Raw genomic sequence first — 123,123 nt, 5'->3', positions numbered from 1 at the left:
TTTATTATCACTGACATTGCAAAATAGCTCTTAATTTCCCTTTTGATTTCTTCTTTGGACCATGGGTTATTTAGAAGGATAATGTTTAATTATCCAATATTTAGGGCTTTTCTAGGTAAGTTATTTGTTTTGATTTCTAATTTAATTCTCTTGTGGTCAGACAACATATTCTGTAAGATTTTAGTCCTCTTCCTTTAGTTCTGTCAGTTTTTGCTTCACTGCACTTTGAAACTCTGTTATTAGGTGAATAATCATTTAGGATTATGTCTTCCAAATAAATTGACCCTTTTATCATTACAAAGTATCCTACTTATCTCTGGTAATATTCCACGTCTTAAAATATACATTGTTTCATATTACTACAACCACACAAGCTTTATAATGCTTACTAAGTCATAATTTTCCATCCTTTTCGTTTCAACTATTTGTGTCCTCGTATTTGAAGTGTATTACTTACAGCAGCACAAAGCTGAGTCTTGCTGTTTTTATCCTATTGGATAACCTCTGGCCTTTACTTGGAAGATTTCATTCATTTAGATTTAATGTGATTACTGATATGGTTGAGTTTAAGTCTAGCATCTTGCTATTTGTTTTCTATTTATTCTACTTCTTCTTTGTTACTCTTTTCCTGACTTCTTTTAGGCTAATTGAATAATTTTACATTCCATCTTATTTCTTTTACTAGTTTTTTAGCTACACCTTTTTATATTGCTTTAGGGATTATAATATGCATTATTGATTTTCCAGAGTGTACCTAGAATAAATATTTTACCACTTCAGGTGAAAAGTAAATACTTTAAAACAGTATAATTCCATTTAACCTCCTCCTTTGCACTATCAATGTTATATTCTACCTACGTTATAAACTCCCAAATACAAAATCACTATTTTTGTTTTAAACAGTAGTCTTTTAAAGAGATTAAGGAAATTAAAGATAGTTTTATATTTAGCCATGTGTTTACCGTTTCTGGTGCTCTCCATTCCATGAATGTCAGTTTCCACCTTGTATCGTTCCTTTCAGCCTGAAGTACTTGCTTTAGAATATCTTGTCATGTAGTTCTGCTGGAGACTGATTGTCTCAACTCTTTTCCTGTGTGTCTGAAACAGTCTTTATTTCACTCCTGTATTTGAAGAATATCTTAGCTGGACACAGAATTTTACATTCACAGTTTTTTTTTTTTTTCTTTCAGCACTTTAATGTGGGCATTCCATTGTCTTCTAGCTTCTGTTGTTTCTGATGAGAAGCCAGCCATCAGTCTATATTCAAATTCCCCCCAGTTATCTCCAAAATGACTTTTTATCATTGTTAGTTCAAATCAAGATCCGAAAAGGACCCTCATATTGCATTTTGTAATTATGGATTTTTTTAGTCCCTTTTAATCAACGGCTTTTGTTTCCTGACACCGTGTGTATGATTGTGTGTGAGTGTGTGTGTGTGTGTGTGTGTGTGATTTTTGAAGGACTGGATCAATTGTCCTAAGGAATGTCCTCATAGTGAATGTGTCTGAATTCTCCCCTCATGGTAGGTACTTCTTCCTCCAAATTTAATTTGTTCCTATATCCCCTAAGCTTCTTGTAAACTGGACATCAGATCTGGGAGCCTGATTAGATTCAGGTGTGTCATTTTAGTATTTTATATTGTCTGACGTTAATTATATTGAACAAAATCTCTCCATCTACCTCACAGGGTTGGCAGGGGGATTAAAGGATCATAAAGCGTTTCTCAGCACCTACCTTAGAGCAAGTGAACATAAATGTTAGCTAGTGTCATTATTATCATTCAGTCAGTTATGCCACTGGTTATGCTACTGACAGCCCACTGGTTAAATCCAGACTACAGATGTATCTGGTCTTATTTTTTAGTTTTGAATTAATCGCCAATGTTTTTTTTTAAAGATTTGATTATTATTTATTTATCTTTGGCTGCGTCAGGTCTTAGTTGCCGCATGCGGGATCTTCATTGAGGCATGCAGGGTATTTCGTCGCAGCACCTGGGCTTCTCTTTAGCTGTGGTGTGCAGGTTTTCTCTTCTCTAGTTGTGGCGCGCAGGCTCCAGGGATCATGGGCTCTGTACTTGTGGCGCGTGGGTTCTGGAGCTCATGGGCTCTGTTGTTTGTGGCACACAGGCTCTCTAGTTGTGGCATGCGAGTTCAGTAGTTGCGGCACTCGGGCTTACCTGCCCCGCGGCACGTGGGATCTTAGTTCCCTGGTCAGGGATCCAACCTGCGTCCCCTGCATTGGAAGGCGGATTCTTTACCACTGGACCACCAGGGAAGTCCCTCTCAATGCTTTTTTAAGTACTGGAAATTTTATATAAAATTCTAAATTTATGGCTTCTCTGGGAAAATGAGAAGTGACAACACTCGGTCTCTCTTTCTGCATAGCCTTGATCAGCTGGAGCTAAAGTACGGATGCTACCCTCAGAGGTGTCCCACTCACCCCAGTTGGTAGTCATTGCCTCTCAGTCTATGTGGGTTTGTAATTCCTGGTCCAAGCTCACCCCGTCTCTTGTCTAAAGAGCTGGGACCATTTCTGAGGTCCTTTTCCTGTAGTTTCAGTACTCTGATCTTCAGAAAGGCTGTGCCTGCCACTGCTGAGAAGGGTTCCATTTCAATTCAGCAGATGTTCATTGAGTCCCTTAACCACTCAATTAAAGCAACAAAAGCCATTCTTAGCAACCATTCTGTCAATAACCCAGGGCTCTCCAAAGCGTTCTACAATTACTCTCAAGGGCCAAGTGAGCTAACCCTTGGGAAAAAAATTTGACTCCATGCTTGTGCTAAAAAAAGGACAAACCTACCAGTGGACCAAAGGTGGGGAAATAGGAAGGACTTGCTATGATTCACGTAATTCATTCGTGTGTATAAAGTAAGACCAAGATAGAAGTGGTGTGAGCATCATGGTGGCGTGAGATGCTCTCTTTTTCTCTCCCGTTCAATCTACAACCAGTACAACATCCACAATTCAACACAGGTGTCTCTGCCCAACTCACCAGGCTACCCGAGAACTCCACACATTTGTACATCTAACGGCGGGTAGACTGGAACACACAGAGGAGGTGGAACTGGGGGAACAGTGGAAATGACACCTGCAGTCCCAGACTCCCAGCTGTGGCAGCTGACTCTGCAGCCCCAGAGAACCCAGTGGCAAGAGGGGAGGTGGTGCACACAACTCCAGCCTCCTGGCTATAGCAGCTCCCATGGCCACAGATAACTGGGCAGCAGTGAGGGCTGTGAACCCATCTCTCTGGCTGTAGAGGCATCCATGTCTCTGACCCCCTGTCCCCACCCACCGCGGTGAAGCCTGAACCCGACGGACAAGGTATATGCAACCCTGACTCCCTGCTCCTTCCCCTTTCAACTGCGGTGTAGCCTGCAACTCAGGAGGTCCTGGACTAAGCACCTACCATTCTGGTGCCCCAGACGGTGATGCCAGTGACACCAGCAGCAGCAAGGCGCCGACACCCTTAGAGGCACAAGCAGCACTAATGATGGCACTAGGTGACACCTACGACAGAGGCAGTGGAGGGCGGAAAGTGCTGACTCTCAAATATAACCAGAGGGAGCGCCGCTAACAGAACCCAAAAAAAGTGTGCTATAGCGCCACCTGCTGGAAAACTAAAGAAAAGCCTCTAATTTCTAATCCATTGAATTGTTAGAATGAATTTTTTTTAAAAAGCTTTACTTAAAAAAGAAAGGTATTCATTACTTCAAATGTGTCAGCAGAGGGACAACTCATCAAGTACCATGAATAAGCACAGTAACTCTATGTCACGAAAAGAAAGTGACAATTCTCCAGAAAGCAAACGTAAAGCCACAGAATATTGTGATCTACCTGATAAAAAACGTATTCAAGGGCTTCTCTGGTGACGCAGTGGTTAAGAATCCGCCTGCAATCCACCAGGGGAGGGATAGGTTGACATCCACCCTCCAGGAAGCCTGAAGTTGCTCAGAAACTACCAAAGCATAGACAAAGTGGGTGGCAGCATGGTACCAGGGCGCCACACCACTTGGGGGCAGCTGCCACTGCCAGGCCTGGAGGAGGAATGTCAGGGCCACCACGGCAGCCAAGTCAGGGCCGGTCTTCAGAGCTGCGAGCAATTCCTTCTGGTCTTTCAGGAGCCGAAGCAACTCAGAGATGGCACCTGAGAAGAGCAAGCTGGGCTCAGGGACCTGACTCCAAGGGCACGCTGGGGTGCCTGCTGCCGTCTCCACGTGTTGCTTGCAGACTAAGCCTGATTTCCCCTCACACTAGGCATGGTGGGCACATATCCTGCCCAGTTCCCCCTGAAAGAGGGCCTCCATCCTCTGAGCATCAGCATGTCCAGGACCAGGGCTCAGCATCACCCAGGGCGTCCCAGCAGCAGAGGGCCTGCTCTGCTTGGAGGAAGCAGATCAGCAAGGCTTGTAGGACGTGCCTGCAGGACAGAGCCCCCAGTGGCCTGGTCCATGGCTGCCATTGGCCAACGCAGGTCCAATATGACAGCCCCCATCAAGGCCACAGGAGAAACTGCACAGGTAGCCAGAATCCTCCACATCTGGCTGGCTCCAGAGATGAAGAGGAGGCACTGGGGATGGAAAGCCCCACCGAGATGCCCAGGGATGTGCTGCTGGACACCTCAATGAGGCCAGGGGTCCAGGAGTGGAAGGAGGGGGAGCTAACAATTTTACAGGAGTTTCCAGGGAGGACAAGGATTCATGGGAAAGTCAAGGTCCCGCATGAGAGTCAGCAGGGGTCATGAACCCAGAACTATATCCAAGGTGATGGCCCTGACCAAGTTATATTTCCTCAGCTGCAAATCCCTAATGATGACGACAGTTATCCCATTAAGCCGCGAGAATTAAATGAAAGGATGTGGGTAGAGCCCATGGGAGGGGCTCAATAAATGGGAATCTTTAGATGATGACTGAGGGAGGGTAGTGTCACGGTTAGGGGCATGGACTCTGGAGAGGGTCTCCTGGGTTCAAATCCAGGCTCTGCTACTTACTACCTGTGGGCTTTCACCCCTCTGTGCCTGTTTCCTCATTTGTTTGTTTGTTTGTTTGTTAGTTAATATTTACTTATTTGGCTGCATCGGGTCTTAGTCGCAACATGCAGGATCTTTCATTGCAGCGTGTGGGCTCTTTGTTGCGGCACATGGGCTTCTCTCTAGTTGTGGTGCCTGAGCTCAGTAGTTGTGGCACGCAGCCTTAGTTGCCCCGCGGCATGTGGGATATTAGTTCCCCGACCAGGGATCGAACCCATGTCCTCTGCATTGAAAGGCAGATTCTTTACCACTGCACCACCAGGGAAGCCCCCCGGTTTCTCAGATGTAAAGTGAGGATGGTAAGAATAGTGACAAACACATAGGGTTGATTTAAGGATTATAAGAGTGAAAATAACTAAAGATAATTAACACTCATATGGTCATCCCAGTATCAGCTCTCATTCTCTCTCGATCTGAGGGTGATTACCAGCAACAAATTTCTAATACTAGCCCTTCCCTTTCTCAAGCCATCTTCTGAAAAATGCAGAGGAATTCTTTTATCTATGACTAAACCAAATATCAGTAGGAAAGTAAATCTACCACAGAGTCACAGCATGCACTCCCAAGCCAAGGCAAAACGATGTAAGTTCCCTGAAGTTTTTGTTTTGCCCACTCTATCGCTGTGGATGATGGGAAGTTAACTGCGTTAGTAGGCGGGAGCTTGGGTGGGTGCCGGGAGTGAGAAAGCAATGAAGCAGGAGGAAGCTGCCTTCTCCTGGATGCCCAGGGTCTAAGCCCGACTGGGAGAAGCGCAGGGGCAGTTACGGAAGGAGGGCCCCCTCCACCCCTTCCCTCACACCCAGCAGCACAAGGTTCAGTCCAGAGACTTGAACTCTGCAGATTCAGGGGCCACCTGGGGTGAGGGCTTCATCTAATTATCTGCAGCCAGCAAGTCTACGGGAGGGCTGACTGGGGGGATCTTGGCTGTCCTGGTCCATATTCTGGCTCAGAGCCCTGTGGAAGCCGGGGAGAGCGTGGAAACTGGTCGAGGCTGCACTTGAAAAGGGGGACACCTCTGGGAAGGACTAGGGAGGTTGGAGGCTCAAGGACTCCAGCCTCTCACCTGCTCTGGGCTCGGCTTCCCCTTAGGGTGTCCCTGACGCCCTCCTCTTCCCTCCGTTCTTCCTTCCTTGCCTCCCTCCCCGTCAGGCAGTGGAGACCCTTCGTTTCTGTCTGGGCTGGGCCAAGCGTGTCGGGGAGAGCGGGTCCTCCCCTGCCCTGACTCGAAACAGCACACCTGTCTTGGCCGCGGGGCGGTGGAAAATGAGGACCTGTCTGGATCCGAGGGCGGCTCCTGTCTGGATCCGAGGGCGGCTCCTGTCCACGGTGCAGAAATGCGGCACCCGCTACAGGCCCGGCCAAAGCATCTGCCCTGCGCGCTCCCGGAGGCGCCCTGCCCTCCATGAAGCCCCCGTGTAGGATTTGTGGTGCGGTGTTCATGGCTCTTCTCTCAGCCTCCGTCCTTACGTGATCAAATCCTGCTTTCTGTCCCCTAAAATTGTCCCTAGTGCTTTCTGGGGATCTCTCTGGGCAGACATCACAGGCCGGCCTGTTTGCTCATTATTTGCACCTTTGTCTTACACTCCACGCCACCTCCCAACTCCGCCCCCCGCTGTCTTTTTGGGGGGACATTGACGTTTCCCACCCTTAACCAGGCTTTTTTTCTGATTATAAAAGTAACTCTTGGGGCTTCCCTGGTGAGGCAGTGGATGAGAGTCCGCCTGCCAATGCAGGGGACACGGGTTCGTGCCCCGGTCCGGGAAGATCCCACATGCCGCGGAGCGGCTGGGCCCATGAGCCATGGCCGCTGAGCCTGCGCGTCCGGAGCCTGTGCTCCGCAACGGGAGAGGCCACAACAGTGAGAAGCCCGCGTACCGAAAAAAAAAGAGTAACTCTTGGGACTTCCCTGGTGGTGCAGTGGTTAAGACTCTGTGATCCCAATGCAGGGGGCCTGGGTTCGACCCCTGGTCAGGGAACTAGATCCCACATGCATGCTGCGACTAAGAGTTCGCATGCCACAACTAAGGAGCCCCCGTGCTGCTACTGAGGAGGCTGCCTGCCACAACTAAGACCCAGTGTGACCAAACAGATAAATAATTTTTTTTAAAAGATCATGTTATTAAAAAAACCCTCTTATTTATTGCTGGGAATAAATTGTTTATTATTAATATTTTTATGTTTACTCTTAAGCCTTTTATAGGCACACACGTCTTTTTCTCTACCTAACTGGAATATACTTTTGTATCTTTCTTTTCTACCAAATAAATTGTAAACATATTCATATGTCATTATACATTCTTTGGAGAAAAACATTTTAATGGCTTCAAAATAGTCCAATTTATGGAGCTACCACAATTTAGTTAATTGCTTATTGCTAGATGTTCATATCACTTCCAATTTTATTTTCATTGTAAAAAGTACATTTTTCCACACGTATTTTTTCTACATTTTTGTTCCCTTAAAATATATTCCCAAATGTGAAATTGTTGACTTGAAGTACATGAACTTTTAAAATACTCTTTTCAAGACTCTTGATAACCAAGTGACATTCTTTTTTTAAATTAATTAATTAATTAATTAATTTATGGCTGTGTTGGGTCTTTGTTGCTGCACGTGGGCTTTCTCTAGTTGCGGATTCTTAACCACTGTGCTATCAGGTAAGCCCACCTGTGCTTTCTTAATAGCCATTTTCTCTACCAGTTGTTGACTGCAAGGCCTTGGGTGAGCTACTTCATGTCTGTTCAAACGCTTTTTCTGCATCTATTGATATGATGATGTGATTTTTCTTCTTTAGCCTGTTGATGTGATGGACTAAATGAATTGATTTTCAAATATTGAACCAGCCTTGCATACCTGGGATAAATCCCAGTTGGTTGTGGTGTATAATTCTTTTTATATATTGTGGGATTCAATTTGCTATTTTTTAAATTTTTTTTTATTATTATTATTTTTTGGTTGTGCCGGGTCTTACTTGCGGCAGGTGGGCTCCTTAGTTGCAGCTTGTGGGCTCCTTAGTTGTGACACGTGGGCTTCTTAGTTGTGGCATGTGAACTCTTAGTTGTGGCACGCATGTGGAATCTAGTTCCCTGACCAGAGATCAAACCTGGGCCCCCTGCATTGGAAGCATGGAGTCTTAACCATTGCGCCACCAGGGAAGTCCAAATTTGCTATTATTTTGTTGAGGATTTTTGCATCTATATTGATGAGACATATTTGCCTGTAGTTTTCTTTTCTTGTAATGTCTTTGTCTGGTTTTAGTATTAGGGTAATTCTAGCCTCATAGAATGAATTAGGAAGAATTCTCATCTATCCTCTGAAAAAAATTGTAGGGAATTGGTATAATTTCTTCCTTAAATGTTTGGTAGAAGTCACCAGTGAATGTATCTGTGCCCTGTGCTTTCTGCTTTGGAAGGTTATTAATTATTGATTCCATTTCTTTAATAAATATAGACCTATTCAGATTGTCTATTTCTTCTTGTGCAATTTTGGAAGATTTTATCTTTCAAAGAATAGGTTCATTTCATCTAGGTTATCAAATTTGTGAGCACAGAGTTATTTTTAATATTCCTTTATTATCCTTTTAATGTCCAAGGATAAAAGGAACTGTAGTGGTGTCAAAAAATAGGATGTCTCATCTCCCAGTTGCTTTCAATATTGGACTGGGAGTCCTGGTTAGTGTAATATGATGAAAAGGAAATTAAAGGTATACAGATTTGAGAATTCTCTAGCAGTCCAGTGGTTAGGACTCCGTGCTTTCGCTGCCGAGGGCATGGGTTCAATCCCTGGTCAGGGAACTAAGATCCCACAAGCCGTGCAGCATGGCCAAAAAAAAAAGGTATACAGATTTGGAATGAATAAATAAAACTGTCCTTTTCCACAGATGACATGATTATCTATGAAGAAAATCCAAATAATTGTTTTTTGTTTGTTTTGCGGTACACGGGCCTCTCACTGCTGTGGCCTCTCCCGTTGCGGAGCACAGGCTCTGGATGCGCAGGCTCAGCGGCCATGACTCACGGGCCCAGCCGCTCTGCAGCATGTGGGATCTTCCCAGACCGGGACACAAACCCGTGTCCCCTGCATCGGCAGGCGGACCCTCAACCACTGCGCCACCAGGGAAGCCCCCAAATAATTAAAAAAAAAAAAAAAAAACCTCCTGGAACTGAAAAGCAATTATAAGAAGGTTGTGGGATAAAAGGTAAATATATTGATACAAAAGTCAATCAATTTCCTATATGCCAGCAATGAACAAGTGGAATCTGAAATTAAAAACACATTACCATCAAGAGAAAGAGAAGACAAGACACAGATTTGGAGAGAATATTTGCAAAAGACATATCTGACAAAGAACTATTATCCAAAATATACAAAGAACTCTTCAAACACAATAAGAAAACAACCCCACGGGCAACAAAAACAAACATAGACAAGTAGGACTACATCAAACTAAAAAGTTTCTGCATAGCAAAGGAAGCAATCAACAGAGTGAGAAGGCAACCTACAGAATGGGAGAAAATATTTGCAAATTGTATGTATATTATAAGGAATTAATATCTAAAATGTATAAGGAACTCCTATAACTCAATGGCAAAAAAACAAAAAAGATAAAAAATGAGCAAAGGACTTGAATAGACATTTCTCTAAAAATATACCAATGGCCAACAGGGGTATGAAAAGATGCTCAACATCTCTAATCAGGGAAATACAAATCAAAACCACAATGTGTGGGACTTCCCTGGCGGTACAGTGGTTAAGGCTCTGTGCTTCCAATGCAGGGGGTGAGGGTTCCATCCCTGGTTGGGGAACAAAGATCCCACATGCTGCGTGGTGCGGCCAAAAAAAGAAAAAAAAAAAACAACCCACAATGTGATGTTATCGCACACCTATTTGGATGGCTATTATCAAAAAATAAGAAGTGTTGGCAATGAAAAACTGGAACCCTTGTACACTGTTGGTGGGAATGTAAAATGGTGCAGCCACTATGGGAAACAGGATGGAGGTTCCTCAAAAAATTAAAAAGTAATACTATCATATGTTCCAGCAATCCCATTTCTGGGTATTTATCAAAAGAATTGAAATCAAGATATCGAAGAGTTATACACACTCCCATGTTCATTGCAGCATTATTCACAATAGCCAAAATGTGTAAACAACATAAATGTCCACTGATGGATGAAAAGATAAAGAAATGTGGCATAACCACACAATGGAATATTACTCAGCCTTTAAAAAGAAGGAAATCCTGCTAAATGTAACAACATGGCTGACCCTTAAGGACATTATGCTAAGTGAAATGAGTCAGTCATTGAATAATTCCTCTTATGTGAAGTATCTAATAGAGTCAAATTCATAGAAGCAGAGAGTAGAATGGTGGTTGCTAGGGGTTGGGGGAAGGAGACATGGGGAGTTGTTATTCAATGGGTATAACATTTCATTGTGCAAGATGAATAACTTCTAGAGATCTGCTGAGTAGCATTTTGTTTGCCTATAGTTTAAGTGTATTGTACACTTAAAATGTTTTAAGAGTGTATCTCACATTAACTGTTCCTACTGCAATAGAAAGAAAGAGAGAGAGAGAAAAGGAAGGAAGGAAGGGGAGGAAGAAAAAGAAAGAAAGAGAAAGAAAGAAAGAGGAAAGAAAGAAAATGAACATTCAGATTAAAAAATGGGCAAGACTTGAACAGACACCTCACCAAAGAAGACATACAGACAGAAAGTAAGCATATGAAAAGATGTTCAACATCATATGTCATCAGAGTTGCAAATTAAAACAAAGAAATATCACTACAACCTATTAAAATGGTCAAAATTCAGAACACTGACAACACCAAATGATGTTGAGGATGTGGAGCAACAGGAACTCTCATTCGTCATTGGTGGTAATGTAAAATTTTACACACACTTCGGAAGTCAGTTTGGTAGTTTCTTACAAAACTAAATAAAGTCTTACCATGTGATCCAGCAACTGCACTCCTTGTTGTCTACCCAAAGGAGGTAAGAACTTATTTCCACACAAAAGTCTTCATGTGAGTGCTTATAGCAGCTTTATTCATAGTTGCCAAAATCTGGAAGTAACCAAGATGTTTTTCAATAGTTGAGTGTATAAATAAACCACGGTACATCTGACAATGGAATATTATTTGGCACTAAAAAGAAATGAGCTAGCAAGCCATTAAAAGACATGGAAGAAACTTAAATGCACATTGTTAAGTTTAAAAAAGTCAATCTGAAAGTCTACATCCTTCAAAATTCCAACTGTATGACATCGTGGAAAAGGAAAAACTATAGAGACAGTAAAAAGAACAGTGGTTGCCAGGGGTTAAGGAGGAAGGAGGGATGAATGGGTGGAACACAGGGGATTTTTAGGGTGTTAAAACCACTCTGTATGATACTACAATGGTAGGTAAGTGTCCTTATACTTTTGTCAAAGCCCATAGAATATACAACACCAAGAGTAAGCCCTGATGTAAACTAGGGGTTTTCGATGGTAATGATGTGTCAATGTAGGTTCATAGATCATAACAAATGTGCCACTCTGCTTGGAGACGTTGGTAGTGGGGAAGGTTGCAGGGAGGTGGGCAAGGGTCCATAGGAACTCTCCGTACTTCCTGCTCAGTTTTGCTGTGAGCCTAAAACTGCTCTAAAAAATAAAGTTTGTTAATTTTTAAAAATCTAACGAACAATTTCACACCAATAAATTTAAGAACATGGACAAAATGGATACATTTCTAGAAAAATATGAAGTGCTGAAACTGGCATAAGAAAAATTAATACATTTCTGTACATTAATAGCCAATTAAAAAATTGATATGAGAATCAAAAACCTTCCATCCCCAAAGCCTCAAGCCAAAATGGTCATAGATAAGTTCTACCAAACTTTTCAGGAGTATTTATCTCCTATCTTATACCAGCTGTTCCAGTCATTTGGAAAAATACAAAATTATATTCATACCTGACACCATACACCAGAATAAACTTCAAACACACCAAAGATCTAAATGTTTAAAAAACTGAAACCATATAAATACTAGAAGAAAATATGAGCGAATTCTTTTTATAATATGCATGAGGAAGCCCTTTCTAACTATGACTCAAAACCTAGAAAAAAATAAATGATTGATAATTTGACTCCATCTTTAAAAAATACTTTTGCTCCGCAAAAATGAAAAACAGAAAGAAAATATTAGCAACTTACCTGGCAGATAGAGGACTAATATCCTTAAATAAAGAGCTCTTTAAAATTACTGGGAAAACCTTTCCTTTCTGCGATATGCAGCTGCAAGATGGTAGTGCAGGTTTCCAAGAAAAATTAACTGAAAACGCACACAAAAAGAGGTAGACAAATGGCCCTTAAACATACGGAAAGATGCTCACGTTTACTTTAAGAAAGAGAAATGAAAATTAAAACTATATTGGGGGACTTTCCTGGTGGCACAGTGGTTAAGAATCCGCCTGACAGTTCAGGGGACATGGGTTCGACCCCTGGTCCGGGAAGATCCCACATGCCACGGAGCAACTAAGCCCGTGCGCCACAACTACTGAGCCTGCACTCTAGAGCCCACGAGCCACAACTACTGAGCCCACGTGCCACAACTACTGAAACCAGCGCATCTAGAACCCGTGCTCCACAACAAGAGAAGCCACCGCAATGAGAAGCCCACGCACCGCAACCAAGAGTAGCCCCTGCTCGCTGCAGCTACAGAAAGCCAGCGTGCAGCAACGAAGACCCAACGCAGCCAAAAATAAATAAATAAATAAATTTTTAAAAATAAATAAAATAAAGGTCTTTCTATCACTTAAAAAATGTATGGAATCTAAAAGATTTAAAAAAAAAAAAAACGACATCAAGATACCATTTCTCGCCTATTAAATGGGCAGAACTTAGCGACAATGTCCTATCGGCAGCTCCCAGTGGCCACCTGCACTTCTTGGCTCACGGCCCCTTCCTCCATCTTCAGAGCACATCACTGCAATCTCTGTTTCTACGTTCTCCTGTTCTGTGGTCAAATCCCACTCTGATGCCTCCTTAAAAGGACCATCTCAAGATGTTTAGTGTAAGCACATCTGCAAAGTCTCTTTTGCCATATAAGGGATTAGGACCTAGGTATCTTTGGGGGTCATCTTTCAGCCTCCCACACCCACTACTGTCCATTCTAGAGCCAAAATCAGGGTACAGGGATTGGAAGATGTAATGGAAGCTGCTAATTTTCTACCTTGAGCCGCTTGCCCTACTTTTACCTGGGCACTGTGGTGTACTCAAAAAATGGGTTGTGGGACTTCCCTGGTGGCGCAGTGCTTAAGAATCCGCCTGCCAATGCAGGGGACACGGGTTTGAGCCCTGGTCCGGGAAGATCCCACATGCCGCGGAGCAACTAAGCCCCTGCACCACAACTACTGGGCCTGCGCTCTAGAGCCCGTGAGCCACAACTACTGAAGCCGGCATGCCTAGAGCCCGTGCTCCGCAACAAGAGAAGCCACCGCAATGAGAAGCCCGCGCACCTCAACGAAGAGTAGCTCCCGCTCGCTGCAACTAGAGAAAGCCCGTGCGCAGCAACAAAGGCCCAATGCAGCCGAAAATTTAAATAAATAAATGAATAATTTAAAAATGGGTTGTTATACAACAGATAAAATGCATGACCTGGAACTAGGTCTACAGATATACCCACACAAATAAATATTGAAAACATAAATGTTGCATGAAAAAGGCATGTTGCAGAAAGATGGATCAAATATATTATAAATCTGAATTTTAAAAACACAAGATCAAAGCTTTTTGTGTTTGGAGGACCCACCTCAGATTTACTGGAGAGGAAGCAAATGCAGGTTTCCACTGTATAAAAACAGACCTAAAGCATATTTGGAGAAATGTTGACATCTCTTAAATTCAGGTGTCAGATGCACTTTCATTGGTTACAATTTTCTGTGGAGTTAGAAGTATTTCGTGATTTTTTTTAGTACTATTGTTGTTAATTTGTTTCCGCTTTATTGATGTATAATTGACAAATAAAATTGTAAGATATTTAAAGTGTATGTTGCATTAATTTAAAATACATATACATTACTAAAGGATTCCTCCCATCCAGTTAATTAACAAATCTATCAACTTACATATTTATATTTTCTTGCATGTGTGAGAACATTTAAGTTCTACTCTCTTAGCAAATTTCCGTTATACAGTACAGTGTTATCAACTATAGTCACATGTTATACCTTTTTTTTTTTTACATCTGAAAGTTTATAACCTTTTACCAAACTCTCCCTATTTCCCCCACCTCCCAGCCCTGGCAACCACTTTGTACTCTCTGTTTCTATGAGTTTGATTTTGTTTTTTAAGATTCCACATATAAATGATACCATGCAGTGTGTATTATATCTGTCTGTCTCTGATTGGCTTACGTCACTTATCATAATGCCTTCAAGTTTCACCCGTGCTGTTGTAAATGGGAAGATTTCACTCTTCTTTATGTCTGAGTAGTACTCCACTATCTATCTATCTATCTATCTATTCCATTATATATATATATATATATATATATATATATATAAAACACATCCTTTTTATCCATTCATCTATTGGTGGACACTTAGGTTGTTTCCATGTCTTGGCTATTGTAATAATGCTGTGATGAACATAACGGTGTATATATCTTTTCAAATTAGTGATTTAGCCTTCCTCAGATAAATACCCAGAAGTGGAATTGCTGGGTCATGTGGTAGTTTTCATTTTAATTTTTTGATTTAATTTTGGCCTCTCCTCCTACCTCTTTGGAGCAGGTCCTCAGGGCTGTCCGAGGAGCTATTTCCCAGGCTGTAGTCCTCAGTAAGGTCCCTGAATAACGCTGAAAACCACAACTCTTTTTGTTTTTTGGTTTCGGGGTTGTTTTGGCCGCGCCGTATGTGGGATCTTAGTTCCCCTGAAAATCGCAACCCTCAACTGTGCATTTTTCATTGTGTTGACAAGGGGAAGATATTGACCAGCTGGTAGATTTGGGGGTGGGAAGATAAGGCTCCTGTTCTCTCAGTGAAACCCTTGGGAGGCCATGGGTTGAGAGTGAGTCAGGGATGGGGGCATGAAGGTGAGAGGAGAAAGTTTAAAAGGAGCATACTGGGGGTTGGACAGCCGGAGAAATGTCCAGAAAAACTGAGGCCCTCCTTCGAGTTTTGCTCAATTGTCTGATATTTCCAGCAGTTCAGCCGCCCCAGAGCAGATGCTGAAAAGGCAGAGGGTGGGGTATTCCCAGCTGAGGAAGCTGGAGGGAACTTGGGGCAGGCAGAAGGAGGTGGATGGAGGAACGGGCTCCATCAACGCCAGTCTTTGGGGTGGAGGGATCACCATGCTCCCCCTTCCCTCCTTTCCTTCTGCTACCTAGGGCTTGGGGTCCTTCTTCTAACCTGAAGTCAGCTACTGCCCCCTCCCCATTTCCCAGCCCACCCTCATCTATTGTTTTTCTTTTTCTTTTTAAAATTTTTATTGAAGTATTGTTGATTTTCCATGTTGTTTAATTTCTGCTGTACATCAAAGCGACTCAGTTTTATATATATATATATACATACATATTCTTGTTCATCTTCTTTTCCATTACGGTTTATCACAGGATATTGGATATAGTTCCCTGTGCTGTACAGTAGGACCTTGTTTACTTCCCCTCCCCTGCATCTTCATTCTCTCCCTCTGCGCTGCCTCCTCCCCAGCAAAGTTTGAACCCCTTTAACACTCTCCTGATGCCAAAGAAAGAAAAAGTCCTCCTCTAACCTCACACCCCTTCCGGCCGGTCTCCCTGGAGCCTTCACTCTCCACCCCACTCACTCCCTCATCAGCTCCCCACAGTGGGGCTTCTAACACTTCCACTCCCTGAAAACGCCTCTGGTCAAGGTCATGACTTCTGTCCCGTGACATCCACTGGCCCTTACAGTTCCCACCTTAATTGACCTCTGGTGGACATTTGACACAACTGATTGCTCCCTTCTGCCCTTGATTTCTCGGTGGTCCCCAGTCCTGGTCTTCCTTCTGCCTCCCTGGTCTCTTCCTAATGACCTTCACATGCTTCTCCTGCTGCATCACTTCCCCTCAATGCCACCATCCCCTAAGGATCTCCCTAGAATGTTTTCTCTCCTCGACTTTGACCCTTTCCCAGGCCTTGTCCCCCATCCAGGCCACCGTATTTCTCTCTGCTTTAATTCTCGGTCTCCTAATTTGCTTCCCCAAACCTCCTTGCTTTCCAACAATAGCCACACTTTAACCAGAGTGGTTGTCCAACAGTGTTTCTCAACCCAGCCGGCATCACACTCACCTGGAGGGCTTGTTAAAACCCAGCTGCTGGGCCCCACTCTCAGAGTTTCAGATTCAGTGGGTCTTGGAGTAGGACCCAAGAACCTGCATCTCTAACACGTACCCAGGTGACACTGATCTGCTGGTCCCAGGACCACTGTGTTAAAAAGCTAATCTGATCATGTATTCATTTTTAAAGCTCTTCACTGCCTCCCCACTGTCCTCAGGGTAAATCCAAGCTCTTAGCTGGCACTGGTGGCCATCTGGTTACTTGCCCTCTCAGCACTGTGCCTCCCTGCCCGGAATAACCTCACCACCCGGTCCTGTTCTGCCCAGATGTCATCTTCTGTTAACAGTGCTCATCACTGACACCTGGCTCCCCATCACACTGAGCACTCCTTGAAGATGAAATATTACGGTTATCACTCTATCCCTAGAGGCCGGCACAGGGTTGAACACAGTGTTCAATAAATTTTTGTTGAATGAATGAAGATAACTATTTCAAGCTTTTAAATTGTTATTTTATTTTATTCTATTTTATTTTATTTAACTCCAAGAGAAATTTTTACTTGTAATGCCACCTATAAAACAGACTTTTTCTAGCTGGATCAGCCTCAGCTCTCTATCCCTGTTAAGTCTCGCCTCCGTTCTGCCCCCTGGCGGTAGTCTCGGTCCCAGCACAAGATGAATGAACTATTTGAGGTATTTCCGGAAACCGGAGAGTAAAGACGGAGGTTTTAATTTGCATATCCAGAATGCATTGCACCCAGGACAAATTTTCGACTTAAAAATGACTCGATTCTCCTTCTTTCTTTAACTATTTTTTCCCAGAAGTGAGGATTCTTTCATAGAATTGTCTGAGAAAAAAGCAGATGTTATTAGCTCTTTCAGTTAAATAATCACCATTACTGTCTTAGGGGTAGCAGTTACCCGAGGAATGCGTGCCGCCTAAGAAAAGGCATACTCTGGTTTCTCTTCAGATCGTATAAATCTTTCGCCTTTTACTAAAGATTTCCGTGGAGAGGAACAATTCTGAGTTTGTACCCAATTTTTTGAGGTCTTGCGTTTGCAAGGCCAATGATAACGTTTAAAAATAGATTCTCAGTTTTGGGTGTTCCAGCTGGGGAGCGATGTTTGTTTAACTTCGCCGCAGCACGTTTGTTTTCACGGAGGAGTTTGTTGTTATTTTCTAGATAGCTGTCGTCTTGAAAACATTATTTTCGGTATCCGCGTGGGAGTAAATGGTGTAAACCTACTTAAAGCAAAAGGGTCGAACTACGAAGAGTGGAGTAGTTGATGTTGTTGAAGTGGAAGAGGTGTATTTTGTTTGTGTTCTTTGGTTGCTTTTTCAGGGCTAAGTGCGGCCCGCGGTGGGAGGATTTCTTAAACTGTGGCGTGCAAGTTTCGGCGCCCCGGGATTCAATAATAGCGGTCAGTGGGCTTAGTTCCCCCGCGTTATGTAGAATCATAGTTTCGCGACCAGGAACCTAGACCCTTCCCCCGCATTAAATGAGAGATTCTTAACCGTTGGACCGTGAAGGAAATCTTTAAAAAAATTTTTCAGAAGGAATCTAAGTATGGATTCATTGTTTCTTCTAGAGCGTAAGTATCGTTGTTTTATTCTGTTGAGGTAATTTAGGTTTAGAACAGAAATATTATTTATGAAAAATACTACTCAAGAAAGACGTTTGATCACGGTTACAACGAATTTGATAGAACCCGAACGGAAGTGAATATTTTAACCGATCACAGTGGCCAGAATTCAGCTTTCTGAGCCCGCATAACTGCAAAGCGGGCTGGGAAATGTAGTTTTTTCTCCGGGCAGCCATGACATTTGCGAGATCCTAGGAGGGAGGAAGTGAATACGCGGGAAGAAAACGAGCAGCGTCTGCCCAGTAAAGGAAGGAGGGAATCCATCCGCACTTTTCCTTCTTGCAAGTTCCTTTGTTGAGTTTCGTTTTCCTGCCTTCCAGGTTTCTACCTGTGGCCAGATCTCCCATACATGTACAAGAAACCTCTCAGAGGCTGTAATGCGGCTGTGGGGATCACCCCTTCCCAGGCCCTTTTGAATGTTCTCTTGTGTAAAAAACCAGAACCCCAGGCTCAGGCAGTTGTCCCCCGTCTACCCCTGCCCCACTGGCGCGGGTAGCTTTCTTGTCCCCGTAGAAGAAGCGCTGCTTTTCTCACGACGAGGTCTGGTCAGTGAGAACGAAATACTGGTGACAGTGCTTTCTTGGGCTCTGAAGGCCGAGTGTTCATCTAAAGTAGGGGTTCTAACTTTTTTGTTGTTCACCTTCGGCAAAAGCAACGATCCAGAGTAACGAGCACGCCGAGCAGCCAGAGAGCTAGATATTATACGTCTCCGGGTGAAAGAGTGCGCTGCTCCCATGAAGTTGTATGGCCGGGGAAAATCGAACTTGAGTTTGCTGAAGACTAGATCTGACCACTAATTGACAGAAGAGCAGAACACAGTCGAGCTTGTCTGCATCTCTGCGGGGATGGACGCAATCAGCAAAGCCCTGGCTGCGAGGAGATTTTCAGGGCGAACCATCAGATTTTTTTCAACAAATAAATTACAAAAAGAAATGAGAGAGGGAGATGAAAAGGGAATCTATAGGTTTAAAAGAGTTAAAAGAACCCATCTTACCAAGCAGAACTTACTGGGATTCCGGTTTAAACAAACACTATTTTCAGAACTTATTACATTTATGAGATGTTTTCATTTTTCAATCTGACCAGATATTTGATATTAAGGAATTACTGAAGGGTTTGGGGTACGATTATCATATTGTGGTAATGATTTTTGTTTTAACCTCCTTATACTTAGAAGTAACTAAAGCAATATCTACAATATAAACTTTTTTTTGGGGGGTGGGGGGCACACCGCACAGCTTGTGGGATCTTGGTTTCCTGACCGGGGATGGAATCCACGCCTGCAGCAGTGAGAGCATGGAGTCCTAACCACTGGACTGCCAGTGAGTTCCCCGGAAATATCTACAGATGAAATGATATTATATCTTGGATTTGCTTCAAAAGAATGAGTGCAAAGAAAAAGCCCCACCCCCCCAAATAAAAAGAACAAAGACAAAAATAAAATTTTGTTTACGTGATGGTTGTTGGACTTGGTAACCAGCACACGGAGGTTCTTTATACTATTACGTCTACTTTTGTGAATGTTAAACATTACTCATAATTTAAAAGTTTTGAATATATTTTATTTATTTATTTATTGTTTTTTTGGCCGCACCGCTCGGCTTGTGAGATCCTAGCTCCCGGACCAGGGATCGAACCCAGGCCCCCTACAGTGGAAGCATGGAGTCCTAACCACTGGACCGCCAGGGAATTCCCTGAATACATTTTAAAAACAACTTTGCGGTTGGTAACATATGCACTTCTTTATTAATAGATCAAATATTGGTATCTAGTGGGAAGTCTCATGACTACCAGCATTTCAAAGTCACGATGAACGTGAGCAATATTTCAAGATGCCTGCCACCACTGGGCGTGTCATGAATGCATCTGTGATTTCTATTTGTGACAATGATGCAAATGTCAAAGTTAATCATGGAAGGAGATGCTGAATTTCAGTTGGAGGTTAGCGAAAATAAAGATTTCTTCCAATCCAATTTCGCAGACCCCCTGACTTCTGTTCAGGGACCCAAGGTTTAGAAGTCCTGATCTGCATTCCCTTGCCTCTAGGCACATAATACAAACAATTCCCCCTTGTATGGGAAGAAGGTTTTGAATTTATCAAAGCACCTTCACACAAGAGTCATTTATTTCATGGGAATTCCTAACCATCTTTCTGAAGTTGGAAGGTGTTACTAGACCCATTTTACAGGTGGGAACATAGAGCGTAACACATAACCCACTTGTTTGAGGTTACAGAATGATAATGACAGAGCTGGAGACAGAACCCAGGTCCCCTAACTCCCAGCCCACTCCCCACTCTTTCGCATCAAGCTCCAAGCTCCAGAAATGATGCTTAGTTAACTTTTCTTGAAGTTTTCTTTTGAGAGACGCCACAGCCTTTCTCCTGAGCTCACCTGTCTTCCGTTTGGTCATCTCTCAGGACCCCCTTGAACAGTCATATTGATTCCTGTGGTGGTCGCGGGCAACCAGGAGTTCTGATTTCCAGCACTCTCCTTCACATACTAGTAGAGGTGATAATTAACCTGCCACTGGGAGAGTGTCAATCCTGCAAGGTGGTCAGTGACCTCTAGCAAGTCTCTTTCACTGTGTCTCAGTTTCTACTTTTGTAAAACAGGATGATGAACTGTCGTCCTTGGTTTTGGAGGAAGCTGTAAAGATTGGCTAAAATTATGACAGTAACTAGGGGAGAGTAAGTGATTAATCCTTGGGAGAAATTATTACCTGTAATGTTATCATTGCCATGAGTTAGGGCCAGAGCCCACCTATACCTTGCTTTTACAGGTCAATGAGGTGGAACCATAAATCCCAACTTTCTAAGCTTATTACCTACTTTATTTCCCTTCCTGGATTCTATGCTCCAGACAAACTGAAGTATTACTGTCCATTGCCTCTTAAACTTCCCCATTTCTGTATGTCTACTCTTGCCGCGGAGTGCTCTGCCCACTGCCTGGACAGTCCTCTCCCACACCTTAACGTAGGATGTGGGATCTTAGTTCCCTGACCAGGGATCAAACCCATGCCCCCTGCAGTGGAAGTGCAGAGTCTTAACCACTGGACCGCCAGGGAAATCCCAAAGATTCACAATGAACATTTACTGAGTCAAATGATTTATTTGAAGCTTCCATCAGCCTAAGTCCAGAGGAGAGGCTCCCAGGAAGCACGATTATGAGACTAGGTAGCTTGTTCATGGCGAGGCTGTTTGCTCAGCTCAGCTGAGATGGGCCTCCTTTCTGCAAGGGGAGCAAGTGCCCCTCAGCAAGTGAGGTGATCCACCCAATCACCAGACCCCTAAGCAGATGGCCGGAGGTCAGACCACTGCTGCTTCTTGGGGGTGCGGCGGGGGGCTGAAAACAAGACCCCAAAATGCAGGTTATCTTGTTCTTAAGGGTTTTTTTTAAAGGTCAGGAATCCTTTTAAGAATCTGAGGAAAGCTCCAGAAACTCTCCTCATGAAAAAAAAAAGTACATACATTTTGCAATTCCAGGGGTTCACAGATCACTTGAAGCCAGGTTATGGACACTTGAGCAAAAATCTCTAAGGTTTTTTTAATCTAAGACCCTACAAATGTCTGGATTTTTGGCTTCTTATCACCCTTGAAAAGTTCCATTCCTCCACTGGAAGAATATGACTGTCTTAGTCCGTTTGGGCTCCTACAGCAGAATACCACACACCGGGTGGCTTATAAACAACAGAAATCTATTTCTCACAGTTCTGGAAGCTGGAAGTCTGAGATCAGGGTGCTGGTGTGGTCGGGTTCTGATGAGAGCCCTCTTCTGGGCTGTAGATAGCTGTCATCTCTCTGCGTCCTCACACGGCAGGGAGAGGACTAGAGAGCTCCCTGGGGTCTCTTGTATAATGGCACTAATACCACTCATGAGGGCTCCACCCTTATGATCTATTCACCTCCCAGAGGCCCCACCTCCAAACACCATCACGTTGAGGGTTAGGCTTCAACATGTGAATCGGTCCGTAACAACACCCACAGGAGAATCCAACTTCCTCTTGGAAAAACCCTCCAGAGGAGCCACAGACCTCCTGGTTAGTGTCTTAACCCGAAGCAAAACTTGTGTTCAGGTAGTTTATTTAGGAAGAGATCCCAGGGAACAGCAGAGGGAGGCTGAGGGAGGGTAAAATGGAGGGAGGGAAATTGAATCAAGGGTGTCTTCCCAAGTTCTCCACCACTGTGGGCAGTGGGGGGTCTGATCTTGCCGACTGAGGAGCCGTGTAGAATGTGTCACAGAACTGTCCGCCCAGGGGATGGCGGAGGGAGCACTGGTCCACTGGCTCCATCTCTCATGGGAGAAGGGCTGCCCCTAGCAGCGATATCCTTGGCCTGCTTTGAGGCTACACACATGCTGAGTGCAGAGCAGCTTCCTGAAGGTCAGAGAGAAGGTGAGGTCAGATGCTGCCAGGAACCCGCACCTGGAAAGAGGTGGTGGCTGCAACCACAGCAGGAGTGAAAGGTGGCCTGAGAGGTCATGAGATGGGGCATGAGAGGCCAAGGTGCCCGTAGGTTTTCAGGGAGTTAATACATTTCCAAACCAACTTTTCAGCTGTTGGGAACTGCTGGGTAGTATGCAATTCCATACCAGGTGTCTACCCCTGAAAAGCAACTTGACCAAGCCTCTTTGTGCATCCAGCCCAAGAAGAAAGCTCCAGTGCATTACCGGACCGTGAGAGGCAGACCCACTAGAGTTAGTGGATGGCCTGCTCCCAACTGAGGCTGAACTGGAGGCACTGCAGAGGCTCACGGCAGACGCCCAGCCGCTTTCAGAGTGGGCTGATGTCATCCCAGAGGGCAGGAGCAAATGCATTACCCACCCCAACCTGCGGGAGCCATCAGAGGAGTGTGTGGGGAGAGAGCATGGGGAGAAACAAGAGTGTAGGGGCTGAGAGAGAGGCTGGGCTGACAGCAAGCCCCAGTTTGCATCCCAGCCTGGGCTGCTCGGCCTTGAGCACATTTCCTCATCTCTCAAATTGGGATCTTAACCCCTAGCTACCTCCTCCCTGCATGAGGCCGTGTTGATGTAAAATACGTAACACACGTGCTCGCTTCAATGACCTATAATTCACAAGTGTTCGTCTACTGAAATTCTAGTCGTTGGCTCGGTATTCTCCAGGCACAGGTACATGGGTTCATGTTTACATGTATGGGAGCCCACACCATGCCTGGTTCCAAGTTAACAGGGTGAGTGGGAGCCCTGAAGCGCTGCTCCTGTGGTCAAGTAACTTCCAGTTGAATGCAATGACTAGAGGGCATGTCACGCCAGACACCACAGCGCACCACACCCCGTGGCCAGCCAAGGGCCCCTGGCCAGAAGGGTGAGGCACCCCCAGGGCAGGAGTGGAAGGCGCACAGGACTGGAGCGACAGCAGCAAAACCAGAGCAACTCGTAGAAGAGCCTGAAACCCTTGTGTACTTTCTCTCCCAGCCACCTGCGGGGCCGGACACTCGGCAACTTGGCAAGCAAACCAGGCTTCCTGGTGAGCCAGGCTGCTCAAAACGCCCATCTGGGAAGCCAGGGAAACCACCAAGACACTGAGGGTGATGGTCCACACTCAGCCCGGCCCCACTTTGCTCCATTCTCCCCACAAAGGGAGGACTCAGACCTTAGCTTCGAGAACAATCTGCAGGAGGCCCACTCAGGGTTTTTCCTGCCCCCGGTCCTATGGGCAGCAAAACCGGGGCAGGCAACTCTCTTTAGAGCAGGCAGGGGGAGAGGCACTGCAGCAGGAAGGGGCCAGGGTAATAATGCTCCTCGAGCAGCCCACTCAGCTGGGACATGCAGCAGTCCCCCAGGTGGGCAGCACAGGGGCCACCTCCACAGCCTCTGAGTGGGCTCCTCTGAAGAGAAGAGGGCGTGGGAAAAGAATACCGTCACCACGGCGGGGCCTTTGCTTCGGACTCCACCCAAAAGCCTGGTGACTGAGGAAGGTCCGATGTCTCCAGATGTCTCAACCACACGCAAACCGGTTGTGGAGGTTTGAAAGAGATTTATTTAAAAACAGAACACAAAAAAAAGCTTTGGTATTCCAAAACCCAACAATCATCGATCACTAGAAAGTTAAACACCTCCCCTAAAGCCCAGAGGTACAAAACCACATATCTCCATAGGCTCATGATAAGAAAGACGCAATGTGCAAACCCGAGGGTGACGGAGACCCACCCCTTCACGCAGGTGGCGTGCGGGCCTCCAAACCTCCCGAGGTGGTGCATATTGGAAATCACTGCCAAGATTCCCTACCGAGAGTGGATGCAAAAGCCATCCAGCAAAATCTCAACAATAAATTAAAAATTCATTCAAGAAAGAACACATTAAATTAGGAAAAGAACACATTTTTTCCTAGACAAGAGTCTTTTCAAAAGAGGGTCTATTTCCTGGGACAGAAGAAAGGGGGAAAGTGGAAAGAGTGAGTTCAATTTCAAGTATTTTCCATATAGGTTCACTTTATTGAGTTGAAAGCTTACAAAAGGTCCACCAGCCCCGCCCCTCCCGCTCCCTGATGCAAACTCCTGAACATCCACGCGCACTTCCGAGTCACTGGTGTCCCCCAACAAGGCACAAAAGGCTGGGTGCTTTCAAAGGATCCCTTGTTCGCAGCAGCAGGACTTTCAGTGCTGGGTGTCTTGTGCAAGTGGCGACTGAAAGCAGGACTGATGCCACTCAGACACTGGGATCTTCCTGTTCAATCAACAAGACAGGTTGTTACTGCTCACGCCAACCCCGGTGGACAGCTACAGAAATCTCAAGGGAAGCAGGCGATGGAGACACCCTGCTGGCACCCCACCCAGGCTCCGAGCCCGCCTTGCTGACAGCTCTTGGCCCAGGGACGGGCTAGAGCTGCCACAGACTCGGGGGCCCAGGCGCCTCCTTAGGCGGGTGCGGCGAGTTCACGGGCTCTGCTCTGGCCAGGCCCAGCTGGAGCTCAGACCTGCCTCTGGCCCTTCTCCCACTCCTTCAGGTCAAGTGCTACTTCCTTCTCCAAACCAGAAGCCACAGAGCCCCTCTCTCCTGAGTCCGGGCTCTTTAAAGAGTGGGAGCACAGAGCTGGAGCTTAACGTACCCTCCACCCCACTACACTAGACTCGGGGAGGAACGCAAGGCCAGGGCCCTGGGCTCTGGAGGCGCAGTGGCTTTATACCTTACTCCTGAAGAGGGGTTTGGCGCCAGGCCCACAGTACTCGTTGTAGATGAGCTTGAATAGGAAGAGGTGGAAGAGGGTGATGAGGGAGGCCACGCTGAACCAGAAGAGGAAGGGCAGCCCGGGGTCCTGCTGGGCCATGTGCTCGTCGTGGGCCAGAATGGCCTTGAGATGCAGCGTGTGCCGCAGGTCCTGCAGGTGCGTGAGGTCGGTGGAGATGTAGAGCAGCGGCGTGATGGGCTGCGTCACCATGACCGAGAAGGTGTGGCCCTGGGGCGCCGAGGTCAGCTCCACAGGCTCGTCCAGGCAGCCTGCTTCGCAGGCGTAGATCTTGACGAGCTGGCCGCGGGACTCCACAGACACGTGCAGGTACGGCTTGCCCTCGGGGTCCGCGAGCACGGCCAGGTTGATGTGGTCATTCTTGTAGCGGATGCCATGCAGGGCGTAGCTGTTGTGCAGCACGTCGGGGTCAGCCTGGAACTGGAGGTGGTTCTCGGTGAACTGCAGGCCACCGAAGCTGAGCACCATGCCCTGCAGGATGCCCGGGGCGCCCGCCCGCACCAGTCCCTTGCAGCCGCGCTTCTGCAGGGTCAGCCTCCACAGGTCCCAGAGCTGCAGGATCTGCTGGATGGAGGACAGGCGGCCTGGCCAGAGGTTCCCAGCATGCATGGTGGCGTGGCCGCTGAAGCAGTGATCTTCATAGTTGAGTGTCGACTCCATCTGGTCTCGCTCCCTGTGGCTCAGGTCGGGGCTGAGCAGTGGAGCGGGGGAGCAGGAAAGCATGTAGTACAGCGTCAGGTTCACGGTCAGGCCTGATGGAGTGTGGGCATCGGTGATCTTCTTCATTTCCACACCTGCAACACCACAGAGGTTGTACATTAAGGAGGAACAGCATGGCCAAGAGGCTGAGGTTATGAAACAAAGATCAAGAGCAGCAGAGACATGAAGCTTTTTTCCTCAGGGATGAAAACAGCAGCTCCAGTCTCCCACGAGTACGGGAGAGCAGCATCCTGCCTGGCTTCCTCACGTGACCACCTTGAGCCCTCTGGGCCTGAAACTGAAAATCCCGCCAGTGGGGCTCCTGCCAGAGCCCAGAAGAACACAGATTTAGCCAAGCCTAGGGCGCCAAGTCAAAAGGCCAGTTCCCCACTCCAAGAACTGTCACAACACCCTGGCCAGTCGTGGGCTGCTTCTCTCTCACCGGGCCTGCAGCTTTAAACAACATCTGAGCACAGGATCGCACAGATTTGTATGAGCTCTAGACTCAGACAGCTCACCACCCACGTGGTGTCTCAAGCTGGATGTCTGACAGGCATTTGGGAACGGACAAGGTTTGAATCCTTCCAGCCCCATGCTAATCCTTCCCTAAATCACCTCCAGACACCCGCTGGAGCCCTCCCCCCAAATCCAGGAGTCACCCTCAAGTTCTCACTCCCCACAGCCAGTCCACAGAACGCCCAGTGGCTCCAGCTGCCAAAGTTTCCGACTCATCCACCCCCTGCTTCCACGGTCGCAGCGCTGGTCCCAGCCACCGTCCTCTCAGCTGGGCTCCTGCCAAAGCCTCCTATGTGGTCTCCACACGCTACTTCCCCCTCCCCCACACTGTCTACACGCTGACGCAGCAGCACCGCGACCTTTAAAAACGTGCACCAGACAGTGCCCCCGCCCTGCCTCCCATCTCACTTAGAATCAAATTCACTGTCCTCACCAAGGCCCCAAGGTAAACCCTCTGGCCACTGCCACCCTCCCCTTGCTCACTACCTGCCAGCCACACTGGCCACTCAACCAAGCCCGCCCCTGCCTCAGGGCCTCTGCCCTGCTGGCTCCCTCCAGACCACCACACAGCGCTTCCTCTAGCTGTGTAGGCCTCAGCTTCTGCAATTCCTGCTCACAGAGGCCTCCCGGACAGCGGAGCTACACACTCTTAGCCCCACCCACTGCAGTCACTCACCCCCAAGCACATATTTTTATCTTTTCTCCTTATAACGCTTGAGCCTAAAAAGCTATCTCGCTTTTTTAATCCAAATTTTCGCTTTCTAATATCTGTCTTCCGCCCGCCCAGAATTTAAGAACCATGAGAACCGGAACTTTGTTCTGTTTGCTTCCGTATGCCCCACGTGAAGAACACTTTCTGGCAGAAGCATTCGATAAATACTTGACTAAATTAAAGGCTCTTTGAGCAACTATGTTTAAGGATTTAGACAACTAGAACTCTGGAAACCAAAATCTCTTAATCTCTCTCTCCTCTACACTAGGATTTCCTTTTCTTAAGCAGTCAAGGGGGCGAAAGAGTTTTCATTTGACAGGAGCATCCCACCTGCTGAAGAGATTCCACTACCCCCACCCCCCATGAAAAAGCTGCAGCCACAACAGCGAGGCCACAGCTCAGGCTAGCGGGAGTCATGTCAAGAAGCCCATGCCTGTCACCAGCCAGAAATGTGGGGAACTGAGTTAAGAACCCCGGGATCGGGCTTCCCTCGTGGCTCAGTGGTTAAGAATCCGCCTGCCAATGCAAGGAACACGGGTTCAAGCCCTGGTCTGGGAAGATCCCACATGCCGCGGAGTAACTAAGCCTGTGCGCCGCAACCACTGAGTCTGTGCTCTAGAGCCCGCGTGCCACAACTACTGAGCGCATGTGTCACAACTACTGAAGCCCGCGCGCCTAGAGCCCGTGCTCACAACAAGAGAAACTCGTGCACTGCAATGAAGGTAGCCCCCCACTCACCACAACTAGAGAAAGCATCGGCGCAGCAGCGAAGACCCAATGCAGCCCAAAATAAATAAATACATTAAAAAAAAAAAAAGAATCCCGGGATCGGCCAGGCCTCTGGCTTATCCTTTACCAACTGACCTCCCAAACCACGCTGCTCAAATGAGGCTTCAGCCACAAGAACAAATAACAATAAGATCTGCCCTTTGCACTCCTCTTTCACGACCATCTCATAAAAGTCCTCTGAGGTACGTGCTACTGTTATTATTGAACACAAGCCCAGAGAGAGTAGGGTTCAAGGTCACACAGCTACTAAGTGGTGGAGCAAAAGTCAGCCCCAAATCAAACGCCAAGCCCAAGTTTGAACCACCCCGGGACCCCGCCCTTCAGTGTCACCTCTGCAGACTCTGCAGGGGCATCTCCAGGATGGACCGTGCTCACCCTGGTGCAAGGTGTGGACGGTGGACCAAGCACTCGCCAGGCCTCACCTGGGCTGAAGAGCTGGGCCCAGAGGCGCTGGTGGTCCTGAAGCAGCTCCGCCGCCGGCATCTCCAAGAGCTCCAGCATTTCCTTCCGTGCCAAGTCCTGGAGCACCTTGAGCTCCTTGCCTGCTTTGCTTTTGAGCACCTGGGGGTTAAGAGGGCCGGAGACGTGCACCACCCACAGCACAGTCTCGTCCAGTTGCGTCTTGGGAGCCACTTGGAGACGGTTCACTAACTTCTTGGCGGCCACCACCAGCAGGTGCACCAGCCCCGTGGGAAAAGGCGGGGACCGCCCCGAGTAGAGGAGGAACTGATGGTCTCCGACCTTCTCCAGGGTGCTGGTGAAGGCCTTGGGGACCGGGCCGGCAGTGGGCCCGACAGTCTGCAGCGCGGCCACGCGTTCCGTGGGGTTGTTGAGCTGGATGCGCTGCAGATAGACGTGGGGTCGGCCCCGGTGCGCCAGAAAGTCCTCTTGCAGCAGCACGCAGTCTCGGCCGGATCCCGTGACGAGGCCGGAGGCCGAGGCGGGGCCCGGGCCGGCGGCCGCAGGGCCGGGACCCGGAGTCCCGAGCTGCAGGCAGCGCACCCGCCGCAGCAGCCCTTCCCGCAGCAGCAACACTGACTCTCCAGCTTCAGAGAGCGCGCTCAGCGGGCGCAGCTGCACGAAGGGCACGAAGTCCGGCGCCACGGCGGGCTCCCGCTCCCCGGGGGTCACCCACAGCCGGTTGGCGACCACGTCCAGGGCCAGGAAGCCGTTGGCCACCAGGGCCGGCACTCCGGGGCCCAGCGGTACAGCCTCGCCCCGCTCCCGCAGGCCGCGCCACGCGCGGGTGGCTGCCTCCAGACAGGCAGAGGGCTCGGCGGCGCCCGGCTCGCCGCGGGGCCAGGGCAACAGCTGCAGACCGCCCGCCGCCCGCCGCGCCCCGGAGCCCGCGAACCACAGAAGCAGCACCAGGAGGCCGAGCAGGCAGAGTAGGCGGCGGGCCCAGCTGCTCGACAGCAGTCCCGGCAGCCCCTTAAGCCGCTGCTGCAGCCACATCGGGCCGCCAGGCGCGGGCGCGGCGCGGGGGCGGCCGCCGGGCCCGCCGCCCAGCCCACCGGCCCGGCCGCCCGCGCCTCACTCCCGGGCCCGGACCGCGGCGCCCACCCCAGCCCCCGTCACAGGCGCCGCGGCAGCCGCCACAGCTGCTCCCTCCTCCTTCTCGGTTGCCTCCGGCCGTCAAACGACGCGGGCCGTCAAGCGCCACCTACTCTTTTGCGACAGATGGAAAAGGGGAGGGCGGAGGGAGGGGAGAGGGGCGGGCCCGGGAGAAGGAGGCGTGGCCACAGCGAGGAGGGGGCGGGCACCGCCGGGGTTTGACCACCAGTTCTCGGGCCTGAAAAGTCGAGTCCAGAAGAGGAGAGGGGTCTGCGGAGTACTGGAAGCGGCCAATTCATGGGAACTTAAAACAGACCAACCGCGCTAGCCAAACCGAACACGTGTTGTGCCCCATTCGCTACTAATGGATTCAACAGCCCCAAGATTTTTAAAAAATAATTTTAAAACTTTTTTTCTGTAAAAATGATCCTCACTGCAAAAAAAAAAAAAAAGACTTAGTACAGAATAGTACCCCCCAGAAAAAGAAAGAAAGAAAGAAAGAAAAAGAAAAGTAAACACTGTCAACCAGACTTCCTAGGATATATTTTGTTGACGACTCTTCCAGACCTGTCTGGCTGCATGTACAGCATATAGGATACAAATCAGGCCCAGGACTGTCCATTTCTCTACCACACCAAGTCGTCTTCTTGATGTCAACCGTGAGTCTTAACTTATTAAATAACATAAAACACTAAAGTCTCATGCTTTGAAAATGCTTTTAAATTGTGTATTATCAATGCAAAAGACAAATTTTGTTTCTGGGGAAAAAATTCAATCTGAGCACAGGGGCAGACAATGGGGCGATTGTTTCCACTTTAGTTTCAGGACATTCCAAAGCCAGACAGTGCTTCCCAGTTGTTGAAAATTAAATGGTCATTTGAGGTGGCTTCTTGTGGGCTGTGAGCAGACACATGTGTGTTTGCCAAGTCTTAGGGCCAGCACCCTATAAGAAGGCAGCTGTCCAGGTGATCCTACAGTATGCTTACCTTCTTTTTTTTCTTTTTTAAGATCATTATCAAAACATACACACAAAATTCTTAATTTCCACCAGGATTTCACAAACCCCACAGAATAACTTCATGGATGTGCAGGAATCCATAACCTACAGTTAGAGAGATAGGATCCATCCAAGCCCCTCAGGGAGGCAGAAACACTTGGGAGGCACAGTGAGATGAGAGCAAAGGACTAAACCAGGCTTGATCCCACCTGTAAAATGGGGATGACCAGAGAAACTGCCTCTCAGGTTTCTGAGGAATAAGTGAGTTAATACAGGCAAAGCAAGCAAGGTGCATGACATGGGGTAAGTACACAGTAAATGTAAACCCACATAATTATTTTTCGCTATTATGAATGTCTGTGTAATAGACATATATAGGCCTACTTTTGAGACTGTTTCTGGGGGAGCAATTCCTGGAAGTAGATTCCTACGTTAAAGAGAAGGTTCATGCTGGTGCTCTTAACTCCCTTACCACTCTCAAACACCCCAGGGGAGGGAATCACAGCCCACGATCAGCAACATAGCCACAACAAAGCCAGGAGGTCAAGAGTAAGGATACAGGCACGAGGCTGCCTGGGTTTTAAATCTTGGCCTTGCCCCTTGCTAGCAAGTCAGCTAACTTCTTTGGGCCTTGGTTTCTCCATCCATAAAATGGGGATCATGAGACAGAGTAGGATTGCTCTGAGACTTAAGTTAGATAAACAAGTTAAACATTTAGCATACTGCCTGGCTTAAAATAACCATTCATTATTTTATTTATTTTTACTAGGAAACAGGAAACACATGTACATGACACAAAATTCAACATATATGAAAGGGTGAAGAGTGGCCATTAAGCCTTCCTCTTTCCTGGAGTCCCAGCTAGTCAGTTCCTCTTCCCAGATGCAACCACTGCTTCCTGTTCCTTGGGTGCTCTTCCAGAAATTCTATTCACTTACAGATATATAGCCATATAGACAGAGACCTATATTTTTCCCTTCACGGACATTGTAGCATATTACTTTTTTTGTTTAAGGGAACAGCTTGGAAATTCCATTATTATTATTATTATCATCATCATCAAAGGGGGTAGGCGCCAGTGGGACTCGCTGATGGGTGTAAACAGGGAGGAGGCTGAGAATCGGCTGGCAGCAGAGAGCGTGGCTGTCCACTGAGGCCATCGCTCTTCCTCGGGTCAAGAAAGGAAATGGTAAAAATGGAGAAAAGCAGAGGATGAGAGGGAGAAAAACCCCTTGTGGCACCAGACCACTACCCTCCAGTCCAGCTATCCTTTCTGCTTCCCAGAAAAGCAGAGTCCTGTGCCTTTAACTGTGCACAACAGGTGCAGCACTTACCCTGAGTAACATCTAGGCAGCAGCCACCCCTGGTTAAAGAGACAAGTCCTCCTTTTGGATGAAGCTTGGACCGATTTCAAGTTCCAGCAATTTGGTGAAGGGTGGCAGGCAGGCTTCACCAGGATGAATCCTTTCTCCAGGGGCGGCCAGCAGCCTCCAAGATTGATCCCCCCTCCCGATTTGCAATGACTCTGGGAACTCCACTGCGCAAGGATTTTTTTTCCGTCCATAGTATGCCACCATTGAGGTTCTCTTGGGCCCGAGCAAAAGGGAAGTTAGAGCCGGTTTCCAAAGTCGCCTCCCTTACTGTGGTCCCCCATCAGCTGTGTGACTTTGAGGAAGTTGCTTCACATCTCTGAGCCCCGGTTTCCTTATTTCACAAATGGGGGCAATACTGCCTAACTGGCAGGGCTGTGGGGAACATGGCATAAGCCAGAGCTTTGAAAATTGAGCCACTCAACACATGCTCCTCTTCCCCTCTGCTTATCCCTCCATTTCCTCCTCAAAGGAGCTGGAATTTCAGTCTGCATCCTCCTGAATTCAAAAACATCCAGTGGATTCTGGCACCATGTCCTGTCCCCAGCTGCAGAAACTCCCCACCCTAGGTCCCAGGTCCCAACTGGGTGGCAGCCCTGGATTGCACTCCTGCCTCTTCCCTTTACTTGCCTTTCGAATTTGAGCTTGCTGTTGGGTCCCCCTGGGCCTTACTTCTACCATCTTTACCACGAGTAAATCTCTGTTCAGTGAGATAATTTCCCAGGTTCGCAGGGATTGTACCTATCGTCTAAAAAGAACATGTGTTGGCTTTGTTTGGGTTGTACAAATAGTATACATTCATTGTAAAATGATTGTAAAAACAATGAAAAATATAAATAAGAAGATAAAAACTACCTGGCAAGAACACACACACACATTCCCACAAGTTGGAAATAATGACTGTAAATATTTGGCTGTCATTTTCTTTTAGCATCATCTCTATGCATTGTACCTGTAAGGATATATTTTCGCTAAGTGGGGTCATACAGTATATACTGCTTTTCCCATGTAACGTCATGTTGGTAGTGCATTACCCTGGCTGAATCAGTCTTAAGAGTATTGCCGATTTCTCTTTTCCCCAGGACCTAACATGGCCTGCTTTATGTTGTTCATTGATAATCATGACATTCCTCCCCCCTCTGCCCTTTCCCCCTGTGGGTGGGGAACCCCCTGCCCACCCAGGGTTGTACCCACTCCCCACTCCTCTGGAGCCTAACCTGCTGGAAAGGATCTCCCTTTGAGGGTCTCTTCCAAGGATGAAAATTGTTGTTGTTTTCCCAGAGATGGCTGCCTCTAGCTGACATCTGCTCCAGGAACCCTTGTTCTAGAAACGCTTGAGTTGTGTTTTGAAGACCCACATCTGTGAAGAGACCCTAAACAACTTCTTCCTTCCTTCCTTCCTTCATCCCTCCTTCCCTCCCTCCCTCACTTTCTTCTCTCTCTCTCTCATTCATTCATTCATCCATTCATTCAACAATGTGACCTCAGGAACAAGACCTTCCTTGTCTCAGAGGTTCCCTTTGCCTCCCAGGGACAAAAAGGCAGATTAAGTGAGTCCCTTTTTGCGGGGCGGTGATGCACTTGCAAGCAGCCAGGAGGGTCTTGGGATGCCTCTGAACACATTCCTGCCAGGCCTCGCCCGCTCCAGGCTCAGACCCTCACGCCCAGGGCTTTGGACAAGGGCGAATGAAATCTGAATAGCTGAGATTTACTGAGGGCTTATCGAGGGGCTGTTCTAAGGGCACTGCAGGTAACAATGTCATTAACCCGTGCAAGGCCCAACGCATAGATACCATTATAAGCCCCACTTTCCAGAGAGGAAACCGAGGCTCACGTTTATTAATACCATCAAGGCTTGGCGCGGGGTCCGGGGTATAGAAATTGTTGCCTCGCCCCCGTCTCCCCTCCTCTTTCCGGTCGGAGTGAAGCCCCCCGGAGACGGGAGGGAGGAGGCCGGCGGCGGAAGGACCCGGGAGCCGCAGGGACGGGCCCGCAGGGAGCTGCCCGGACTCGGAGAGGCGGCGGGTTCGGGCGAGTCTGCAGGAAACCCTTCCCCCCGGCAGCACGGCGCGACACCGCCTCCGGGGCGGGCCCAGTGCGTGGCAGCGGGATCGCCGACCCCGTCGGGAAGTTTCCAGCCTGCGAGCGAGCGCCGCTGGACACGCCGGACGTTCCCAGACACGGAGCATGCGGCTCCAGCTGCTCCTGGCCCCGCTGGGCTGGCTGCTCCTTGTCGAAACGAAGGGTGATGCCAAGCCGGAGGGTGAGGGCTCCGGGCCGGGGGCGGGAGGGGGGATCCGGGGCCGGAGGTGGGGTGGGGGGGATGGGGGCAGGTGGGCTGGTCTGGGGGCTGCCTCCGTTAGGACCGGCCTGTAGGGGAGGCCTGGGCTTCCGAGGGGTTCTGGGTTCAGGCCAGTTGTCCACTGACTCAGTGGTGACTTGGACAAGGCACTTCCCCTCTTAGGGTTGCGTTTCCCACTTTCGGGCAGCTGGAGGGGAGGAACGGCCCAAGTCCCGTTCATTACCCAGAGGGGCAAATAATAATAGCACTCATAATAATAAGGACGATAACTACGTTTGTGGGGCACTGGCTATGAGTCAGACGTCGATTAAGCAGGACGCTAACCTTCGGAAGTGCATCCTTCTGTCATTTCCATTTTCTAGCTGGGAAAACTGAGGCTCCAGAGTTGATTCACTTGCCCAGGGTCACACCGCTTGTGGGCTTTGAAATCAGGATTCACACCTAGGCCTCATAACTATGGAGTGCGGGGCACCTGGGCGGGGTGGGAGACAGAAGGGGTGGCTCACATCACAGAGCCGTTTGTACTTTCACCCGTGTCCTCAGTGGTCTGCTCTACCCCTCCCAGGTGGGTCTTACTCTCTCCGGGTTGCACATGAGGAAACTGAGGCCCAGACAGGTGTAGTGACTGCCCAGGGGGATCCATCTTTGGAGCGGTGGGTCTCAGATCTGCTGGACTCCGGGTCTAGTGCTTTTTCTACAACCCCAAGGCAGATTGGATTTCAAAGTGTGTCCCACTATCCTGAGCGGGTGCTACTCTCCTCCCCAGCCCTCCCTGGACCACCTGCAGGGCCGCCCAGTCAGCATCTGAGAGCCCCAGGAGGACACAGACCACTGGCAGTCCCAGCAAAGCAGAGCCAGACTGACCACACCCTCCATCATCCCCCGTTCCCCTTGGCCCACTCTTCTAGGGAAACTGGGAACCAGAGTGGGGCAGGATGGTAGTTTAGCAGACCCTTGGGCCAGGAAAAGGGATGGGAACCACCATTTCTTGAGTACTTCCTTTGTGCCAGGTTCTGCCCAAGGCCACGCGTCTCCCGTGGTAAAACAGTGGTGCTTAATCTCCACGAGGCTTGCCGTTCTAGCCTGCAAAACAGGTGTGATGATACCTGCGTTCTAGAGCTCTTGACAAGGATTCCGTGGGATGAGGCCTGTTGGTGAGAGTTCAGCTCAATGCCCAGCCCATAAAGGTATTTTCTTTCTTGGCCCAGCGCTGCCAGCTTTCCTGGAGTATCCCAGCAGGGCAGTAAGACAGGTCAAAAAATACAGTGAGGGAGGTGCTAAGCACAGGGCTGGGCTGGCGGTGTGTGCAGAGGTCCTGTGGCCTGGGTCCAGTTGCTGGCTTTTTTTCCCCCTGGGCCTCTCTTCCCTCTGCTTTTGCTGATGTAGGCTCCCTCCACCCCAGACCATCCCAGGAGAAAATCTCCAGCTGCCCAGGGAGGTGATGAAGCCTGGGAGATGAGTTGGAGGGACCAAATTGATGACAAGGCTTCAGGTGCCCTGACCCCTAGCAGGTGATGGGAGGGGACAAAGTAGACACAAGGCAGCCCCCACAGAGGGTACAGGATTCAGGGTGTTGCTGAGATAATCCAGGTAAAGCACCTAGTAGATAGTAAGCGGGTCCCCAGGCATGTGGCGAAAGTCAGGCCGCTCTCAAGTTTGAGGCCCTGTGCTTCCCTTGCTCCATTCAGACCCTTTTGATACATAAGGAATCATTGGCCTCATTTTACAGATAGGAAGACTGAGACCCTAAACGGTTAAACACCTGGTCTCAGGTTGCCACAGCTGATTGGAAGTGGCATCATTGACTGGGACTCAGACCCTCTGCTCATTCCTGCTGACCCCCAGCTCCAGATGGGGGGGCAGGTGTTGCCAGGAGATACACGGATAGAAAGAGGGACAGTTGTCCCTTTCAGCGTGCTCCCAATCTGAGGGAGGACACAGAGCTCCTCACCCCAGTGGATGCCCAGTCTGATGGGGGAGACACAGCCCTCTGCTCCCAGAGAGCCCTGTGCCTGAGGGAGGAGACAGTGCCCTGCGCTGGGGGGGCCCCAGACTGATGTGGGGGAAAGAAAAAGGCCTTCAACAAAGCGGCATCCAAACAAGCAAATTTGCAGAGCTGAGGGGGTGGGAGAGTCCAGGAGCAACATGGTCCGTCCTTTTTTTTTTTTTTTTTTTTGCGGTACGCGGGCCTCTCACTGTTGTGGCCTCTCCCGTTGCGGAGCACAGGCTCCGGACGCGCAGGCCCAGCGGCCACGGCTCACGGGCCCAGCTGCTCCGCGGCACGCGGGATCCTCCCGGACCGGGGCACGAACCCGCGTCCCCTGCATCGGCAGGCGGACTCCAAACCACTGTGCCACCAGGGAAGCCCCCGTCCTTCTTTTTGTAGTTGCTTCTGGCTGAGACCCCCTCTCTCCCTGGGCCTATGCCTTTCCCTGCAGGCCTTCATCTGGCCACAGAGAGGGAAGGAGCAGCCTGAGCCTGATGGCCGCTGAGACCTGAGACTCCAGGGATGCCGGCTGGGCTTGGGTGGGAGCTTCAGGTCGTGCTGTTCTGCCGCAGGAAATGGAGAAGCAGGCAGACCCAGCTGGCTGTGTGTGTGTCAGGGTGGGGGAGTCTCAGGAGCCCTGAGGTGGCAGAAATGAGTGGGAGGCCAGACCTGGGGAAGAGGCAGGGCTGGCTCCAGCCCTGGGAATCCCCACCTCCTGGCTTCTGTTCCAGCCCCAGGTGGGTGTGGGGGATGGGAGAGGAGCTTCATTCATTCCTGCCTCCCCAGAGAGCAGACTGGGTGTGTCATGACCGTGCCTTGGGAGCCAAGGCCACACGCTGACCATCCACCCCCTTGCCTGGACCGGCACTGCTTGGGGAGAGGAGGTGGCATCTGAAGGAGCACAGCCGAACAGGGCCTGAGTCCTCAGCCTTCTCTTAGGATCCCAGAGAGATGTCTGCACTCCCCGCAAGGCCCCCGTGCCCCCCCCACTCCCCGTCATTCTCACTCTCAGGAAGGCAGCGCCTCTCCATCCCTGCCCCCCAGAGCAGCACTTTAGTTCCCTGACCAGGGATTGAACCCGGGCCCTTGTCAGTAAAAGCGCAGAGTCCTAACCACTCCTGGACCACCAAAGAATTCCCTGGTACTATTGTTATTACTCCCATTTTACAGATAAGAAAACAGAGGCACAGAGAGGCTAAGTTACTGTCCCAGCAATCTGTGGCAGTTTGCCACTCCACCCTGCTCTCTGGTTTGTCTCTGCTGACCCTGGATCATGGGTCATCCATCTGGGGAAACCACTGCTGGACTTTGAGCAGCGGGTCAGGGGGACCAAGAGCCCTGTATGTCGGGCCTCATGTGGGCCCTGGCCCCAGCCCAAGGCGGCTGGCTGGGCCAGACAGAAGCAGGTGGGCGGGGCCCTGGGCCACGTTGTCACCCTGTAGGCTGCCCAGAGCTCTGGATGTGCAGTGAGCTGGGAAGAGACCTCATCCAGTGACTGGAGCGGGTGCCCACACTGGGGAGGCCTGAGAGAAGGTGGCTGGAGATGCTGGATTCAGTCTACAGCTGGGATTCCCAGCATTCCGGGATGTTGGACAGGGAAACAGTGTGGTGAAGGGCATGGGCATTTGGAATTCCAGCTCGTTTCCTTCTCACTTCGAGGTCCTGTGACCTCGAGGTTATATAGCCGCTCTGTGCCTCAGTTTCCTCACCTGTAGAAGGGGGGGTAGAAATATCCCCTACCGCACAGGGTGTTGATGGTTAAATTTGATAACGAACGTAACACGCTTCACAAGGTGCATGGCATCTAGAAAAGGCTCAACAGTGCTAGCGCTTACTAGTCATCTCCACAGGGCTCCTGAAGGCCAGACACTGCACCTGAGGCCCAAGTCACACTCACTCCGAGTCCTGGGGAGGGGGAGGGACACCAAGGAAATAGAGACGTGGGCCTGGCCTGGCAAAGGGAGGAGGAGGTTTGTACCGGTACTTCACCTACTGTGCACACGGAGACTTCACGGGCCGAGGACTGACTGGGTAAGGGGATGAGATTGAGGAGGGCTTCCTGGAGGAAGTGGCCTGGGGCCTTTTCAGGGGAAGGAGCAAGCTTTGCAGGCAGGACAAAGGAATGGGGTGCCGGCTGGGTTCAGCGACGCAGTTTCATGGGGGTGTTGAGGGGTGATGCCAGGGTCCCTTAGGGGAGTGGCCTGCCTTGAGTTCTCTTGCTGTGAACCACCTCCCAGGCCCCTGCATTGGAGCCCAGAGTCAGAGGACCAAGGGATGGGTTGGACCAGCGGTTTCTAAACGTGGCTGACATCAGAAATCACCAGGGGAATGTAGGACAAATCCAGACTCCTGGGTCCATCTCAGATCTGTGGTCCTGGGGCCCAAGAATGTGGATTTCACAGCCTCCCTTGTGATGCCAATATGCAGGCAGGTTTGGGGCCCTCTGCACTGGGGGATTTTGTGGGGTCCTTGGCCAGGAGAGTGGGCGTTGTGTTGCCCAAGGAACCCAGGATTTGTTAAGGCACCATTGCGAGCACCTGGCAGGAAAACTGAGTGGAGACAGGCTGGGCATGTGGGGAGGGTCCAGCATGGCCTGAGCTGGACAGTCTCATTAGACAGATGGAGATGGACGCCTGGCCACGTCCCAGGCCTGAGCGGTGCATGCAGAGGTGAAGAGAGGGGATTCTGGGTCCGGGTATCTGTGTCCAAATCATGGTGCTGCCACTTCGTGGCTCCCTTGGGCAGGTTACGGTGTCTGAGTCTTGGGTTCCTCACTTCCCCTCCCCCACTTCCTGACTTCAGGAGCCCTGGTCCAATGGAGAATCCAGAATCTCACATAGATACACACGCTGGCTTTTTCCATCCATGAAATGTGACACTCTTCCTGTCCCCAGCAGCCCCTGTTGTCGACAAGAGGGCCTCAGAGCTGGGGCTCTGGCTCTGTTTGCCTGAGGGCAGACTTAACCATCCTGGCAGGAGCTGGGGGGAGCCCTTCCCCAAGTGTGAGCAGCACCCCTCTTTCCTGGACCCCAGGGTCAGATGGTGAGGTCTCCCCTCTCCATATCTGCCTAATGAATCCACCCGCTTCTGCCCCAGGTCTCTGGACCCACCCGCAGCAGATTCTTGCCAATCCTGGCTGGGCCACCTGGCACCAACCCCTTGCTCTGGGACCAGCAGCCTGCCCCTCGGCTCAGCCAGCTCTGTCAAGCTGGACTCCTTTGTTCTTTTAGCCCAGGCTCCTCCTGACTTCCTGGGGAGGTCGAGGTGGGAGGGCCTTACCTGCCTGTGCTGGCCTGGCCACTTGGTGAGTCTGTTCACCCAGAAAAGTGTTAAGACCTGGACCCCAGGGAAGTAAGGCTCACTTAGTGAAACAATGATGGGCGCTGCAAAGTGGGGTCCTGCCCTCTGCCCAGAGAGAGGTCAGGAGAAATCCAAGAAGGCTTCATAGAGGTGGTGGCAGGGAAGAAGTATCACTGGCCCTGGGACCTGGAGGAAGGTTAGAGAAAGAGCAGAGAGAGGGAGCCCTAGCAGGAGGGAGGAGCCCAGCCAGGAGGAGGGCCCACTCAATGGAGGGAATGAGTGTGCCACCAGGCCAATCAACGGGGGCCTTGAATGCCAGAGCAAGGCGTTTGCCTCTCAGTAATAAGCACCAATAATAGCTTAGTGTGTGCCAGTATCCCAACAAGGATTTTACAGGCCTGATCTCATTTAATTAGTCCAGCAGCCCTGGGAAGTAGGTACTACTACTATCCCTATTTTACAAGGGGGAAACCAGCTCAGAAGGGTCAAGGACTTTCCCGAGGTTGCACAGTTGGTAAGGAGCAGAGCTAGGAGCCTAACCAGGCCAGCTACAGGGAATTTTTGTTTGTTTGTTTCTCCTGTGCAGCGTGGCATGTGGGATTTCAGGTCCCCGACCAGGGATTGAACCAGGGCCTCAGCAGTGAAAGCCCGAAATCCTAACCACTAGGCCACCAGGGGACTCCCAGAGCCTTCACTTCTCGTAGAACACAGCCTCAAAGTATGGTCTGGGAGGTGCTTCTTCACGGCTCCCAGAAATGGCATCTGGGAGTGTTTTCAGCAGGTTCTGTTGCAGAGGTGAAGCCACACTACAGAGCCCAGAGAGGTCCCTTGTTAAAAAGGTAGCATAGCCACTCTGGCCAAAGGCCAGGATTTCAAGTCAGTTTCCACTGCAGGCCAGCTCTTATTGGTTCTCACAGTGTTGGGAGAATCCAAGGCCAAGTGAGGCTCAGCAAGAAAGTCTGTTGGGATTGATTAGCAATGTCTGCCCTGAGTGCGGGCATGGAGAGCTGTGATTGTTGCCAGGCTAATGTCTGATATTGGCCAGAGAGGTCCTCCTGTTGTTCAGCATTCAGAGCAAATCCTTTCCTCTGCTCCTAAATCCAGAGAGACCCAGTCTCACAATGCAAGGTGCAGACACCTCTGCTCTGGGTACTTCCTGCCACATTGGTCAGTTACCAGATGAACGGAGCCCTGAAGGAGAATTGGGAGACCCAGGTTATGTCCCAGCTCTGTCATTAACCAGCTGAGTAATCTTAGGTGTGTCTCTTCCTATCTGGGCCCTGGGCCCTTGTCTATAATGGGTTGACATGAAGATACGTCCTGTGGGATTTGACACATCCTGCTGGGCATGGTCATCCGTTCCTGCTGTCACCTCTCTTCATCCTTCATTCCCTTCTCTGTCCCTAGACAACCTTTTGGTCCTCACGGTGGCCACAAAGGAGACCGAGGGGTTCCTACGCTTCAAGCGCTCAGCTCAGTTCTTCAACTACAAGATCCAGGTAAGGGGCTCCCCAGGTGAGGCAGGGATAGCCGAGGGGTGGTGGGAGAGTCCAGGAGCTGGATGTCTGCCTTTCCCAAACTGACTTGGGCCCAAAGGGAAATCTTCTGGAAAAGTAAGATGGGAAGAACATAAGCAAAGTCTAGGAGATGCTGGAGATAGAGGGTGTGTGGAAGGTGAGACTCGAGAGGTATGTGGGCGTACTCATGTTAGTGCATAAGACTCACCTGGGGACCTGTGGCTAGTTTAGAGGGTAGGGCCTGGGGATCAGCATTTCCACAAGGCCTCCCAGGTGATTTGGGGATGCCCTTGTCTGGATATCTTACCTGTATAAACACTGCTGTAAAGAAGCACAAGCTAACGCCATGTCCATTGGTGGCATGGATTTCATGTCCTGTGCATGCAGTCTGTGGGGCTGAGCCCTGCAGGGAGAGATTCCTCCATTTCACTGAGTGTGCTGAGTGCCTCCTTGTGTCAGGTGCCGTGGTTGGCATTGGGGACAGAATGATGGACGAGACAGACCAGGGCACTGCCTACACAGCTTGCCTACACAGCTTAGTGGCTTTAAGCCAGAAAGAAAGTGTATTAGTTTGTGGCTTCCCTGGTGGCGCAGTGGTTAAGAATTTGCCTGCCAATGGAGGGGACAGGGGTTCGAGCCCTAGTCCAGGAAGATCCCACATGCCGAGGAGCAACTAAGCCCATGCGCCACAACTACTGGAGCCTGCGCACCTAGAGCCCATGCTTCGCAACAAGAGAAGCCACTGCAATGAGAAGCCCGCGCACCACAATGAAGAGTAGCCCCCGCTCACCACAATTAGAGAAAGCCCGTGTGCAGGAACAAAGACCCAATGCAGCCAAAAATAAATAAATAAAATAAATAAAAATTTTAAAATTCATTATAAGAAAGTGTATTAGTTTACATAAATGGGGCTTGAGGCAGCGGGTTGCTTCAGGCATAGCTGGATCTAGGAGTTCAAGCAGCATGGTAAGGGCCTTGTCTTTCCATCTCTAGGCCCTGTTTGTTTTCATTTGCAGACATGCTCTCTCTACATGGTAGCAGGATGACCACCAGCCATAGACCCACATGCCCCAGCTTCACAACCTCAGCAGAACAAGACAACCTTTCCTTACTTTTAACAGAACAGTCCCAGGGAAGACTCTGATAGGCCCTACTTGGGCTACATGCTCAAACTCATGGCTCTGGGAGAGGTGGGAGACTCTGATTGGCCAGCCATGGTCACATGACCACACCAGGAGCCTGCTCAGCCCCACATATGTCTTAGAATGGTTTCCCACGGGGAGGGGAGGAGGTGCTGGACACAGACAGAAGCACAGATGTGCACTGCCCAGGTGGGGTTGGAAATTGAGCTGGCCAGATCTTTTCTTTACCAAAAGCTCATGTTAAGGGGCCTTTCTCTGCAGGCGCTGGGGCTGGGGGAGGACTGGCATGGGGAGAAGGAGATGTCGGCAGGTGGAGGGCTGAAGGTTCGACTACTGAAGAAAGCCTTGGAGAAGCACGCAGACAAGGAGAACCTGGTCATTCTCTTCACAGACAGGTAGGCAGCTGAGAGGTAGAGGAATATTCTAGAATGAGGTCCTGCCAGGACATCAGGGATGAGGGGGGTTACTCTAGCTAAGGTTGCCTGCAGTTTTAAGGGGTCTGTGAACCCCAGAAAAGACCCATGTCCACTCTTGGTGAAAAGATGGGTGGGGGCGCCTGCCCAGGTATGGTGAGCTATGCTTTGAGTGTGAGATGGGCACAGATTATGGGGACCACGTCTCTGCCCAGGAAGGGGGTGGAAACGTGGTGGGCAGGGGCAAAGGCAACAGAGCAGATCTATTTCCCAGACGTGGCCTGGGGCTGGCGTGGGAGGAGGGGGGGAGCCTTGATCCCTGGTCTCCTCCTGCCTGTACCCTCCTGAGCCCCTGCCTCCCTCTCCCCCGCCCCTTCTCCTCCCTGTTCACCTCTGCCCTGCCCTGTCTTCTCCCGGCTCTGGCCATAGCTACGACGTGGTGTTTGCCTCGGGGCCCCGAGAGCTCCTGAAGAAGTTCCGGCAGGCCAGGAGCCAGGTGGTCTTCTCTGCCGAGGAGCTCATCTACCCAGACCGCAGGCTGGAGGCCAAGTACCCGGTGGTATCTGACGGCAAGAGGTTCCTGGGCTCTGGAGGTGAGGGGCCCGGGTGCGGAGTGTGTGGCAGGCTGGGCAGGCTCCAGAGGGGTCCGTCTGCTGCCTGGGTGCGGATCCCCCCTGGCTTGACATCCCATGCGGATGGCTCACGGGTCCTGAATGCAGAATGACCTCAGTAGCACTCCTGATTTTTTAACCCTTAAATCAGCTTCTCTGCAATCTTCCTTGTCTCATTCAATAGCCCCCCATCTGCACAGGGCAAAACAGGGAGTCGGGAGTCACCCCTGATTCCTCCCTTGCCTTCCCGCACCTTAGTCCATCAGCAGGTCACACCACTTCCAGTTCAAAAGATCCCTGGAATCTGCCCTCTCATGTCCACGCCCCTTGCCGCTGCCTCATGGGGCCCCTGGCATAGGCAGTAGTCTCCTAACTGCTCTGCCAGCCTCCACCCTCGTGCCTTCCAGTCCATCCTCCACCCAGCAGCCGGATGCGAGTCTGCACACATCACTCAGTGACGTCCTACTGCACGGAGAATAAAATCCATATTTTATTCTGGATTCCTCTGTCCAGCCAAGGAAGGGGGATGCGCCCCCAGGGACCACGTTTCCCCATTGGCCAAGAGAGTTAGCACAGTCCAGATGGCCTGGCCCTGGCCCAGGGGTAGAGGTGTCCCCTAGGGCAGGGCCCTCGCTGGCTGCCCACCTTCTCCTTTTTCTCTTCCCTTCTCACCAGTCTGCACTGTAGCCTGGGGGCTGTGTGGGCCTTACCCTCTAAGCCGTCCTATACTGTGTGACCTTGGCTCAGCCTCTGCCCTTCTCTGGGTCAAGTTTCTCAGATAACTTCTCAGATAAAAGGGGCTCCAAGCCTATGCCCCACCAGCCCTGCTCTCCTGGGCTTCTGGTCTAATTCATTTATTCACCACCTGTGTGGTGCCCAGGACCTGAGCTGGTGCTCAGTGGGAACTTGTCACCAAGTGGCATTAACTGGCAGGCTGTTTCCAACCTGTAGACATAACCTCTTCTCAATCCAGGAGGGCTTCTGAGAGGAGGCGGGGCTTATGGGTAAGGAAGAGGGAGGTGGATGAGAGGGGAGGCTGGGAAGAGGCCCCTGGCTTAGAGGCCGGAAGCTAAGTGTCTGTCTCTGTGTGTCCCCCACCCCCAGGCTTCATCGGTTATGCCCCCAACCTCAGCAAACTGGTGGCCGAGTGGGAGGGTCAGGACAGTGACAGTGACCAGCTCTTTTACACCAAGATCTTCTTGGACCCGGAGAAGAGGGTAAGAGGCAGTGGGTGGGACTGTGGGATCTTGATGCTGGATTCCCCCAGACCAGGCGGCACTGGGAGCAGCCCCTGCCCCCCAGGTCTGAGCCCCTGGGTTGGGCATTGACACTCCATTTATCTATTCTTCAATTCACTCATTTTTTTCAGCAGGTATTTATTGAGTGCCTGTGGTGTGTGAGACACTGTCAGGTGTAGGGCAGGGATATGGCAATGAACAAGACAGTTGGGGTCTCTGCCCTCGTGGACCTTCAAGCTGGGGACACAAGGAATTTACAGCCTCATGTCAGGTGGTGAGGATGGTCATGAAAGGAACTGACAGGCTGAGCTGCCCCTGCCCAACCCTACCTGGAGGGTTTCTAGGGGGCTGATGTGATCTTGGCTGGACCTGGGCCCCAGAAGCTAGGCCTCTCAGCCTGTCTCAAGGCAGGGATCATTGGGGAATTCCCTGGTGGTCCAGGGGTTAGGACTCTGAACTTTCATTGCCGAGGGTGCGGGTTCAATCCCTGGTTGGGGAACTAAGATTCCTCAAGCCACGTGGCAAGGCCAAGAAAAGAAAAGCAGAGATCTTTGAGGGGAATGGAGGCAGTAGAACTGGGCCAGTGTAGCCCCAAAGCCAGCCGGTGTCCTCTGGGCAGGCAGGAAATTTAGGGAGCCCTTGAGGGGCGTCAGTATTCCTGGATTCTTCCCTGCTTACCCGCCCAACCCCTGTTTTTTCTGTGCTGCGTGATGTAGGGTAACTCACTTTCCCTCTTTGGGCCTCGATTTTGGTTATCCATGAAATAATGAAATGAAGCAATTGGACTTGTGCAGTGGAAACTATGAACTTGATCTTTAGTTAGCTCAGTCCTTCCTCCTCCTTCCCCTTTGCCTCCAGTGACATTGCTAGCAGAAGCCCATGGTCTAAAACAAAACAGTGGAGCTGTTCTCTGTGGGATGACGGCTGAGCCTAGAGTGTCACTTGGCCTGGCCTAGGGCTCCATGAGACACAGTCAGATCTCAAAGAGGCAGCATTATGCAGTGAACGTGGACCTCAGGGCCAGGCTGCCAGGCTCAGATGCCAGCTTAGCCAATTACTAAGTGTGTGACCTTGAGCAAGTTATCCAACCTCTCTGTGCCTTGTTTGTTTGTTTTTTAAAATTTTTATTTATTTATTTACTTACTTATTTGGCTGCGTTGGGTCTTCGCTGCTGCACACGGGCTCTCTCTAGTTGCGGCGAGCGGGGGCTACCCTTCGTTGCGGTGCGCAGGCGTCTCATTGCCGTGGCTTCTCTTATTGTGGAGCACGGGCTCTAGGCACGTGGGCTCCAGTAGTTGTGGCACGCGGGCTCAGTAGTTGTGGCTTGTGGGCTCTAGAGCGCAGGCTCAGTAGTTGTGGCGCGCGGGCTTAGTTGCTCCGCGACATGTGGGATCTTCAAGGGTGTTGTGTGGATTAAATTAATGTACATATAATACTTAGGATGTGATTGGCACATAGTAAAGTGCTAAACAAGCATTTGTTATTACTATGGTTGTTGTTGTAGTTGAGCCAGCTGTTTCCTTGGATTCCTTCCAGTTCTGAGAGTCCCTGCTTCTCTGTGAATAGAGCCACTAGACTAGTAGATCCCAGGGTCTTGGCCACTGGCTGGCCTTCCCAAGGCTCCCAGCTGCCCTGATGTGACAGGGCAAAGTGGGTGTGGGGAAAGGAAGTGGCAGAAGTGGGAGGACAGATTCCCCACACTGGGTGATGGAGCCTTGTCCTCTGCCAGGGCCTGTCCCTGCTGCAGCCTGGTGCCCTCTTTCCTGCAGGAGGGGATCAATATCACCCTGGACCACCGTTGCCGTATCTTCCAGAATCTGGATGGAGCCTTGGGTGAGCAACCCTGACAGGGAGGGGGATCCTGAGAGGAGTGGTAAGGAGATGAGGATTCCAGGCAGGGCCTGAGCCGAGGAGGTTCCTCTTGGGTTGTTGTGCTGGGATGTCGCCCACCTCATCCCCAGGTCCCCAGAGACCACCTGGATGTCCTCTGGGGGCAGAGCTGTGTCTCTCTAGGGGTGGTGAAAGGAGGGCTAAGAAGTCATTCCAGAGAGCCTGCCGGACACCAGGGCTCAGCCTGGTAGGAGCTGGGTTATGCACTCAGAGGGTAAGACCTGCATAACTGGTCTTTAGAAGTGAGCCTGCTTCACCTCCTTCCCCCGCCCTCCCACCTCCCAGGTGAAGACTTCCTGGGCTGGGGGCAGGGAGTTGATGGATGACTTCAGAAGCAGAGAGGCCACTTGGCCCTTGAAACCACAAATGCTCTTGGCCTGGTCCTGTCGGTGGCTGGTGATGACATTGCTTTGCCACTATCTTGCTGGGTGACCTCAGGCAAGACATACACACACACCCCTCAGGCCTCAGTTTTCCCATGCTTAGAAAAGAGAATTTGGACCAGATCATTGATTGGTGATTTAATGGGGTAAATGGACCCCTTTGAGAATCTGAGGAGAGCTCCGGCTCCCCTCCCAGGGAGGTGCAGAAGCATTGCACTCTTTGGCCTGTGGGTTCTGGGAGTTTGTGAACCTATGTTAAGAAGCTGGGTCCAGACCACCTCTTAGGTGGATCGGGAGCTTGCACAGAGGGGCTCCCATCACATGATCACCTACCACAAAAGGCCTCCCAGCCCGGCATCTTCTCAGGCCTCTGGGAAAAGGCCCTTCTGCCTTTTATAACTGTCAGGCAAGGCAGCGTCCTACCCGCTGTCTTACGTGCGGACTGACCAGGTCAGAGCTAGGGTATTGGGACCCTATTGCAGGGGCTTTCTCCACCGGGACAGGATCTGTCCCTGCCCGACCCAGGCCTCCCTGCTGGTTGAACTGCACCTGGAGCTGGGATGTTTCAGGTCTTTGCTTGCTCCCATCCTCTGCTTCTGGCTCTAGTAAGTAATCACAACAAACAGTAGGGGTTGCCATGGATTCCATGCTTACCACATGCCAGGCGTGGTGCTAAGTACTCTCAGGACACGGAATCCTCCCACTCTAACCCCCATTTTACAGATGAGGAAACTGAGGCTCAGAGAGGTGAAGTGACTAGCCCAGGGCCTGACTGGGGGAGGCTTCGGATTCTAGCCCATCCTGTCAGCCCTGGAGCTTGGCCTGTAGGCCTGATGCTGGACAGGTCTCTGCTTTCTGCCCCCACAGATGAGGTGGTGCTCAAGTTTGAAATGGGCCAAGTGAGAGCAAGGAACCTGGCTTACGACACCCTCCCAGTCCTGATTCATGGCAATGGGCCTACCAAGGTAGGGAGGGGCCCCAGCTCCCGGGGGGGAGAGTGGGATGGGTGTCCAGAATCCCAATTGTGCTCCCACTGTGACACCACAGCTTCTCCCTGGGGTCAGGGCCACCCACCTGGGACCCACTCATTGCCTCTGACCTCACATCTGAGTTCAGTGTGGTGCCTTCTCTCCTTACTGTGGTGGTTGGTGATGCCCTGTCCATCTCTGCTGGACCACAAAGGAGGCTCCTGTCCGTATCCAGGCCCAGACTGGGCTGCCCTGAGTCATCTGTACTCTGCCACTCCCGGGCAGGCTTGTTTCTACATTCAACAAACATCGATTGAATGTTTGTAGCAGGGCCTGAGGACCCGCCAGCCCTGAACAGGACAGACTGTTCCCTGTGCTCTCAGAGCTACAGAAGGGGCGGGGGAGCAGGCCAGACCCAACTGGCCCCTGGGGAACGGGCCCCTGGATCACAGCACATTTCTTGGAGTGTGGTCCTTGACCACCCTCGTCAGAATCACGTGGACGGAGGGGAAGGAGAGGGTGTTCAAATGCAGATTTCCTGATGCCACCCAAGAGCTGCTCATTTGGAATGTCTGCAGGGGTGGGGCTCAGGAATCTGCATTTTACAAGCTCCCAGGAGATCCAAAGATGAAGAAGCACCAGAGCGCTGAGTCCTCCCTTGGCCCTCCCTCAGAGCAGCTTTGGTGATCTCCAGGGGAACGGACATGCTCTCCAAGTCCCACCCCAAATAAAGCCACATTTCTGTCCCCTTAGGGGAGGCTGGGGTGCAGGCCCACAAGGGGCCCAGGGAGATGTGCCTTGTTGGTTGGAGGGGGCGGGGGGTGCTGAGCCTGTTTCCTCTCAGACCCCTCGTCTCCCCACAGCTGCAGCTGAACTACCTGGGCAACTACATCCCACGCTTCTGGACCTTTGAGACGGGATGTGCTGTGTGTGATGAGGGCCTGCGCAGCCTCAAGGGCATCGGGGTGAGGCTGCTGGACCCCGGGGTTCCGTCCCTCGGGGAGGGGAGGATGGTGGATTCTGGAGACTCTGTTGTCTTTGGTGGGAGGTAAAGGGGTCACCTCCCTGTCTGGGGTTCCATCCTCCCCCGCCTCACCTATGCACCTCCTCCTGGAAACCTTCTCAAACTACACGCTCCAGCTTCCCCCAGATGCCTACGTTCCGGTTTCTTCTGCCTGGTCCTTCGGGTACTCCTGCAGCCTTCTCCCCATCCCACGAAACTTACTCCTCATTTAAGGCCCACCTCAGACCCCATGCCAGCCAAGCCCTCCCGACGGCGTGCCGTCAACCTGTCCTCGCTCCAAGTCTGGGCTCACGCTGCTCTCGTCCCCGGCAGGGACAGCCTCCTGCTGCTTCCCTGCCAGTCCCTGCCTCTGCCATCTGCACATCCTGCTTGGAGCGCCCCGTCCCAGGCCCCTTTCCTGCTAAGTCCGCAAGCGTCTGCCTGTGGCTCCAGATCCCTCAGGCCATCCTCGGGGCTCAGCGGTGGCGCAGTGGCTGGACATCGCCGGACTCTTGTGCCGCCCTCTCCCCATGCAGGATGAAGCTCTGCCCACGGTCCTGGTTGGTGTGTTCATCGAACAGCCCACGCCGTTCCTGTCCCTGTTCTTCCAGCGTCTCCTGCGCCTCCACTACCCCCGGAAACGGCTGTGGCTTTTCATTCACAGCCATGTGAGTAGCAGGCACTTGGTGGGGTCGCCGTGTGGCTTGGGTCAAGGGCTCAGCCTCACAAGACGCCCTGAGACCTCTGAGGAAGTGACTGAACGAGGGTTGTCTGGGCCAAACGGAAGTGGGCAGTGGGCTGTATCCCCAGTTGCTGGGTTCACTCTGGAGTCAGACTGGCCGGGTTTGAACCCCAATATCACTGCTTATATTAGCTGTGTGACCTTGGGCATGTTATTCAACCTCTCTGGGCTTCAGTTTTCTCATCTCTTAGGTCTATTAGATAGGGATAATGTTAGAGCAGGCCACGTAGAATTCCTGCAAGGGTTAAACAAGTTGCATAGTAGGTGCTCTCAGCTGATGTCATTGTCATTGTTTCCCTTCCTGGTCCAGTCTGTCTTTCCTGATTTGACCTGGTGATGGTCAAATTGGTTTTCATTCTTTGAGTACCTTCTGAGGAATCGGGGAGGGCCTGGAGGCCTGCTACTTTGTGGCTCGCAGGGCTAGCTCCCTCCCTTGCCTGCCTCTCCTTCCCAGCCAGATAAAGTCCCACCTCTCAGCTTTTGCTGAGGGAAGCCAGATACGCTCTCCAAATTCTACCTGCTGTTTAGCCTCCTTGCCTTCCCTAGAGTCTTCTCAGCTGCCCCGTCTAGGGCCACCCCTTTCCGAGACCTCTCGGCCCTGACTGTCTGCACCCCACCCCCAGGGACCTGTGGTCCCCCACTCAGCTCAGCTCTGCGTGGGTCACAGACATTCATTCAACTGTGCCACCTGCAAACAGGACGAGGGTGTAGGCCCTGCCCTTGGGAGGCTCCCAGCTTCCCTGGAGACATCAAACCTCACACGCATGAACTGTGACTTTGTATAGAAAAAGAGAACTGTTCCAGGCAGTCTTTGAGGACCTACTTTGTGCTCTGCCTTGTTGAGTCCTTGCAGTGACCCCGTGAGGGAGGCATGATCGCCCTCCCATTTTACAGAGGAGGAAACTGAAGCTGAGACGGGTGAAGTGACTTGTCCAAGTTCATGCAGCGAATCGGAGCAGAGCTGGGTTTCTCTCTGAACCCTGGGTTTGTTTCTAAACACCCTGCTCCTTCCGCTTCCCGGTGCAGGGGCTCCAGGTATAAACTGTTTTTCCGAGTGCACTTTGAAGATCGCCTGGAGCATTTTATAGCAAAGCAGACCCCCCTGGGCCACACCCTGGCCCAGCAGAATCAGCGACTATGGGTGTGTGGCTTGTGGGGTGAGGGGCACTGTCCTGGTGACAGAGGCTCTTAAGAGGCCTGTGGGCCTGGCCTGGTCAGAGGAGGATGGTCCAAGGATGGCCAGGAAGGGCACTCCAGGCAGAAGGTCTGGCGTGGGCAGAGTTCTGGGGATAGGAAAGCAGATGGCCAGGGATGCTCCAGGAATGATGGAGAGCAGCCTGCAGTAACAGAAGGTGCTGTGGTCCCTGGGGTGAAGCCTCATCCTCACCCTCCATCCCCTCACCCCCAGGAGCAGCAACATAAGACTCAGGTGGAGCAGTTCCTGGCAGAGCATGGCAGCGAGTACCTGTCTGTGAAACTGCTGGGCCCCGAGGTGCGGGTGGCGAACGCGGACGCCAGGAACATGGGCGTGTGAGTTGGGGGTCGCGGCAGAGGGGCTGCAGTATCAGGAGCACCAGGCGGGGAGACAGGTTCAGAAGGCTGTGTGGTCTCCAGCAAGTCCTGCCCCTCTCTGGGCCTCAATGTTCCCATCTCTCAAATGGGGAAATAGTTGAGCCAACCTCGGTGCTCCTGGGAGGGGCTGAGCACTGTCAATTGGATTCAGGAAGCAAATGAGAGAAAGAGGAAGGACTGGAGGCCCAGAGTAGATAAATGCTGACAATAGAGAAACAATCTCTGATTTTTTTTTCCTTTATCATTAAAACAAACAAGTAATTTGTGTTGACTATAAAAGAATTAGAAAGTCCAGATCCGAGACTGGCAAATGTTTTATAAAGGACTAGCTAGTAAATCTGTGTAAATATGGCTTTGTGGGCTCAGCCGTGACCACTCAGCCCGGCTATTGGAGCATGAATGAGCGTGGCAGTGCTCCAATAACATTTTATTTATCAACACTGAAATTTGAATTTCATAGGATTTTCACATGACTTCTTTTGATTTTTGTTTTCCCCAACCATTTAAAAATGTAAAACTGTTCTTACAGAGTTGTGGGATGGGGTGGGGAGGGATGGATTGGGGGTTTGGGATTAGCAGATGCAAGCTATTATCTATAAGATGGATAAACAACAAGGTCCTGCGGCTTCCCTGGTGGCGCAGTGGTTGAGAGTCCGCCTGCCGATGCAGGGGACACGGGTTCATGCCCCGGTCCGGGAAGATCCCACATGCTGCGGAGCGGCTGGGCCTGTGAGCCATGCCCGCTGAGCCTGCGCGTCCGGAGCCTGTGCTCCGCAACGGGAGAGGCCACAACAGTGAGAGGCCCGCCTACTGCAAAACAAACAAACAAAAACAACAAGGTCCTACTGTATAGCACAGGGAACTATATTCAATATCCTGCAATAAACCATAATGGAAAAGAATATGAAAAAGAATGTGTGTGTATATATATATATATATATATATATATATAACTGAATCACTTTGCCGTACAGCAGAAATTAACACAACATTGTAAATCAACTATACTTCAATAAAATAAGTTAAAAAAAACACAACAAACCGTTCTTAGCTCATGAGCTAACCAGGCAGTGGGCTAGATTTGGACTGTGGCCCGTAGTTTGCTGAGCCCGGCACCAGATAAACAAAAAAAACATAGATTTTTTTTTTTTTATGTAACTATTGTTGACTTACAATATTGTGTTAATTTCAGGTGTACAGCTTCAGATTCTTTTCCATTATAGGTTATTATAAGATATCGAATATCGTTCTCTGTGCTGGAGAGTAAATCCTTATTTTTTATTTTATATGTAGTGGTTTGTATCTGTTAATCCCATACTCCTAATCTATCTCTCCCCCTCCGCTTTCCCCTTTGGTAACCATAAGTTTGTTTTCTATGTCTGTGAGTCTATTTCTGTTTTGTAAATAAGTTGGTTTGTATTACTTTTTTAGAATCCATGCATAAGTGATATCACATTTGTCTTTCTCTGTCTGACTTACTTTACTTAGTATGAGATTTTTAAGGCTTTGGGTACAAGTTGTCAAACTCTCCTCCAGAAAGGCAGAAACAGTTTACCCACAGCCCCGGGCAGTGTAGGCACCTGTCTGTGGGCCTGCTCTCGCCAGTAGCAAGGTTTTCAGGGCACTAGACACCACTTGCCAGGCTCTGGGCCTTGTCTTGACAGCTCCGTAGCCCAGGGGTTGGGTCTTAGAGTTGGGAGGGACCTGGAGGTGGCTGGTCCCAACCTGCAGCAGGGCCGGCCTGAGCTCCCTAAAGACCCTTGGCTGGTACCTGGTGATCGTAGATATGGGCAATGGTTGGGGACTGCAGCCTGGGGGTAGCTCTGGGATCCTGGATGGGGAGGCTGGTGCCAGAACCCTGTCCCCGCTGACCCTGTGTCCCCCTCCCTGCAGGGACTTGTGCCGGCAGGACCGTGGCTGCACCTACTACTTCAGCATAGATGCCGATGTGGCCCTGACCGAGCCCAAAACCCTGCAGCTGCTAATCGAACAGAACAAGTGAGGCTTGGGTGGGCTGTGCCTGCTGGAAAAGCAGGCCCTCGGACCCAGGGCTCACGATGTCCCTGGGCCTGGGCCTGGGCCTGGGCCTGGGCCTGGGGTGGGAGCCCCTCCCCTGTCTTTCTCCTCCTCCCCCGCCTTGGCCTCACCTATGACCCCAGGCTTTTCCCAGCCTGGCTACCTTGGTCTAGGACGTTCCCCACCTCCCGGCCACAAGCCCCAGCCTCACCCCCCCACTCCCATCCTCCCAACCCCCCCCCCCCCCGCAGCCTTTCCTGGCTGCCCTGTGGGAGGGAGCTGGCACCAGATGGGCCAGACCCAGCTCCAGGCCCTACCCTAGGGAGGTGTTTGCAGGGTGAAGGCACTCTCCCTCCCCTTCCCCATACCTGGGTCTGCCCCAACCTCCCCGTGGCAGAGGGACTCCCTCTGAGGTGCTTCCTTCCCTAGGAATGTCATCGCCCCGTTAATGACCCGCCACGGGAGGCTGTGGTCGAACTTCTGGGGGACACTGAGTGCAGATGGCTACTACGCCCGCTCCGAGGACTACGTGGACATTGTGCAGGGGCGGCGTGTGTGAGTACCTGCAGGATGGGGGGCACCCTCATCTCTTTCCCTCCCCAGTATTCCTGTCCTGTTGCTCTCAAATTCCTGTTTAACTGAAGAAAGGAAGACTGCAGTCAGACACACAGAAGGACTTTCTGATTGTTATCCTGGGCCCATGTGCCCAGGGTAGGGGAATCAAATCACCACCATCGTGCCCTCCCAGCCTGTGACTGCCCCTTTCTTCCTCCCCCTGACCCCCAGACTATGACCCCTCGCCATCGCCTGTGGCCCCCTCCATCTTCCTTTCTTTCCTTTAGCGGCGTCTGGAACGTGCCCTACATCTCAAACATCTACCTGATCAAGGGCAGTGCCCTGCGGGCTGAGCTGCAGGAGATGGACCTATTCCACCACAGCAAGCTGGACCCGGACATGGCCTTCTGTGCCAACATCCGGCAGCAGGTTAGCCCGGGCTGAGCAGTCAGAAGAGGCCCTGTTGACAGGGAAGATGGGCCACCTTGTCACCATAGGCCCTGCAGCTTCTGAGATCCCAGCAGGGCTGCTTCAAGGCTGCCAGGCCCTGGTGGGGGCACTTGGGGCCCCGGGCATGAGGGCTGGTCCTCGGGATCTGCAGGATCATTTTTTTCACACCACCTCTTTTATTTACATTTTCGACAGAGCCTAAAGAAAACTTTCTACCTAAAACTTTCCACCTTTACTCCAAGTAATGTGCCCGAGATGCCCTTACCCTATCCCCATGCCCCACCCAATATTATTATGTGGTTATTTTAAAGACTATAACGGCAGGGTAATGTTTCCCCTGTGCCCACAACTAACTCCAGGATCAGAACACCATCCTTTTCTTTTGCACATTCATTCTTTCATTCCTGTTCAGTCCTCCAGGAAGTCTTCCTTGATTGCATCCCCAGTGTCAGGCCTCATCCAGGCACTGGGGAGATGAGGTGAACTCAAATTCGGTGGGCAGAGGAGGCTGTAGTTGTGCCCCCACCCCACCCCTGGGGGCGTGCAGGGGAGAGGGAGGGTCTCTTCCATCCGGCCCGTTCTCCCCAGGATGTGTTCCTGTTCCTGACCAACCGGCACGCCTTCGGCCACCTGCTGTCCCTGGACAGCTACCAAACCACCCACCTCCATAACGACCTCTGGGAGGTGTTCAGCAACCCCGAGGTGAGGCCCTTCGTGGGTGGGCAGGGGTGGGAGCAGAGGAGACCCCAGTGATCCTGTGGCCTGAGGAGGCTCCCTCTCACAGCCTGACCTTGGCTGGGACCCCAAGCCACCCCCACTCCCGCCGCCTCCCTCTGCCCCAGGGGGCTTGTTGGGCAGGATTTCAGTGGGGAGAGGAGAATATCTCCAGAGGCAGCACCGTCTGGTGGAGGAGGGACCGGGAGTCAGAGGCCGAGGTTTGTGGTCCATCAGCTGTGACTTAGTTGAGCCTCTCCACCTTTGGGGCCTCGGTTATCTTAGCTCTAAAATGGGTGTACTGTCCCAGCCTGTCTCACCTCTGAGGGTGTTGTGATGACAGCATCCCTAGACGTTGCAAGCTTGTGGCTGATGTGGGCACATGTACATACCTGCAGGCAGACCTGTACACACACACACACGTGTACACGCACATGCAGACACCCCCTCCTGCAGGCACACTTGTGGGCCCATCAGCTCACATGACCCAGTGGCACAGACACATACCGGCTCCCCACCCCCCCCGCCCCACCCCCCAGGGGACTTGCGGGGCAGAACTCCATCTTGGAGCAGTGCATGCGGTGGAACAAGGGGTGAGCCCGAGCTGGCCCAGGCAGGCCCGAGAACCCCACCTCTCCCACTCCCCACAGGACTGGAAGGAGAAGTACATCCACGAGAACTACACCAAGGCCCTGGCAGGGAAGATGGTGGAGATGGTAAGGACTGGAGGCCGTTTGGGAACAAAGCTGCTGGATTCACATCCGGCATCTGCTGCAGGGAGGGGGACAGACAGCAGAGGAACAAAGCCGGCTGACCTGGGCGGGGAGAAGGCACCTTTCTATGCTCTGGCACTGCTTGGAGTGAGGGAAGGGACAGTGGGATGGGCCCCCTCCTCTTGTGGGCACTTTCCAACTGGAGTCTGCAGGGGCCTGGGGGTGCCTGACGCTTCCTCCCTGGCCTGAACAAGAAAGAAGACAATATCCCCAAATGTGGTCTCAACTGTGGACCGTGGGCCTAGGATGAGAAACAAATGCTTCTCTGCTTCTCCCGGAGCCTGCGGGCCTCTGCTCCCTGGGGGCACTGGGGATACGCACGTCCCTTTCCTGGCCCTGGCCCTGGCTGCTCTTGGCTGAGAAGGGCCAGCTCTGAGCTCTGCTTCCTTCTCCCTTCAGCAGCTCACTGAGCCCCTGCTCCCTGGGGCCGCTGGTGGGGACATGGAGGGCCCACAGACTGGAGTGTGTGGGACCGGGCATAGACCACATGATGGGCCTTGCCTGCGGTGGGTTCTGCAGAGGGCCATGGGGGCAGGGGGAGAATGCGGTGACGCCACTCTGGACCCTGTGACCGAGTCCCCGCCCTCCCCAGCCTTGCCCAGACGTCTACTGGTTCCCCATCTTCACGGAGACGGCCTGTGATGAGCTGGTGGGAGAAATGGAGCACTATGGCCAGTGGTCTCTGGGAGATAACAAGGTAGGGGTCCCAGGCGCCTGGACCACGGCTGATGGGGGCCGCCCCTCCCGCCATGCCTGCCCTCTGGGCTCTTTTCCTGGCAAGCCAGCCAAGCTCTCTGGGACTCTTGGAGATGGGGGCACTGGCAGGAGGGCCTGCAGGTACTGAGGAGTAGAGGGATTGAGAAATGGGATGGGGTGTTGGTCCTCAAGCTGCCACTGCCGCTGGGTGACTTTGAGCTACCTTAAGCTTAAATGGCAGGTTTTCCAGTTCCTGGTTTCTCATTAGAATGATGTAGCTTCCTTCCCCAGATGAGGCGTGGATGGAGATGGGGGAGGAATGAGCAAGTGTGGGACGCAGAAGAATTAGGAAGCGACAGCAGTGCCAAGTTCACCAGACAGCAGAAGCAAGGGGCATGGTGGATGTGACAGGCTGTGCACTCCCTGAAGGAGGGATTCATACCTGCACCCATCTTGGAAAGTTCAGGAACCATTTTTAAAGGCACATGAGCCCCTGGGCCTCTGTGCCTCAGAGACCAGCTAACCTTTGGGCTGGCAGCTTGAGTAAGCAGTGGCTCTGGTCACTGCCGAACCTACATGCTTAGTGGCACAGCTCATCTGCAGAACCCAGTAACTCGTGTAGCCCGTGTGTGAGGTCTGGTGAACCCTTGTGCTCCACTGACCGGGCCAGCCCTGGGATGCTAGTGCCCCAGCTAACTGTGGCCTTCTGCATCGGTTTCCTGTGCTGTGTAACAAATCACCACAAAGTTTATCAGCTTAAAACAACACGCATTTATTATCTCCCAGTTTCTGTGGGTCGGGAGTCCGGCTCAGGGCCTCACAAGGCTGCAGTCATGGTATCAGCCGGGATTGGGGTCTCATCTGAGGCCTGGGGTCCTTTTCCAAGCTCATGTGGCAGAACTCATTTCTTTGCAGCTGTAGAATTTCAGGCAGCTTGCTCCTTCCAGGCCAGTAGGACACAGAGTCTCCCTCTTCAAGATCCTCCTTGAAGGGCCCACCCAGGATGAGTTCCTTTTTGATTAACCCAAAGTCAATAGACTGCTTACATTAATTACATCTGCTCATCCCCTTCACTTCTGTCCTGTAACCTAACCTTATCCCATCGGGTTCACAGGTCAAAGGGAGGGGATTAGACAGAGCCTGTACACCAGGGGGCTGGAATTCCAGCGGGGTGGCAGGGAGCCCATCTTAGAGTTCTGCTTACCACACTCTCCTTGGTCACTTCCAGGACAACCGCATCCAGGGTGGCTACGAAAACGTGCCGACCATAGACATCCACATGAACCAGATCAACTTTGAGCGGGAGTGGCACAAGTTCCTGGTGGAGTACATCGCCCCCATGACGGAGAAACTCTACCCGGGCTACTACACCAGGGTGGGCGTGCCTGGGGTGCAGCCAGGATGAGGGCTTGGGGTGGAGTGGCTAGGGCTTGTGGGGAGGAGGGTGTTCCTGGCTCGGGGGAGAAGTGATGGAATATTTGGTCTCCAGGAGTGAAGTCTCCTCCCATCCGGTGTGAGGCAGGGCCCCGGGAGGCATCTAGGGTAATGGAAGGCCACTGGGCCTCTAGCGTCTGACTCACTCCTTTGCATCTTTCTCTGTGTACTTAAATCCTGCCTCAGTGACTCCTATATTAGCCCACCAAACAAGCCCCCAGTTAGCTGGCCAGCGTGCCCATTCCTTCAGCTCCTCCGTCGTGTGTCTTTTGACTGCCTCTTTGGCTTTTGCACTCCTTCTCTCAGTCACCTCCTCTTTAAATGGTTTTCTCCAAATACCTGCTTTGAGTGTGCCTGGGCCTTACCCTCAAGGAATCACCAGCCAGAACGGGTCGTGAGGATTAAGTTCATTTCCTCCCTTCTTTTTCTCCCCTCCTGTCCTCTCCATCCTCTCTTTCTCCCTCTCTTCCCTCCTTTCCTCCATGTCCTCCCCTTCCTTCCCTTTCCTTCTTTTCCTTCCCTTCCTCCCCACATTTTAACTGAGAACCTTTTCTGTGCCATGCACTGGAGAACACAGCATAAACGGACCTGCTCTCCCGGCCAACGTTCCAGCGATTGGATGAGGGGTCCCTTCTATGCACCCCTGCCTTTCCCGGCCTTCGGGGGCCTCTCTCTAACTCCACTTCTCTTGTCCCACTTCCTCGACGCAGGCCCAGTTCGACCTGGCCTTTGTTGTCCGCTACAAGCCTGACGAGCAGCCCTCCCTGATGCCACACCATGACGCCTCCACCTTCACCATTAACATTGCCCTGAACCGGGCTGGGGTGGATTACGAGGTGAGGGCAGGCCAGGGGGAGGGCTGGCTGGGGAGTACTCACAGCGTGGTCGGGCAGAGGGGCCCAGGGTATGCCGGTGCCAGGGAACCCGAGAGACAGGGTTCCAGGTCCATGGAGACGGCTTCTTGGAAGGGGTGGGTTCAGAGCACAATTTGGTGGGAGGGAGAAGGCTTTAGACATAATAGAGCAGCGGCACAGGAGGACCAGGACCAGACTGCCTGATCCTGGGTCCTGCCTCTCCCCTCACCAGCTCTCTGTAACATATAACCAGGCACGTTTCTTAGCATCTCAGTTTCCTCACGTCTTAGATGGGAAAACCTAGAGGGGCCCCCATAGAATGGTGAGAATTAAATGAGTTCATCCAGGTAATTGCTTACATGGACCCATAATGAGTACTCAAGGAATGATAGCTACTAGTAATCAAAAGCTTAGGGTTTTCATCATTCTTGAAAGTAAGATGCAGCTTTGGGAATGACAGGACAGAGTTAGTGCAGGTGCGGGGCACAAGCTAGAGGCCAGAAGGGAGGGCTGAGGAAACCAGGAAGACGTGAGGGTTTCGAAGGAGCAGTTGAGGGCCTCAGGGCCCCAGGGAAGGCCTCTAGGTGTGATCAACTAGGGAGCCAGCCATTCATTCATTCATTGACTCCTTAAGCTACTGTTTTCTAAGAGCTTTTTGGGACTCAGTCCTGAGCAGGCACTGTGAAGGACACCCATAAAAACACCTATCATTTTTTTGAGAGTTTACAATGTATCAAGGTTCTCATAGGGGATGATGTTGCCCCCCTCCCTGGGGGGGACATTGGTAATACCTGAAGTTGTCACAACTATGGGGGTGCTACTGGCATCTAGTGGGTAGAGGCCAGGAATGCCCAGGACACCCCCCGTAAGAAAGAATTATCTGGCCCATGGTGGTGATAGCTGTACAGCAGTGTGAAAGTACTTAATACCACTGTACACTTAAAAATGATTATGATGGTAAAGTTTATGTTATGTGTATCTATCCCAATTAAAAAAAAAACAAAAAACGGGGGGCAGAATTATCTGGCCCAGAATGTCCGTAGTGCTGAGGTTGAGAAACTGAGCCCTAAGCTCTTACTTGTATCATCTCATTTAATTCTTACCACTCTGTACAGTTTGATGCCCATTTTCCAGAAGGGGAAACTGAGGTTCAGGTTGGTCACAGAGTTAGTTGGCACTGCCCAGTGCTGCCTACCTGCAAGGCCAGCGCTCTGGATCCCTTGCTCTTTGCTGAGTGTCTTCCTTAGGCAGCTCATGGCCATCGCTCTGCAAGGCATCCCCAGGCAGGCTGTGCTGAGAACCCCTTGGCTGTGATGGCTCAGATGGGAGAATGGGGGTAGTAGGGGAAGGGCCCAGCGTCCCATTGGGGAACTGGTGCTTCCTGTTGGGGAACTGACACCTCCTGTCTCCCAGGGCGGAGGCTGTCGGTTCCTGCGCTACAACTGCTCCGTCCGAGCCCCACGGAAGGGCTGGACTCTCATGCACCCCGGGCGACTCACGCACTACCACGAGGGGCTCCCCACCACCAAAGGCACCCGCTACATCGCAGTCTCCTTCGTCGATCCCTAATTGGCCCGGCCCGGCCACCACAGACCTTTTCCTCTTTGTCAACAACCGCTGCCCAGCAGCCTCTGGGACCTCAGGGTCCCAGGGAACCAGATCCAGCCTCCAGGCTCCTGGCCTCTCATTGCTCTTGGAGCCGCCATCCGAGAAACTGGGCCACAGGCTAGAGGCAGAGCACGCCTCCTTGGCCGGGACTTTCCTGGTGCTCTGGACACAGCCCCGGGAGAAACTGTTCACTTTCACTGCTTTGTAGCAACTCGTCCTTTCCCATCCCTCTTCCTGAAAAACCCAGTCCCACTTCCTCTGCTTCTTCCAAGGGGCAACACTTGAGCAGAAGAGGGGCTGACCCAGCTGCCCAGAGAGACTCTCGGGGTGAGAAGCCACGCCCCAGAGCTTCTCCCTGGCAGAGCTGCAGCCCCGAGGACTTCTGCTTCAAGCTTCAGGGTTGACACCGAGACCTGGACCAGACTCAAGTCCCCACCCTGACCGTGGGACTGCTGAAGCCCCATCCTCCCTGGCTCCTATCATGAGAGCAAAACTCTGTCCCTTGGAGACGGTGACTCAGAAAACCTCCTGGGAGACAGGAAATGCACGGATGCCACAGCTCCATCCTCTACTTGACCTTTTCTGGGGGCGCAGACCAGGGAGTGGTATGTCCAGACACTGCACTGCGTCACCCTGTTCTGAATGCCTCCAGAGAGGGACAGACAGAAACAGGAGAGTTTCTACTAAAGGTCATTCAAACCACTGAGTGGGAGATGCTGGGGTGGGTGGGTGTCTGCAGGGAGAAACTTTAACAGCTCACGATTGGCAAGGAAGGCCGGCCGTGGGTGACTTGGCATATTGGGTCAGGCAGATTGGGTGACTTGTGTTTCTCACACTCAGTCACATGTGATCTCCACGTCCTTTGTATATTCCATAAATCCTCCGTATAAGCCAGGCACTGCTACCTGGGGCACACTGTGTCATCTCTTAAGATCTGAATCTGGTGTCACCCTCCTCCAAAGCCTTTGCTGACCACCCTTCTTGCAAACATGAATGTCAGGGAACAGTGAACTTCTGCCCCACCATACCCTGGGCAGATTCGTAGCACCAATAACACTTCAGGGCATTTATTATTAATAAGCAGTAACCTCTATCCATCCCTGCTCTGGGCTGGGCATCGTGCATGTCAGGCCGGCTCAGCACGCAGTCCTCTGGGGTAGGGGCTAGCATCACCTTTTTATAGATGAGGAAATGTAGGCTTGGAGAAGCCAAGTGATTGGCCTAAAGTCACACAAGTGCTAAGGACAGGGATTTGAATATGATTTCAGCAGAAATCTGGTCCCTGCCCCCCCGCCCCGCCCCAGGCATCCTGTAATCAGTGGTGAGGACAAAAAACCAAATGCAGTTCACTGTGGACCCGGTGTGGACGGGTGTGATAAGTGCCACAATGGTTGTAAGAACTGCTGTGGGGAACAGGAGGGACCAGCAGCGTGTGTAATAATGCTTCTCACCTGAGGTGATTTTGCCCCCAAGGGCATTTGGCAATGTCTGAAGGGATTTGGGGTTGTCACACCCTGGGAAGGGGGGTGGAATGCTGCTGGCACTAGTGAGTAGGGGCCGGGGACGCTCCTAAACACCCTGCAAGGCATCCCTGCCCCCCAACAAAGAATTACCCAGCCCCAAATATCAGTAGTGCTAGGCTGAGAAGCCTGCTAGCAGATGCCATTTAAGCTGGGCCTTGGAGGGGAAGGAGGTATCCAATAGGCAGAGACACTCTTTAGGTCAAGGGCTAGAGCCGGGAAGGCACAGGTGGGATCTGAGAAGCAGGTTGGCTCGTGTGGGTGGGGTGGAGGGGGTCAGATTGCAAAACCCATTTTCCCCGGCTAAAGAGAGTTGGACTTAATTTAATTGGAGTCATTCAGGGGGTTTGCATATATATACTAAAGATACGTTTTTTAAAAAAATTTTTTTTAATTGAAGTATAATTGATTTACAATGTTTCAGGTATATAGCAAAGTGATTCAGTTATATGTATATTCTTTTCCATTATAGGTTACTACAAGATATTGAATATAGTTCCCTGTGCTATACATTAGGTCTTTGTTGCTTATCTATTTTATTTACAGTAGTTGTGTACGTGTTAATCCCAAATCCCTAATTTATCCCTCCCCTCTAAAGATAAGTTTTTGTGTTTAAAAAACCCATGGTGACGGGCTTCCCTGGTGGCGCAGTGGTTGAGAGTCCGCCTAACGATGCAGGGGACACGGGTTCGTGCCCCCGTCCGGGAAGATCCCACATGCCGCGGAGCGGCTGGGCCTGAGAGCCATGGCCGCTGAGCCTGCGCGTCCGGAGCCTGTGCTCCGCAACGGGAGAGGCCACAACAGTGAGAGGCCCGTGTACCGCAAAAAAAAACAACATGGTAAAAAAAAAAAAAAAAAAAAAAAAAACAACATGGTGAATTCAAACAGTGCAAATCTTAATCTCTTTCCCATCTCTCACCCCTGGCTTCCCAGTTCTCCCCAGAAGTGACCATCCCTAATCAGCTTCTTGGGTGTCCTTTCTGAGATGGTCTGTGCTATACGTGTGTGTGTGTGTGTGTGTGTGTGTGTGTGTCTTAGGGTTGTTTTTCATTGTTATCCTTTTCCTGATTATAAATGCAATTCATGTCCACCGTGGAAAAGTTCATCAAAATAGAAATAGGTAATGTGGAAAAGATGTCCTGTGAATGCACCGCACCCCTGCCCTGCAGCCCCACAATCACACTGCCAGCCAAGCTAGGGGAGCCTTGTTATTGGAGGCCTCACAGCTTGAGGCAGTGCTTCGGAGAGAAAGCAGGGTGCTGGGTGGACGGTCATACTAGAGGCTGGGGATGGATTCCAAGGCTCCTGCAGCAGCCCAGGCAAGTGGCCAGCGCCTAGGCCAGAGCTCGCAGGAGGGAACGGGCAGGACAGATGTTCAAGGGGGAGAACATCCAGGCCTCCTAACTTGGGCAAGATTCTGCCGAAGAAGGGAAATGGAATTCACTTCGTGCCCTTGGAGTATTGACAGTCCCCTTAGGGAGGCCAGGGAGCTTGGAGGAGGAAAACAGACAGCTGCTCTACAAAGCAGCAAGTACAGGCCCCCGTGTGTGCCACATCCAGAGGCCTGGCCACACCCTGAGGCAAGGCCTGAGTGTGGCCTCACAGTCTGGGGTCTGACTCTTAGGATGCGAGGCTACTAACTCACTTAGCACAGAAAGGGCGGGACAGCTACCTCTGACCAACCTCACTGGTAACTGATAAGCTGGTTGGTCCAGAAGCTAACGATTTGCCTCTTGAGGTGTCCGCAGGCAAGATTCTACCATGGTTATAAAGCAGTGCAGTCCAGTAGGAATAAAGTTGGCCTTCCTTATCCAAATACGTATTTAGACGTGGAGGAGCTGTTCTATGTCATTTTATATAAGGGACCTGAGCACTGAAGGATTTTGGTGTTCCAGGAGGGTCCTGGAACCAATCCCCTGCGGATACCAAGGTACAACTGAATAATGTGAACCATAAATCCTAGTGTAGAGGAAAAACTCTATTGTTTTTCCTTATACTCCACACAATACTCCACTTAATGACACTTCTGGTCACCAAATGTGTCTGGGTTTTTCCCACACCAAGCAGTCCTCCCAATTCTGAGTGAAAACAGAAAGGCTGTCTTGGGGATAGCATCAGATCCCATAGGTTAAGGGCTCAGTCCCACAAGACCGTCCCCACTTCAAATGCCAATTGCAAGTCCAGGTTGTCACCTGTGCTTCTGATGAACCATTTATAAATTTCAGATTCCCATGAGACCCTCCTGAAGTTTGATTAATTTACTAGAGTGGCTCAGAGAACTCAGGGAAACAGTTTACTTACTAGATTACTAGTTTATTATAAAGGGATACCACTTAGGAACAGCTAGATGGAAGAGATGCAGAGGACAAGGCATGTGGGAAGGAGTGAGGAGTTTCCATGCTCTTTCTTTTCTTTTTTTATAAACTTATTTATTTATTTTTGGCTGCATTGGGTCTTTGTTGCTGCGCGTGGGCTTTCTCTAGTTGCAGCGAGCAGGGGCTACTCTTCGTTGCGGTGCTCAGGCTTCTCATTGCAGTGGCTTCTCTTGTTGCGGAGCACGGGCTGTAGGCGCGCGGGCTTCAGTAGTTGTGGCACGTGGGCTCAGTAGTTGTGGCTCGTGGGCTCTGGAGCGCAGGCTCAGTAGTTGTGGCGCACGGGCTTAGCTGCTCCGCGGCATGTGGGATCTTCCCGGACCAGGGCTCAAACCCGTGTCGCTTGCACTGGCAGGCAGATTCTTAACCACTGCGCCACCAGGGAAGCCCGCCATGCTCTTTCTGGGCACGCCACCCTCCCAGCACCCCCACTTGTTTACCAGCCTGGAAGCTCTCTGGACCATAGTTCAGGGCTTTTTATGAGGACTTCATTACATAGGTGTTAAAACAGGCAGGTAAGGGGCTTCCCTGGTGGCGCAGTGGTTGAGAGTCCACCTGCCGATGCAGGGGACACGGGTTCGTGCCCCGGTCTGGGAAGATCCCACATGCGGCGGAGCGGCTGGGGCCGTGAGCCATGGCCGCTGAGCCTGCATGTCCGCAGCCTGTGCTCCGCAATGGGAGAGGCCACAGCGGTGAGAGGCCAGCGTACCATAAAAAAAAAAAAAAAAAAAAACAGGCAGGTAGGGCTTCCCTGGTGGTGCAGTGGTTAAGAATCTGCCTGCCAATGCAGGGGACATGGGCTTGAGCCCTGGTCTGGGAAGATCCCACATGCCATGGAGCAACTGAGCCCAAGCACCACAACTACTGAAGCCCATGCCCCTAGAGCCCGTGCTCCACAACAAGAGAAGCCACCGCAATAGAAGCCCACGCACCGCAACGAAGAGTAGCTCCTGCTGGCCGCAACTAGCGAAAGCCCACACGCAGCAACGAAGACCCAACGCAGCCAAAAATAAAATTAATTAATTAATTATTTTTTAAAAAATACATCAAAAAACAGGCAGGTAGCTAGATGTGAGCAGAGAAAGGGGAGCACAGGCCAGATGGCAGGAAACCATGCATCTTGGGGTTCACAGGCAGACAGAGAAAAGCAGGAACCTCCAGACTGACAGGAAAGCACATATCCTGGGGTGGCAGACAAAGAAAGGTGGGAAAAGGTGGGAATCTCCGGTGTCCAGATGTAACCTTTTGCTCATTATGCTCTCATTACAATAAAAATTAGCCTTGCAGATAAGAAATACCCATCATACACTGGCGCCACGACACTTCCAATCAAGGGTTAAATAAGGACAAAAATCCCTCCTCCCCTCGGGAAGGTGGAGCTGGAATGAAAATCAGGGAACACGACCCCCAAGCCTTCCTTCTGCAATGAATATTCCGCCCCACATAACCGACTTGCCAAGAAAACTCGGGGCAGCTACTCACCTGTCTGCCCGCTCTCCCTTTGAGAGAGTACTTTTGCTTAAATAAATACTCAATTTACTTTCTTGACCTCCCTGTCTCACCTCTGAATTCTTTCTGCCATGGACAAGAACCTTTCCTTCACTGAGAATATAGGCATGGTTGATTAAATCATCGGCCATTAGTGATCAAGTCAATCTCCAACTCCTCTCTCAGGAGGTTGAGAGGGGTGGTGAGGCTGAAAGTTGCAACCCTCTAATCACGTGGTTGGGTTCCCCTGGCAACCAGCCCCCATCTTTAGGAGTTTTCCAAAAGTTGTCTCACTAACACAAACTCAGTTGTGGTTGAAAGGTGTGAATAACAAAAAGACACTCATTTCGCCTTTATTTGAATAGATCTGAAGCTGTTTCAGAAACTGAGGACAAAACTAAATATTATGACAAAAGATGCCCCTATGGCTCTTATATAGGTAATTACCAGGGCTTTAGGAGCTCTGCCAGGCACAGTAGACAAAGACCAAATATATAGTTCTTATTATAAACCACAATATCACAGCGAGCCACTTATGTAATTTTAGATTTTTTAGTAGCCACATTTTAAACAGTAAAATGGACAGGTGAAATTCATTTTAGTAATATATATATTTTAACCCAATTTATCCAAAATACTATCATTTTACAATACAAAAATATCAATGAGATTGTTTACATTCCTTTTCTTACCGAGTCTTACACATCTCAGTGTGCACTGGCCACATTCCAGGAGCTCGTAGCACACATGGCTGGGGGGTACCATAGCTGAGAGCGCAGGCTTGGAGCCTTCCCTGCTGTTGTTGAGGCCATCAGGAGTCTGTTTATTGCGGTGTCCCAGTGCCTGGCACATAAGGAGGCCTAGTAAGCTGCCATATGTGAGCTGGGGTAATCTCCCCTCTGAGCCACCTGGGACCGCTGTGAAAGTCAAAACGATGTATGTTAGGTAGCTTGCTCAGGGACTGTTGCTGTTCTTACTTCCTCAAAGTCAATTGAAGGGCGGCAGGCCCAGGCTTGCTTCCTGTCTTACTCTTGAGAGCTCTTGTCTAAAATACCAAACGCAAGCTTGGATTCCAGAGCAGACAGGGTCCTTGGGGTCAGGCTCTGGGGCAACAAACGAAAGAGCGGGAAACTCTAATCTACGCCCTTGGTTTCTTTTCCCCTTGACAGCTCGTGGCCCCGCCCACCCCAGCCCTTACCGGTGCCTGGCGGAACTACAGCCCCCATGATGCAGCGGGAGACCCGAAATTTACGTCATCGGCTTGGGACGCCTGGGCGGTGAATAAGATCGCTGAGCCGGCTGACCCCTGACCCATAAGCGTTAGTAGGGTGGAAGCTGCTGAGCTCAGAGTCCAGCGACTCACTGGGACCAGAACGGCGAACCTGCGGCGGCTGGTGACGCGTGCGTCCTGCCTCCTCCTCCCGCCTGTTCCCGGGGGGCGCGTGTTGGTGACGTCGGGGTTATCATGGCCACCGGGAGGCCGGGAAGGTGAAGGTGAGAGAGCGAGCGCGTCGGGTGGTGGGGCCCGGCCCAGGCCAGCACGGCGAGTCCTGAGTACCCCGGCGTGGGCCTGTGAGACGCCGGGTTCCCGGGGGCTCAGGATCCGGGCCGGCGGGCGTCCCCACTTTCCGGCCTCGCCGCCGGGCCCTCAGCGGCCCTGACAGGAGGGGGCGGGACGCGGGACTCGGGAGTGGGGTCCCCTAAGGCTTCTTGTCACCCCCGCTTTCTCACCCTTCACCACCACATCCCACCCCTGCCCTTTCCCCATTTCTCATCCAGTTGTCTGTATTTGCCTGCACTTATTCAGCGCGAGAGGTGCCTACGTTCATCACCGTAGGCGCCCTGCTCAGACTTCCCCAAATTTGGGCATTTCTTGCTCTCGCACAGTTGTCTCTTGTTTGGCTTCTCAGTGGACGGTATGCCTCCTTGAGGGCAGGGACTGTTTTTTATCCATCTCTAACTCTAGCGCCTAGCACACACACACACACAGAGGGCAGACAGAAAATGTCGAATAATTAGCTCCTTGGATGCTTGAAGACGGAGCTGCCCATTCCCGTCTGTTTTAAGCCTTGATTGCCCTGTTTCTTTAATTTCTCTATTTACTCTCTTTCTCTCCTCCCAGACTGTCACCCTTCCCATCCCCAAGGGTCGGGTGAGGCAGCTTCCCATAATTGAAAATAAGTGAGCTTTACAGTCAATGGGAGGTGATATCTCAGTTCCCAGCTTGGCCGCTTAACTAGCAGCCCATAAATCTCTTAAGTATTCCAGGCGTCTCTTTGCACCATGGAATTGAGAATTAAGTAAGATATTTTACAACATCTGGTAGATAGAGGCTTTCAGTAAGTTCCACTTCTCTCTCTCAACTCCACCTTCCCGTCTCTAATCCTCAGTGCCACAGCCCTCAAGCCCAGTCCTTGACCTGGTTCTGCTCCCTCCTGTCACCCCTCTGGATGTGCCTTTACCAGGGTCCCTGCTTCTCACCAGCACACATCTGAACACGTGTTTGTGCACACCCGGGCTTGGCCTCGCACCTGTGTGTTGTGTTTTTCCCCAGGGCACTTCCTCACATACCACCCCAATACCTCAGTGAGTCAGCTTCCCTCGGGGATGAGTTTGTTTGGCTTTTAAACCTGATTAGACTTCTTTGGCATCTTTTTTTTTTTTTTTCCTGCCCTGTTGACATGTCCCTTTTCCTTTCCAATAACTCAGAATTGGTGGAGTCAACACAATCAGTAGCCAACCTCAACCTGAGACAGGACAGAGGAGAACTCAGATTCTTTTCATCTTTTTGACTCCAGCCATGTCCATGATGCCCACCCTGTGAAGGTCTCTCACCATCCATAAAGTAAGTGGGGTGGCTGTGACACCTGGCACGCTGGATCTGGGTGGAGTGGAAAGGGGTGTACACTGCTGGCCATCCAGCAGCAAGTCTCTTGGATGGGGTCATCTCTGCGCAGAGCTGGAGCATTCCAACCCACGTTGGAAAGAACTGTATTCCTTTTACCTTCCATGGAGGATTTCACTGGTTGCCGAGAGAGCCCGTTTAAAGATTGACTGTTCAGAAAGTGACTGGGATCTCTGGGCTCCCGGAAGAATGAGTCTCTATCTCCCTCGTTTGTTCTCTGCTGTGCTGGCTCCTCCCTCCCCCTCTCTGCCCAGCAGAAGTTGGCCCGTTGGCTCCTTATCACAGCTCTTCTAAGGGTCTACTCTGCCCCTTTACCCTGCAAACTCTTTTGTTTCAGTTTCTCAGCTTTTCCTCTGTTCCAGTTGTGCCAGCAGACAATCCGTGGATCCATTTTATTTTCCCTGCTAGGAGCTGCTCTGCATGAAACTGGGTAGAGAGGTGGTGTGGATTCAGGGACTGTGCCTGGGATCCAGACACACCTTGTGGTGAATTTTGCTGTTGCTATCCCTATACCCAAGGCACTTAATCCTCCTTAACTAATAGCCTAGGTTGAGGCAGAGCTTTTCAGTACCTGGGAGTGCTAATAGCTGTTTAATTTTTTTTTTTTTTTTTTTGGCTGCATTATGTGAGATCTTAGTTCCCTGACCAGGGATTGAACCCATGCCCCCTGCGTTGGGAACATGGAGTCTTAACCACTGGACCGCCAGGGAGGTCCCTAACAGCGTTTAGAATTGGGTTTCGTTCCGGTCTTAGGTTAATATCTGTTAATATTGTGCCCCCAGCACTTTTTTGGGGTGGGAGTGGGAGACTACTAGGATGAATGAGGCTTTTCCCAAAGTATGACCCACGGGGTTTTAAAAACTGTGACATAGAAGAAGGGTTTCTGCAGATAAATTTGTGAAATGCTGCGTTAAATACAGTTAAACAGGCCTTCCTTCCCAAAGTCTTTGCTGTGCTCGTGTACTCCAGTGGAGGGGGACTGTAGCATATAGCGTTTTACAGATTGATTCTGCTATGGGATCATTTTTGTCCACTGCAGTTCTGTGGACCACGCTTTGGGAAATGCTGCTGTAAACTCTGAAACCACGACCTCAAGAGCGCTTTGAGGCGGTCACAACAGCTTGAAGTGTGCCACGTAGTGTATAGCTGATACCGGAGCTCAACTCTGGCCCAGCTGTGCTTGGGGGACTGGCTGTGCATGCCTGCTGTGAGCCCTGCGGTGAAGTAGGGGCTGTCAGGGCTTTCCAGAGGAGGAACAGGAACCAGCTGTTTCCCCCACCTCTAGAAGCATAGGAAGCCAGCAGGTGGAACCCCAAGATAGCTGGGGCCCTATCTTGGCTTGTGTGTGTGTACTTGCAACTGTGGTCCGTTTGTGCACGTATGTATGCCCAGCTTGCTCTTTGGAAGGATTACATTCTGGAATCTGAAAGATTTGTTTAACTCTCTTGACTCACTGAACTCCAAATAGTAGGAAACAGATACTTAGCCAAAGGCTGCTTTTTAAGAAAAAAGTAAATATATGTATTCCGGGATTGGAAGGGTAGGAAGGTAATCCCCTTTAGGGGCATTCACTATCTCAAACCCTGTCTCTTACAGTTGTAGAGGAGGAAAGTAGAAATGGAAATAGGTCACTGCTGTGTATTAGAGACTGGCTTTCTAGAAGCTCACAGATTAGACAGGGAGAAAGTATGACGAAAAAAAAAAGCCAAAAGTCTGGTAAGGTTGCATGGCCTCCACAGAGATGTCAAGGAAGGCTTCATGGAGGGGGTGACACTAGAGTTGGGTCTAGAAGGACAGGAGGAGTAGGCCAAATGGGTGAATAAGGAAAGAGGATTCCAGGCTGAAAGCAACATGTGTAACACGAACATGGAATCTCAGCTCAGGCACGAACAGAGGCAGAGAAAGCAGTTTGGAGGGGTTGGCGGTTCGGGACATGCAGCTGCAGGCTGGGTAATGTGAGAGCAGGGCAGCACCTGGATGGGCTGCACTCTGAGCAGACCAGGTAACCTTGAAGCACTAAGCTTTAACTAGTGTGTATGCTTTTAAATCTTGCATTTACTGAACACTAACGCCTTTGGTGTCATACCCTTTGGACTTGCAAACAATGACCAGAATTTGAAAGCACTTGCTTCTAAAAGCCCAGCTGATCTGAGAACTGGCTGCCTGCAAGCAAGTCACTTCTGGGGCGGGGCACTGCGGAGCCTCACCCCTGAGCTGACCTGTGTCCTCGATCCCCATGGCAGCCGTCGGGCAGCTGTGGGTGTGCTGGTGGAGGAGTTGCCTCTGCCCTCCCCTGAAGGCTGGCTATTCCAGGGGGAGGTCTTGTGATCTTGCTGGTGGAGTTTATTACTCTTGTTGTTATATAACATGTAAAACTACCTTTGAGCTCGTGCCATGTCATCTTTAATCTTCTCACGGTCTACGTGATATCATGCTTGTACATGTGACGAATCCAAGCATCTGAGGTTTAAACAGCCGAGAAATAGTACAGTCACGATTTGAACCCAGCTCTGTCTGATTCCAGAATCTATCTATAATGCTAGCTACATCATGCCACCCCAGACCCAGTTCTCCTTTCGGTGACTTTCCTCTTCTGCTTACACGTATCCCCTGTTTCTCTAAGAGTCTTTCCTGCTGGGCCACAGTAAGCCTGATTTCAGTGTACTCTCCTTTTCTGCTTTGGAGGAGCCAGTGGTATTCTCTTCCTAGTTCCCCTTCTCAGAGCTCTGCTGTCTTTCTTATTTCAGCCTTTGACACGTGGGCTCCATGCTTAGAAAATCTCCCAGCTGTGGTGTATTCCTGGGGAGGAAGGACACACACTCACTTTCCTCTCTCATCTCCCCAGAAATCAGGAACAGCGCAAAATAATTGGTAGGTTTAGGCAAAACCTGTGGGTCCCCATTTCCCTGTGTGTCTCTCTTTCTGCCCACCCTTTGGGATGGTTAGTTCCTAAGGGCCACTTTTCAGTTATTATGCATTTGTTCCAGATGTTCTTTCTGCTTCTCAGGAACTGGTTCAAATGCTTTGGCAGTTTCTCGTGTATGTTCACTTGTGGGCAATGCGCTGTTGTTTCCCAGCTAGAGCGAGTGCTGGGTCTGGTGGAGAGCGGCGTGATTAGGGTGGCTGGGGGAGAGGGGCCAACAAGAAATTGCTGGGTGTTGAGGAGGGCAGAACCGGGCACACACAGCTGTGCACACTCCCCTCATCCTCAGAAAGGCCTTTTCCCTGTGACTTCCCAGTGTCTGAGGGCTCTACTGAAGAAATGGCACTGTGCGAGCTGGGAACTCTGAGGAACGATCCAGGGATGCCCAGCCACATCTGGGGACCACCTTCTCTGGTCTGTCGCTCTCTTTTGACTTTGAGCAAAGATCTCTAGGGCTTTGGAGTTAAGCCTCACGGCCCCTCGCATGTTATTGCCACGTGAAGAAAAAGAGCCTGCAAAGATGTGCGTGTGATTGAATAAGAGCAGGAGAGCTACCCACACAAAAACAGACTGTGATGATAAGCAAATGTTAATAGTGCCTGTCACAGAATGGTGGGGTTGTGGATTTTTTTTTTTCCTTTAGTTTCCACATTTTCTACAGTGTACACATTTAAAATGAAAGAGAACAGTAAACGTTTTTAAGTAAATTGTAGAAGTAGACCTCTCTCATTTGAAGATCACCCTTCCTTGCCATCCACTCCTCCACCCCTCCCCAGCAACCAAAAATAAAACCAAACACAAAAAACCTGTTAGGAATTAGGGCCATCAGGACTGGGCAGCAGAGTAGCCAGGGCAGGGTGGTGGGAGGGCCTGACCTTGAGTGTCACTATGCTGTCACTGCTTTCAATGTTCAGCGCTTTTTCTCAGGGGGTGATGTATAGGAAATAAGTGAGATTTCTGTCACTCTTTTCTGCATAAGGCTAGGAGGAGGGCTTCTCTGTGTGTTACCTTGTGGTTCCCCTCTGTCTCTCTCTGAAATGGGGAGGGCAGGCCTGTCCCTGTTCACCAGGCAGGGAACAGCCAGCGCTAGACCTGAGCTCAGGGCCCTGGGTGCCCACACTGTGTGACATGGAGACAGGCCCAAGTGGTCCCTTCCTACTCTTGAGGTGCTGGTTCTGATCTTGCTGTCCCTGATCTAGTCCTGGAGGGCCCATGTTCAGGATGGACCCTCGAGCTGGTGCCCGTCCCCCTGCTGCACCCCACTGCACGCCAGCAGAACGTCCTGAGCTGGGTGTCCCTGGGTTCGCTCACGTGTCTTCTTTCTCTTGCAGCGCGATGTCCCTGCTCTTCTCTCGATGCAACTCCATCATCACAGTCAAGAAGGATAAGAGACACATGGCTGAAGTGAATGCTTCCCCGCTCAAGCACTTTGTCACCGCCAAGAAGAAGATCAATGGCATTTTTGAGCAGCTGGGGGCCTACATCCAGGAGAGCACCACTTTCCTTGAAGGTGAGACAGGCAACCCACTCAGCCAGGCCCACTCCTGTCAGCCTCAATATTTAGGTGGCAGGATTTGGGGATGGGGAAGTACAGCACTGCTCTTGAGGAGCTCATGACCAGATGGGTTGTCACCTTCAGTGGTGCTCTGCTCTTGGAATCATGGAATTGGACTCTGGGGAGATTGGGCCAGGAAAACAAGGGACCTATCATTGAAGAGTTCTACAAACTCTGTTCCATTTAGTCACGAGGGGTAGGTGAATCGTATCCTCATCTAAGAGACAAGGAGATTGAGGTTTTGAGAGTTGTTTGATACCTTGTAAGTGACACAGCGGCCTTTACCCGGGTGTCTCTGACTCCAAAGCCCAGGTGTTTTCCTTGGCCCGGTCTGGCTGCCAGCAGTCCGGGCACTGTCCGGGTGTTGGTTGTTCCTGACCAGGGTGTTCTCTCACCGATATTTTTAGACAACAGGACTATGAATAAGAAACTTGTGTCACCAGTACCTTTTCCTCTAGTTACTAATTTGAGCCCAAACTCTAATCCCTGCTCTGTCAGCAGAGAAGGACTGGTTCCCAGGGCCCCACTAGTTCTGAGCACCAACTCCAGCCACTGGCTTCTCAGACTCCCTCTCTAGAAGGCACACCTTGGCTCTAGGTCCTGGGATTGTCAGTGAAGACCCAGTAGCTGCATCTTATCTGTCCTTGGTTTCCTCATTTGTGAAAGAGGGGCTCAGGTGAGACCAGGGGGTTCCAAATTCTAGTCTGCAGAACCCTAAAAGTTCAATGGGAATGCCCCTGGGACACACTGCTCTCCACTTTCTGCTTTCCACTGGAGCACCTTGGCTTCTGGTTGGGTTACATGTCAGGCTGCTACTTTAGGCTCCCTTTAAAGAAGGGAAATAGTTCCAGTACTATGGTGTAAATGTTTGTCCCTCCATGTTCACATGTTGGAATCCTGAGGCCCAAAGTGTTGGTGTGAGGATGTAGGGCCTTTGGGAGGGGATTATGTCACGAGGGTGGAGCCCTCATGAATGAGATTAGTGCTCTTATAAAGGAGACCCCACAAAGCTCCCTCGCCCCCTTCCGCCATGTGAGGATACAACAAGAAATCTGCCACCTGGAAGAGGGCCCTCACCTGACCAGGCTGGCACCCTGATCCGAGACTTCCAGCCACCAGCACTGTGAGCAGTACGTTTCTGTTGTGTCTAAGCCACCCAGTCATGGTATTCTGTTCGAGCAGCCTGAATAGACTAAGAATGGACTCTTTATGCCCTGCCCTCAGCGTGGTGCTTGAAGCAGGAGAGGCGTTCCCGAAGTATTTGTTCCATTTAAACATTTGAATTTCAGGGTTATAAGATTGGTGGTTGCAATTATTCCAGTTTATTATCGTTTGTTTAGCAATAGTTCTGGTGTGCCTGGCCCTGTGCCTGCAGAGATGGGACAGACCAGGCCCCTGTCCCGCCGGAGCCCAGACTAACCCTCTGTGATGCTCTGACTCACTCAGATGGTTCTGTGGACGAACACGTGCTTAATAATGACGGTGTTTGTGTGATGGCATCAGGAGTGGGTGTTTTGGTTTCTCTTTTTGTGAAAATATGGAGCCTCTCGTATTGGCGGACTAGAAGGAAAAACACTGGAGCGATCCTGAGATGTATTTGGGATTGTCCTGGCTAGCGAAGGGGATGGCTACTGCCTTGGGACTCTTCTCTAAAGGGCAGGTAACAAGAGCTTGTTGGCCTACTGCCTGTTTCTTTTAAATGTAGCCACAGGCTTAAGAGCCAGCTTCCTCTGGGGCGCATTCCAAAGGCCACACCCCGGTGCCCACATAAGGGAAGAATGTTGATGGGTCTGAGTAGCGGGTGACCAGTGGATGTGGGGAGGTCTTGTTGGTTTGCTCACTTCCTTTCGTGGCACCAGCTGCAGGGGAAACTCACTGGGCATCTCTGAAATGTGCTCGCCGTGCTCTGGATGCTGTGGGAGTGCTCTCCGTGCTGGGGCCTATCAGCCCAGTGGTTCACAAGTGCCCTAGTCTGTTTGGGAGGCTGTAACAGAAATACCATAGACTCGGCGGCTTGTAAACAACAAATATTTATTTCTCACAGTTCGGGAGGCTGGGAAGCCCAAGATCAAGGTATCGGCAGATTTGGTGTCTGGCGAGGACCAGCTTCCTAGACTGCTGTCTTTTCTCTGTATCATCACATGTAACCACACGGCAGGAGGGGCTGACTAGCTCTTTGGGTCTCTTTCGTAAGGGCACTAATCCCAGGCATGGGGTCTCCATCTCTATATACAGTTGACTCTCGAATAACATGAGTTTGAACTGCGCGGATCCACTTATATGTGGATTGTTTTCAATAGCAAATACTATATAGTAGTACAGAATCCATGGGTGAATCTGTGGATGCAGAACCGTGGATACGGAGGGCTGACTAAATTACATGCTGAGTTTTGACTGTGTGGAGAGGCGGCGCCCTAACCCCCGTGTTGTTCAGGGGTCAGCTGTACCATCATACCGTCATCACATGGGGGCACATAAACATTTAGTCCATTGCAGCAAGAGTGTGCTGAGGGGAAAACACCCGTCTGCTGTCCAGCCAGCTCATGACCTTCCTCGCGCAAGTACTAGATGGGATGGGGTCAGGATCTTGCTCAGTTGCTCCCATCTGTCATCGTATGTTATCCACCTGCCTGTCAAGGGCCCTGGGAAGAAGCAGTGCAGTGATCCTAGTATCTGTTTGCTTAGTGAACATTGTGCACCTGCTGAGCGCTGGGTGCTGGGATCAGACAGCTTGGCCTTCATGTGGTAGGTGGTGCAGACAGGTGAGCTAGGCGGTTACCCTGTGGTGAGATAAGGGCTAAGATAGGAGAAGTACAGGGTGCTGTGGGAGCATAAACAAGGGGACCAGACTCAGGGGCGGTCAGGGCAGGCTAAGTGGGAAAGAGCCAGGCACCCTGAGGCGGTGCATTAGTTCTTCAGGGTGGGGGAGGGGCGTGGGGAAGCACTGAGCAAAGCCCAGAGCAGTGGCAAGTGTGGGGATGTGGTGAGGCAGCATGCGAGGCAGCGGGTGCCCAAGACCTGGCTGGAGCAGTGAGCGGGTCCAGAGCAGGCAGGGCCTCGTGAAGGTGCACAGGGACCCGGTCCCAATCCCAGCTCTGCCATCTGCTAACTCTGATGGGTACACGCCGTGGATTAAATGAGACCGTATTTGAAAAGTGATCAGGGGCTTCCCTGGTGGCGCAGTGGTTAAGAACCCACCTGCCAATACAGAGGACACGGGTTCGAGCCCTGATCTAGGGAGACCCTGCATACCGCGGAGCAACTAAGCCCCTGAGCCATAACTACTGAGCCCGCGCTCTACAGCCCACGAGCCACAACTACTGAAGCCCACACGCCTAGAGTTCATGCTCCGCAACAAGAGAAGCCACCGCAATGAGAAGCCCATGCACCACAACAGAGTAGCCCCCGCTCGCTGCAACTAGAGAAAGCCCATGTGCAGCAACGAAGACCCAACACAGCCAAAAATAAATAAATAAAAATTAAAAAAAAAAAAAGAAAAGTGGTCAGAACAGTGTCTGGCATATAGTGAGAACTTGGTAAGTATTTGTTAAGTAAAAAACATATAACTTCATTAGGTACCTGCCCCCATTTTTGGCGATTTTGTGTTTTAATCCATTTAATCCTTTCAGTAGTCACATGAAGTAGGTACTGTTGTCATCTGTGTTTTAAGGGTGAGGAAACTAAGACCAGGAAGGTTCATTTGCCTGGGGTCACAAAGAGCCAGGAAGAGGTGAGAACCAGCACTTCTTGCACTGGGATTCAGGCAGACTTGCTCCCAAGCTGTGTTCTTTGTTTTCTGGCTGCGCGGCCTGCGGGATCTTAGACCTCCCACCAAGGATCGAACCCATACCCCCTGCAGTGGAAGCTTGGAGTCTTAACCACTGGACCGCCAGGGAAGCCCCCCAAGCTGTGTTCTTCACTGCACTGCGGCCCACAGTAGGGAGTAGCAGGGAGCCGTGGTGGACCCTGCCTTCCAGACTTGTGACTGTGGGACTCTGACCGTGGGGTGAGCCATTTTCAATCTCCGCCTCCAGACACCTACAGGAATGCGGAACTGGACCCTGTTACGACAGAAGAACAGGTTCTGGATGTCAGAGGTTACCTGTCCAAAGTGAGGGGCATCAGCGAGGTGCTGGCCCGGCGGCACATGAAAGTGGCTTTTTTTGGCCGGTGAGTCTCAAAGCCCTCATACCTTCTTTCTTCCCAGCGGGGGGCAGGCAGGGAGGCAGACACTTTGTGTGGGATCACAGCCTGAGGGCCCCAAGGCAGAGAAGCAGCTGGCATGCTTCAGTGCTCTCCTTCTTATTTATTTTTAACTGTGGGTAAATACACATAACGTAAAATTTACCATCGTAACTATTCTTAAGTGTACGGTTCAGTTTCGTTAAATACATTCACATTGTTGTACAACCATCACCACCATCCATCTCCAGAACTTCTTCCCCTTGGAAAATTGAAACTCTGCCCATTAAGTAACAACTCCCGTTCCCCTCTCCCCACCCCCCTGGCAACCACCATTCTCCTTCCTGTCTGTGAGTCTGACTATTCGAGGTGCCTCAGGTAACTGGCATCACACAGTATTTGTCTTTTTGTGACTGGCTTCTTTCACTCAGCATAATGTCCTCTAGAATCATCCATGTTGCAGCATTTGTCAGAATACCTTCCTTTTTAAGGCTGAGCAATATTCCATTGTATGTATATACCATATCATGTTTATCCATTCGTCCATGATGGACACTTGTTGCTTCCACTTTTTGGCTATTGTGAATAATGCTGCTATGAATGTGGGCGTACAAATATCTGTTTGAGACCCTGCTTTCAATTCTTTTGGGAATATACCCAGAGGTGGAATTGCTGGACCATATGATCATTCTGTTTAAAATTTTTTTTTCTTTTTGGCCACGCTGCACGGCATGCGGGATCTTAGTTCCCCGATCAGGGATTGAACCTGTGCCAACCTGTGCCCCCTGCAGTGGAAGCTCGGAGTCCTAACCACTGGACTGCCAGAGAAATCCCCTGTTTTTAATTTTTTGAGGAACTACCCACCATATTGTTTTCCATAGCGACTGCACCATTTTAATTCCTACCAGCAGTGCACAGGGGTTCCAGTTTTTCCATATCCTCCCAATACTTGTTTTCTGTTTTCTTGATAGTAGCCGTCCTAAAGGGTGTGAGGTGGTATCTCTTGTAGTTTCGATTCGCATTTTCCTAGTGATTAGTGATGTTGAACAGCTTTTCATGTGTTAGTTGGCCATTTGTATATCTTCCTTGGAGAAATGTCTATTCAAGTCCTTTGCCCACTTTTAAATTGGGTTGTTTGGGGTTTTTTTTTATGTCGTTTTGGTGTGGTTTTTTTGTTTTTTGTTTTTAAGTTGTAGGGGTTCTGGATTTAATTCCTTATCAGACATATGATTTGGAAATATTCTCTCATTCTGTAGGTCGCCTTTTCACTCTGTTAACTGGCCTGTGGCGCACAGAAATATTTTATTTTGATATAGTCCAATTTATGTATACTTTTTTGCCTATACTTTTGACGTCATATCTAAGAAATTGCCAAACCCAGTGTCATGAGGCTTTTCCCCTATGTTTTCTTCTAAGTGCTTTATATTTTTAGCCCTCAGATATCCTTCTTGTTACACTTTGTGGTCTGGTAGGCACCTCTGGAATGTTTGCTACAGTACCAAGGACTTCTCCAGCTCTCGGTGGGCACTGACTGGGTGGCCTACACAGTGAACTCAGTTCTGACACGCTGCCTGGAGGTGGCGTCAGACCCCCCAGGTTAAGAGCCCGGTCCCTCAAGACGCCCCCGCTTCAGGTGCCATTCGGAAACCTTGGCGTCTGACCCACTGGCTATAGATCAGAGGTTCCCACGACCTCCTCCTCTTAATTTGCTAGAGCGGCTCACAGAGCTCAGGGAAACATTTACTTACATTTACTGGTTAGTATATAAATATGGGATACTGTAAGGGATACAGGTGAAGAGGTACACAGGGTGAGGTCTGGGAGGGTCCTGAGCACAGGAGCTTCTGTCCCTGTGGAACTGAGGTGCACTGCCTTCCACCCTGAAGCTCATCGGTTCTCATTGTTCAAGAGCTTCTGTGGAGCTTAATCCACAGCGCCCTCCTTCCTTTTCCTGGAGGTCAGTGGGTGGGGCTGAAAGTCCCAACCCTCTTATCACTTGGTCTTTCTGGTGACCAGCCCATCCTGAGGCTGCCTGGGGGCCCCACCTGAGTCACCTTACTAGCATAAACAGGTGTGCCCAACAGGGGCTCCTTATGAGTAACTGCAGACACTCCTGCCACTCAGGAAATTCCAAGGGTTTTAGGAGCTCTGTGCCAGGAACTGGGGACAAAGACCGAACATATTTCGTGTTATACCACAGCACCTTTAAAAAAAGTAAAGCCCAATACAGGAAAAAAAAAAAAGACACCCAGACGGTTGGGTGCTGTGCGCACAGTGGTAGCCTGAGGAATTGGCACTCTGCCACCCCTGCCCCTAATCACCTCAGGGATGGCCCTCAGGCCTCTGGGCTGTCATTTTGCTTCCTCCCCTCAGAGCTGTGGCCCTGTCTTTGGTGAGCTGAAGAGATGAGTCTGCAGAGTAGAGCTGTTTTCAAGACCCAGAATGTCGGAAAGGGGTGTGATGGGCAAGAATGCTACAGTAATCTGCCCTGTAGCAGGCCCTTATCAGCTGGGACTGACAGGTGGGGCTTCATGTTTGGGAGGAGCATGTTGGGAGAAGAGCAGCAAAATTGGCCTTTTGTAGAAAACCAGGGACTTTGGGGTCATTCAGCTGAGGTCACTTAGACTGAGGAAGACACCCTGGGGGTGAGTCAGTGGTTCCAAGTAGAAGAGGAGGAGTGGGTTGTCCCTCAGAGTCAGACAGGTCATCTCCAGAGTGACGCTGAGAGCCTCAAGCTCGGTGGTGGGCTCCCTTGAGGGCAGTGAGTGTCTGCGTGCCAGTGCCACACCAAGGGAGCCCCTCGTAGGCTGGTTTGCCGTGATGAACCGGGAGCACATCACAGACACGGGTCACGGTGTTTGTCCAGCATCTTCATAAACACAGAGAGCCCTCTCTGCCTGTCTGGGCACACGCCTCACTGTGGAGGACAAGACTTCGGACTTCCGGGCCGTAACTTCTTAGTGACAGCCTGAGACGGAGATAGTGGTAGCTTCACTGACAGCCGGGATTTCCTCGCAGGACGAGCAACGGGAAGAGCACTGTGATCAATGCCATGCTCTGGGACAAAGTGTTGCCCTCCGGGATCGGCCACACCACCAACTGCTTCCTGCGGGTGGAGGGCACAGATGGCCACGAGGCCTTCCTCCTCACGGAGGGCTCAGAGGAGAAGAGGAGTGTCAAGGTGAGGGGACAGCGCCGGCCCGGCTCTCAGCCCTGGGCGTGCTGGTGGGTTAAACCTGGGCTTAGACCAACCAGCGCATCCACTGTGCCAGGACCACTGGAAGCTCTAAGGAGAAGGCGGTGCCCTCCACTGCGGTAGAGTCTGGGAGGCCCTGTCCTAGCCTGGCTGCTTGGGAGTTGCGAGAGCTTCAGGGAGGGTCTGAAAGCTGGAGCGCCTGAAGTCGGGATTCACAGTCCTTGTGAATTGCTGGGCAGGCCTTTTCTCTTTGTGATGAAGAGCATATGTGCCTTGTTCTTTGGCGTGTTGCCAGAGAGCGATCCCTGCATTTGCTCTGTGATTCTGACACGTCAGCTCGGGGCTTACGTGTTTTCATTTTTCTGAGAGCCAGCTGCATTCTTGGTTGGGGCCAGATGCTCATTTTGGTTCATAAAGAACTAATTAATGCAGAAAACCCTCAGCTTTAGGACAACATCCAAGAAAGAAACTCAAAAGAGGAGTGAAGAATAGTTGGTTCTTATTGACAGCTCCCAGCTCTTGACTTTTTATGTGTGAAATGAAAGAAAAAGGGGTAGCAGATCAGGCAGCAGTCTCAGGCCATCGTGCTGTGGCCACATGGCACTGGAAATCTCCACGCTGGAGGCTCTTCCTCAGCCCTGATCTTTCTTTCCCTTATCCCCCATCAGACTGTGAACCAGCTGGCCCACGCCCTTCACCAGGACGAGCAGCTGCATGCCGGCAGCCTGGTGAGTGTGATGTGGCCCAACTCCAAGTGTCCGCTTCTCAAAGATGACCTTGTGCTAATGGACAGGTAAGAGGGAAGGTGCCTCCCCAGGAGGTCCAAACTGGGAGGGCACCAGGTTTCCATTTCTGGATCATCCAGGCCAGGATCCCCTAGGTCCTGTTGTTGCTCTGCTTAAGTATTGCTTTTCAAACTGGCTCAACCAAATCTTCCTGCCTCTTGGATTTCCTCCAGGGTCTGGTTACTGTATCCCTGGGCAGGTGTCAGGGCCCTGAAGATGTCCCAGTGATGGCCTGTAAAGAGGGATAGGGAGGATGCTCAAAAGTTGGGAAGGTTCTCAGCCTCAGCCCAACATTAGTGTGTTTATTGGGGGTGGGGGGGGGAGCTTGCGGTGGTGAGGTCCATGTTGTATTTTATTTTTCTAAAAGGAACACTTTGCTCCTGCTTTGTGGACAGGCTGTAACTATACCAAGAAGTGGGGTACTAGGGTGCTTGCCAGACTCACATAAATACAGAGCTTCACCTTAATTGTATACCCCCAAAGTAAAATTCAGATCATCACGTTTTTATAAAAGTGATAGACGCGTATGGCAAAAACCACATTTTCAGAGTCTGGAAGGATATGAGATGAAAAGTAAAAATCCCTCCAATAAGGGCCAGGCCCAATTTCTCTCCCTTCTGTAGCTTTCTCCTCCTTTGCCTGGCTGCCTCAGGTCTGTTCAGAGCAGGAAGAATGGGGCCCATGGTCTGTGTGTCCGGTGACAGTTTATCCTTCTCGCCTCTAGCCCTGGCATCGATGTCACCACAGAGCTGGACAGCTGGATTGACAAATTTTGCCTGGACGCTGATGTGTTCGTGCTGGTGGCCAACTCAGAGTCCACCCTGATGCAGACGGTAACCCCTCCTCCACCTTTTCCCACACTCCGAGGACCCAGCTGAGTGGGCGGGCTGGCAGGGCCTCGGCTGGCACAGCTCCTCCCCCACTGAGGTCTTCCCCCCCATCCAGGAAAAGCAGTTCTTCCACAAGGTGAGCGAGCGCTTGTCCCGCCCTAACATCTTCATCCTGAACAACCGCTGGGACGCGTCCGCCTCGGAGCCTGAGTACATGGAGGAGGTGGGTGCCTCTTTACCCAGCAGTTTGGGGAATGCTACCCCATGTGTCTACCCAGACCCTCTTTATGCTCTCCCAGGCCACATCCCTGAATGAATTTCAGCACCAAAGAAGTCCCGGGTGTTCCTTGGGGTCGCTGATGGCTTTAAAAATACCCCTTCATGGGAGTTCCCTGGTGGTCCAGTGGTTAGGACTTAGTGCTTTCACTGCTGAGGCCCCAGGTTCAATCCCTGGTCAGGAAACTAAGATCCCACAAGCCGTGCAGTGTGGCAAAAACAAAACCAAACAAAAACAAACTGAAAAAACAAAAACAACTCTTTGGGACTTTCCTGGAGGTCCAGTGGTTAAGAATCCGTGCTTCCAGGGGCTTCTCCAGTGGCGCAGTGGTTGAGAGTCCGCCTGCCGATGCAGGGGACACGGGTTCGTGCCCGGGTCCGGGAAGATCCCGTGAGCCATGGCCGCTGAGCCTGCGCGTCCGGAGCCTGTGCTCCGCGACGGGAGAGGCCACAACAGTGAGAGGCCCGCATACCGCAAAAAAGAAAAAAAAGAATCCGTGCTTCCACTGCAGGGAGCACGGGTTCAATCCCTGGTCCGGGAACTAAGATCCTGCCTGCTGCGTGGTGCGGCAAAAAAACCCAACAGCAACAAAACGCAAACCCTTCACTTCTCCCATTCGCTTTCCCGGACCCCTCTACTCTTCAAAAGGTTTTCTTCCAGGTCTGAGAAGCATCCCTACCACGTTAGCTGCTGCACCCTTGCTTGCTCTCTTTATTTAGTTCATAAAGAATTAATCATTATAAAACAGGCTTAGCTTTAGAAAGACATCCAGGAAAGAAATTTAAGAGAGGAGTGAAGAATAATTGGTTCTTACCAACAGCTCAGAATGCTTTACTTTTTATGCGTGAAATGAAAGAAAAAGGAGTAACAGGTGATATGGGGTGATGATAAAGCACGCAGTCAGCAGGCTGACGCTGGGCAGTGTGACTGGTAAATTCCCTAACCCCTCCAGTAAATCCTCACCTGTGAGTTGGATATAATAGAGTTGTTGAGAGGATGAAATCTGTTAACTTTGAGAAAAGGCCTGGCACGTGGCAGGTGTCCACAAGAGGCTGTCATCACTTTTAAGTTCCAGCAGTAGAACCCTAGGGCTTCAGAGCTAGGAGGGATTTTGGGGTGCGGCCACTCATGTAATAAACGAGGCCCAGGGTAGACTCAGCTTGTCAGTACAGAGTCCAGGTGTAGGTTTCTTGACCAATTTCCCCCCATCCAGGTTCCTTACCTTCTGGGGCGCCAAAGTGAGGCACTCTGTAGGCTCTAACAAGGCAATTTGGGGCACATGTAAGCATTTCAGCTTGTTGATGCACCAGCTGTCTTTGGCAGGCTGTACCCGAGGGAACCCCTGTGACGTGGATTCTGGGAAGCCTGGTGGCTGGAGAACAGATGGTGGGAGATGGTCGCTGCATGTGTGTTTGTACCTTTTGAATCCTGAGCTGTGTTAACAGATTATCTGTGTTTTAGAAAAGAAGCAGTTGGGGGCCGCGGGCTCCATCAGGAGGGGCCCACCCGCACCCTGCCTGCTCACGTAACGCCCGTCTGCTTGGGCTCCAGGTACGGCGGCAGCACATGGAGCGCTGTACCAGCTTCCTGGTGGACGAGCTGGGCGTGGTGGATCGAGGCCAGGCTGGAGACCGCATCTTCTTTGTGTCTGCCAAGGAGGTGCTCAACGCCAGGATCCAGAAGGCCCAGGGCATGCCCGAAGGAGGTGACGATGGAACCAGCTTCTTGCTTTTCCAGAACATTTGAGTCTTTAGTTCTCATACTAAGTCAGCCAGTAGAAACAGTTCTGAGAACGAGGTGGTGAGAAGAGCCCTGAGTGAGAAGCTCTCGGCTGCGAGTTATTTCTCGACTAATGTGGTGCAATTCTCCTAGGGGGCGCTCTTGCAGAAGGCTTTCAAGTGAGGATGTTTGAGTTTCAGAATTTTGAGAGGAGATTTGAGGTGAGCACAAGCCTTTGATCCTGGTGTCTGGCGATTCTGTGCCTCCCCGGCTCTTTCCAGCCTGTCCCTGGCAGTGGATGCCAGAGCCTGGCCCTTGGCCGGTGGCCTCTGCCCCCCTCTGTGCCTCTTGTGTGTTCCAGGAGTGCATCTCCCAGTCGGCTGTGAAGACCAAGTTTGAGCAGCACACGGTCCGGGCCAAGCAGATCGCGGAGGCTGTTCGCCTCATCATGGACTCTCTGCACATTGCGGCGCAGGAGCAGCGGTAAGAGCCCCGGAGGTGACAGGAGGGAGCGTGGCAGTGACCGCCTCACCGCGGCCTGGACCCGGCCCAGGGCCAGAGCCTGGCCGCCAGATCGGAGTCTCAGGGTTCCCTCCAGGCCCCGTTCGAGCCACGAGGAGCAGCCTGGTGAGGAGACCGTGGGGCGTCTGTCCGTCCCACCTGGCCTGTGCAGCGAGGCTCCCCACAAGCCCGCGTTGGCGGCCTTGGGCCAGTGCTGCGCCGAGCACAGCAGCCGTTCTCAGAGCCTGAAGCAGGACATACTTCTTAAAAATACCCTTTTTTGGAGAAATTAAAATATAGGAAAGTACAGAGAATAGCATACCGTGCTTCCATTGCACAGAATTGACAATATTTGCTATATTTTTAATTTAAAATAAAAGACATACAGCAGAAACTAACACAACATTGTATAGCAATTATACTCCAATAAAGATGTTAAAAAAAGAAAACACAACAACAACACAGAAAAAAATGTTGAATACCCTTTGATTCTTCAGCCCCTGTCCCAGTGTCCCTCTGCACACTCCTCAGAGGCAACTGCAATCATGAATTTGGTGTGTAGTCCTGTCATTCATTAAGCAGTACTTTTTATGTAAGTTCTGAAGAATACATAATGTTGCTCTGCAAGTACTTTAAATGTGCAGGTATGGGATCATGCTGCACCTGGCTTCTCTTTCCACTCAGCATCGTTTTTACCCTCTGTCCTTGTTGATACCTGTAGATGGAGTTTAGGACTGTTAGCTGCTGTAGAGTCGTCCATTGTGAATGTACCTCATTTTCCCGTAGATTGATTTTTAGATTTCATTATTTTGCTATTGCAAACCCTGCTGCAGTGGTTGCCAGTCTGTGTGTCCACTTGTGCACATCTGCAAGAGTCTAGCATTAATTCCTGGAGGTGGAAGGTTTCCTCTTAGGGTATATGCATTTCAGTTTTACCCAGTTTTACTTGTGGCTTTCTGAAACATCTGAACCCGTCCAAGGTCCCACCAGCAGTGTATGCTGGGACTCCCATTTCCCTGACCCCATCAGTAATTCAGACTTGGTGAATTTGGCCAGGCTTCTGGGTAGCGTAGTACCTCTTTTTTCTTTTTCTTGATTATCCTAGTGATTTTTTTCTATATTAATTGGCAGAACTTGTTCTAAAGCCCCTGAAAGCACCCTCCCCTGTCGGTCACCACCACATCTTCCAAATTTGGAAAACTTGAGTGAGTTGTCGGCGCCATCTCTCCCTCATACCTGGGAAGGGGAAGAGCAGGCGTCCGGGGATGTGCGTGGAACTGCCAGGATCACCGCTGGGGCCCACACAGGCTTCCCCGCGTCACCTCTTGCTTCTCTGCTTAGTCGTGTGGGGACCTGCGTCGCGTAACCAGAGCTCTTTCTTTCAGGGTTTACTGCCTGGAAATGCGTGAAGAGCGGCAGGAGCGGCTGCGATTTATTGACAAGCAGCTGGAGCTCTTGGCGCAAGACTACAAACTGCGAATTAAGCAGATTACGGAGGAAGTTGAGAGGCAGGTGAGAGGTGGGAGAGGAAGCACACTGGGGAGATGTGGACTCCGAGTAGAGGCTGGGGAGTAGAGAAGTGAAAACACAGACGTCCTATTCCTTGGCGGCTCCTCAGCCTTCCAGGAGGAAGTCGTGGCCCTGATTCAAGAACGTGGCGCCTCCCTGGGTTTGCTCTTCCATCGTGTGACCCTGGGCAAGTCCCCCCTCCTCTGGGCCTTCTCCTCCATATCTTACAGGAGTGTTTGGTCAGCCAGTCTCTCATATCCCCTCTACCTCAAAAACTTTTAATTCCGTAGATCAGCTGAGGACACTGCATGGGTGAGGGGAAAGATATCCAGTGTGTTAGAGTCTGTTAGACTCTCTCCTGGTGCTGCGGAATTGAACCACGTTCCTCCTTGACGCTTACCAGCACGCTGCTTCTGCTGTAGGTGTCCACCGCGATGGCTGAGGAGATCCGACGCCTCTCTGTGCTGGTGGACGAGTACCAGATGGACTTCCACCCTTCCCCAGTGGTCCTCAAGGTTTATAAGAATGTGAGTCATTAAGTGGCAGGTGCTCTGGGCAGGGATTCCCCTTATCCCCTGTCCCTGGGCTCCCCAAAGGGAACCCCTGGCAGAGAGCGCCGCTTCCCTTCACCTCTCGTCTGGCTGCAGGAGCTGCACCGCCATATAGAGGAAGGACTGGGCCGGAACATGTCGGACCGCTGCTCCACGGCCATCGCCAGCTCCCTGCAGACCATGCAGCAGGAGATGATAGGTCAGTGCTGCGGGGGCCTCGGGACCTGGTCCCTGGGCTGCCCAGAGGTCAGTTTCAGGCCAGTCTACAGAAGTACCGGCCTTTCCTTGTCTGTCACCTTTTATGATGAGTCAGCTCCATACCTTGGGGTTCTGGGCATGTGTCATGAGTTCATTCCACACACAGACGTGGGGGGTCGGTCGGGGGGGGGCATCCTTTTTTTATTTTTTAAATAAATTTATTTATTTTTGGCTGCGTTGGGTCTTTGTTGCTGCGCGCAGGCTTTCTCTAGTTGTGGCGAGCGGGGGCCACTCCTCGCTGTGGTACATGTGCTCCTCATTGCAGTGGCTTCTCCCGCTGTGGAGCACGGGCTCTAGGCATGCGGGCTTCAGTAGTTGTGGCGCGTGGGCTCAGTAGTTGTGGCTCGCGGGCTCTAGAGTGCAGGCTCAGCAGTTGTGGCGCATGGGCTTAGCTGCTCCATGGCACGTGGGATCTTCCCAGAGCAGGGCTCGAACCCATGTCCCCTGCACTGGCAGGCGGATTCTTAACCACTGTGCCACCAGGGAGGTCCCCATGGGGGTGTGTTGTGTTACCACCTGGAACTAGCAGAGGCTGAGAGCTCGGCCTGCTCCTTAAATCCGCACGTTAGCTGGTGTGGAGCCTGCATCCCCTCGCCCACTGGCCCGCTCTTCCGGGCCTGGTTTCTGGGCCTCACCGTCAGCACCCTGGGCCGCAGCGAGTGTTCTGAGGCTCCGCCCTGGCGTGGCACGGGGCTGAGCTGCTGTGCTTTCTCCGCATTTCTGTTCCTGACAGACGGCTTGAAACCCCTCCTTCCTGTGTCTATGCGGAGTCAGATAGACTTGCTGGTCCCTCGGCAGTGCTTCTCCCTCAGCTACGACCTGAACTGTGACAAGCTGTGTGCCGACTTTCAGGAGGACATCGAGTTTCATTTTTCTCTCGGGTGGACCATGCTGGTGAACAGGTTCCTGGGCCCCAAGAACAGCCGCCGGGCCTTGATGGGCTACAACGACCAGGCAAGCGAAGTCCCGCACCCTCGGGCATCAAGGGAGGTCAGTCAGCACCCCAGGCACACAAACTGTTCTGAAAGGGGTGCCCTGAGGTCACAGCCGTGGCATGTGGGCCACCACCACGGTCAGGTTTTTGCCACAAATCAACCTAGCTTCATCCTAAGCACTAATATTTGTGAAATTACAAATGCAAGCTGCATTTTTTTTTCTATTACACGTTAAAGTGAGCATGTAACTATTAAATATAGATGACCTATCCACATACCACCATTTTCATGTTTGGATGTTGAACCCCCCATCTCTGTACCATTGGCGTTACTGCCTGGGCTGCTCTCGGGCCACGTCCCACACCTGGGGACCTGTGCTGAAGCGTTCCAGGGCGGCCACTGCTCCCGTTCTGTGGTACCCCACGGTGCTCACCTTTGGGCCAGCAGGTCTGTTAGGAGCTTAAATTCTCTACTACATGTGAAGCTCATTTTCCCTTTTGGGAAGTTGAAGAGCCACTCCCCGTGCCCCTGTTCTGGACCCTAGAATGAGAGACTGTCCGGTATCTTCTTAGCCCCTCCTCGTTTCTCTCTGCAGGTGCAGCGGCCCATGCCCCTGACCCCAGCCAACCCCAGCATGCCCCCACTGCCCCAGGGCTCCCTCACCCAGGAGGAGCTCATGGTTTCCATGGTCACTGGCCTGGCCTCCCTGACCTCTAGGACCTCCATGGGCATTCTCGTCGTTGGAGGAGTGGTCAGTGACAAGCCCTGCTCGGGAAGGGGGGTGGCAGGTGTGTGGGGACCGAGAGGCACAGTCTGGTGGATGTCCCCGCATCGGCCCTGCACTTCACATCCGTGATGACTTTTTACTGTGATCTCAGGAGCCGTGTAGCCTTAGCCCTTTAACATACATTTATTGACTTATTTAAGTCTCACTCAACTAACGTGACATTTAGGTTCCCGTTTTACAGAAGAACATCTGCAGTTGGCTTGCCAAGTGCACACAGCTAGGATTTGAACTCTGGCCCCATCTGACTCCAGGACCATATTCTTTCCCCTGTAGGGCCAGTAGGGTAGGGAAGTGACCTGAGAAATTGACGGACCTGGGTTCTAGAGAGGTGGGTATGACCAGGAGTTTCTCACTGGTAGGTGAGTAAACCGAGAGCAAAACTTGCAAGGGCTTGAGACAGAAAGAGGCCAGGCTGGGCCTTGAACCCTTGTCTCTCCAGCTGCAGTTTTATTGCCCTTTCTTTCTGCCCCAAGGCCTGAGATCACAGGCTGCCTTCTTGATTACTGGGGTACTCCCATGTCTTGACCCAAGACACACTGCAGCTAGAGTTATTTATGCCTTGAATTTTCTTGATGATGTGGGAAAGTTCTCTTTGTCATGGTCATTTGAGTTGTGGAGTGGTGGCAGAACGTAACTGTAACAAAACTGCCAGGAATTCCATTCTCAGCTTGTAAGGCTAGGGCGGGCTGGAGCTGAGGCCCCCTCCCTCCTGGCCTGTAGACGGTACAAGCTCTGGTTTTTTTTTCACAGATGGTGACCTGGCAGAGGGTCATGATCTGAGAAGCTGACACTTGACGGTTATGTAACCCTTTTTACAGTCAGTGTCTCATTTTACCCAAACAACCCTGAGAATTGGGTGGGGGCCGTTATTCCTATTTTGGGAGGAAACAGGTGTAAACAAACTTGCCCGAGGTCACGCAGCCAAGGAAGAGCTTCACACTAGAGCCTTGATTTCTGGCTCCAAGTCCAGTGCTCTTTGACTGTAACTACACTGCCTCCAACCAAAGTGTTACAAACCAGACCAAAAGAAGCCATCTACTGAGGACCGATGTGCAGAATTCTGCTTGTCAGTGTCACCAGAATGGAAGGTCCCTTCAAAGTACTCCAACGTTTATCTTTAAGATTTTTCTGTGCCTGGATCTGTGCTTCTGGTGCTCACAACCACAGAGGTGGACTTTGCACAAGTCATGTTGTGTGGCCCACACTAAGTTTCCCTCGTCTCCAAACTAGACAAGGTCCCTGCCCTTCTGGCCTCAGTGAGACCAAGGAAGACATTGAAAGGAGTGTTCTGAGTAGAAGCACAGAGGCTCTTTGAGGCTCTTGGGAAGGTCCTGGCTGAGAGGATGGGCGGTGGGATGGCAGAGGGACTGTGCCAGCTGACCACTGTGCCTCTGCAGGTGTGGAAGGCTGTGGGCTGGCGACTCATCGCCCTCTCCCTTGGCCTCTATGGACTCTTGTACGTCTACGAGCGTCTGACCTGGACCGCCAAGGCCAAGGAGAGGGCCTTCAAGCGCCAGTTTGTAGAGTACGCCAGCGAGAAGCTGCAGCTTATCATCAGCTATACCGGCTCCAATTGCAGCCACCAAGTCCAGCAGTGAGTGGCCCCGTCAGCCCCGAGGGGCCAGTGCCGGCTCCCGTGGTTCAGGACTGCCCTCTAGGTTTCCTTCTAACCGGGCCTGGAAACCACTGGGCCCTGAGCGCTGTCTGACTCTGGCCTTCAGCTGTGCAGCGCCAGCGTGGAGGCTAGGGATGGGGGAGGGGTCTCCAGGGACACCTTACGTCCTGGGCTGGGACCAAGTAGGCCTCCCAAGGAAGGAAGACATGGGAAGACGAGGGGTGTTACCTGTAGCCATCTTTTAAAGGTTACCTCGAAGGGCTTCGGTTGTGGGCGTAGCTTTGATGTTCTGAGCCACAGCCCATTGTTCATGGCGTATCTTAGGGCAGGTGGGAATGGATGGCTTGATCTGGGTGGTGGTCAGGAAGGTGCTGGCTGCCTGCCTTTTATTGTTATGTGGCAGGCCCTCTGCTAGGCATTTTGCACCTAACTCTTCATTTTCTCCCCGAGCCCTTTGAGGTAGACGTTTTTACTGGCACCTTGTTTTTCAAAATGAGGAAATTGAGATGTGAAGAGGAGTCATGTGTGTCCTGCACTCGGCTGATTAGCACCGGGGCCGGGATCTGCATCCTGGTCTCTTGTGCCCAAGCCGGGCGCCTTGCTCTGTGGTCCGGGTTCTTGCTCTGTGCTGACGCTAGTGCGTGTGGTGGCTGTGATGTCCGCGGCCTCAGCAGCGGGCGGGGACGATTCTGACAGACCAGGACAGGCGCAGGGGACAGATGGGCTGGCTGCTTCACCACCGATGTGGCCTGCTTGATCCTGACTCTCCCCCCTCAGGGAACTGTCTGGGACCTTTGCTCATCTGTGCCAGCAAGTTGATGTCACCCGGGAGAACCTGGAGCAGGAAATTGCCGCCATGAACAAGAAAATTGAGGTTCTTGATTCACTGCAGAGCAAAGCCAAGCTGCTCAGGTGAGGTTGGCCATGTGGCAGCAGAGGAGGTCTGGTCCCTGGGGTTACGGCTCACAGGCACGTCCTTAACCGTGGTGTCTCAGGCACTTGACACGTGCTGTCCCATCTTCAGCGTCCCTTTAGGGGCGTATCATCACCTTCACTTTATAAAATGGAAGATCGAGGCCTAGAGAGGTTAAGTAACTTATCTGGGATCCCACAGTAAGTGGTCAAGCCAGGAGGAGAAGAATCCAGGCGTGCTAGGCTCCAGCACTCTCTGACACTCCACACGTTGATTGTCCTTTACCGTCGGCGGGAACAGTGGGCTACACCCGGCCCCCACTTTCTGCCATTTCACGGTGTGGCACAGCAGCATCCGTGTCCACAGGGGAGCCGGCCAGGTAGCTGGTGACCGGCAGAACCCGGAGCAGAGCCCAGGTCTGCGTAGGGTCTCTGTTGAAAGTCAGAGCTTCCAGCAGCAGGTTGCTGGGGAGAGGATGGGTCTCAGGAGTCAGGAGTCCTGGCTTCTGGTCCTGGCACCCCCATTTGGGCAAATCGCTGAGCTTTCCTATGTCTCATTGCTTTCATCTGTGCAATGGAGTCAGGTTTCATGACACAGTCACAGAGCTGAGTGTGCGAGCGCTCTGCAGAAGCCCTTGGCCCACTCAGGCCGGGATAACATCAGCACACGGGGACTCTTTTCTTCCTGCCCCCGCCCTGACGTCAGCACAGAGGGGAGCTGCATCAGAGGGCATTGGTGGGCCTTGCCCTCCCCGCCCACTGCCCTGGGACAGCTGTGTTCTAGAGACATGCTGCTCATCCCCGGGGAAATCTCACGCGGCGTGTGGCTTCGGGGTGGCGGTGTCTCTGCTGCTTGTCACCTGCAGCGACAGGGTGAACCTGAAAAGGGCTGCGTGTGAGCAGCCCAGCCTCCTGCTGACAGGCAGGAAGACTGTTCCCAACAGTCCAGGGACTTACACGTGCTCCTGGCATGAAGCAAACACAGGGCTTGAGGGTCAGAAAAACCTGATTTTATTTCCACCACTGAGCGGCCGCGTGACCGTAGGAAGTTGTTGAACCTCTCTAGGCCTCATTTTCCTCATCGGTGAAGTGGAGGTTATTGGAGGGATAATGAGTAAATGAGTCTGTCTGTACAGGTCAAGTGTCCGGCAGAGCAGCACTTGGCCTTGGCACATAGTGCTCTTGTTACCAGCTGTTCCTGCTACAAGGTGACCGTTTCTCTGCAGGAATAAAGCTGGCTGGTTGGACAGCGAACTCAGCATGTTCACGCACCAGTACCTGCAGCCCAGCAGATAGTGGGCAGCCCGGGGCCGGAGCCTGCGCAGGGAGGGGCCGCGCTGCCAGCCGCGAGGGGCCTCCCACCAGGGCCACGTGCCGCTCCTGTCCGTTGCCGCCACCGTGAGAATGAAAGCACCCGCTGTCTCCCACTGTTTTGAGCCCTGAGATGCTAGTTATTTTCCCCCTCCTTTGCCTGCTGTTGCAGGAAGATATTCCGGCTCACACCCCTAAAGGAGACTTGTTTTTTTCAATGATGACTCTGGACAGCATGATACTGAGGAGTTAAGTCGAGTCTTTTCTCGGTTTTGTCAGGCTCTGTTGATTGAGAATCGTCTGATTGCTTGATGAGGTCTTGGGATCAGCCAGCATTGCAGAAGGCCTGGTTGGGCCTTTAAGGATATCAGGCAAGACACCCCCTCCTCCAGCCGACGCTAACACTGACCCACGCGCACCTGCCTACCACGCACCCCAGCGCACCCATAGAGAAAGGCCACCTTAGGGGGTGGTTGCATTTTCTTCCCGGATTGCGCTGGGAACAGTTCCAGGAAGGCCAAGGCCGTCCCAGGATGGTTGTGGCTTACGTGTCAGTTTGGTCCTTCGGCTTTCATACCTCATCCCATCTGCAGAGCCTTCCAGACCAGCCCTTCAGTCTTGGTGGCGGGGCTGAGAGTGCAGAGGTAGCTGGAACGCTGAGTGGCGTGTGTGGAGGGCGTGTTCCAGTGCCCCTGCTGTCACAGGCGGCCGGGGCCGTGATGGGGGGAGACTTGCCTCCTTCTCCTCCTTCTGTCCCTTGTTCTGGTTTCGGTCCTTAGCCTATCAGTCTGGTTTCTTATTTACGAAAGATAGGTTGGTGCAGGTAGTTAAAGGATGTAGTAGAAGGAAAGATGGCGGAAGGAGGGAACCTTGGCGGCAGGCTGAGAGAAGTGGGCCCCTCCCAGGACAGCTAGAGAATCTGGAGTTGATGCCGAACAGGACCTTGCATTTGACCTCGCTCTGTGAGGGGTTCGTGGGGTCTGAGAGCCCACTCTACTAGCTTGATGGTCTATAAGAGACATGTTCCCACCCCTCACCCCACCTCGGCCCAAGCTGCCCTTGGCCACCAGACCTCTGGATGAAGTCTTCTGTGCCAGCGATGTTGCACGTGGCCAAGAGACAGTGCGGGGAACCCAGCACCCAGCCTCCCACCCTCCCTGATCCCAGAGCCTCCAGGTGACACATGGGGCCTCGTGTTGATTTTGAGAAGTGTTTCCTGTTGTTGAGTTTGGGGATTGTTACCGGTCACAGTGGGGGCAGGTTCCTGTCTCCAAGGTGTTAACTGTCTGGGGCAAACAGCCTTCGGGTGACAGCCTTTGCAGGGCAGGTCAGAGAACTTCCTAGAAGCCAGCAGCACGTCTCTCCCAGAAAGAGGCTCAGGCAGAGAGGTGGGGCTTGTCCTGCTCTCTTGAATCCACCCGCCCTCCGACTTTGGGGAAATGACTTGGTGGCCTCTGCTCACTGGCGGGTGGCATGCAGGTGGCGAGCTCTCCAGGTGCCCGCTTGTCCTTCAAACCCTCAGTCTACCCTGGTGCGTGGAACAAAGCGATGGACTTGGCCGAGGCCGCCATGCGGCGGGAGGACGCTCTGAGCTTTTTGCCAGCCTGGATGGTGGTTACCTCCCAGTGTGCCTGGAGAAATCAGTGTCACACAATTCCAGTGAATCTTGTGCTTTTGGGTGGGGGGTGGTTATTTAGAATAACTAAACATGAATTTTTTTTGAATGTAGCCTCTGGGCAGTGAATGAGATTTTGAGCTTCTTATACAATAAGTAAAATTGAAATTATACCACTGAGGGCGAGACTCTGAAAGAACTGTGGCAAAAAGCACTTTAATTTAATGCTGCTCACTTCGTTCTCTGTTTTTGTGTTCATCTGCTGGAGTTCAGGATGTGCTTGACGTGGTGGGTTTTTTCTCTGATGTATTTAAGGTGATACATTTGCCTGAATTATTCCTGTATCATTGCTGATAATATTGAACACTAAAATAAAACCTAGTTGGAAACCATTTGTGTTTTGTGTGTCTCCTCAGCTTACTGTTCCTGTGCAAACTCTCTTTGACGTGACGAAGTCTGCAGGCTGCATTTTGAAATGACCTTAACTTCGTTTAGGGGGAGTTCCCACTGTAGTCTGCCCGTGGGTTCGTCCTGACTCTTGGAAGGAATCTGATACTCAGAGGAGCAACAGGCGTAACTGATCTTTGAGAACCAGGAAATCTAGAGTGATTTCTTTACAGATTTCGCCATAACTCTAAACCATTCGTTTTTCACTTAAAAAGTAATGACTCAGACTGGTTCACCCTAGTTTGTCTTCTGAGAAATTGGTTGTGACCTTTTCTTTCTTTTTTTTTTTTTAAAGGGCCCTCAGCAGTGGTTCGGGCGTGACTAGTCAGTTTCGCTGACCCTGCGCACCTGTCCCCTGGGCTCTGCACTGCCCACTGCCCGCGCTGCTCATCCATTTCAGAGGCCTCCACACCTCAGCGGATGGCATCCTCGTCCCTCCAGATTCCCAGGTCACAAACTTGGGGCGTGATCTGGACTCCCCTGTCACACGTGCTGCGTCCAACCTGTCAGTTTCTGTCTTAAAAATACACCTCACCCCTGACCATTTCATCCACTCCATTCACAGTCACGGCTCTGACCCATGTTACTGCCTCTAACTAGCCCCTCCTCCCACCCTGGCCCTCTCACACTTGTTTCAAAGCAGCAGCCAGAGTGACCTTGACGTAGGCTGGAAGTAGAACTCAGCTCGTATTACTCCTTTGCTCAAAATACAGCTCTGGCTCCCTGTCCCACCCAGAGTCGAGGCCCAAGTCCTTGTGGTGGCCTTTCAGGATCCACTGCCCCTGATTGCCCCTCCCTCTTCGGCTCCCTCTGTTTCGGCCACACTGGTCCTTGCTCTCCCTTGAAACTGCTGCCCACACTCTACCGTACGGCCTTTGCCTGGCTGACCCTCTGCCCGTGGTCCAGAATGCACCACAGCTGACTAACTCCTTTACCTCCAGGTCTGCTGAGATGTCACCTCATTGAGGTCCATGCACACCCTTCCCTATTAAGATCCCTCTCTCCCCTCTTCCCTGGCACTTCTGAGTACCCTTCTGAGTACCCTCCTACCTAGTCATCATCTGAGCAATATTGTCTGTGCCTGCACCTGCTAGAGCATAAGCTCTAAGAACATAAGCAAAACATGAGATTTTTACATGTTTTGTTCATTGGTAAAGCGCCCAGGGTCTAGACCAGTGACTGGCACAGAATCAGAACTCAGTAAATACTTGCTGAACTAACAGATCCTGCCCTGATAACACAGTCGCACCATTTATCAACCCTCTAGCGCCGGGGGACAGAAGTAACAAATGCTACTGGAAACTTCTGATAGGTAGGCATGGCGCCTAGGGGCTTTCAAGTGTGTTGTATGTTTAGTAATTAACATTTTCCACTCCACTGTGGAAACTGAGGCTCAGAGAGGTTGGGACTAGTTCAGACATCAGCAGCTGGAGGGTGATGGAGGCTGGATTGGAGCCCAAGTCCAAATTCCCCAAAGCCCAGTGGCTTTTGAACATTTTTTTACCCTGACCCATTATTAGAAATTCATCACGATTGAGTACACACATATATGTGCGAGTGAAACCAAAAAAAAGTCAATCATTACCCCTTTTCTGCAATACACAGGTATTTTCTCACGAAGAAGCTGCTGTTTGCAACCCACTAAATTGCTCACCAGCCACTCCTGGGTAGTGACCAGTCGTTTGAAAAACGGTGTTCTACCCTCTTTGCCTCACTCAACACCTCCTAGTTCTTTATTCCCAGTCAAGGCCAGACTCATTCCTGTGGCTCCTCAGACTACCTCATCTGCCCACTGAGAGTTCTGGGGAATCAAGAGCCTGAGATTTTGGGCCCTTCAGTAACAGTGTTGCAATTTAATCACAGAATATGTAGCGGGGAATGTACCTCCCTATTCCAAGCACTGGGTCCTGCTCACAGATGTCAGCTGGGTTCACTCTGACTTCCAGGACAGGGTTTTCTGTCTCTGAGTCAGACTCAGAGATTAGAACAGGCAACTTTTATAGAGGGCTTGGCTTGTGTCAGACATGCATACGCGCGACTGCCAATCCTCTCAAAAACCTAGTGATCGATTTTCCCCTTTGTACAAACGAAGAATTTTATTCATCGAAATATTTGAGTGCCTGCTGTGTGCTGAGCATGGTTCTGGGCATTGGAGACCCAGCAGTGAATAAGGTGGAAAAAAATCCCTGCCTTTATGGCGCTTACATACTTGTGGGGGAAGGCAGACAGCAGGCAAAGCCACTGAGTAAAAGAGTATGTCAGAAGATAAGGGCTATGGGGGAAAATGGGGCAGGGAAGCTCAGGGAGGGGGTAACAAGAGTGTGGCTGGGGTAGGCCTGGCTGAGAAGATGATGTTTGAAGAAAGAGCTGAATGAATTCGGTAGGGAATGAAGCCCTGTGGACATCTGGGGCGGGGCATTCCAGGCAGAGCCGCGTGTGTAAAGGCCCTGAGGTACGAGCATGCCAGTATCTTCAAGGAACAAAATGAGACTAGCATGGCTGGAGCAGAGCAAGGGAGGTGGAGAGCAGTTGGACTTCAGTTGCGAAAGGAACCAGGGGAGACTGGGGTCTTGCCGGCCACTGTGAGGACCTTGGCTTCACCGTGAGCGAGGTAGATGCCATGGAGAGTTCCGAGCCAAGGAGTGACGTGAGCTGACTTACTTACACTCGAGCGGTCCCGGGTCCTGCTATAGGGAGAGTAGACAAGAGAGTAAGGATGGAAGCAGGGGGGACCAGTCAGGAGGCAAGTGCAATATTCCAGGGAGGAGAGGATGGTGCCTTGGACCAGGTGGTTGTGATGGAGGCTGTGTAAAGTGGTCAGTTCTGGAGACTTTTTGAAGACAGAAACAATGCAATGTGCTGATAGACTGGATGAGTCACGGCTGACTCGGGTTTTGTCCTGGGTCGGTGGCAGGATGGGGAAGCTTCCTGGTGGAGCAGGTGTGGGAGAGAAGATCGGGAGTTTTGTTTTGGACATGTTGAACTTAGGGTCCCTCTTCCATAGTTGGATATGTGAACTTGGAGTTCAGGTGATGTCTGGTGCACAGACGCACACTGGGGAGTCAGCATGTGACAGTGGCGATCACAGCTTAGGGTTCCCGGAATGCAGAGCCTAAAGCAGAAGGCTTGTGCGCCCTCGTTTTGATCGGCAGAACGACCCCAGAGAAACGCAGTGAGGGCGGGGGGCAGTCAGAAGGAGGGAGAGCCAGCAGGAGTGTGCGTGGTGGAGTTGGCCGCCACCAAATGTGACCCTGAGGAGGCATGGAATGAGTCTCGGCGCCCTTTCCTGGTGGAGAGGAAGGGGGCAGAATTTATTCACCGTCTCCCTCTTCCAGCTGGTGAAGATTTGTCCCATGGGACATTGACTCTGTGCATTTCTGGGTTGCATATTGAAATGCTTGAGCACCAAGTGGGGCCCGCGGGGGGTGGTGGAGGTGAGAGGGCCAGGACTCAGGCAGGGGGTGTGGCCAGGCGAGTTGCGTTTGCATCAGACCACTCAGCCGAGGCAGAGCCGGAACAAAAGGCAGGTAAGGCCAAGAGGGTCTGAAGCGTTCACCCGTCCGATCACTCAGATCTGCCTTTGCCTCCCCGCCCTTCTTCCCCGAGAGGGGAGGTCTAAGTCCCATTGAACCGAGTCCCCTTCGAGGTGATACGGTCGGTCCCTCGTCCACCCCCATTCCATGGCCAAAGCTGCAGCCAGTCTGATTATTTCCTGGTGCGGTCATCCAGATCTTCATCCCCGAGGGATCTGAGCCCTTGGCGGTTTGCCCTGGGTGGGCTGTGATCGCCACAATTGCCAATTACTATTTTCAGTGGGTGTGGAGACACCGAGAGACACCAGAGGAGGTTCTGGAAAAACCCCTGCCTCATTTTGTACACGCTGTCCTGACGACTCATGGGGATGGGAATGTATTACTCCAGCAGTACAGTAATTCTCTTTGCCTGCTGGTCCACCAGGAGAGAGGCCCGAAGACCAGGTGATGGTCACGTCTTCAAGTTCATTGGGACTGTGGGACCCTATCGTGTCCCCTGGCAGAAGTTTCCCAGCCCCGGGCACTGGGACTTCCAACGGGGCAGAGCCAATGTTTGCAGGGATAGGAAACGCAAGTTCCACAAGTGCTTCACTGAGAGCAGTAGGGAGAGGGTCCACCCTCTGCTTCCCGTCCCCATGTAATCTAGCCTCAGGGGACACAGCTGCATATGTCAACTTCCTGGAGAACACAGCTGTAGCGTATGGTCCCTGAGCTATGTTTTTAGCAGGCCATGCCACTCGGGTGTTGGGGTCCCTGGTAAGATCAGTGGATCCTTTAGTCAGATGCCCATTGTCCCACCTGTTCTGCCAATAAATGGGTCCCTTGGTGTGAGACAATGTGGTGTGGCATACCACGTCACTACATCAGGCAGCCTTAAGCCCTCAGGTGGTGGTGCGGGCAATAGCCCTGAAGGCAGGTCAGGCGAACCCTTACATGGAGTAGCATCAATTTCAATAAGTACAAACCGCTCCCTTTAGGGTCAAAGGGGACCTGATGTAATTGATCTGCCACCAGATCAATGGCTGGCTGGTCTCTTGGAGATGTCGTATCAAGGGCTCAGCTTTGGTCCTGCAGACTAGGGGTCCAGCAGCAGCAGGACCGAGCCTTTAGGAAAGGAGCCCAGGCTACTTCACCCCGTCATCTTGGCTGCTCTGTCCCTGGACCCATCGCACCTGCACTGGGGTGGCTGAGCAGAGAGGGGGGCTGACATTTACCAGCTGCATCGTCCGTTCCAGCTGGTCGTGGGCCGTCTCCCAGGCAGCAGACGTCCTCCGGTGGATTTGAAACATGAGACACCGAGATGTGATCCCGTGCACCCCCATGTAGCGGACATCATTGGTTCATCTTCCCCCTTTCCCCAGTTCTTGACGCTAGTGTTCTGATCTCTTTCTCCTGAGCTCTGACCTCCAGTCACACCATTTGCCACCACCCAGGAGATTGTGTATCATCTCTTCCTTAGACTGTTCATCCCTCCTCATGAATGGATGACCAAGTGTACAGCTCACAGCTCTGACCACCAGGAGGATTAACCTTCATCCCTGAGGCGGCATCATGGCATAAGAGTGGAAGTGGTCCATTTCCAGTGAGGGCAAACATACTGCGCCCAGCTAGGCCAAGTTCTTTATTGTTTGCTTACTTGCTTCATACCTTTTAATAGCTTTATTGAGATATAGTTAACATACAATAACTGCCCATGTTTTTTGTTTTTTGGTTTTTTTTGCGGTATGCGGGCCTCTCACTGCCGCGGCCTCTCCCATTGCAGAGCACAGGCTCCGGATGCGCAGGCTCAGCGGCCATGGCTCACGGGCCCAGCCGCTCCGCGGCATGTGGGATCTTCCCGGACCGGGGCACGAACCCGTGTCCCCTGCATCGTTAGGCGGACTCTCAACCACTGCGCCACCAGGGAGGCCCTCTCAGTGTAGTTTTAATGCACTTGTCTTATGAGAAATTAGATTTAAGAGTCATTTCCCTTTCTGTGAACCAATTACTTAAAAAAATTCTTTTCATCTTTGTATGTTATTTTAAAAGACTGAAACAAATCCCTTAAATATATATATTTAAGCGAAAAAAATATATATATATTTAATGAACAGCATATAGAAGGTCTTGTTCACGTATCCAATTGAATACTCTCTTTTACTTGGAGTGTTTCATCCATTTACATTTAATGTAATTATTGGTGTGGTTGACTTTCAGTCTAGCAATTTTCTCTGTGTTCTCTCTTTGTTCCATCGGCTCTTTGTTCCTTTATTTTTTCCCTTTCCTTTCTTCTTTTGGATAGAGTATATTTTAGAATTACATTTTATCTCCTCTCAACTTTTTAAACAAATAGACTATTTTAAGAGTAGTTTTGCAGTAAATCTCTGTTCCCACCCAGACACATGGAACCACTAATCTTATTTTCTGTCTCCATAGATTTGCCTTTTCTGGACATTTCATATAATTGGAGTCATCAATATGTGGTCTTTTTTGTATGGCTTCTTTCACTTAACATAACGTTGATGAGGTTCGTCCATGTTATAGCATGTGTCAGTACTTCATTTCTTTTTATTGCCATTTTCTATTGTATGGATACCACATTTAGTTTGTCCATTTATGGGTTGATGGACATTTGGATTATTTTCCCTTTTTTGTGGCTATAAAGAATAATGCTGCCAGGAACATTCTTGTACAAGTCTTTGCGTGGACATGTTTTCATTTCTCTTGGGTAGATACCTAGCATTGGAATTTCTGGGTCATATGGTAAATTTATATTTAACTTTTTAAGATACTGTCAAACTGTTTTCTGAAGTGATTGTACCATTTTACCTTCCCACCAGCAGAGCACATGGGTTCCAGTTTTTCCCTGTCCTCGCCAACACTGGTATAATGAGTCTTTGATTTTACATGCCATCATTTTAGACATAGAAATAGTTATGCGGTGGTGTCTCATTCTGGTTTTATTTTACATTTGCCTAGCAAATGGAGCCTAGAGCAAGAGAAGGCTTTAGAAAGACAGATTGGGATAAAAGCTGGTGCTAGGTGTATTAATGGTGGGTAAGGATGCTGAGCTGAGTCTCTGACCAGCCTCAGTAGGAGAGTTCTGTGATGTGGAGCATCTTTTTTGTGCTTATTCACCATCTGTATGTATCTCTTCTTTGGTGTTCAATTCTTTTAATCATTTAAAAAATTGGGTTGTTTGTTAGCCAAGACATGGAAGCAACCTAAGTATCCACCAACAGATGAATGGATGCCAATGAGGAAAGCAAGCATCCTGTCTTACCCCTGTTCTAGCCCCAGAGCCTGTAATGGTGAACCCACTGGAGCTAACTGGGAGACAGGATGAGAACTTGTTCCATAAGGAACTGTCTAAGATACAGCAAATGTCTGTGGATAGCATTTTCTTGGCTATTCATAGTGAGAATAGTTTTGGCTATTTTAGATACTTTGCTAATTACATGATGTTCTCATTCTGGAGCAGCTTGTTCCTTGTTCCTGTATCACTCCTGGAAAGCCTCCCGAGTTAAAAGGTACCATTGCCACTTACCTGCTTGTTCACCCAAAGGTCCAGCCCCTTGTCTGGAGCCTGAGAATGATTTGAGGGGAAAGGAGTAAGCCATATTTCTGCTCAACTCCAGTCTGAAGTTAAGAGGTCTGAAGAAAGAACAAAGCACACATAATGGAATCCAATTCTTGGAAGACATCAAAAATGGAATATTCTTGGGAATTCCCTGGTGGTCCAGTGGTTAGGACTCTGTGCTTTCACAGCTGAGGCCTGGGTTCAATCCCTGGTCAGGGAACTAGGATCCCACAAGCCGTGAGGCGCAGCCGAAAAAAAAAAAAGGAACTTTCTTATACAACCTAGCTGTGCAAATTAGCATACAATCATTTCAGCCTTTCTAAATAAAAGTTTTGGTTTTTTTAACCTTAAAACAAACAAACAAAAAACCAGATGAATGGATAGAGAATATGTGATATATATATATATATATATATATATATATATATATATACACAATGGAATATTACTCAGCCATAAAAAGAATGAAATATTGCCATTTGCAGCAACATGGATGGATCTAGAGAATATCATACTAAGTGAAGTAAGGCAGACAGAGAAAGACAAACATTATATGTGGAATCTAAAAAATAATACAAATGGACTGGTTTACAAAACAGAAACAGACTCAGAGACATAGAAAACAAACTTATGGTTCGGGGGGAGGGATAAATTAGGAGTATGGGATTAACAGATATACACTACTATATATAAAATAGATAAACAACAAGGATTTACTGTATAGGGAACTATAGTCAATATCTTGTAATAACCTATAATGGAAAATAATATGAAAAATATGTATATTTAACTAAATCACTCTGCTATACACCTGAAAATAACACAATATTATAAATAAACTATACTTCAATAAAAATAATTGGGTTGTTTTCTTATGAGTTGGGAGAGTTATTTATATAATCTGGATACAAATTCTTTATTAGACATGTTATCTGCAATTATTTTCTCCAATCTTGTGGCTTGTATTTCCACTCTCTTAACAATGTCTTTTAAAGAGCAGAAGTTATTAATTTTGACAAAGTCCAATTTATCCATTCTTCTTTTAGAGATCGTACTTTTGGTGTCGTATCTAAGAAATTTCTGCTTAATGCAAGGTCACAATGATTTTATTCTCGGTTTTCTTCTACGAGTTTTATAGTTTTAGGTTTTACAATTGGGTATATGATACATTTTGAGTTAATTTTTACATATGGTACAGATATGGTACAGATAGAGGGTTTTAAAAATTGTGTTTTGTTTTGTGGTGTGTGTGTCTTTAGCATATGAACATCCAATTGTTCTTGTACCATTTGCTGAAAAAGCTGTCCTTTCTCCACTGAGTTGCCTCTGCACCTTTGTCAAAAATTAATTGATCATGTATGTGTGAGACAATTTCTGGACTTTCTATTCTATTCCATTCATTTATTTGTCTACCTTGATGCCAATACTACACTCTCTTGATTACTGTAGCTTTATAATAAATCTTTTTTTTTTTATAATAAATCTTAAAGAAGGTAATGTAGGTCATCTGAATTTGTTCTTTGCTTTCAAAATTGTTTTGGCTCTCTAAGTCCTTTGCATTTCCATATGAATTTTAGAAATTGTCAGTTTATACAAAGAAACATACTGGGATTTTATTTGGGACTGTATTGAGTCTATAGGTCAATTTGGGGAGAATTGATATCTTAAATATTTGAGTTTTTCAAGCCATGAACACAGTATATCTCTCCAATTATTTAATCTCCTTTAATTTCTCTCAACACTGTTTTTTATAACTTTAATGTACAGGTCTTGTATTTTTTGGGTCAGATTTATCCTTAAGTATTTAATTTTTATATTTCTTGATGTATTTTAAATGTTTTTTAAAAAATTTCAGTTTCTGATTGTTTATTGCTAATATATAGAAATATGACTGATTTTTGTATATTGATCTTGTATCTTGCAACTGCAAAACCCATTAACAATTCTAGTAGCTTTTTTGTAGAGTCCATGAGATTTTCTGTTATCATGCTGTCTGTGAATAAAGAGAGCTTTACTTCTTCCTCTCCGTTCCAGATGTCTTTGATTTTTCTTATTACACTGGCTAGAACTCTAGTGTAATATTGAATTGAACAGGTGATAGCAGACATCCTTATCTTTTCCTAATTGTAGGGAGAAAGTATCTAGTCTTTTATTATGAAATATGCTGTTAAATGTAGGTGTTTCATAGATGCCTTTTATCAAGATGAGAAAGTTCCCTTCCAGTCCTAGTTTGCTGGAAGATTTTTTTTAATTTTTATTTTTTATAAATTTATTTATTTTTGGCTGTGTTGGGTCTTCGTTGCTGTGTGCAGGCTTTCTCTAGTTGTGGTGAGCGGGGGCCACTCTTCGTTGCGGTGCGCGGGCTTCTCATTGCGGTGACTTCTCTTGTTGCAGAGCACAGGCTCTAGGTGCGTGGGCTTCTGTAGTTGTGGCACATGGGCTCAGTAGTTGTGGCTCATGGGCTCTAGAGCGCAGGCTCAGTAGTTGTGGCACATGGACTCAGTTGCTCCGAGGCATGTGGGATCCTGCCGGACCAGGGCTCGAACCTGTGTCCCCTGCATTGGCTGGTGGACTCTTAACCACTGCGCCACCAGGGAAACCCCAAGATTTTTATTTTTAAAGATTTTTATTAATTTAGTTAAACTAAAAAAAACCCACTTCACCCATTTCTCCTACTCCCTGCCTCTTGCAGCCACCAATCTGTTTTCTGTATCTATGAGCTTGCTTTTTGTTTTTGTTTTTTTAGATTCCACATATAAGAGAGAAATATAGTATCTGTCTTTCTCTATCTGACTTATTTCACTTAGCATAATGCCTGCAAGTTCCATCCGTGTTATTGAAAATGGCAAGATCTCCCCCCCCCCTTTTTTTTTTTTTCGGTACGCGGGCCTCTCACTGTTGTGGCCTCTCCCGTTGCAGAGCACAGGCTCCGGATGCGCAGGCTCAGCGGCCATGGCTCACGGGCCCAGCCGCTTCGCGGCACGTGGGATCTTCCCGGACCGGGGCACGAACCCGTGTCCCCTGCATCGGCAGGCGGACTCTCAACCACTGCGCCACCAGGGAAGCCCAGATCTCCCCTTTTTTACGGCTGAATCATAGTCCATTATATATATATACCACACTTTCTGTATCCATTCATCCATTGCTGGACACTTCGGTTGTTTCCATATCTTGGCTATTATAAATAATGCTGCAATGAACATGGGGGCGCATCTAGCTTTTCAAATCAGTGTTTTTGCTTTCTTCAGATAAATACCCAAAAGTGGAATTGCTGGATAATAAGGTAGTTCTATTTTTAAATTCTGAGGAAATCTCAAAGCTCCATACTCTTTTCCATAGTGGTTGCACCGATTTACATTCCCATCAACAGTGCACAAATGTTCCCTTTTCTCCACATCCTTCCAACACTTGTTATTTCTTGCCTTTTTAGTAATAGTCATTCTAACACATGAGGTGATAACTCATTGTGGTTTTGACTTGCATTTCCCTGATAATTATTGATATTGAGCATCTTTTCATGTACCTATTGGCCATCTGTCTTCTTTGGGAAAATGTCTATTCAGATCCTCTGCCCATTTTTAAGTTGGATTGTTTGGGGTCTTTTTTGCTATTAAGTTGTATGAAGCTGGAAGATTTTTTTTTTTTAAATCAGAAATGAGTGTTGGATTTTGTCAAATGCTGGAACATCTCTTTAAAAGACTGTGGCACTCCAATTGCAGCTACTAAGAAAAAGGGACAGCGCTTGGTGGATTTTTCTGTACCTATTGAGACGGCTTTTCTTTCTTTCCTTTCGTCTGTTAATTTGGGAATTATACTGACTGCCTCTAAAAGGTTCTGGTCAAGTCACTTCAACTCTCATGACCTCGTTTTTTGCTTTGTCTGTAAAACGGGACAATAATATTCATCTTAAAGCACACTTATGAGGCTGGCATGCATTGGCATATGGAAAATAGATGGCGCAAAGTAGGCACTCCATATAAACTTGCCCATATTTTACAGACTGGATCACAGCTACATGTGTTCATATCTTACCCGCTGCCTCTCCCCCTCCTCCAGGAAAGGACCCTTCTTAATTCTTTCCTGCCTCCCAACGCTTAGTATAGTGCCTCTTGGCACAAAATAGGCCTAAGTACTCGAAAGAAAGTATGAAAGCGTGGGTCACTGGCCGCCGCCTACCCACAGCTGCATCCTTTGGCTCTGCGGAAGCATCAGGTCCAGACTCTGACACTGCCGTCACCAAACGCGAAATACCCCGGCCTTGTCCTGACCAATCGGAGCCCGTCTTCTGGGGTCCCGCCCTATTCCGACTATCGACCGCTAGACCTGGGAAGTTGACCAATCAGATGTTGAGCACCGTCGTTATCCCCGCCTCAGTGTTGAAAAGGCAGCTTCTGAAGGCGAAGTAAAGCTCGCAAGAGCGTCCCGGCTCCGCCCCACATCTGACCAATCAGGGCTCCCGAATAAGGCCCCGCCCCCTGCCGCCGAACCGTAGGGTGGCCTGTGCGGAACTACCGGCGGCGCAGGCGGCGTTGGGGTGCGCGGCTCTGGGGCTTCCTGGAGGTGAGTGAGGCAGTGGTGGGGCCGGGTATGGAGAGGAGGGGCACGACGGGTTGCCTCACGTACGCCCCCACGGAGGGTCCGGGGCCCGCGAAGGGAAAGAAGAGGGAGGCTGAGTCTCCCTTACCCGGGGGTCCCGCCCTTTTGTTGCGCGGCACCGCAGCTGGTACTCTTGCTGCCCCAGTTTCTCTTTTGAACGTCGCCTTCCCGTTACCTTGGTGCGGCTTTAACTTTCCAGAGCGCCGCCGGAGCCGGAGGTGTTCTCTTTAACACCGTGCGAAAACGGAGATCCTCGAACTATAGGTCTGGCCCAGAGTCAGATAAGGACGGGGGCCGGGAGTCCCTCTCCTGCGGATGAGGCTTTTTACCCCGCTTGTCTGCCCCACCCCCCGCACAGTCGTCTGTACTCGCATCTCCGCTGCCCACCTTCCCTGCATGGGTATATGTGGGGATGGCTCCAGGGTAGCCTGGCTTCTCTCTGCTTTAGCCTCTGCAACCGGGCCCTGAGGAGGGGGCCTGGGAGTGGGCAGTCCACACGTGAGAAGTGTGGGTGGGAGGGCTGGGGTTCTGAGAGTAGGGTGTCTGTCTGGACGCAGTGTTAGAAAGGGATCGTGTGTACTGGGGGAGACTCAGTTTCTGGTTGGAGGCATCTGGGCTTGGGACTCTGAGGGAAGAGGAAGCCTCTTCCCCTAGTCTGCAGAAATCCGTTCCAGCGGCATCAGTGTGTCCCTGAGCCTGGATCCCTGGGGCGCCAAAGGCTGGGAGAAGGAGGAGGCAGCTTCCCAGGCCCCCCTCCACACTGTTTGGGGAAAGGCTGGCATAACCATGTACCCCGGAGCCCGGTTTGGGTTCAAATCCTGGCTTTGCCACCTACAAGCTGTGTGACTTGGGGCTAGTAGCTTAACTTCTCTGAACTTTGGTTTCTTCATTTGTAAAAGGGAAGAAGGAGGGAGGGCAGGAGAGAGGGAGAAGTCCCTTCACAAATCTGATTTGTGTTGAATTTGAAAGTTATCATGCTTTACATCTGTGGACTTGCCCTAGTTGTCTTCTACAAATTAATCTAGTAATTTCATAGTTAAGGTTGTTAAAGAGGGATTTTTTTTTAAGATGTTGGGGGTAGGAGGTTATTAATTTATTCATTTAGTTTTGCTGTGTTGGGTCTTCGTTTCTGTGCAAGGGCTTTCTCTAGTTGTGGCAAGCGGGGGCCACTCTTCATCGCGGTGCGCAGGCCTCTCACTGTCGTTGCCTCTCTCGTTGTGGAGCGCAGGCTCAGTAGTTGTGGCTCACAGGCCTAGTTGCTCCGCGGCATGTGGGATCCTCCCAGACCAGGGCTCAAACCCGTGTCCCCTGCATTAGCAGGCAGACTCCCAACCACTGTGCCACCAGGGAAGCCCGTTAAAGAGGGATTGATCTCTTTTGACATGTTCGGAAACACACTGTGGCCAGTGTAATAATAATAGGCATTTACTGAGTGCGTACTGTGTGTGCCAGGCACTGTACTAACATTTAATATACATTATCTCCTTTAATCCTGACAACAGTCTTATGAGGTCAATGCTGTTATCATATGTTTGGCAGATGAAGAAACTGAGGCACAGAGAGGTTAAATAACTTGTCTGAGGCTGCACAGTTAGGGAGTATCAAAGTGGGGATTTGAACCCCGGCCTCTGGCTCTGCAGGGCAGCCTCCTCAGCGCTATGTCGTGCTGTCTGTCTTGGCTTCAGGTAGGAGAACTTGGCTGTGAGGGCACTCTGTGGCCCGGGAGTTGGTGACACCTGTCGTGGGAAGCCAGTGGATACGCCTGGGATGGTGGAGACCAGAGATCTGGCACAGCTACGGCAGCTCAACCTGGAGCTCCTGAGGCAGCTGTGGGTCGGACAGGATGCCGTGCGGCAGTCCGTGGCCAAGGCAGCCTCAGAGGTGAGTGCCTTGGCCAAGTCCCCGGAGTGAGGGAGGGGCTGCCTAACCCTCAGGTCAGAATCCAGGGCTTCCGGGTCCTCTCGTGCAGCATGCCCATTTTACTGATGATGAGAAAACTGAGTGAGGCCCAGCGTGGGAAGGGACTGGCCTGGCACATGCAGAGGCTGGAGCAAGGGTGAGGTCCAGGCCTTCATGCCCAGTGCAGGCCAGCTGGGTAGATGGCTGGGTGAACTGGCCTCTCTGTTCCAGTCAAGCCTGGACTCCAGCAGCAGCTACAACTCAGAGATGCCGTCATCCCAAGAGACGTCCTCAGTGGCCTCGAGAGCCTCCCCACAGGATGCCCACCAAGGTGACCCCTGTGATAGGGATGGGGCCAGCTCCGGGGTGGTCTCTCTTCCACCTGCCAAGTGCCTCCACCAGGAGTCCCCGGGCCCACTGAGGCCCCGCTCGGCTCCCTTGCTGGCCACCTCAGACTCGAGCGACCCAGAGCTTCCAGCAGAGCTGGAGAGTCTAGACACCCAGGAGGCACAGGCCCTGAAGTCCCTCCTGGCTCAACGGAGCAAGCTGTCCGAGGTAATGCGGGCGAGTGGAGCATCCACTGATGGGCACTTCCTTGAGCCTCAGTTTCCCCCCTGACAGATGCACTCATGGGCAGCCTCCCTTCCAGGGTGAGGCTCCTGGGAGGTACCATGAGTCAAGTCCAGCTCAGCCTAAGTGCTTGATAACTTGTGGCCATTAGTTTCTCAGACAGCACTTTGGGAAGAAGGTGACCAGCCCCATTATGCAGATGGGAAGACGGGCGTTCAGAAGACAGACTTGTTCAAAGTCACACGTGGAGCAGGGTGGGGGCCAAACTCTTGTCCTCCAGCCCCCAAGCCCTCGGCTGAGCCCTGGGGCCCATGTCAGGGTATGAGTTAAGACACAGCCCTTTTCCTCCCTGCAAGGTGGGACCTCCTTTGGGCCAGGCCTGCTGGCCTAGCCCTTGCCCCTCTTTGCCTCCCTCCTCAGCCGAGAGTGACCAACAAGGAGTCTCCAGTGCCTGAGAAGAGCTGGCGCCTCAGACCGTGCCTGGGCTACGACTGGATTGCAGGTGTGGCTGGCCCCCGTGCCCAGGGACGCGGGTGGAGGCCCCAGCTTGCTTCTGCACCTGCCTGCGCCCCCAGCGGGCGCTGCTGCTCTTTTTCTGACTGTTTCACCCCCCTCGGTGAGCACCTTCAGTACCACGTCTCCTGTCTTGGCCCTTGGCACAGTGACAGGCACAGAGATGGTGCTCACCGAGTGTTTGTTGAATGAATGAACGAATCAGAGCTGCCGTATTTTTTTGGCATTTCTTGTGTGCCAGGCCTCTGTGAAACTCTGTGTGCGTGTCATCTTTTTATGTTTTACTGCCCATCCCCCCTCTCCCCCAGCAACCTCAGTGGCTTCCTGGCTGGGCTCCCTCTGGCCTCTTTCACCCCCATTATCATCCATTTTCGGCACAGCAGCCAGAACTAATGTTTAAACACGGGAATCAGATCACGTCACTCAGAGTACTTAGCACTTAGAGTAAAATCTGAAATCCTTATCTAGAGTTTTGAGGTGTGATCTGGCTTCTGCTTGGCCCTGTGACATGGCCTCTTAACCATCTACCTTCTGACTCCTCACGCCGGCCTGCTTGCTGGTCCTTGAACCTGCCATGCTCACGGCCACCTCGGGGCCTTTGCACTTGCTGTGCCCTTTGCTTTGAACGCACTTCCCCAGGTTCACACCTGCTGGTTCCTTTTCGTCACTGAGTGTTCAGCTCAAATGGTAGGCCTTCCATGAGCACAACGTTGTAGGGCCACGACACCTGCATCCTTGCCTATTGCATCAGCCGTTTGTATGTTCCTCGTATCATTCATTCATTCTCAGAAGTCATCTTGTTTCTTGTCTGACTTCTCCGGTGGACTATAAGCTCTGTTGGAGCAGGGGCCTGGCCATCTTTTTTGTTGCTGTGCTCCCCGAGTCTGAGCCTAGAACGGTGCCTGGAACGTAGTAGGCCCTCAGCCAACGCTGGCTGAGTGAGTGAGTGGGCGGCCCTAGGAGGTTGGTGCTATCGGACCCTCACTTTCACAAAGGAGGAAACTGGTGTACAGAGAAATTGAGTTGCTGCCCCAAGGCAGGTGCTCCATGGGGCTGCTGAGACCCTGCGGTGGTGGGGACACAGGCCCCATCCCAAGGACTTCCCTGGCTGCCAGCTCACTGCTTTGCTTCCTGTCTCTAGGAAAGTAGAGGCGGCTGCCCACTGCCTGCCCTGTGTGTGTGTGTGTGTGTGTGTGTGTGTGTGTGTGTGTGTGTGCGCGCGCGCGCGCGCGCACACACCTCTCTCCCCCCTTTCCGAGCCCCCGTCCTGTCCCTGCATTTGTGTGCTTGGGCCCCATCCCTTCTTGGCTCCCAGAGGTTTTTTTTTTTAAATTAATTAATTAATTTATTTTTGGCCGCGTTGGGTCTTCGTTGCTGCACATGCGCTTTCTCTAGTTGCGGCAATCGGGGGCTACTCTTCGTTGCGGTGCGCAGACTTCTCACTGCGGTGGCTTCTCTTGTTGCGGAGCGCGGGCTCTAGGCGCGCGGGCTTCAGTAGTTGCGGCGCGCGGGCTCAGTAGTTGTGGTGCATGGCTTAGTTGCTCCGCGGCATGCGCGGTGTTCCCAGACCAGGGCTCAAAACCGTGTCCCCTGCATTGACAGGCGGATTCTTAACCACTGCGCCACCAGGGAAGTCCCTCCCAGAGGGTTTTTTCCCTGTAATTCTCTCCTCTCCTTCCTCCACCATCACTCTGCCCTGTCAGTATACGAATGCCAGGGAATATTAATGACAATTGATTTCAGTGAGTGCTTATTATGTGCCGGGCCCTGTGCCAAGAGCTTTCCTCTGCTTCGCTCCCATTCACTTCTTAACTTCTCACAATAATCTGATTAGGTGGTTGTTGTTACTGTCCCCACTGGCAGATGAGAAGGCTGAGGCATCAAGAGACTGAAAAACTTAGCAAAGTCTCACATCTGGTCAGGGGTAAAGCTGCAGTCTGTGATGCCCCATCCTGAGGAAGCATCACTCCCTTTATGTCTTGTCTTTGCTTCTAGTTACTGCCCATGTTCTCTGCTTTTCTTTATAACAAGACTCCTCAAAAGGGCCATCTCGGCTCGCTGTCTCCAGTTTCTCTCCCTGACTTTTTCTTAAACTGGGCTTCAGCCCCTGACGCCCTCTGACGCTGTCTTCGGCCGAGTCAGCAGTGACCTCTGCATTGCCAGCTCCCGGCTCAGTGCTCAGTCCAGAGCTTTCTTGGCCCCTGGGTAGCGTGGACACAGCGGCCACTCCCTCCTCCCCGAAGCTCTTTCTTCTTCTGACTTCCAGGCCCGGGCCCCCCCCCACTGGCTCTTCCCCACTTCCCTGGCTGCTCTGTCCAGTCTCTGCTGGATCCACTTCCTTGTTCCAAATTCCAGAGGCCCCCCCTCAGTGCCGAGGCTCTCCATGCTCTCTTCTCCCTGACTTTATCTCTACCCGTGTTGCTTGTCTGAATTCCAGACTTGTATATCTGGCTTTCTTCTCTGCAGAGCTCATTAGGTGTGTTAGAGTAATCTCAGGTCCAAAGTCAAGGTCCTGATTTCCACCCCACCTGGTCCTCCTGCAGCCTGTTCTATCTCTGTTAGTGGCAACTCCATTTATGGAGCTAATGGCCATAATCTTGAGATCAGCCTTGATATTTTCCTGTCCTTTTCACACACTGTGCATCCTGGTAGTCCTGCCTTCCACATATTTCTAGAATTTTACTGTTTGTCTCCACCAGGATGCCTGCAGTAGCCTCCTAACTGGTGCCCCTGCTTCCCCTCACCTTGCAGCAGCCAGAAGGGGGGTCCTATAAAAGTACATGGCTGATCTGATTGCGTCACTCCTTGTCCCCAAACCCACCGCTGCCTTCCCAGCCTCATCTCCTCCACCCTCACCCCTACAACCTATTTTTACCTCCTGGGTGTTCCTCAAACATACCAACCACAGCTGCCCCAGGGCCTTTGCATTTGCTCTTCTGTCTGCCTGGGATGTCCCCACGGCTCCCTCCCTCCCTTCGTCAGGTCTCTGCTCAGGTGTCGCCTCCTCAGGGAAACTTCCTCTGGCTCCCCTGCCCTACCAAGGTCAGTTTTCTGACTCTCTTTTATTTATTTATTTATTATTTTGGGCTGCGTCGGGTCTTAGTTGTGGCACGCGGGCTCTTCATTGCGGTGCACAGGCTCCTCTCTCTCTAGTTGTGGCGTGCAGGCTCAGTAGTTGCGGCACGTGGGCTTAGTTGCCCCGTGGCATGTGGGATCTTAGTTCCCTGACCAGGGATCAAACCCGCGTCCCTTGCGTTGGAAGGCAGATTCTCAACCACTCGACCACCAGGGAAGTCCCTCCTGACTCTCTTTTATTTCCTGGCAGGTGTCACCCCTCAATGTTGTATTACAGGTTTCTTTGGTGACTAGCTCGTCTGTTGCCACATTAGAAAGTAAGCCTCACGAGGGTAGGGGCTTTGTCCAGGTAGCTGTTCTTTCCCCAGCACGTAGAACAGCGTCTGGCCCGTAGTAGGGGCTCTATAAATATTTTTTGCGTGGACGATTGGATATGCATGAGGGTAGACAGACACGAGACAAAACCAACAGTCACATGAGTGGAGGGTCCCCTCCAGGTCTGTACGAGGTATGGTGAGGTCAAAGCAGGTGGCCTGGGGTGCCAGTGCCCAGCTTCCCCTGAGTCTTGGCCACACAGCAGCTCCTTTGTGTGTTGCCCGCTCCAGGGTCTCCGGACAATAGCTCTCCCGTCACCAGCAAGCCCGAGGCCTTCTTCTCGAAGCTGCAGAAGTTCCGGGAAGCCAACAAGGAGGAGTGTATTTGCAGTGACCCTGAGTGAGCAGCGGCAGGCGCGGGGCGGGCAGGGCGGCGGGCTCAGGGACTGTGTCACCCTGGCCTGCTCACCCTCTCGCCCTCACAGATCCCAGTTCCTAGGCCTGCAGGAGAGTAGTGCTGCGGAGGGGGACCACGAATGTGAGTGTAAACGCTCGGCGGCCGCCCCGTAGCCCAGCTAAGGCCTGGGGGCCTGGGGAGGCAGCTGGGGATGGAGGGAGGGAGGCCTGGGGTCCGGGCAGGGGGGCCGCAAGCCTGGGGTGAGCTGAGGCCTGGCCTCAGGGGGAACAGGGCCTGCCCTGTGCTATCCACCTCGCCCCTCGCCCGCGCCTTCTGTTTTCTCCCAGCTGCCTCATTTTCCCATGTGTCCCCACTCCCTCCCCCTCCTCTCCACACAGGGTCGTCTGGGTGGGCGGGGGGGGGGGGGGCGGTGTTCCAGCTCTGTCACGTGGGCACCCAAGTCTTTGCTGTGGGTTTGCACGAGCAGCATACGGTGTGTACATATGTGTGTGAGGCGTGTTCCTATGGATGTACGTGTGTGTGCACCCTGTATGTGTGATTACAAGTGTAGGCACGTTCCTGTGTGTCCACAGATATGACTATGAAGCCGTGCTTTGTGTTTGCATGGATGACATTTGCACGTGTGAAGTTGCTGGCATGTGCACGCGTGTGTCACGCTCGAGTAGAAGGCGGTGCTCAGTGTTGTTGCATGTGAGCACGTGTGCGTGTGCATGCTCTGTCTGTGTACACGTGGGCGAGCCTGTGTGGTTGGGGTCCAGGGACCTAGGTTCCCTGGCTGAGGGGGACTTCTGCCTCTCACGGATCTCACAGGTGTATATTGTTACTGTGTCAACCGGCGCCTGTTTCTGGTGCCTTCGGATCCCCGCACCCCCTGCCGCCTGTGCCGGACACCACGGGGCCAGCGGGGTCCAGAGACCCTGGCAGAGCCAGCGCAGGTCAGGTGAGTGGCCAGAGTAGGCAGGACACCGGGGGGAGCTGTAGGGGCAGCCGCAGCTGAGGACGAGAGCAGAGCCTGGGGCCTGTGGTTTTGAGGGAGGGCAGGATGGGCCACAGCGGCCTGGAGGCGCCTGCAGCAATGCCCCCACTATTACCCCCACCAGGGTGAGCATCCCGCTGTCTGTCCTGGACCCCCCGCACCGGTACCGCATCCACCGGCGGAAGAGCTTCGACGCCTCCGACACGCTGGCGCTGCCCCGGGTGAGGATGGCCTTGGGGCTGTCCCCTGTCTGGCTCAGGTCTCTGGACGTGTCCTGAGGCCCAGAGGGCCAGGGACTGTCCCAAGGCCAATAGCGAGGCTGGGCTGAAGGACCGAAGTCTCTGGAGTTAGGGCTGGGCCACTCATGTCATGTGTACCGTGCTTGTTCCCTGAGGGAGGCTGGGCTCCCCACCCAGCCCCTGGCTTCCAGGAGGACTGTCTGCCCGTGCAGTGCATTGCCCTAGTGCACACGGGCCCCATTTCTTGCGCTCTTGTGGCCACATGCACAGTCCTTAGGGCGATTGTCTCGTGGAGCCACAGCAACCGAGAGTGCAGGTACTACTGTTATCCCACTTTACAGATGAGGAGACTGAGGCAGAGGGGAGGTGACTTGTCCAAGGTCAGCGGGATGGAAGAGCTGGGATTTCAACCTAGGTCCTTTGTGTCTCCTGGGTAGGACAGGGGTCACTGGGGACCCCACTCATTCCCAGTGGAGTCCGGAGGTGCTGGGGTTGCGGGGAGGAGAAGGGGTACTGAGGAAAGTCAGTTTGCTCATCTGTAAAATGGGTACAACATACTATCCTCAGGCTCATGGGGTGGACAAGGGGCAGGTCATTGAGTCAATACCTGTCGAGGGCTTGGGGCAGAACTTGGTACACAGGACGTGCTCCATCAGCGTCCACGGCCTTCCCTCCACCCATCTGTGGTCGGGGCCCAGGGCCTGGGTCAGCAGGGTTAGGAAAGGGAGGCCTGGGGTAACAGTGGTGGATAAGACCCCTGCCCTCGGGGAGCCTCAGTCCGTGGGGGACACTGTGATTGGGGGGCCCCTTCACCCTCATGGGGGACACAGCCCTGTCCTAGAGGATGCTGCCAGTCCAAGGGGAGAGGTACAGCCCCTCCCTGGGGTGTGCCCAGTCAGTGGGGAGCCCCGCTCCAGGCCAGGCACCTTAACCCTTTGCTCTCCACAGCACTGCCTGCTGGGCTGGGACATTCTTCCTCCGAAGTCTGAGAAAAGCTCAGCCCCCAAGAGCCTGGACCTCTGGTCCAGTGTCTCTTCTGAGGCCCAACGTCGGAAGCTGTCAGCCACCAGCCCTTCTCACCGGGTACGGTCCAGGGTGCCCTGGGAGAGACAGATGCCTTGGAGCAGCCTGGGGACCGCAGAGTCCTGGAGGGCAGGATTGGGGTAGGAGTGCAGAGCCTGGAAATGTCTCTCTGTGGGGTTCCCTGGCCCTGACCCACGGCACCTCTCCAGGCACCACTGTTGCCTGCTGGCTACCCCACCCCACCCTGGAAGGTGACCCCAACTCTGAGATCCAGAAGGGGATGAGGCTGCCCCCAAAGAGGCCCCCCTGACACCCTTCCCTTCACTCTCCAGGCCGTGCCAACGCGGGTCCCAGCCCCCACCCTAATCTGGTCAGAACCCTCCGTGCCCCAGCCCCGTGCCGCCCGGCCGAAGCCCTGAGGACTGGCCACTGGGAGGTGGACGGTGCCCCTACCGTCGTTTCAGCCTCTCTCCTCCGGGAGGTGCGCCCACGAGAGGGGAGCTTTGCCCAGCCTCAGCTGGAGGTGGACTCTGGCCCCACCTTCCTAGGCTGGGCCGGTGGGTGGCCTCAGGCCTGTCTCCTTCCTGGGGACAGAGGAGACCCTGGGGTTGGGAAGAGGGGCTTCTGTGACACGTTTGTAAATAAAGCTCAGCACTCCCTGCAGCTCCAGATTCCCACATGTGCCGGCTCTGTCCTGCTGATGCCCTCAGAGCCCTAGAGGTGCCCTGGCCTCGGCCTGCCCCCCTCACTTGCGGAAGGACACCTCTGACAACCTGTGCTGGGCAGGGTGGATCCAGCGCCCTGAGTGTGGCTCTTTGTGCAGCTTCTAACTCTGGGTAGGTGGCCTCCCCACCAGACAGGTGGGGGTGAGGCTCCCCAGAGTAAGGCTGAGGTCAAGGTGAGCGTTAAAAATCCATCTCAGCAAGGGGCTTGGGGTCTCAGGCTGTTCCCTGTGGATGAGGCTGAAGCTGTGACAGTGGGGAATGAGTGAGCTCTCCCCTTATTCTTGGCCCCTGACACTGGGGTCCAGTGATGGAGGGACTCTCTCGAAGTCCCTGGGCCAGGTGGCTCCTTCACTCCCATCTCTAGCCCAGCCCTAGAGGCCACGGGTGATCTAGAACTCCGTCAGGGACACATGGGGAAACAGGGCCAGGAGGGTTGGAGTCAGAGGCAAGGTTGGCCGAGAGCCCAGATCTGCCCTCCTGGATTAGTAAGCAGCACCTGGCTTTATACTCCCATAGGTTGAACAATATGAAATTCCTGATTTTTAGGTACAAATGGAATAGCTGGGGAGCCTAAGCCCAGGGAAGGCATGTGCTTTTTCTGAGGTTTCTGGCTTAGAGCCGTGGAACTATGGCTGTGGTCCGTGGCTCCCACCTGGAGCTTGTGAAGCTGAGAAAACCTTTCCCCATCCAGCACAGCACATATATTAGTCAGGATAAGCGAGGTTATGCCACGGTAACAAATTAACCCCCAAATCCCAGTGGTTTGACATAAAGGCCTATTTCTTGCTGACTTGCTCATACTACCTGTCTGTCATGGGTCACATGGGGCCTCTGTTTTGACATCGTCTTTTGGGGACCCAGGCCAGTGGAGGCTCCACTGTGGGGGGACATCACCAGTTGCTTGAGCCCAGAAATGACACACAGGTCACTTCTGCTCGTGGTTCATTGGCCAGAACTAGTCACAAGGAGTTGGGACATGGAGGGGGCTCATGGGGTATTGGGTGAGTGTTACTGTCCTCCACATCCGGACTTCACCAGCTCTGTTCCCGCAAGGCAGGCCTCCTGCGCAGCAGAGGCCGTTCGCAAAATAAACAGACACTACGAGCTCTCGCCTAAAAGTCTTCCCTTGCTCCATCTGGGGTTCCAGCCTCCAACGCCTTCAGTAGCCAGGCAAGTAAGGTGACTGGGAGTGGGGGACTCAGGGCCACCTGGCAAGCATGCATCCCCTCCAGAGGCTTTCAAGTTCAAATGCCTCTGATCCAAAGTACGTGTCTGGGCAGATTTCAGCAGCAGGTCATGGTTTGCCACTTGATTCTAGCACCTGAAGAAACAGTCTCTTCCACATGTAAGTTTTTAAATTAATTTTTAAAAATTTATTTTCGGTAGTGTAAGACATAACAAAATTTACCACTTTTATATGTGTGGTTCAGTGGCCCTAAGTCCGTTTACATTGCTGTGCAACCATCACCACCAACCATCCCCAGAACTTTTTTCTTCTTGCAAAACTGGAACTCAATACAGATTCAACACTAACTCCCTATTTTCCCCTCCCAGCTTCTGGCAACCACCATTCTACTTTCTCTATGAATGTGACTACTCTAGGGACCTCATACAACTGGAATCATGCAGTATGTCTTTTGTTTCTTATTCGGCTTCTTTCATTTAGCATAATGCCCTCAGGGTTTATGTTGTAAAGTGCCAGAATTTCCTTCCTTTTTAAGACTGGAAAGTATTTCGGGGCTTCCCTGGTGACGCAGTGGTTAAGAATCCGCCTGCCAATGCAGGGGACACGGGTTCGAGCCCTGGTCTGGGAAGATCCCACTGCCGCGGAGCAACTAAACCCGTGTGCCACAACCACTGAGCCTGCGCTCTAGAGCCTGCATGCCACAACTACTGAAGCCCACACGCCTAGAGCCCATGCTCCCAGCAAGAGAAGCCACCACAGTGAGAAGCCCGCACACCACAATGAAGAGTAGCCCCTGCCCGCCGCAACTAGAGAAAGCCCGGGCGCAGCAACGAAGACCCAACGCAGCCAAAAAAATAAAATAAATTTATTTTAAAAAAAATTTCCTTGTATGGATCTACTGCATCTTGTTTATCCATTCATCTGCCGATGGACCTTTGGGTCACTTCCACCTTTTGTTATTGTACATAATGTATACATATGTCCCCTCCCTCTTGGACCTCCCTCCATTCCCCCCATCCCCGCAGCTAGGTCATCACAGAGCACTGAGCTGAGCTCCCTGTGCTATACAGCAGGTTCCCACTAGCTATCCATTTTACACATGGTAGTGTATTTATGTCAGTCTAATCTCCCAATTCATCCCACCCTCCCCTAACCCCGCCCTGTGTCCACACGTCCGTTCTCTACATCTGTGTCTCTATTCCTGCCCTGAAAATAGGTTCATCTGTACTATTTTTCTAGATCCCACATATATATGTTAATATATGATATTTGTTTTTCTCTTTCTGACTTCACCCTGTATGACAGGCTCTAGGTCCATCCACATCTCTACAGATGACCCAATTTCATTCCTTTTTATGACTGAGTAATATTCCATTGCATATATGTACCACATCTTTTTCCATTCATCTGTCGATGGACATTTAGGTTGTTTCTGTGACCTGGCTATTGTAAGTAGTGCTGCAATGAACATTGGGGTGCATGTATCTTTTTGAATTATGGTTTTCTCAGGGTATCTGCCCAGTAGTGGGATTGCTTGGTCATATGGTAGTTCTATTTTTTGCTTTTTAAGGAACCTCCATACTGTTCTCCACAGTGGCTGTATCAGTTTACATTCCCACCAAAAAGAGGGTTCCCTTTTTTCCACACCCTCTCCAGCATTTATTGTTTGTAGATTTTTTGATGATGGCCATTCTGACTTGTGAGGTGATCCCTCATTGCAGTTTTGATTTGCATTTCTCTAATAATTAGTGATGTTGAGTGTCTTTTCATGTGCCACTTGGCCACCTGTATGTCTTTTTTGGAGAAATGTCTATTTAGGTTTTCCACCCATTTTTTGATTGGGTTGTTTGTTTTTTTTGACATTGAGCTGCATGAGCTATTTGTATACTTTGGAGATTAATCCTTTGTCCATTGCTTCATTTGCAAATATTTTCTCCCATTCTGAGGGTTGTCTTTTCATCTTATGGTTTCCTTTGCTGTGCAAAAGCTTTTAAGTTTCATTAGGTCCCATTTGTTTTTATTTTCATTACTCTACGTGGTGGGTCAAGAAGATCTTGCTGTGATTTATGTCAAAGTGTGTTCTTCTTATGTTTTCCTCTAAGAGTTTTATAGTGTCCAGTCTTACATTTAGGTCTTTAATCCATTTTGAGTTTATTTTTGTGTATGATGTTTAGGTAGTGTTCTATTTTCATTCTTTTACGTGTAGCTGTCCACTTTTCCCAGCACCACTTATTGAAGAGGCTGTCTTTCCTCCATTGTATATTCTTGCCTCCTTTGTCATAGATTAGGTGACCATAGGTGCGTGGGTTTATCTCTGGGCTTTCTATCCTGTTCCATTGATCTGTATTTCTGTTTTTGTGCCAGTACCATACTGTCTTGATTACTGTAGCTTTGTAGTATAGTCTGAAGTCAGGGTCCCTGATGCTTCCAGCTCTGTTTTGGTTTCTCAAGATTGCTTTGGCTATTTGGGGTCTTTTGTGTTTCCATACAAACTGTGAAATTTTTTTCTAATTCTGTGAAAAATGCCATTGGTAATTTGATAGGGATTGCACTGAATCTGTAGATTGCTTTGGGAAGTATAGTCATTTTCACAATATTGATTTTTCTAATCCAAGAACATTTTATATCTCTCCATCAGTTTGTGTCATCTTTGATTTCTTTCATCAGTTTCTTACAGTTTTCTGAGTACAGGTCTTTTACTTCCTTAGGTAGGTTTATTTCTAGGTATTTTATTCTTTTGTTGCAATGGTAAATGGGATTGTTTCCTTAATTTCTCTTTCTGATCTTTTGTTGTTAGTGTATGGGAATGCAAGAGATTTCTGTGCATTAATTTTGTATCCTGAAACTACCAAATTCATTGATTAGCTCTAGTAGTTTTCTGGTGGCATCTTTAGGATTCTTTATGTATAGTATCATGTCATCTGCAAACAGTGACAGTTTTACTTCTTCTTTTCCAGTTTGTGTTCCTTTTATTTCTTTTTCTTCTCTGATTGCTGTGGTCAGGACTTCCAAAACTATGTTGAATAATAGTGGTGAGAGTGGACATCCTTGTCTTGTTCCTGATCTTAGAGGAAATGCCTTCAGTTTTTTACCATTGGGAATGATGTTTGTTGTGGGTTTTGTCACATATGGCCTTTATTATGTTGAGGTAGGTTCCCTCTATGCCCACTTTCTGGAGAGGTTTTATCATAAATGGGTGTTTAATTTTGTCAAAAGCTTTTTCTGCATCTGTTGAGATGATCATATGGTTTTTATTCTTCAATTTGTTAATATGGTTTATCACATTGATTGATTTGCCTATATTGAAGAATCCTTGCATCCCTGGTATAAATCCCACTTGATCATGGTGTATGATCCTTTTAATGTGTTGTTGGATTCTGTTTGTTAGTATTTTGTTGAGGATTTTTGCATCTACGTTGGTCAGTAATATTGGTTTGTAATTTTCTTTTTTTGTGTGATTTCTTTGTCTCGTTTTGGTATCAGGGTGATGGTGGCCTCGTAGAATGAGTTTGGGAGTGTTCCTCCCTCAGCAATTTTTTGGAAGAGTTTGAGAAAGATGGGTGTTAGCTCTTCTCTAAATGTTTGATGGAATTCACCTGTGAAGCCATCTGGTCTTGGACTTTTGTTAGAAGATTTTTAATTACAGTTTCAATTTCATTGCTTGTGATTGGTCTGTTTATATTTTCTAATTCTTCCTGGTTCAGTCTTGGAAAGTTGCACCTTTCCAAGAATTTGTCCATTTCTTCCAGCTTGTCCATTTTATTGGCATGTAGTTGCTTGTAGTTGTCTCTTAAGATCCTTTGTATTTCTGCAGTGTCAGTTGTAATCTATCCTTTTTCAATTCTAACTTTATTGATTTTGAGTCCTCTCCCTTTTTTTCTTGATGAGCCTGGCTAAAGGTTTATCAATTTTATCTTCTCAAAGAACCAACTTTTAGTTTTATTGATTTTTGCTATTGTTTTCTTTGTTTCTATTAGATTTATTTCTGCTCTGACCTTTATGATTTATTTCCTTGTACTAACTTTGGGTTTTCTTTGTTCTTCTTTCTCTAGTTGTTTTAGGTATAAGGTTAGATTGTTTATTTGAGATTTTTCTTGAGGTGAGATTGAATTGCTATAAACTTCCCTCTTAGAACTGCTTTTGCTTCCTCCCCATAGGTTTGGGTCATTATGTTTTTGTTGTCATTTGTTTCTATGTATTTTTTTAATTTCCTCTTTGATTTCTTCAGGGATCTCTTGGTTATTTAGCAGTGCAACATTTAGCCTCCATGTGTTTGTATTTTTTACACTATTTAAAAAACTTTTTATTTATTTTTGGCTGTGTTGGGTCTTCGTTGCTGCGTGTGGGCTTTCTCTAGTTGTGGTGAGTGGGGGCTTCGTTGCAGTGCATGGACTTCTCATTGCGGTGGCTTCTCTCATTGTGGAGCATGGGCTCTAGGCACACGGGCTTCAGTAGTTGTGGCATGTGGGCTCAGTAGTTGTGGCTCACAGGCTCTAGAGCACAGGCTCAGTAGTTGTGGCACATGGGCTTAGTTGCTTCACGGCATGTGGGATCTTCCCAGACCAGGGATCAAACCCATGTCCCCTGCATTGGCAGGCGGATTCTCCATGACTGCGCCACCAGGGAAGCCCCCATTTTTTTTCTTGTAATTGATTTCTAATCTCAAAACGTTTTGGTCGGAAAAGATGCTTGATACGATTTCAGTTTTCTTAAGTTTTCTGAGGGGTGTACAAATATCTGTTTGAACCCCTGCTTTCAATTCTTTGGGGTATAAACCTAGAAGAGGAATTGCTGGATCATATGGTCATTCTACGTTTAATCTTTTGAAGACCCACCCTCCTGTTTTCCATAGGAGCTGCTGCACCATTTTATGTTCCTACCAGCGATGCACAAAGGTTCCAATTTCTCCACATCCTCACCAACATTTATTTCCTGCTTTTTTTGATAATAGCCATCCTAATGGATGTGATGTGGTATCTTATTTATTGTAGTTTTTTTTTTTTTTTGCGGTACGCGGGCCTCTCACTGTTGTGGCCTCTCCCGCTGCAGAGCACAGCCTCCGGATGCGCAGGCTCAGCGGCCATGGCTCACGGGCCCAGATGCTCTGCGGCATGTGGGATCCTCCCGGACCGGGGCACGAACCCGTGTCCTCTGCATCGGCAGGCGGACTCTCAACCACTGTGCCACCAGGGAAGCCCTTTATTGTAGTTTTGATTGCATTTCCCTGATGATGGTTAATGATGTTGAGCATCTTTTCACGTGCTTATAGGCCCCATTTGTATATCTTTTTTGGAGAAATGTCTATTCAACTCCTTTGCCCATTTTTGAGTCGGGTTGTTTTGTTTTCTGTTGTTGTTCCACATGTGATTTTAAGTCAGAAAGCCTGTGGGAATCAGCGTTTTGTTAGAAATTCTTTGGCCAGAAGGAGAAGAGAATCTGGAAGGCTTCTGTCAAACAAAATGATGAAATTTACAGCTGAGATCACCTTCTAAGTTTAGCTGACCCAGAAGAGCAACGGCTTGAATAAGATAGAAATGTCTCTTTCCCACAGAAGTGTAGACTGCAGTGCTGGGTCCCTTAAATCATCAGGTCAAGTGGTTTCTCTGGAAGGACCCGTGTTCTTTTGAAAATTTAGAAGGTTTCCAGCTTCTGTCTTGCCCATGCTGCCTCTCCAGGGCCACTCCGAACGAATAGGCTCTTTGGGGAATAGGCTTTTTCAAACCTGAGGGGCCCCGAGAATGAAGGTCATGGGCAGAGAGGCCCCTGCACAGAGCTTCCAGTCTCCAGCCCTGCCTCACTCACCTGTACGCTCCCCACTGTTCCAGGATTGTCACCGCTGTCCTCCGAGGTACCTGCAAGCCATTCATAATTCTTCCCGGCCTTCTCTCTCTCACTTGGGGTTGCCCAGATCTCTTCTTGTCCCCCACCTTCACCCCTTCCAGATGCACATCTCAGCTGGAGGGTCTCTTCTTCCAAGAGGGCCTTCCCTGAACCCCTGGGCCCCTCAGATGCACCCACCCCCTCGCACACTGCACTTCCCTGCAGTCCTCCATCCCAGCCCTCATGTGTTATTAAATTACTAACCATGAGGCTCATTGCTTTAGTGTCTCCCTATCCCCTGCCAGAATTTAAGCAGAGGTGGCATTTTTCTCTTAGTTGGATTTTTTTTTTTCCTCCTGTTTTCTCAAAAGTAGTGACCAAACTGTATTTCAGGACTTGGCTTTTCCCTCTAGCCTGATTTCCCACCTGCATCAGGAAGGTGATGGGAAGGATGCTTTAATTTCTCTGAACCCAAGGACCCTTGTGGTTGGATACCTTACATGCTTAATAATAGTGCTTTTTGTTTGT

General features: G+C 50.8%; 4 protein-coding genes and 2 non-coding genes across 13 annotated transcripts; 5 read left to right on the top strand and 1 right to left on the bottom strand.

The window, feature by feature from the left end:
- The first annotated feature begins 17,255 nt into the window (after positions 1–17,255).
- LOC115803883 (U5 spliceosomal RNA) lies at positions 17,256–17,371 on the top strand. Its single transcript, XR_004024684.1, has one exon. It is a non-coding gene; the product is annotated as a U5 spliceosomal RNA (small nuclear RNA).
- Positions 17,372–23,912: 6,541 nt separating this feature from the next.
- Positions 23,913–29,501, bottom strand: KIAA2013 (KIAA2013 ortholog). The gene is made up of 3 exons (XM_022598621.3): positions 28,290–29,501; positions 25,092–25,945; positions 23,913–24,631 (listed from the first exon to the last, which is right to left on the bottom strand). Exons 1-3 carry the CDS (start codon positions 29,320–29,322, stop codon positions 24,614–24,616), a joined length of 1,905 nt encoding a protein of 634 aa, XP_022454329.1. The 5' UTR covers positions 29,323–29,501; the 3' UTR covers positions 23,913–24,613.
- Positions 29,502–33,888: 4,387 nt separating this feature from the next.
- On the top strand, positions 33,889–61,986 carry PLOD1 (procollagen-lysine,2-oxoglutarate 5-dioxygenase 1). Of its 2 annotated transcripts, XM_089901099.1 has the most exons (21): positions 33,889–34,051; positions 34,152–34,169; positions 38,994–39,119; positions 40,785–40,876; positions 42,298–42,431; positions 42,879–43,042; positions 44,165–44,277; positions 46,068–46,131; positions 47,439–47,536; positions 48,403–48,504; positions 49,079–49,210; positions 50,693–50,814; positions 52,750–52,854; positions 53,302–53,427; positions 53,715–53,856; positions 54,466–54,579; positions 55,242–55,307; positions 55,957–56,061; positions 57,289–57,435; positions 58,205–58,330; positions 59,762–61,986. In XM_089901099.1, exons 1-21 carry the CDS (start codon positions 33,976–33,978, stop codon positions 59,915–59,917), a joined length of 2,328 nt encoding a protein of 775 aa, XP_089757225.1. In that variant the 5' UTR covers positions 33,889–33,975; the 3' UTR covers positions 59,918–61,986. The 2 variants fall into 2 exon arrangements, with proteins under 2 accessions (XP_089757225.1, XP_022454201.2); XM_022598493.2 differs by lacking the exons at positions 34,152–34,169; positions 38,994–39,119 and having other exon boundaries at positions 33,891–34,051.
- A 4,663-nt stretch (positions 61,987–66,649) lies between these two features.
- MFN2 (mitofusin 2) lies at positions 66,650–94,094 on the top strand. 5 transcript variants are annotated; one of them, XM_089901069.1, is made up of 19 exons: positions 66,650–66,830; positions 68,046–68,181; positions 72,496–72,674; positions 76,754–76,889; positions 79,920–80,082; positions 80,766–80,890; positions 81,607–81,715; positions 81,828–81,935; positions 83,541–83,694; positions 83,862–83,929; positions 84,070–84,191; positions 85,595–85,721; positions 86,141–86,245; positions 86,366–86,468; positions 87,261–87,517; positions 88,058–88,213; positions 89,647–89,843; positions 90,642–90,776; positions 92,003–94,094. In XM_089901069.1, the coding sequence occupies exons 3-19, from the start codon at positions 72,500–72,502 to the stop codon at positions 92,070–92,072; spliced, it is 2,310 nt and encodes a 769-aa protein (XP_089757195.1). In that variant the 5' UTR covers positions 66,650–66,830; positions 68,046–68,181; positions 72,496–72,499; the 3' UTR covers positions 92,073–94,094. The 5 variants fall into 5 exon arrangements, with proteins under 5 accessions (XP_089757195.1, XP_022454173.1, XP_089757201.1 ...); XM_022598465.3 differs by having other exon boundaries at positions 66,653–66,830; positions 87,261–87,481; XM_089901075.1 differs by lacking the exon at positions 66,650–66,830 and adding an exon at positions 66,881–67,922.
- Positions 94,095–100,912: 6,818 nt separating this feature from the next.
- LOC115803896 (small nucleolar RNA SNORD22) lies at positions 100,913–101,039 on the top strand. Its single transcript, XR_004024696.1, has one exon. It is a non-coding gene; the product is annotated as a small nucleolar RNA SNORD22 (small nucleolar RNA).
- A 4,667-nt stretch (positions 101,040–105,706) lies between these two features.
- Positions 105,707–115,389, top strand: MIIP (migration and invasion inhibitory protein). Of its 3 annotated transcripts, none has more exons than XM_022598589.2 (10): positions 105,707–105,801; positions 107,523–107,718; positions 107,968–108,291; positions 108,727–108,808; positions 112,500–112,608; positions 112,694–112,746; positions 113,437–113,566; positions 113,727–113,823; positions 114,790–114,924; positions 115,197–115,389. In XM_022598589.2, the coding sequence occupies exons 2-10, from the start codon at positions 107,605–107,607 to the stop codon at positions 115,281–115,283; spliced, it is 1,131 nt and encodes a 376-aa protein (XP_022454297.1). In that variant the 5' UTR covers positions 105,707–105,801; positions 107,523–107,604; the 3' UTR covers positions 115,284–115,389. The 3 variants fall into 3 exon arrangements, with proteins under 3 accessions (XP_022454297.1, XP_022454296.1, XP_089757235.1); XM_022598588.2 differs by having other exon boundaries at positions 114,790–115,004; positions 115,197–115,346; XM_089901109.1 differs by lacking the exon at positions 105,707–105,801 and adding an exon at positions 105,860–106,101 and having other exon boundaries at positions 114,790–115,004; positions 115,197–115,346.
- Positions 115,390–123,123: the final 7,734 nt, after the last annotated feature.

Source organism: Delphinapterus leucas, chromosome 1, assembly GCF_059928025.1.
Source record: "Delphinapterus leucas isolate spDelLeu-1000000601 "Yukka" chromosome 1, BTC_Dleu_Yukka2, whole genome shotgun sequence".
NCBI classification, from domain to species: Eukaryota; Metazoa; Chordata; class Mammalia; order Artiodactyla; family Monodontidae; genus Delphinapterus; species Delphinapterus leucas.
Note: the sequence above shows the minus strand (reverse complement) of the source record. Positions and strands in the feature narration are given on the sequence as shown.

Excerpts from the sequence above, each read along its gene's own strand:
- KIAA2013 (XM_022598621.3), bottom strand. The coding sequence starts at position 29,322 with ATGTGGCTGCAGCAGCGGCTTAAGGGGCTGCCGGGACTGCTGTCGAGC. Across the intron at positions 25,946-28,289 it reads GGCCCAGCTCTTCAGCCCAG|GTGTGGAAATGAAGAAGATC; the intron begins GTGAGGCCTGGC and ends GTGGTGTTGCAG.
- PLOD1 (XM_089901099.1), top strand. The coding sequence starts at position 33,976 with ATGCGGCTCCAGCTGCTCCTGGCCCCGCTGGGCTGGCTGCTCCTTGTC. Across the intron at positions 46,132-47,438 it reads GAATCTGGATGGAGCCTTGG|ATGAGGTGGTGCTCAAGTTT; the intron begins GTGAGCAACCCT and ends CTGCCCCCACAG. Across the intron at positions 47,537-48,402 it reads ATGGCAATGGGCCTACCAAG|CTGCAGCTGAACTACCTGGG; the intron begins GTAGGGAGGGGC and ends GTCTCCCCACAG.
- MFN2 (XM_089901069.1), top strand. The coding sequence starts at position 72,500 with ATGTCCCTGCTCTTCTCTCGATGCAACTCCATCATCACAGTCAAGAAG. Across the intron at positions 80,891-81,606 it reads GACCTTGTGCTAATGGACAG|CCCTGGCATCGATGTCACCA; the intron begins GTAAGAGGGAAG and ends TCTCGCCTCTAG. Across the intron at positions 81,716-81,827 it reads AGTCCACCCTGATGCAGACG|GAAAAGCAGTTCTTCCACAA; the intron begins GTAACCCCTCCT and ends CCCCCCATCCAG.
- MIIP (XM_022598588.2), top strand. The coding sequence starts at position 107,605 with ATGGTGGAGACCAGAGATCTGGCACAGCTACGGCAGCTCAACCTGGAG. Across the intron at positions 107,719-107,967 it reads TGGCCAAGGCAGCCTCAGAG|TCAAGCCTGGACTCCAGCAG; the intron begins GTGAGTGCCTTG and ends TCTCTGTTCCAG. Across the intron at positions 112,609-112,693 it reads TGTATTTGCAGTGACCCTGA|ATCCCAGTTCCTAGGCCTGC; the intron begins GTGAGCAGCGGC and ends TCGCCCTCACAG.